Here is a 140667-nt window from a genome sequence, read left to right as displayed (position 1 = left end):
TTTGCTTTAAATGTCTCATTCTCATGGTGCCATTATCAAACCAAACATCTCAGCCAATTTCAATCTGCGCAGTTGTCAGACGGGAGGAGGCCCAGCTTTACCGATTTTCTTCTTCTGCTGTCGTCCGGCCGACTCGGTGATGGTCTCCTTCTTCTTCTCCACTGAAATGACACGGGAAGATGAGGGTCGATTTAGCTTTTCCAGACTCCCACCCGTGTCACAGTTCACAAAAAAAATAAAGAAAATAACACTCACGCTTTTTACTCTGCTTCTCCACCTCTGCCTTCAGCCTCTTGTACTTGTCCGTCCTGTAGACCAGCACCCACGTTATACCTGGAGACAGAAGGAAGGAGACTGAACACAAGACCGAGGAGCTGCTGCGCATTTGCGAGACTCACAGCTGGCCACTGAGAGAGACGGCGGTCACCAGGAGGCGACTTCACCCAGTTTAACTGCGAATTAATCTACCTTGAGTGAGGATTACTGGATTACCAGTCCTGCTGCATGTTCCTCAATTCGGAGCAGACAAATGAACCCAGACGATGTCAACCCACTCTTCTCCTGAGCGTCTAGCCTAAATTCACTCATTTGTAATTCCCCAAACACATGGCAAAAGCCTCAGGGACAATCCATGTATACAAATATATGATATATAAAGCAAACGTCAAACCCTGAGGTCTGCTTCGGTGTCAGACTGGACACCTACTCTAAAACACCCAACAGCAGTTAGCAAATGTTGTGCTTTGTTGCTTTTTCACTTAAAAAAAGAGAAGAGAAGAGAAAAGACAAAGCACAACAATATCCAGTTCCTTTGCAAAGACACATGAATCACGTCTCTATATACCGTTTTCATTATTGCTTTTTTTAAGATAAATGATTGAATGCTCTGTTGTGATCAAATCTCACTATTTGAACATTCACACTTTCTCCTCCTTACAGCTCTGTATCACTGGCTAGCTAATGAAAACTGCAGTCTATATTGACAGGTCACCTCCAACACACACAGGACTGATACCCTTACAGCAAATGCAGTGTTGACGGTATACACCCACTCCCTGTAGTACTAATTAACAGATTACAGCTTGAATTGAAACTTGATGATCGCAAGTGACACATGACATCACTTAGGATACTTGTAAATATAATACAATCGTAAGTAAAAAGCAACAATATCCGAATATAATGCCTTTTAATCGCATTAAATGAAGGTTGTGCCCGTCAACCCACTACGGCGGATCGGTACTCCACTGCTTCGGTCTGCCGATCGACTCGGACCAATAGCAGGAGCCCAGCGGGCAGGCCTTGCCCACGGAGGCCATTGCCAAGAATGTCCTTAAACACCTCAAAATAACTGGGATTTATTTGTAACGCTACCGGGCAATAACAAACACAGCATGTATTGGTATATTTACAACAGACAGCACAGCGCGTCCGGAGTAACACTGGTTCACAATCGCGGCCATTGCACACTCACCTTCCGCCAGCAGAGCCGTGCACACGGATATGAACACGATCAGGATGGTGTCCGCGAACATGGTGCTCATCCTCACGGGTGTGTTCGTGTTTCCACAGTCGTATCGGATCCGCAGCCGTGTGCCTGTGTGCCGGACCGCCGCGACACCGCTGCCCTAGACTGAATCTGAAATTGATTCGTCAGCACTTAGCTCAGCACCACCGAGTTCCACTGCCCATCTTTCTCCAGGTGTATCCTGGGATCGCACGGCCTCCAGCTGGAGTGTCCCAACACAACACAACACAATGAAGGCTTTATTGGTAGCATTCTGTGACACAAATATGATATTTACAAATAATATGTATCTGTTTTGCATGTATTATTATTATTATTAACATAAGTGCAAACAAAGTGCAAGAATACAGTTAAGTACAAGGCATCAAACATTACAAATTCAAATGTACATAATTCAAAGTATAATACATTTTACAACTTCTAATTTACATAGGTAAGTACAGTAAAAGTGAGGTCATGCGACTGGACAGTAAAAGCTAAGTGCTGTCAAGATGTAGGGTCACAGTCAAGGGCTACGAGAAAGGGAGCAAAGAGGAAAACGATCAATAATACAAGTATTAGTAATGCAAGAAACATGGTCAAATGTTGTGAAGTGCTATCTAACAGGGATTAAAAGGACTAATATTATGAGTACTGTCTGAAAAGATGTGTCTTGAGTAAGCGCCGCAAGGAGGTCAGGGACTCTGCTGTTTTGACTTCGGAGGGAAGGTCGTTCCACCATTTATTGCTGTCGAAGTTGAAGTCTCCTTGTAAAGGCCTGGAGATGTGTGGATCTCTTCTAAGGTTTTTAACAATCAGAGAACATGTATCCACTTAAACAAGAACCCACACTAAATTCGATTAATTTAAAATGTGCGACTACCGAGTTGTTTAAAACGTATATACTCTGTTGCTCCAAAAAAATATCACCCCTGTATCAGTATTTCGAATTAAGCACTTCAGACTCCAATAGCATCTCGGGCTGGACTGTGTCCACCATGCTGTATTAAACTGTAGATTTGGACTAGGACACATCTGCTTCATCACAAGTGCTACACTTTGGTGATCCAACATGGGGGTAGAGGGTGGAAGACAACATGGATAGAAGGGCAGTGCAGAAAACATGTCATAGTTACATACAGTGAGGGAAAAAAGTATTTGATCCCCTGCTGATTTTGTACGTTTGCCCACTGACAAAGAAATGATCAGTCTATAATTTTAATGGTAGGTGTATTTTAACAGTGAGAGACAGAATAACAGCAAAAAAATCCAGAAAAACGCATTTCAAAAAAGTTATACATTGATTTGCATGTTAATGAGGGAAATAAGTATTTGATCCCCTATCAATCAGCAAGATTTCTGTCTCCCAGGTGTCTTTTATACAGGTAACGAGCTGAGACTCTCTTAAAGGGAGAGCTCCTAATCTCAGCTCGTTACCTGTATAAAAGACACCTGTCCACAGAAGCAATCAATCAATCAGATTCCAAACTCTAAACCATGGCCAAGACCAAAGAGCTGTCCAAGGATGTCAGGGACAAGATTGTAGACCTACACAAGGCTGGAATGAGCTACAAGACCATCGCCAAGCAGCTGGGTGAGAAGGTGACAACAGTTGGTGCGATTATTCGCAAATGGAAGAAACACAAAATAACTGTCAGTCTCCCTCGGTCTGGGGCTCCATGCAAGATCTCACCTCGTGGAGTTTCAATGATCATGAGAACAGTGAGGAATCAGCCCAGAACTACACGGGAGGATCTTGTTAATGATCTCAAGGCAGCTGGGACCATAGTCACCAAGAAAACAATTGGTAACACACTACGCCGTGAAGGACTGAAATTCTGCAGCGCCCGCAAGGTCCCCCTGCTCAAGAAAGCACATGTACAGGCCCGTCTGAAGTTTGCCAATGAACATCTGAATGATTCAGAGGAGAACTGGGTGAAAGTGTTGTGGTCAGATGAGACCAAAATCGAGCTCTTTGGCATCAACTCAACTTGCTGTGTTTGGAGGAGGAGGAATGACCTCAAGAACACCATCCCCACCGTCAAACATGGAGGTGGAAACATTATGCTTTGGGGGTGTTTTTCTGCTAAGGGCACAGGACAACTGCACCGCATCAAAGGGACGATGGACGGGGCCATGTACCCTCAAATCTTGGGTGAGAACCTCCTTCCCTCAGCCAGGGCATTGAAAATGGGTCGTGGATGGTATTCCAGCATGACAATGACCCAAAACACACAGCCAAGGCAACAAAGGAGTGGCTCAAGAAGAAGCACATTAAGGTCCTGGAGTGGCCTAGCCAGTCTCCAGACCTTAATCCCATAGAAAATCTGTGGAGGGAGCTGAAGGTTCGAGTTGCCAAACATCAGCCTCGAAACCTTAATGACTTGGAGAGGATCTGCAAAGAGGAGTGGGACAAAATCCCTCCTGAGATGTGTGCAAACCTGGTGGCCAACTACAAGAAACGTCTGACCTCTGTGATTGCCAACAAGGGTTTTGCCACCAAGTACTAAGTCGAAGGGGTCAAATACTTATTTCCCTCACTGTAGTTTCATGCATGTTTTTCCAGTTGGATGCTTTTGTTTCCTGAATCGGTGATTTTTGCTTCCTGGAACATAGCATCAATACATTTACTAGAAACTCAAGGCCATCTGAGGAATGCACAGGCTGTACTTCCTCCTCTCTCTGACAGAGTGAACTCAAGGATCAACTGCGATCCTGTAGTAAACAGGCTTGTGGACACTGGGGCTGAATCAATGTTCCTAGAGATGAAGAATGTTCCAGTTGGCATTTATTTGTGTAAAGATGTATTTATTATATTAACAAATAAAATATGTATATATTTCAATCTGATTATTTGTTTCAATTACTTTTTAAGCACATTGTGTGATACTCTGCCATTGTTAATTTGAAACACTATACTAAAGGCGATGGGACAGAATAAATCTTCCACACGCCGATTGCATAATGGTAACTGCAACAGCTACACGACTAACGATTTAAGAGTTTGAAATTGAAAGGTGGATTTAGCTTGTAGGTTGTACACAGTTTATTTTCATATTATAGCAAGCCAAATTATCATTTAGAGATAGCTCAATAGAAAAGCACACTAGAAAATGAACCACCGGTTTTATTTCCTATACATTTCTGTTAGGGAACATTTATTAACTTTAATTGTTGTTTTATTATTTGCCACAAATTACATGTGCATTTTGTAACAGAAAATTGCCATTAATTGTAAAAATATAGTAAAGTTTCAGAAAAGGGGTGGTTGAAGGCTGGCTTTGGGGGGCCGCACCAAACATCCTCGAAGGCCGCGTTTGGCCCCCTGGCTGCATTTTGGGAACCCCTGCTCTAAATGATTTGCAGACATCTCTGTATGATTTAAACATATCTGCAAATCATTTAGAGATATCTAAATTAAAGATATCTCTAAATGATAATTTGGCTTGCCATATTTATCATGATCTGTGTGCTATAAGGGAATATGTTTTGATGTTATTACTTTATATAAACCCCTACAGAAGTACACTGTGTGATATGGTTTATACACAAGGCTTATAATGTGTGTATCTAGTCTGCAGATTGGCTAAGAGAACATATTTCAATGCTGGGGATTTAAAAGTTGTTGTGCATTATTGAGAAACATGTTGAACAAAACGTCTAATCTGAAGAATGCGGTCGAAGAGTAAAACAAGTCTGCGTTTCAGTGATAGGGTGAATCCACGCTGCTGGTGTAAAGCCTTCAGCAACCGTGTTCACACCGCTCAGTGTGTTTTGTTTTGGTTCCGAAAAATGTTGATAAAATGCCCACCATCCCCCCCGCAGCACTGCTCTGCGATTCAGGGCTGTCTGGGGATGCTGTGTAGGAAGAGGGTGTTTAGTCTGAGCCGGGCCTGGCCTGCCCTGGGAACTGCACTGCTGCAGCGCTGCCTGACACCCTGACTTAACCCTTCACACACAGAAAACCGCAGCACTCACACCCACACACACATATGTACACAGTTATTCACCCACACACAGATTGTATTTCTAATTTCATTTCTCCCATTAAAGGTAATTTGAACTGAGTTTGAACACAGCACTGATTTGATTTTGATACAAAAAAGCCATGCATAATAATACTACTACGACTAGTACTATTACTAATGCATTTACTAAATATGAAACACAACGTTATTGCTGGTGTCTGTATATTTGTATCAATCCATTATTATGATTGTCACTATTGCATGTTCAGTTTAAGGACACTGATGCACAATTAGGCCCAGCTGAGAAATGCCATCTGATCCGCCTCCTCTCCGCAGTCATTAAAGCGGCGGCACAGAGGAGCTCGGGTTGGTTTGCGTGCTTTTCCCTTTTGGATAGATGCGCCGGGACTTTCATCTACAGGGGTTTGGAAGACCTCCAGGATTGGGAGGTGCAGATCTGTGAGTACGGGGCGACAGAAGCGGAGGAGAGCTGGTCAATCTAGAGAGAGAGAGAGAGAGAGAGAGAGAGAGAGAGAGAGGGAGGAGGAGGAGGAGGAGGAGGAGCAGCACGACAGCGGTGGGCCGAGCCGAGTAAAACCAGTTCCGTGCGCCTCGGCTGGATTCAGTGCAAGCATGGCAGGCGACAGCGAGAAGCGGCTGGAGGACCAAGCCGAAAACGAGCACGCTAGCCGGCAGCCTTTCCTCATCGGGGTGGCCGGAGGCACTGCCAGCGGCAAGGTTGGCAATCTGATGATGTTTTGTCGTGAAAAAGCAAGATGTCTGTTGTTTGCAAAAGGAGCCGTGTTGGTGCGTGGGGTGCGGGGCTGCGACCGCATGGCTCCCCGGGACAAGGGACCCTATAGCGGCACCTATAGCTCCGGCCACCGCAGCATGTCCGTCTGCGGCAGCATCGGTTTATAGCTCATAGTAGATCTAACTGTAATGATCATGTAAATACATGGGTGTTTTTTCCAGGGAATAGCACCACAAACCCAATGAAACAGCCGCCCTCGCTGTCTTTTATTTCACCTTAACATAGCCCTTTGAATTAATCAATGTATATTTACAAAGCTGTCTTTTAATATGCATTCATTATATTGTTACACATCTCAGTTTAAATGGATACGGTGGGGGGTGGTTTCTCTGTCATTTTCACTCCTGAGAATCGGTTCTGTATTCAAGTTAAATGAACATTTCCGTTTCGCTATTGTATTGATGGAAAACAAACACAGGAACCCATTTTGTGGATTATAATGTGTGACACCGACACCTTTGTGTGTGTGTGTGTGTGTGTGTGTGTGTGTGCCCTTGAAGACGGGAAACAAAACAACTTTGTCCTTTTTAGATTGAAGGCATGAGGCCAAATCAGATGCCACGGTTGTCCCCCGCGGGTGTGAAAATGTAACAGCACTGTCAACAGTACAATCTTTTGTTTCTTTATGGCAGCCCGGGTTGTATTATGTGGGACAGGTCCTGGCTTTTGCGTGGCTTTGAAAACCAAGCAACTCCAGTTTGAGACCTCGCTTGAAATCGCTCGCAATCGTTTGCTCAAGTTTCTTTGTTTTAAATTAAAATGCCCTTTCATCGCAGAAACGCCGCGCCTGGGTAGCGGGACAGGCGCACGCTGTTGTGGGGGAGGATAGCGGGAAATGGCCCCGTTGTTTTGCTCGGTGTTGTTGGTATTATGTCGTGGTGTATTAAAAGATGGCTCGCCTCGCTACTTGGAGGTGGACCGCTTTTCCACCCGGTCTTTTCCGTGGATTAGACTTTTTCCCCTTATTTCATTTTAGTGCAGGCGTCTGAAATGCAACGTTGCATCGCAGGGCGAGCTTCGAAAGCGGCCGTGCGTGCCACCTCGTCTCCACTGTGACGTCAGCACGCCCGTGCTGACGTCACAGTGGAGACGAGGTCGCACGCATCCCGCGTCCCCCCGAAGCACCCCGAGCGACCTGCCGGCGGGGACGGAGAGCGACCCGCAGGCTGCTACGGGGGGCGGCGTGTCATCTGAGCAGTTTGTTCCATTACTGTGTGGTTACGCGATGAAAACATTTTTTTGCTTTGCGCTGGCGGAGTGAAAAATAAATCATGACCCACTGCGATCAACCGTAACTGTTTACTAAAGTGGGTTGGAAAGATGTGGCGTTAAGCAGGTATACACATAACACAGCCCCCCCCCCCCCCATGTTTGCCCTGTATTGATTAAAACATTGATATTTAATGCAGCCGCGCTCTCCAGTGCACTGATATACTGCAAAGCATGCATTCAAGGTCATGGCAGATGGCGATGGACGCCAGACGCCCAGCAGAGGTGTCTGCCCTGCTCCGAAACGCGTCCGTATTCTTGCATGATTATGAGGGGGGCGCATTTTTAAACGGATTTAACCCCGTCGTGGCCGTGCAACCGGAGCCGCACCGGACCCACGTGGGCCAGAGCGCGACGTCAGCGATTCTGCACGTGCTGGTGGGGGCCCGGGGGGGGGGTTTCTGCAGGGATACTGTCATGCCCCCGTCCGCGTTGGTGGCCCACAGCCTTGTTTCATGCCGGCATTGCTCAAGCCCAGCCGGCCCTGAGTTTAAGCGCGTTGGATTTGCTAGCTGCGTTCTCGATTTCTCAGCAGACACCCTTCGCGTTCTAGAATTGTGCTGTTGTCTGCAAGCTGTCAAGTTACAGTCTAATCACTTTGATTTGAGGGATCACTTCCTCATACCTGCATCTCTGCACAGGCACCCAACATATGTGTTTAGTTGCCACTGTCTCGTTTTTATTCCTCTAGCACAGCAATTTTGTCTCTGTGATCAGGGATGTTAAACTAGTCTGGCAATGCTTTCGAGTTGAGCCCCACTGCCTTGCCTTTCTTAACCATGTGTAGTTTTGTCCACAGGGCGGTGTGGAACCTTTGTGGTGACGATGCTACTACTGATGGTGATAATACTATTAATAACAGAGGGAATGGAAAAGTTTGCTTCATGTGTAGATGGGTTTGAGGGCAGGGAGGGTGCCGGGGAAAGATTGCTTTGTGTTTCGGCGCAGTGTAATCTGCCCCCGAGGTCAGACTACAGGAAGTATTTTACAGTGGGATTTAAATCTGTGCAGAAAATGGGGGCTTTCCTGAGTCAGGGTAGGGGGGATCTTGTTTTATTTTTAAGGAAGTTGTGTATAATTCAGTTCCTCCCGTTTCCCTTTGAAGGAAACATTTGTTTAACGGCAGCGATACTTTGTTGTCTTAAAACATCCCTCTCCCCCCCCACGGCTGTAGAAGATTCAGTTGCCTGTCAGGGATGCAGGCAGTCGTGGGAGCTGTTCTCTCAATGCGGCTCCAGTGTCATTATTTACTCTTCGAACACATAAAAGCGCAGAGTTGTCATATGGTGACCTATCCCTTTCCCCTGCTTCCATAATGAAATCGTTCATCTGAGGATTAGGTGATTCACACAGTGTGGCACCCGACGTTCAATTGGTGCAAAGTTCCCCTCCCAACTTAGCCCTCCCCCGCCTTATTCTCTTATGATTTTTGTTAGGTTTTTTTTCTCCTCTTTCTTTCTTGGCTCGCTCCACATTGTTGTCAACTCCCTATATGTGCTATCGCCACCAGCCTACTCAGCACAGTGGTTGATGGATCCATTTCCTGGCAGGATATCATTGATTTAAGGGACTTTTTTCTGTGTGGGGCTTTTGTTCTGTGGGAAAAAATAAAAGACTTGCTGTCTTTATTTTATTTCATTGCATGACATCTGCTTCAGTCAATTAAAGCGTTAAAGATGATGCGTCATCGATGCGTTATTGTGCTCTCAGTGATTTTCCACTAGGTGAAGAAATGAGTGCAGGGGTGGGTTCTGTTGGGAAGACTGGAGGCCCGGCTCTGACGTGCTTCATTTCTGGAGACCCTAGGGCTTTGGGATTCCCAGTACTCCCACCTTGTCTTTGTAGTGGAAAGGTGTTGTGTGTTTCGTCTGCCGTTCATGAACGACCTTCATGACTCACTGCTTCGATTGTGTGCAGCGGCGCAGGTTGATTCATCAGACAAGGGCAGTGTTTTACAGATCTGAGACTCTACCGAGGAATGCGGTGTCCGATAAGACGACGGGCTAGAATAGATTTTACACCTAAAAGCCGTCCACACATACATTGTATTTTTACAGCACAGGGACATTTATAAAGACATATTCCAGGGTAGAGGATTGATGTCACCAGTGTAGGAATGAGCAGATCAAAAACTCGGCATCACAGCAAGGGGGACAAACTCCCGAAGGGGCTGAATAAACCAAAATATATAAGTGTATCTCAAGGGAACTGTACAGAGCATTGGAATATAATGGAATTCAAAAACGGTATAGGCCAGGCTTTTCTGTTCGTCGCGTTAACAGATTTGAAAACAGAAAACAGGGCTGCTGCTTAAAAGATTCCCACATCTTCAACCTGCGGGGCTCTGTTCAAATGGCTCTAATCAGCAGGCTGGGTCTCTCTCTCTCTCTCTCTCTCTCTCTCTCTCTCTCTCTCTCTCTCTCTCTCTCTAAACCTCCCCCCCTTGACCCAGTTACCAGACCGAGCCTGCAGTTCTCACAGCTGCCTCCGGCTGTAAACCTAATTCCTGTAGACGGAGAGAGACAGAGGGAGGGTGAGAGCGGGTGATGTGGCACATATTGAAGGCCTGGCAGGTCCGGTGGCTCTGGCTGACCCTCCCGTCAAGCTGGGGTTTAAATAGCGCTGGTCACGTGTCAGCCTCCCCTTTGTCGATACAGAGATTATTGTGAAACCTGCGTAGACCATCCCCTGCGACCGGGATGTTGATCTCTGGGGGTCGCCTCCCCCGTCCCCCCCACCCAGCCCCCGCACAGATGCTCTGTCCTCAGCGGCGAGGCGTGGAGCCTGCTGCGCCGGCCTGGGTTCGGCTTCAAAGAGAGGCTGTGTTGACTGCTGCCTCCTCTGAGGGAGAGGCTATCAAAAATCGCTTGTGTGGTTTCTTCATTGTTAATCCGTGACACACGTGTACACACACACTTAATTAACACGTCTTTGCTGGTTTTCTGCCTGTCATGTGCTTGACAGACAGGGTGAGTGACTGTCTTGGCAGCTTTCCCCCTCACTGCAGCAGCTTAAACCTCTGAAAGCAGTGCGATGGGTTTGGATAGGCCTTTTTGAATTTTTTATTAATTTACGTGTATTTATTTTAGCTTTGGCTCGACATCTGAAACAGGAAACGCCACGTCTTAGAAAAGCCCTTTCGTCTGTGTTGTGATTGCTTGTAAAAGGTATGAAGAGATGAGGCTGTAATCGCTCTGACCGGCTCTGTCGTCTCGTGGATTCTTGTGTGATATTTTGTTTCTATGTAATGTCGCCACGCTGGGTAATACCCCACACACAGCTTGTGTAGAGAAGGAGCTGGTTGCTGCAGGGGTCGAGTTTATCGCACTGCTGCTGTTTTTTTGTACCGTTCAGTTGCAGTAGTCGGTGCAGAATGTGATTTTGGTCTCTAGCAGTCACTTAACAGGTCGGATAACAGAGCAAGCAGGCGCAGACAAAGACAATGATTGCACAATGCTTTATAACAGGATGTGCCAAGAATAAATAAAGGCAAGTACATAAGTGTGGGGGATATGCAAACCTTGCTTCTCGTTTTTAAGAATGGAGGAGAAACAGGATTTTATAAGCAAATCTGAAAGGGACCTGTTGTGATTTTGATATCAAATAAAATCCGATTTACTGAACCTTGGGGTTCCTCATATCCCAATGCCATGTACTTTTAGCGTAAACAGTCATGCAGATAGTGTTTTCTGGGCAGGGGATCGTCCGACTTGAGGCGTAGCTGGGTCTGTATTGAGTGGATTGTGTAATCTTTCTTTGCTGTGGGAAGAAACTGTTCCACTTGTGGAAAGTGGAGAGGAAGTCTTGACACGTTCAAAACCTCGTTAGGCTTGTGGGTCCAGATTTAAAAGTCGAAACCAAACAATTTGTTACTTGCTTATCGTTTCAGTGGAGGCACCCACGGTTTTGCCGCTTCTGGGTCGTTGGGGGAGTAACCATTCTCTAAGGTTAACGGAGGGAAACTGTGCGTCTCGGCTGTGTGTGTGGCGTTTCCTGAACTGGACTTCTCAAGGGTTTGTGACAATAGAGATGTACTGGGCCATGAATGCTCCCAGTCCTCGGTGGAGTTGCAAAGATGTTCTGCCACAATGGGCTGCCTTTTTTATTTTTGTGTTTGTTTGTTTGTTTAACATTAAACGCACTGCCAAAACACAATCTGTATCTATATAAGAGATACCAATTATAATAAAACGTAAATGTACGTTTTCTAACAGATGTTATATCTTTGATGTTGTGATTATAACACTGGAGATCTGTCCAGTCAACATACTTACTGCATACAAAGATCAATATATTAAAATTACTGACACATTCAACTGCAATTAAACCCCCCCCCCTTCCAAATGAAAACTGACAAATCATGCCCTTGAGAAAATATTTGGTCGATGAGAAATTAAAAGCCGGTTTCTCATGGTGTGAATTGGTGCCCTGTGAATGGATGTGGCGGTGTGGGAGGGTCCGGTTCGGAAATGGGCGTGGTCTGAACTGGAGTGGGTGCCTGGCATCGGTCCTGCTGAGTTGGGTGCTGACGGGGCAGGCCGAGTGGGTTTGAAAGAGAGACGGGGAGAGAAATAGAGAGAGAGTCATTCACACTGCAGTTTAGCTCACCCCCCCCCCCCCCATAGAGGTACAAAAGAACCACAGACTGGAGCTGCAGAGTGTTTAGTCAGCAGTGGCAGGAAGGCTGGCGTTGTCAGCCTACGCCGGGAGAGCACGAGGGCCCGGTTTTGGCAGCGGTCAGATGGGCTGCTTTGGCACATTTGCAGAGCCAGCTCTCCAGTGCTGATGCAGATAAGAGTTTTAAAGGCATATCGGAGACTCGGGCGATAACCTTGCACCTGTGTGTGACTGTGAAGCCCCGTTTCCTGTGGCAGGGCTCTGGTTCTCACCACACACCTCTCACCAGAAAGGGCGGGCCTCCTTTGTTCTCTGTTTGGAGGCTGGTGTTCAGTATAGTTTGTTACATTTCTTTTATTTACTTTGGAGAGTTGTTGTTTTCTTGTCCTTGGGACCAATGTGTTTGCCAATAGGGAGAATTTCAGCAAATGTTTTCCTCGCTATGAGCTTACTGCCAGGAGCCGTCTCGACATGTTTCTTGTCTTTTGATCAAACGTCTACCTTTACCTTCTGTTGTAGTGGGAACATTTACTTTCATTATTTACATTCTTTATATATTGGTTTCATGTTGTTAATTCAGTATTGTCTATAAAGCAATCATCAGTTTTAATGAGTTGAAGCCACTTCTGATAAGACTGCAATCTCAAGTGGTGTGCCAGAGTGCTTGTCCCCCTCCTCGTCCCTGTCTGCTAGGAAGCAGAATGGCGGAGGTGTCTGCATTGTAAGAAACTTCCCAGCGAGCTTTCAGGGCCAAGGAGCTGCCGACAAGTGGGCCACTGATGTGGGCCGAGTGGCATTTTCTCACTCCAAACCCCTCTGTTGTCTTTTTCTGCTCACGTTAGCTTCTGGCAATTTAGTCCTGGTTGCCCTTGAACTCTGAGAGCTTGGCCTTGCATTCCCCAGGGACACACAGGTGACTGTTCCCTGCGTCCTGTAGCCGAGTGGTTAACCGTCAGATTATCTGTGCACAAACTGCATGGCCAGCATGCAGAGATGCAGGTTTCTAAGAATAGCAGGGTGGTATCGACTGTTGTCTTGCAGATATTCCACTCTTTAGGCCGTTGAAGAGCTGCAGGTGTTCGGGCACAATCTGTGGTTTTTGAGTGAAGACGCTTTGCACGTTGGTGAAGCTCTCACAATTAGTAATTCATTCTCGAGACATGCTAGTGAGTCGTGTAGGACGCAGCACGGGCGATCGGTCTGGATGCTGGTTTGCAATTGAACCCTGAATGCATCCTGTTTGTTCTGAGGAGCCACTTGATTCATTGTCCCTACATCACAGACAGGGTGTCGTGTTGTTTTTTTAATCCTAGCACGCTTGATTCAGTCAGTAATGCGCACGCTAACTGATTTAGCCACCCCATTTAAACGGTCCTTGTCAAAGTGTGTGTTGAATTCCTTAGGGAGCCGTAATGACAGGGGTTGGGCGGCTGTCAAACATACCTGTGGTTCGCTAGTGTTACAGCTGACTTTGCTATAATTTTTCTACAGCCTTGTGGTTATAATTCGCTACACGCAGAGTGATGCACTTCCCTGTGATCTCACAATGGTCACAATGGTTATCCAGCTGCACGCGTGTTTTTAAAAACAAACAAAACAGAAAACAGCCTGGGGTTGGCATTGGGGCACAGGAAGGACAATCTCCCCCATCCTGCCCACCTTAGATTATATTTTATCCCTGATCTAAAGGATCCAATGATTTGTACAGCTCCCCGGAGAGGGTGGTGAATATCCGAGCGGCTTCCTGGCCAGGGTCCCGGGAACGTCTGAGTGACTGTTAGGCGGGTGGGCGTTGTGGTGGTGAGATCCAGAGACGCTGGATCTGTGCGTGTGAGCGAGTGGGTGAGGTGTGAGAGATGGGATTTATTTATTTATTTCCTTTTGGTAGGATGAGTCATTGTCTAATCACTGCCACGGCAGTTCTTGTAATGCATGTGTGTGGGTCAGGACAGGAATGGGGCCGGTGAAATTTGTATAGGTCGAGATGTCTTTGGATGCAGAGAGAGCTCTCGATTTTTGTACAGAAGAAAATGTTTTCCGGCGGGAAGTGTGCCTTCTCTACGGTTTTAGCTGTTCACCAGGGCTGTGCCATTCTTGTCTAACATCGTTGCTATAGGGTCTGGAGTCCAGCTGAGTTTGCAGTTACGCACAAATTGGTTTTTCAGCTCGAAAGCTGCCAAAGCTTTCCAGCTCCCCAAATAATTTCAGAAAGCAGCTTGAAATACTTTCACCACCGTTTCAAGGGCTGAGACACAGGAACAAGCACACTCGCAAAATAGTCTTAATTAGGAAAACGTGTGAATTGGAATCAAGGGAGCAGCGAGGGCCCTGTGCTCTGAAGGGCCGATGGTGGTTCCGGTTGGTGCTGGTGGCCTGACCCGTGTCCTGCCTCTCTCCTCCCCTGTGCAGTCGTCGGTGTGCGGGAAGATCATGGAGCTCCTGGGGCAGAACGAGATCGACCATCACCAGCGACAGGTGGCCATCCTGAGCCAGGACAGCTTCTACCGCGTGCTGACGCCCGAGCAGAAGGCCAAGGCGCTGAAGGGCCAGTTCAACTTCGATCACCCAGGTAGGAGAGGGCTGGGCAGGGGGCGGGTTCTGAAAGGGCACCGGTTTGTCTCGGTGTACGTAACAGGGAGTTTTCCAATGTGGACCACTTCTCATGTCGGCTTTCAGTGGCTTTTCTGTTTGTTTGGTTTTGTTCCTGCTTCTTGTTATTAACCCTGTTCTCGTGACTTTTTTTGGTTATTTTATTTGTTTGGAACGGCAGCCTTGTCTCTTCCTGCCATGACCCTTTTGAAATGGAGTTTTAAACCTGGTTTCAATGTAATTTGCAATTAAATGTAGGGACAGTGTTGAGGACGCCTTGCCAGATTTTATTACATACATCAGTCATGCTAAACAGACAAAAATACTCAGCATCAGGACACAATTCACAGTCCAGCAACGCTTGGCCGGTGGAAACAAAATGAACAATTTTCCAGGCAACTGCGCAAGAATTCCTCCTATAAGATCTGGGCTCTCGGCCGCTCCTGAGAGTTTGTGTTCGGGGCATCGGCAGCGGGACTCGGAGGTCCTGCAGAACACGGCTGCGTTGAGAGGCTGTCCGTATTCTGCCTGAATTCATTAAGGTTTCGAGGCATATGGGGAAGCCCCCTGCAGCCGGCGAGTTCCTCCCCAGAGAGCGGGGGTTTCTGTGTGCCGCAGCTGTGTGTGTGTAAGGTGTTGCCGCTGTTCACCCCCTGCTATGCTCGATGCTGGGAACTCCCCACGCAGCTGGAGGCGAGCGTGCCGTCACTCCCAGTCCGTCTGCAGCTGCCAGACACAAAGTGTGTGAAAGGGACGGCGCGCTGGATTGAGTGAAGCTTGTGAAATTCATTTAATTCTCCATTCCACTACCGGTTTGTTTTTCCGAAAACTCGGGATGCGTCGCCGGTGAGAGTGCTGGGAGGAGCGGCGGTTTAATGTTTTGTAGTTATTTATTCTTTGTGTTTGAGGTAAACAGGCTTTAGGGCTTTAGCTGTTACAGTGTTGGTGTCTGTGTAATCAGAGGAGAGGAATAAAAACACAAACACGTACTACATGATATAAAACCGCATTTGTAGATATACAAACAAACTGAAGTCTATTTTTTGCATGCATCGTGTTTAGGGGGGAAATCAATTTAATTAAACTTAACCAACACTTTTTCCTGTTCAGCTTTTGAATCCTGCTGGGTTTGGAGGTCTAGATGCAATACAAACCCACCCCCCTCCTCTGGTCTTCAGCTCAACCAGTTTCTCTCCTTCTCTCCCTTTCTCTCTCTGCTCCAGATGCGTTCGACAATGAGCTGATCCTGAAGACCCTGTGGGACATCATGGATGGAAAGGCGGTGCAGATCCCAGTGTACGACTTTGTCAGCCACTCCAGGTCCGCACCCCCCAATGGTCACAGAACTCCCTTAAGCCCCTGTGTAGTCGTTCCTCTAGACGTATACATTTCATCCCCCTCCTTGATTGAATTACAGTGCAAACGCTGCAGACACGCGGCCTCGCTGCCCAGATATGTGTTAGTCACCGCACCCGATCTCATCGATTCAGAGACGAGCGATCCTCCACAGAGGCGTCTCTGTGCTGCGTGTGACCGGGGCCCCTTTAAATAAAGCTGCTGTTTGTATTTGCCACCTCGGAAAACGAGCAGACAGGTTTTACTAGAGAGTTGTTGTTCAGTGTGTGTGTGCCAGCGCCCAGCAGTGCAGCCGGGCGCAGTGCAGGTACCCACATGCTGCGGCTTGCAAGTACGCAAACACTGCACTGGAAACATGAGCTTGTGTCCTAAAACAGGCCGGTCATGCTCCCGATTTAAGTAAATGATTTGACTGTATTGCTACAGTAGTCGGTGCAATTTACATATTAACCATCATTATCATTTAATCAGAAGGTGTCTTGCAATGCAGAAATGCTTATATTTAGTAAGCAGAGCGCAGGAAAGTTTGAGCTGATTCCTTGTGTGGTGCGGGGCCTGAGCGAGGGGGCAGAGGGACTCCAGCATGGAGGTGGCGGAGGGGCAAGGGCGTGGCTTTGGGGGCCACGAGTTGCTCTGGTATCTTCCAGTAACACTCGCTGCTCTTTGTCCTCCTGGCCACTGGGCGGGGCTGCAGGAAGGAGGAGAGCGTGACGGTGTACCCGGCCGACGTGGTCCTGTTCGAGGGCATCCTGATGTTCTACTCGCAGGAGATCAGGGACCTCTTCCAGATGAAGCTGTTCGTCGACACGGATGCCGACACGCGCCTGTCCCGCAGAGGTAGGGCTGCCGGCCACAGCACCCTCTAGTGGACAGGATAACTCACTGATTTTAGTTTAGCTTTGAGGTGAGGACTGAGCCTAGGGGAGCGTCGGATAGCCCTGTGTGTTTAAAAAACATTTGTTGAGGATTGATGATTAGTAGGTTAAGGTTCTGAAACTTATCGGAGTTTTAATTCTCAGTTAATGGCGATTTACAGTCAATACTGAGTGAGTGGCCAATTCTGAATTGCGGTGCAGAAAGGAGTGATTATTTCACTATAACCTGCTGTATGACATCAGTTAACCCCATTTTAAGGCCAAATCACAGCCTAAACCCAAACCCTCGATAACACCACAATTGTAAGCGAGGCCCATACCGATCTGACTGGACCGGAGTCGGCAAAAATGACTGGAGTCTCCTGTGCCTCGCCGTGCCTCACTCTGTCCTGTCTGTCTCAGTGCTGCGGGACATCAGCGAGCGAGGGCGGGACCTGGAGCAGGTGCTCACACAGTACATCACCTTCGTGAAGCCGGCCTTCGAGGAGTTCTGTCTGCCAGTGAGTACAGACACCCCCCGTCCCCCCGCCTCTGTCTCTCTCAAACGACAGGAAGGCGAATTTGTGCTTGCGTTCCCATCATACCCCTGCAGGGTTTTGGGATTTGGGTCTTCTGTTGCCTGGGCCACTATGATTGGCTGACTGGACTGACGCATCTCAGATCGGTTTGCTCTCGTTTCAAGAATGAAGACTGCCGTTCTTCGGGGGGGTTTAGTCTGGTCTGTGTTGTAGCTCAGGATTCTGTCTGAAACCCCCTCTGTATCTCATGTTCTGGCCTTTTTTTGTGTGTTTCAGACAAAGAAGTATGCTGATGTCATCATCCCTCGCGGGGCGGATAACCTAGGTAAGTGTGTGTGTGAGAGATGACAATAGTCTGGAGAGATACCTGAGAGGGTGGGGTGGTCTCCATGTTTTTGCTGAGATCGTGAGCAGAACTCTGGAGCAGAAACGACCCGTGAGCCAGGATCCGTTTCTGCTCATTATTAGGATTGATGGATGACCGATTGTAGTTGGGCTTCCGTGCTGTTAGGATAATGGTAGCCCCACATCTGCTTCATTGGGAGCAGAATTTGCAGAACAAAACTTCTGTTGTCTAAGTCTAAGATCTAGCTGTGTGCGTCTCATTGCAGCACCTACCCGTGCAGTGGTCTGCTGAATAGAGAGCATCTAGTTCAATTACCCAAGAGGCCCTGTGGGTGGGGGATCAGCCAGGCACTGCTATGAATCACAGGATTGCATCAACCATAGTCCACTGTATCCAATTATAATCTGAGCAAAAAACAAATATCAAACACGTTAACTGAAAAATCTACACCCCTGAAACAAAGCCTGCTCTGTTCCCTGCTGTGCTCGGGGACGGGGGGTGGTGGTGGTGGTGGTGGTGGGGTTTGGGTCACAGCTGCTCTCGGGTGCTGAAACGTTTCCTCCTCTTCCTTGTGCTTTTCCAGTGGCCATCAACCTGATCGTGCAGCACATCCAGGACATTTTGAACGGAGGGCTGACCAAGAGACAGAACGGCTGCCTAAACGGCTACAGCACGCCTCGGAAGAGACAGGCCTCGGAGTCCAGCAGCCGGCCCCACTGACCACACAGGCCCTCTCCCACGGAGCGAGAGAGCGAGAGAGAGGGATAGAGGGAGGGGGGAGGCTTAGCTTTGTACATACCGCCGGTCAGCCACACTGTATTTAATGATGAAGAGTGAAAACGAAGAGCGAGAAGGCCTTTATTTATTTTTGTTTTTAAAACTGAAGTAGTCGTTTGGATGGGGGGGGGGGAGAGCTGCAGGTCAAAGTTGAGTCACTCCTTTCTGATTTTTTTTTTTTTTTTTTTTTTTTGGGTGTGTGGTTTCAAGCCGTCGAGGAATGAGGTTGGAGGGCTGGTTAGCGGCAGTTTGGCTGGTTAGATGCGGACCAGGGCTTTGTGTCCTCTGAGAGGCCAGTCCTGGATTTGGGGGGTGGTGGTTGGGGTCCAGGCTTTTGGTTTGGGGGATTTTAGGACTTCTGCCACCCAAGGACAGTGAAGGATGTTGGTTGTCACTCATTTCAGCGGCACAGGGAGACTAAATGCACCGACACTAATGCAATATGCATCATGTCTCCTGGGCCCAACATCATCCCTATACTGCTTTCAACTGCCTAATTTCATTTATTTTTTAATTATCTTTTTCTTTGATCAGTGCCCTTTGCCCTGCTGTTGACAGCCGCCCCTGTCCGTCTGTCACTGCCTGCCTCCTGTTACAGCAGCTTTAGGAAACTGGGTCTGGGGTCTTACACTACAAAGTGGAGCGAGAGTCACCCGTCTCTTGCCTGGGTCCACAAACACTCACTTCGGTCTGCTTCCTCCCAGCAGTATTAAGAGAATACTATCCTTGCTCGATCAAGTATTCACTCCAGGTTTCTAAATCAAGGCAACGGAACGATAAAATATCAATGTCATTCCCCCCCAGCTGCTCCGGCGACCCGCCACTGCCTGACATTCCTCCGTTCCTTCACAGACCAGCCCCCGCCACCCTCCTCAGTTTCAGCGTCTCAGGGCCCCCGGGGGCCGGTGGGGTTTTGTCTTAACGAATGCATTTGCATCGCTCTGCCGCTGTGCCATACGTTCATTGCTCAGGGCTCGGCGGCGCGCTCCTCAGCAGACTGGGTTCCTCTGTGTTACTAAGAGGTCCTGTCGTTTCAGTGTTTTTCTGATTCCCGGCTCCTTGGCCATCCGCGTGGCTCCGCACGGTGTTTCACAGTTCTGCTATCTGCAAGAAAACAAACCAGTGCATACACAAACAAATACAAAACATACCCTGTAGAATCAACCGCCATTGCCGTCGCGGGTCTCCAAAACTGACACGTAAACCAGATTCATATCAAGAGTTTTTTTTTAATTGAATGAAAGCAAAATCATGTATTTAATAGCTCTTACTGGGAGCTCCGATATTATTTATGGATTTTGAATACTTTTTTTTTTTTTTTTGAATACTCCCTTAAACATTTTAAGTTCTCGAATGAAATAAAATGTCTCGAACCCCGTTCGATAATTTGGGATTTCCTTCGCCGCTCCTGCGAGGCTGGGTGAAGTATCGATCTTCACGGCGAACACCCGGGATAAATGCCGCATGGAGATTGCACTGTATTTAAAATGTATTAAATGTGTGAAACTATTTTGGCAGTTTTTGTCTCAATATGAAATTTGGAGCAGCGTTTCTCTTTGACCCGTGGGTGGGGTGTGAGGGCTTGGTGAATAAAGCTTCAGTCCAGTGCATCATGGTTACTTATGGTTTGGATAAATTATTGTGTATATATATTATTCATCTCTTGTCTTTATTGTAAAGCGGTTATTGGACTTGACTGCTTGAGTATAAAACCACAATGGTTTTTCCATTCCCGATATTTATTTGTGATCTGCACCCATAGGTATTAGTAGTGTTCCTGTATTTGTTCCTGTTAGATACTGGAAAAACTTGATTTAACAGACTATACCAGTTTTACATAGAAAGTAAACTGACAGCTTGCCAGGGGAGCGCTTTGTTCAGCAGGATGCCTGGCTTATTGACAGCGCTGTGGTCTCAGTAGGCAAGGGAGAGAAGAAGCAACTGGCATGAGGTGATATTTACCTTTGGGTGCATTTCAGATTATATATTTTCCTCACGGGAGCTCAACTGTGCATTCAGAGAAACTGCTGTGTATTTTTATATGCACTCACCCATGTGTGTATATACTGTGTGTAGTACTTGGACCTCCTGTGCGTGTGCTTTACAAAATGTGTGTGAAGACCTCAGTCGAAGAGATTGGTATGCGTAGTGAATGCGGAGTACAAAGCGACTGCTGCACCAGTGGGAGAGTAATGCCATGACAGAAGGCTTTGTTTGCAACTTCTGCTGCTTGCCGATCGTTGGTCCACACATTGTTCAGATACTGTATTTACTGTTGAATCGTGTGTGTATCAGCTTTGACGACCCGCTACGGGACGCAAAGTACTATGCCTTACAAAAACATTAAGCAGGACCACACGCAAGGTACCCCAAGGCCAAGCGTATGTACATAACCCATGCATAATCGGCCTCACTTCCCAACACTACAGCTGGCTGTGATTCTTAACTCTTCTGGTTACTGTACAGCTTGATCCGCTCTGATTGGCTCACAGTGGCCGGGCAGCCCGAGCTTTGGACGGAGGAGAGAGGTGTTGCCGTAATGCGCTGGCAAGCTCCTCAGAAGCGCTCGAACAGGACCATGACAATTCCCACCAGATGGGAACAGTGTGGCGCAACATCCTGATTACCTTTTTTTGTGTGTGAATGTTTTTGATTTAATTTAATGCGTCTTGTGTAAATCGGTCTGTATATAAAATGTTGTGGATATGGTTCTGCTCGAGTCCTCTGACTGTGTACTTGTACATTTTTTCTGATGCAATTTTTTTAAACTAGTAAAGTGTTTTGTACCTCCTTTCCTGGTACCTCTGTTGGACAATGAACTTGTTTTGCGACCTCGAGGCTGACAGGCTGTAGGTGAGGGGAGGTGGGGGAAGGACTCCATAGGAGTGGACCTGCACAACTATCCTGTGTTAGACAGCACTCTTTGCTATTGTTATGCAAAAACCCAGCCACCACCTCTGCAGTTGTGCTCAGCTTTTGGATATCCAAGCCACAAATCTACCACAGACACCCTGGCCTTTTGTCATATACATGACGTAGCATCCCCCCTTGGTTTTAGGATGAGTGCCGAGTGTGTTTGAGCAGGCAGTCAGCGTGCAGATGCTGTCGGTCCAAAGATCCTCTGAAAAGCTGAAGGTGCTGGAATCCCGGGGTGAGAGCGCACTGTAGGGGAAGCAGAGAGGACCAAAAAGGACAATTGCTGTATGGCACCCAAATCTCTGCGCCCGTGACCTGCAGGAGGTTGGTGTGGAAGTGTTGCCTTGACTTGTGCTTTGGATAACATGGGCTTATCTGAGTATTTTTTTCTTGCGTTGAAATATTATTTTCCACCCCCCTTACCAATGTATTATAGTGTAAATGAATCATACATTTAAAGAGAGGCACGTACAAGGAGCCAAACTGTAACAAGTCAAGTGTAATTAAGAACAGCAACAACAAAATAAAGATTTTATATATAAACCGTTTCCTTGCATTTGTATTTATTTGAAAAATCACTTGAGAAATTCACTTCTGAGTTACAGGGATTTGTATTAACGGCTTTCGGCGGCGGTGGAATTGGGATGCTGGAATTTGTTGTGGAATAAAAAGATGTAATGCTGAAAGCTGAGAACAATAGATAGGATCAAAGGATATATAATAGAGCCATGTTATTGCAGAGTATAATTGCCCATAATTGACCACCAGCACTCAAATGTATGAGGGCAGTTTTATGGGAAATTGTGACATCTGGTGGATAAAATAAATATTAGAAAAAGTAAAGTGCAAATAAGAGCTGCTCCCAGGCCACTGCAGTTCCCCAGCATTAGAGAAGGATGCATATAAATGTGTGTGTTGGCTTTAATTAGTCCTCCAATCGTTTTGATGAATAGTGGGCCATTATCTCCAACCTACAGATGGTTTCTGCAGTGACTTTAACACCCCCTGTTAGGGCAATTAAACGTTTTCAACACTCTTCTCCCCCGAACCACTGAATTACATTCCCAGCTGGTATAATTATTTTACGAAATCGGGAAATTTACCGTTACTGTACAGAAAGCTCCTCACCGCACTAGCAGGAAACCAGTCAAAAGTGCCAATCAAACAAGCACAACGACGTCATTAAAGCGCGACCAGCTCGGGGGTTTGACGTCATCAGCCCGTTCCCCGAGCACGCAGGCGCCTTGCGGAGAGAGCGCCGAGCGGAGTGTGCGTTTGTGAATTCCCGGTTGGACTGAGACGAGCTGAGACGCACAGAGCCATGTCCAGCGACTTCTACCTGCGGTACTATGTGGGCCACAAGGGCAAGTTCGGCCACGAGTTTCTGGAGTTTGAGTTCCGGCCCGACGGTGAGTGCGTGTGCGTGGAGGCCGGAGAGGCCGGCGGGTAGATGGGGCAGGAAACGCCGGGGATGAGGTTGGGCCTGTGCCGAGGTTCATGCGGAAGCCCGTCAACCGAACCTGGAAACTGTTTACATTCAAACCAGTCAGACTGGATTTAAACAGATCCGCACGGAGGGACCCGAAGACCTGTAGAGGGTTTGAGTTTAATTGTGGGAGTAGGAAGGGACAATGGGATGGGATTAATGGTGGAGTGAGCTGGGGATGATGCGCCATTCATTTGCCTCCCCGTAACCAGTTAATTACCGGAGGAACTTTTTTCCGTTGGGTTCAGTTTTAATCTAAACAAATTAGGCCTAAGTGTCAGCCTGTATTGTTTTAATTCACAATCCTGTATTTTTCAAACACATTGAAGATAAATGTGTACAAACTAGATCTGTATGTAAGGTAGTCCTATGTGCCTGGGGATGCATGGCTAAAACTCACCCATTTTTGTCTGGTTTTACAGGGAAGCTGAGGTATGCCAACAACAGCAACTACAAGAATGACGTCATGATCAGAAAAGAGGTATTTATTAAATGAGTAGATGCACAAAAACCCTTTGTCATTTTTGACCTAGATTTGCTACAAACAAGTGGATTATTATAAACTACATTTAAACACAAGGAAACCACAGCATTTGGTGAGTTTGTGTCCGGGGACACAAATGGAAATTGGGCTTCAAGGCATTCAAGACAGAAAACAGGAGACACTTCTTCAAACAGAGAGGCGTCACAATCTGAACAAACTCCCCAGCGATGTGGCTGAAGAGACAATTTGGGAACATTCAAAAACAGACTGGATAGGATCCTTGATCACTTAGTTATTAATGGACACCAAACGAGCACGATGGGGCGAATGGCCTCCTCTCGATTGGACACTGTTTTTAAAAGGCACGGCATTAATATGATTGAGATCAAGTAATATTTTTAATAGAACTGCTATTAACAAGTTCTGCTGAGTTCTAGTTTACACGCAACATTGGAAAGTCTTTAGTGTGTCATTATTCTCTAATGAATGTTTTAAATATGATTCTGTGGAGTTCTGAGTCTTTTCTCCGTTTACCTCCAGGCTTACGTACACAAGAGTGTGATGGAGGAGCTGAAGAGGATAATCGACGACAGCGAGATCACAAAGGAGGACGACGCGCTCTGGCCCCCACCGGACCGAGTGGGCAGGCAGGTCAGTGTGTCCGCTCGTCTCGGGAGATGCGTTTCCCTTTCAGGTGCGCGCAGCGTCATCCAGTGTATCTGGACCAGGCCCCCTCCAGCTGCAGCGGGTGGGACTGAAGGCAGGCACCAACAAGAGGCCGTCAGAAAAACACAAACGCGTCTGCGGTGCTCTTAGCAGAAACGTGTCTTTGTGTGCGGTAACTGTTGACCGTTTCATTGCTACCCGTCCAGTGGGTAGTGATGAGAAACCGAACCGCTTGCTCCGATTGGTGAATTTTCAGGTTTATTTGCTCGCACATGGAAATGGCTGATTTGTTCTGGTCAAAGACACCTTTTAAAGCCTCCGTTACTCTGTGTGGTGTGTTGGTCCGAATGAAAACGTCGTAACCCGTGCTTGCGTTTCTCATAGGAGCTGGAGATCGTTATAGGGGACGAGCACATCTCATTCACCACCTCCAAGATCGGGTCTCTAATCGACGTCAACCAGTCCAAGTGAGTGTCGGCCTCTTCCTGTTTACTCGAGTGAGCGCTTAGGTGTCGGTGAATCTGTTACGTTTTGCATAGAAGTGATTATATGGAAGCTCATGTATCATAGATGAAGATTAATGGTGTAAAATGTGAAAGCTCATCTAAATGTAGTGTCTGTGTGGAATATATGTAATTTTTTGCATCTCCAGTATCCTGCTGCAGTGCCAGTCCTTAGCTTTGCCTCTTCCCGTTACACGCTGGCTGTGGCACACTCTGTAACGTTTCCTGTGTTTTATTTTCAGGGACCCCGAGGGCCTCCGAGTGTTTTACTACCTGGTCCAGGATCTGAAATGCCTCGTCTTCAGTCTCATTGGGCTACACTTCAAGATCAAGCCCATCTAAGATGACCGGGGGATTCTTTTCAGTTGGGATATTTGTTATGGTTCATGTCTGTTGAATTTAACACCTTTGTATATTGCTTTTGATGAAACTGTTTTCTTTTTTTTTTTTTTTTTTTTAAATAAAATAATTGAAAAAATCAATGCATCCATCCTTTATTTGACGACTCGGGTGCCAAACAATTCCATCTGAATCGCACTCGGGTCTCGGCCAAGTTGTCACGGTGGATACAGCTTCCAACGGTGTGTTTGGGCTGGTTGATTGAAACCGTGCATGGAAGATCTTTTTAAAGCAATTTTCTTGCACCTCAGTAAAATATAATTAAACTGTCGCACCCTGTGGCTTCTCGCAGACCGTTCTTGACCCTGTTGGACTAATGAGATCTAACCTGCATGCTCGATCTTCTGATGCGATGGGTCGTCTGCAGAGACCATGAGCTCTTGCAAAGCCCTTTCATACAGGCCGGGCAGCACGACCCAGCTTACTGCACGATGCGGAGTGGGTAGGGTCAGTCAAGATTTAAAGAGTTCACGTTTCACTGTAAGCATTATCAGATGGTATGAAAAACTTCATTACTTTGCATGAATTGTTGGTGTATTGCGCCTTTCCAGGTTGCCTGTCTTGTGTAAGCACTACGACAGGCATAAGGGATGCAATTCATGGACATTCATGGCTGCTTCACCGAATCCCAGTCTATGTATATTTGGGAATATTGAGGAATAAAGGCGGGTGTGATGATTAGATGACGTGTGAGAGGGCGCCTGTGAGCAGCGCCGTCGTGACGTCATTACGTACAAGCACGTCCGCAGCTGCAGGCGAGCTCTGCGTACAGACGCTGATTTAGCAGCCAGGGAGTGCAAGATGGTGGTAAGTAGTAAGTGATGGTGCGGCAACATTGTGTCCCCGGCTTGCCGTCCGTCTCATCCGTTAACGCTGTCGTCCTCCGTGTCATAGAAGTACGGGCTGCAGTTTAAAGCGACTCTGGAAAACGTCACCAATGTCAGGCCGGTGGGGGAGGATTTCCGCTGGTTCCTGAAGGTACAAGCCCAGCTAACATCCATTAGTGTCGATACATAGAAGCGTGCATGCATGCATCTTTCCCAGTGAAACCCCGTGCATTTAATGCCAGAGCGCAGAAAACAGGAAATGGGCCTGATTTAGACAAAGGTAAACTTTGTTTCACCCAGAATGATCGGGAGATCTGATGCAATGTGCAATCAAATGCAAACCAGCTGCACAATGAAACATGTCGCCGTGTTTCTGCTCTGGAGTAAAACACTCAAAGCATTTCCCAGTGAACAGACACACCCCTTGCTGATGTGAACTAAAGTAACTCTGCTATAGACCGTGCAACGTGTGCCTGAAACGTAAGAAGACTGATTTAATTTATTCATTTTTAAACCTATACAGTACAAGGTTTCAGAACAGAAACATGCCCTTCTTTGCATGAATTACTTGTATTTTGCTTGCATGCGTTGGCATCCCCCTGTAATATCCACTGTGCCTTTTGCGAAAATGAATGCATTGGAAATTGCCTGAAGTGTTCTATCTGAATAAGTGAAAAACAGATATGCATGTGTACTCATGCTTTGGGGGTTGATGAAGGGGCTGTTGTGAACTGTTTCTCTGTTCTTACACAGCTGAAGTGTGGAAACTGCGGGGAGGTGTCGGACAAATGGCAGTACATCACTTTAATGGCAAGTCTCTACTCACAGCGCCAGCAACGAAACAATTCCAGCCTGTTTTCTGACACCATCTAACAGGGTCCTGTAGTCTGTGTAGCTGTCGTTACTGTGTGTGTGCTCTTCTGTATTGTACAATTGATCTGTAAATACCACTCTTCATTCTTTATGAGTCCTCTGCACTCATTAGTTACATTTCCCTTGATGTATAGTTTATGGTAATTATTTTTGATTGCCTGAATGCCTAAGATGCCTAGAGTCAGCTTTGTACAGATAACAGCGCAGTAGTTTAGGGAAGGTATAACTGTGCACCTGGGCTGGCTGGACTGTGTTTTCGCAGGAGAACACCCCTCTGAAAGGAGGCCGGGGCAGCGCCAGCATGGTTCAGAAGTGCAAACTGTGTTCCCGGGAGAATTCCATCGGTGAGCGAGAGTCCGAGCGGCCCGGGGCGGCTCTGTCCGCACAGTCCTACGGGCAGGAGAGAGTCCCCTCTGGGCTCTGTGCGGTGTGTTATAACCCTGTGTGACGCCTCCTCTCCCATTCTGAACCTCGGACATGTTTTAATGAGTCCCCGATCAAGCAAAGAGATGCGGATCAGTTATTTGATCGATAGCGATTGGTTTCAGGTTTTGAAGTGCTTTTCGTGTGCCGTTTCAAGTAACAATGCCTTGGATACCTGCATCGGCTTAATTACTTATTAACAGTATCAGTGATATATAAACCTGTGTTTTATTCTTAATAATTTCATGTTTTCACAGATATCCTAAAGGATACCATCACGCCCTACAACGTAAGTTACCCTCTCATTCCTCTCTGGAACGGATACCGCAGATTCCCAAACCCTGCCGGCTCCGATTCCCCAGGCTCACTCTCCGATTCGACGCCCACACTTTGCGACTGTAATAACCACACGTTTTGAGCGGTGCCTCTAGTTTTGAGTCGTTTGTGACGCGCCCCCTCGTTGCTTCTCCCCCAGGCGGACGACAGCGAGCGCTTCAAGACGATGGTGCAGTTTGAGTGTCGGGGGCTGGAGCCTGTGGACTTCCAGGCGCAGGTGAACAGAAACATTTTCCATTTAGTCCGCAGCTCGGCAGACGCGCCAAACCTCTGGTTCAATTCTGACGGCTGCATATTCGCTGTTCAGGCACTGTTTGATCACGCACCTCAGTTGTGGTGTCTCTCAAACGTTTGTCGTCCCACGTGTTTAGTGACACCACTCTGTGTTTTGGAACATAAGCATTGTGTCCTTTTTTAGTGTATGTAAGTTTATAATGCAGTTTTTCAGTGCAGCTCCCTGGCTAAAGGCATCAGCCAAATACGATTATTAATGATGTGTATATAAAAATATCTGAACAGTTAGCAGTCTTTATTCACATGCATGTAAAGGGTGTCTCATGATTTGTTTCTTGTGTGACAGGCCGGCTTCGCGGCGCAGGGAGCAGAATCGGGGACTCCGTTCTCAGAGATCAACCTGCAGGAAGGGGTGAGTTTTCAGCCCTGGGGGACATCGCAGGGACATCGTTGTCACTCTGCAGTCTGATATTTGGACCGGGTGGCCCACGCAGCAGACACGTGTGCATCGAAGGTCATAGGTCATGCCACAGGAGGATGTCGGCCACTCCGCTTTCAAAGACAGAAGTGGCACTTCAAAGCAACATTAATGTTCTATTCTTCTAATGCACGTGTCTCTCCCCCCCCCCCCAGGACTGGAACGACTACGATGAGAAGAGCAAAGAGTCGGTGGGCATCTACGAAGTTACTCACAAGGTCATCAAATGCTGATCCCCTGCGCTTGAGCTGGAGCTCCACACCGGCCCTTGTTTATAACCCCCGTCATCGCGCCCCCTTTTCGAAAGCTCTCTTGTGCGGAGCTCCAGAGTTGGTGGAGCATTTGTGTGCAAATTAAACATGACTGAAAATGCAGGTTCCCCTTTGCTTCTGTAGAGGTCAGCGCTTGCGAGACAAAAGCACTTTCTACGCAAATGTGTCGAACATAGCGCAGCTTCTCGACCACGTGGAGCTGACCCCAGCCCTGCGTGTGCCCGTCAATAAAATCTACCCCAAAGCTTCGTCTGGTGGGCTGTCCCAAGCTGCTCCTCTCTCGGCCGTGTGGGTGACGTTGTGTTCAAACTCGCACACAGAGGCACACGGACACGGCGAGCTTCCCAAGAATGACTTCATTTAATAAGGCACAGTTCAACAGCAGAGTGAGAGGAGTTAGATCAGGGGTGTAGTGGAGGTAATGCCTAAGTCTTTTCACAGTACTTCAAACATAGTGCAGTTGTTTTCTGGTGATAAACCCAGAATTTAATCATCCTTATTTCACTACAATCTCACTTTTAACATTCATTAACAGCTAGTTTAGATAATAATGCTGTCTGTTCCCACCGAGAGCTCCCACTTCTAATGCATTTTAATAATCTTCATCACCAACACACACTTGGTGACATTAGGCCGGGCTACCCACCAGACACTACTCTGGATTCGGGTCTCGCTCTTATAATTTTTATACCATCTCGCCCCAGGCGGACTGAATTAGCTTTTTGAAAGGGATCAATGTTTGTGTGTGATTAGTGTGTCTTACATTCCACTGCAGGGACAGGTTTGTCACCCGGTGGTGAGGCACAGCTAGGGATATTCAGGAAATTAACTTGCCAAACAAATGTAAGAAGTCCACATGTGGGCAGCCTTGACAGAGGAGCCCCTACCCTGGTGTTTATTGTTCCCACCGAGCTCTCAATTACTTAATTGAACTAACAATCTGCTTAGATTTGACTTTTTAATTTGTGCAATAAAAGAGTTGGTTCTTTAATACAATTCTGTACTTAACTTAAACCCCTACTGTTTAAAATAATGAAAAGGCTCTGAGGAAATGATTAGTTCAATTAAGATTCAATGAAGTAATCGAGAGCTGGGTTAGAACGGGGTGGGGGCTCCTCCAGGACCCGGGCTGGGACCCCTGGCGATAACGCAATAGAAGAGAGAACCTCCTGTTGCGTTAACCAGGCACAGCGGATTCGGTGGAAGAGTCTGGCGTTCAGACTGCGGTGTGCGGATGGAGCTCGGGCGTCCCCTGTGCCAACCGGTGGTCAGGGCGGCGGCGGCGGCTCTAGCTGATGGGCTTCCCCTCCAGGACGCCGAAGATGTCCTCCAGAGACTTGTGAACGCACTGCAGGAACTCGTGCACGTTGCGGGAGGGGTAGCTGGAGACGTTGCAGCCGATCCAGTCATCATGGACACCGTAGCCCACGCCGAACCCGTCGGGGACCACCGGGGCAAACCCCCCCAGGCTGACCGCCGGGCTGGTCAGGGTGCTGGTGGACAGGATGTTGTGGTTGATGGCTGCGTAGGCCGGGTCCTGATAGAGACTGGGCAGGGCCTGGCCTTTGGAATTGGCGAGGTACCGCATGGCAAACAAGTGCCGGTCAAACCCTTGGCCTGGTAAGACAAAGAGCTGGTTAAGCACTCACATCTGTTGCTACAGTCCACGGGTTTGTCATACGGCACAACCTTAAGAGTCGCATTTTCAGTTCGGTTTTAAACTGGACCTTAAGTAGCAAACAAAGCTGCAGCAGAAACAAAAGATTTATATTTTGAAGTAACAATTTTCAATGCTTGAAATATCAATTTTAATAAAAAAATTCTAAAACCTTTGACATCTGCTTTGCAAGGTACATTCATGACTAGATTAAAGGGTAAATGGCAGCAGCTTACCCATGGCGGCCTCCCTGGTGAGCTGCCCGTGGTACTTGGAGCAGTCCTGCAGCATGCCGCGCAGCTCGTCCAGGTTGTGCTTGCCCGGCTGGCGGACGAAGGCGTTGGCGCAGCGCTGCGTGTGCACGGTGGCCGGGCGGATGGTCTCGGTGCGGCCATGCCGGAAAGCGGCGGTGCTGCAGGACTCGTAGGTGGCCACAGTCTGCCCGTACTGCCGGAGGAAGCCCATCTGGAAGGCCAGCTGGGACACGGCGTCGGGACTCAGCTTCTTCCTCTTCAGCGCCTCCTTGCCCCCGCTCTTGAACTCCATGGCGTCGATGGAGAGCTTGGAGGTGGCCGCCCGGAAGTTGTCCTTGGCCTTGGCGATGCCGTCCCGCAGCGCGCCGTCCAGCTTGAACTCCAGCCGGTGGACTGCGGCGGACGAGTCGGCTGTGGCCGCGGGGATGGACTGGGGGCCGACGAGGGGCCGCTCCGTGGAATCCTTGAAGACCTCATTCTGGAAGCGCAGCACGGCCACCCCGTCGCCCCACGAGTGCTCGAAGTTGATGGCCGCCTCCCCGTCCGCAGCCATGATGATGCTAAAGGACTTGTCGAACCAGCGGTTGCTGCCATCACCGTGCAGCATGTTGTGGGACGTGTGGATGTGGTCCCTCATGGGCTCGTCATCCAGGCACAGGCAGAACAGGGCGCTGTCCACCTGCGCCAGCGCTGCCTCGTTGCCCGCCTCCAGCAGCTTCTGCCGCAGCCCGGCCCACACGTCCCGGTTCTCGCTGCTCAGGAAGCCCAGGGGTAGTGCAGGCGGCGGGGTCGCGTCCGACAGGATGAACTTGAGGTGGGCGTGGATGTCCGCGGGCTGCACTGGGTTCCCGTCGTGGTCCAGGACGTCAAACACGTACATGTGCCCCTTGCGCATGACCAGCAGGTGTCTGCCCCGGCTGTCGGTGAACAGCTCGTCCCGGCCCGGCCTGGGGATGCGGGTGGAGTTAAACAGGCGGAAGTACTGGGACATGTCCAGGGGGTAGGCGTTCACCATGTAGGCGCCGTACCAGGAGAGCGAGGGCGGCACCCAGCGGATGAGCCTCTTGAAGCCGTTCGTGTCGCTCTTGGCCGGGTTCAGGTGGAACACCTCGGGCTCCAGGACTCCGGCGCGCAGCGTCTTCATGAAGCGCACAGCCGACGCTGTCATGTTGGTGGCCCTCAGCAGCTGGTCGTTGTACTCCGGCTTTGGGTCGGGGTTGAAGGACATGAAGGGGTTGAAGTTCAGCACAACGGGCTCCCGCGCTGACAGGTACATGTCAAACCAAGGCGCTGAAGATGGAGGACAAACAAAAACAAGGTCAACCAAGGGATTCAGAGGCAGCCATTTGCCTGTGCTCTGCTTGTATTCAAACAGGGTTAACTTCTCAATACAGGCCTGGGAGAGACCATTAAAACCTGCCATCTGTCTCACCAGAGATGTAGCTGGTGTGCTTGTTCTTCTTGTCCTTGGCCACCAGCTCCTCATGCAGCTCCTTCCCTGCCCCGCTCTGGAAGCTGTGGGCCAGCTGCTCAGTGTTGCTGCGGGGACAAAGGGCAGCAGCCTGTCACTGACATCCTCGGCAGGACACGCAGCCACGGCGTCGCATGTGATCGGCTGCTTTGCTTACTGTCATGAGACTGTAGAAGAGGTGGGATGTCACCTAGTGTCTTACCTGTACTGTTGGTCATTTAAGAGGGGTCTCTGAGCGGCTAGATATCTTCTAATGGTGTCTTCCAGTTTGGGAACAGGCAACCTGCAAAAGAAACAAAAGCCACAACCGCTGGGTCACTAATTAGATTTCAAGTTTAACAAGTATCTGAAGAGAGTTTGCCTGCATGGTGAGAGTACTTCTTGGATGATACATATGTCTAGATCTGTATTATTTGTATTGTAGTATGCAGCCAATAGCTGCAGGTACACAATATGTTGTATCTTAGTATATGCATTATAATTATTATTCAGTGCTTACGATCACAGGGGACAAAAGGGTCACAGCCTCATCTTTGCTCCATATAGTAGCCTAAGTTTATCTGCTTTATTAATGGGCAGTTCGAGTCATTTTACCGAATCGATGAATTAGATTCAGTTCGGTCTAGTGAATCGATTCAACAGATTTGTTAATTTGATTCCCTGAAACAACAACTCAAAGGAGTCTGAGCAGACTGCACTGTTGTTGCACAGGGGACGTATTTACATGCAACACCAGCAGGACGGTTCAAAAGCGGCTCCACCGCATTCACAGCCGTGACCTTTGCCCTACATTGTCACCGAGGGCTTGTGTGTGTTGTGACACTGAACCAAAGTCATCTCATACTACAGGAGACATTCATGCTTAGCAGAAAAGTCAAGCATGGAAAAGGTTTGGACAACCAAAGAAACTACAATTCAATCAGGATTTCAATGAGTCGTGAGCTGCAGCTATTATTACCGGATTAAAGACTGTGACTGTGACTGTGTGTTATACCTCAGTCATAAAGTCAACTTTAATCCTGGTGGATCTGGCAAAAACCCAGACTTGACCGCTATACTGAAATCATGAGATTTTAGGTGCTTTAACATTTCAAGCCAGAGTTCCCATAATTCCAGTTCATGTACATTGTGCTTTTATTATACATTATTATTTTTGTTAAACGTCCTAATTGTTTCAGCCATTTGACGATGTAGTGCCTGCCTGTGTACTTCCTCAAACCTACTGCAGCGGCTCGTCCTCATGGGCACAATGCCCTTTTAACCTGCGCCCCATTTTCCTAAAACCCTTGTTGAACTCACCTGGGCAAACTCTTCTGGTAGTGCATTGTGGGAACGACGCTCCTGTGCAGGTAATCGGACCCCGGCCCATCTCTGCTGCCGTAAGTCCGCCGGCTGGACCCCACAGAGCCGGAGACCACCCTGCTCAAGGGGGCGAAACTCCCAGATCTGCCCCCAAACCAATGCACCTGCGCGGCTAGTAAACGTGCCATTAGTAACGCGCGAAATGCAGCTGTATTAATTCGCTACACTTGTAACCCCAGTGAGAGAACCCGTTACGTCACAATACAGCGCTGCACCTGCACGGAGAGGAGCCCCCACCGAATCACAACAGGGGGCTGTGGATTAGAGCTGATTTCTAATGGCAATGCATTTAATCTGCCAGGACGATCTCTGGCCCCTTTCCCCGACAGCCCCCACCCAGCAGGAAGTGTGTCGCAGCCAACACGGTCCCCCCGGCTACTTCTGCCAGGTACCATTGTCCGTGCGTGGACCGTCTGTTCAACGCGACTGGCAAACACCTAAGAAACACTTGGCAATTGAAATGCAAGCAGCTGGCTAGGGTGTTAAGGTTGCTGAAAGATTAGAGCAATAGATGATGCGGAGCAGAACCGGGTGTGTATTAAATAAGCTTGCTGTGCCTTTAAGCGCCGGGGGGCCGCTGTCCGTGGGCGGTGCACCGTGTCTGCTGTCTGGCCGCTCGGCTGGCAGGACCGTCTCTTCCGTGGACACCAGCTGACGACCTGCGCGGAAAGATGGCTCCCCAGAAGCGCAGAGTGTTTGTGGTGGGCGTGGGAATGACCAAGGTAGGGTGAGCACCTGAAGTCACTGCTGGAAAGGCAGACGCCACTGGCCAGTCCTTCCGCACTTAATGTGTCAAAGTTCACCCTTGTTTAGACGCTAATTGGTTAATGAATGTATTAAAGAGGGCTTGGCTGTGCTGTCAGTTATTCGTCTGTTTGGGTCCGAAACAACGGCAGAACAGCAGTCATCATTAGACAATAGCAGCTCTGTAATCTGCGTCTTGCGCTTGTGTAGTAACTGAAGCCTGAAGGCATTAGCCCTTATTCACCGCAATGCATACTTCACTTCAGTGCACATATTGCAGAATGCACCGCATAGAAAGCATCTGCAGTTGCTGCACAAACTGCAACACAAATTCTTGCATGCTTAATTTCAGCCAGAGATTTTCAGTAATCACATATAAAGCGTGACAGAGGACTTTAACCTGTCCCGAAAACTGAGTGCGTGCCCGGCCTTGAACCTCAAACTTTAATCTTGACACAAAGTTCAAGCACACAGTCCAAACAGTGGAGCTCTGTGCAGAGGCTGTGCTCTTGTGTAATGTGTGGCCTGAAGAGGTGAAACGTGCTCTTGCAGCACAAGCTGTTCTCGGTGTCTGGCCTCCTGGGTTTGAACTGCAGTCCTCTCTCTTGCTCTACTATGTTGAATGTGAGCAGCACTGGCTTGTGTATCCCTTTTAAACCCAGTGTGTCCGTCATAGCCCATCAAGAAGTGTTTGTATTTTGAATCTGTGCTGTTTAATGAAGTCGTATAAAGGGTTTTAGTCAGTAGTGTAACTTTCCATTTTAATTCTTATACATTTTTAAAACCATTTCCACTATATTTATATATTTTACAATCCATTACATTTTTATTAACTCCAGATTCCTTTTTAGCAGTTTCTGCTTAGGGAGTTTTTAATCTGCCGGGTAAAAACACCCGAGCACCTTGTAAACACCTGCTGCTGCTCGGGGTAGAAGGAAGGAGCAGGTTTTTAAAAGGACAGGAATGCAAATTCGATCATTTTACTAAAGGAATTGCAATGTGGAATTGATGAAAGGAATCGCCTCCATCCCTGGCAAGAGGGTGAATGCTGCAGTGTGTCACAGTCGGGATGAACGTCATGTTGTTTGTGTCTGCAGTTTGAAAAGCCGGGATCGAGAGAAGACTTCGATTACCCTGACATGGCTAAGGAAGCAGGTAAACTCTCATTGTGTTTCTGTTAATAAAAGACCTTCACATGCAATTAACAAGCATTTAAAGTCTTCACAACAAAATACCCCTTTCCTAGGAACAGAGAAATGGACGCAAACTGATTCCTTTGGGCTCTAGATTAACATACAACACACAAGCAATAGGTTGAACCAAATACATTTTAAATGTATTATTTTGTGTCCATTGATATTTCCCTGCTCAGTTTTGTTGCAGTGCAGTTTGGGAGATGGAGTTAAAGGTGTCAACATCACGCAGTCACACTCACGGGGACGTGCTAAAGTGCGTTCCAGACGTCCACTGTGTGCCTTTCCCGTGACCGGGTGCGTGTGTGTTATTGTGAGTGCTGCTCGTTGCAGGTCAGAAGGCGCTGGCTGATGCCGGGGTCCCTTACTCCGCGGTGGAGCAGGCCTGTGTCGGTTACGTGTACGGTGAGTGAGTGTGCCAGTCGAGGACTTCTGCACCTCCATCATCAACGTTCTCAAACAGTTTGCCCCCATCCGCTCCCTTGTCTGACCTGCGCTCTGTGGGCCATTTCGCAGGGGACTCTACCTGTGGGCAGCGCGCCATCTACCACAGCCTGGGCCTCTCCGGTATCCCCATCGTCAATGTCAACAACAACTGCTCCACGGGCTCCACCGCGCTCTTCATGGCTCGTCAGCTGGTGCAGGGAGGTGAGTGAGGGGCTGCACATCAGCCCTGGGCCCCCCAGCCCCTCCATCCTCTACTTTTAACCAGGACAGCGCCAGACCTGCAGCTTCCAAGGTCGTGTTTGTAGCTCAGCGGTGATCCTGAAGGTCTGGGTTTCATGCAGTGATTTTGTAGAAGTGGGATCCCACTCACAGGATGTCCGACTGGCATTCCAGCCCACCTTTAAAATAATTGATGTTATTATCCAAATCAGGGTCTAAAGTAAATGCTTCCTGCAGGTCTTAATTATACAGTATTGAAAGGATGCTCATTAAACCTGCAGAACTGTGGCCTCTGTGGGACTGGATTGATCCCTCTGACCGACTGAGTGGAAATGAACCCAGAGGAGCCATGAATCTGTCCAGAGTTGGGCCTCCACCCCTATATTTCACACACATTTACTTCACAGTTTATGACCAAGCAGAAGAAACGTCTCCCTCGTTTCCTGATGACATTCTATACCACACTTGCTGTCCGCTTATCTTCTAGCCTGAGAGTGACTGAGTTTCCTTCTTGCGCTCTCTCTCTCTGTCCCTCGCAGGCTTGGCAGACTGTGTTCTGGCTCTGGGCTTCGAGAAGATGGAGCGAGGCTCTCTCAGTTCAAAGGTACAGGACACCTTCATGGCGAAGGTCCCATGATCTGAATATTGATTAACTGCTGTCATAGAAAACCACAGAAAATATTTGCCTGTCCTTCCTGAAACAAAGTAACGCTGTTTGTGGTCTGTGAACAATGGGAAGTGGAATAGAAATTTGGGAGTGAAGATGAAGGTTAGAATTGGGACGGGGAAGCAGAGTGGCTTTGAAGTTCGCAGTGCAGCTGGATTGGGAAGTTAGTGATCCAGCCCTTGTGTTGCAGTACATGGACCGGACCAACCCCATGGATAAGCACATGGAGGTGATGATCAACCGCTACGGCCTGGCCGCCGCCCCCGCCGCCCCGCAGATGTTTGGGAACGCAGGCCGGGAGCACATGGAGAGATACGGTAACTGGCCCCCAGCTCTCTGTCCTTGGGTCCGATCTGCAGGCCTGTTTAAGGGTCTTGTGTACTGTTTACCCAGTGCGATACAGATGGGAAGCACAGTTTTTGAGCTGCGTGTGTTTCGTTACAGGCACCAGGCCCGAGCACTTCGCCAAAATCGCCTGGAAGAACCACAAACACTCGACCAACAACCCGTAAGACCAGGCCTTAGTCTCTGTTTGACATTGGTCCCTACAGTGTTAACCCTGGGGTCAAATCACTGCTGTCTTATGGAGGAATTTGCTCCCTGTGTCGGTGCCCCCTTTTTAATCAGTCCCAGTGTCCTCCTGTGTGTTTTGCTGTTCTCGTGTGAATGCAGTTCGTGTGTCTTAGCTCCATGGTCACAGCCATTACAGCTCCGGCAATGTGTCCAGGCCCCGTCCCTGTGTGTCTGCGCTGTACGTGTGCAGGGTGCTGTAACTCGGTGTGTGTTGTGTGTGTGTTAGGTATTCTCAGTTCCAGGACGAGTACAGTCTGGACCAGGTGCTGAAGTCCAGAAAGGTGTTCGAGTTCCTGACTCTGCTGCAGTGCTGGTAAGAGAGGGTCTTCTGGACGGGATATGTGGGCAAAGCAGGGGTGAGAGACACAACTGGGCCAAAGAACCAGCAAAGTGGGGCTCTTTACCTATAGTGTGTCTCTGAAGCAGATTTGTTTTATTGTGTGTCAGAAGTTTTGGAGCTTCTCCGGCCTGCAGGCATTGACAGAAATGGGCTTACTGCAGTACTGATTAAATTCTGCTTTGGTTTCATCTGTAAGACTTGTAAAACCCGTGACTGATGTGCGATAACGTCTCTGTGTGTGTCTGTGTTACCTGGCAGCCCCACCTCTGACGGCGCCGGGGCGGCTGTGCTGGCCAGCGAGGAGTTTGTGAGGAAACACGGCCTGGAAGGGAAGGCGGTGGAGATCCTCGCCCAGGAGATGGTGACCGACCTGCCCAGCACCTTCCAGGAGGACAGCTGCATGAAGATGGTGAGACACTGGAGAGGCTGAGAGAGGCGAGGGAGTGTGTTGGGCCGAGCTGTGCGGCAGTTCAAGCGCTGTGCTGAGTTGTGTCGTGCCGCGTGCTGTTTCCCAGGTGGGCTATGACATGACTCGGGAGGCAGCGCAGAGATGCTTCCAGAAGGCCGGCCTCAAGCCCACTGACGTCAACGTCATCGAGCTGCACGACTGCTTCTCTGCCAACGAGCTCATCACCTACGAGGCGCTGGGGCTGTGTGGCCAGGGTCAGTGTCTCGCAGTTTCTTGCATTTAAATCTTCTCACCGTACTCCACTCTGTTTTAACGCCGCTGCGCTCGTGCCCACAGGTAAAGCCGGAGAGTTGATCGACAGGGGAGACAACACCTACGGGGGGAAGTGGGTGATCAATCCCAGCGGAGGCCTGATTTCCAAGGGACACCCGCTGGGAGCCACAGGTAAACGCAGGAGCCTCCTGCACACACACACACACACACACACACGCTGGATACACACATGAAGTCCCCTGCTGCCATGCACTGGGATGTTTTGTGGTGGAAGGAACAGGTTTGTCCCTGAGATGAGACATTCTGGACTCTCCAGCTTGTCCTATTCCATGCAGGTCTAGAATTCGCCTCACTGCTGCAACCACGGCTCTGTGTCTTTGCCAACACATAAAGTGACCAGCAGAGGCCGCTATTGCCCTTGTCAATCAGGTGCAGAGAGCAGGAGAATTGATTCCTATACACAGTGCGCTGTGTTTCAGTCTTTGCACAGCTTTTCATTCAGGCGATCTTGTTCTATACATTATTTTTCAGTAGTAGGTGCACTAACCGCAGGGCAGATTCAAAGGTGAGTGGTTTTATTTTGTATTAAATAAAATAACAAGACATGTTTGCCCTTCTTCTACACAAACGCTGACCTCAAGTGTGATAGAATATAGATATTGAATTAAAAGTGCCTTGAATCCTTGCTCCCCCCTACAGAAGAATTATTTTAACTTCAAGAAGTGCTTTCCTGGGAGGATAATGAATGTCACTCGGAGGTGCAGACTGAACTGCATGCCTGTATCGAGAAGTACGTTGTACGCAGCTGCAGACAATGTGGAAGTTAAAGTGCAATTCCCTGACATTCCCTCAATTATCCACATCCCAGCCCTCGAACCGGGCGGCGTCTTGCAGAAACACACGGTTCAAACGTGGAGCCCCCCCACTCGCCGGTACTCGCACCCTGCATGATGCAGCGCTCCCCAGAAGTGCGACCGTGGCAGCTGTGTGTGCCGTATTAATGCTGCGGGTTGAGGGTCTAATCCTGCCGTCCTGTGTGACGCTCCTCCTCCCGTGCTCTCGGCACAGGCCCCGGGGCTCGGCAGCAACTGCTCAGCCGTGGAAAAAAATCCCAGGATGGGGGGATAAGAAGGTGATAGTTCACCGGCTCCATTAGACTGATGAGATTCTCGAATGTTTTAGGCTCTGTCCAGGTCCTGGCATTAAAACCGCTTCATTTGTGAAATGCCTCCCCCCTGCGCTCTCTCTCTATCTCTCTCTCTCCCTGTTTTGTTTTTCTTTAATATTTTTCCCCATACTGATGGTGTGGTTGGAGTGATGGAAAGAGATTTGTTTTTGGCACATTTTTGAGAGATTTGTGCACATTGCCCTGTATCTCCACCCTAAACACCTTCCAGACCTGAAAGCTTTAATTTCTCTGGGGCTGCAGAGTGTCTTGTACTGTTTGGACCTTACGTCCTCCACCAACACTGTCTCCAACCACAGACACTTGATTGACACTTCGGTAAAACACATTTGTGTATTCAAGTGGCGGTCAGTCGGTCATCTCGGGGGGTTTCTGTGTTTCTCTGTGATGGTGTGTTACTCCCCAGTTACGCTTGCATCGGCAAAGCTAATTAAACCTCAACCTGCCAATGAAACGTTTCCGAATCTCTTACTCGAACACAAACTACAATGTCTGCAGTGTCGCTGTAGAAGAATCGACCCATGTCTTTTCAGATGTAGAACAATGGGTGAACCTACCAGCGGAGTGTCTTATGCCATATGGGGGAAAGAATGGAGGTTTTCATGGACCAGATGAGAGAGAGGCTGTATTTGAAGATGCATGAGAAGTGAACCCGATGCTCGGCCTCCTATCAGTACTTTTCCCCTGTGGGTGTAGCGTGTCTTGTTCTTATTCCAGTGGAGAGGGGCTGTGAAGGTGTGCGTGCTAGGAGCCCGAGGGAGCACCGAGGACGCAGGCTGCTCTGATCTGTGAGGCAGGCGGTTGGGGGGTAGCCTGTTGATCAGGGAAAACGTGTGAATATTGCATTAGTTGTGGAATAACTCCAATTTCTCCAGCAGAGCCTGAATACTTTCTAGGCAGGACACAACAGACACCGATAGCCAGCCACAGGGAATTGGGGAAAGCTGAGCAGCAGACCTCTGTGACATTTGGTCTCTTGGTGTCGGCCGTGCATGTAGCCGTTGTCCGTCTGTGTCGTTAATCAGGATTATTAAGCGCTCTCCACTATCCTTCACCATTGTGATTCGCTGTGTGTGCATGCATGAGCGTTTTGTGGTTTTTAATCTAAACAGAATTGTGCCGGTGGAGACTTGGCCGCAGCTGCCTACTGGGCCGCCCATCTGGCCAGAATTAACGATCTGCAGTCTGTTGCCCTGGTCTGGAGCGCAGCCAGGAGGTGAGGGCCAGCCTGGCTCCCTGGCTGCGTGGGGGCGGGGTGAGGGCCACGTGCAGCCCGTGTGAATGCTCTCTGTGTGCCTCTCACCCACAGTTCATTTACAGGCACTGTGTAGGCTGTTAATCCACAAAACACCTGGGTGCTAACAATTAGTATTAACTGGAAGAGCAGTAAATTGAAACCTGATTATGAATTTGTCTGTAGGAACCCCCCTCCAAAGAAAATAAAAACGACTTAATTGCCTGTGGGTTCTGATTATGTTCCAGTAAGTAACAATGATCTCCGCCTAATTGCCCGCAGAGGGTAAGAGATCATTTAACACAGGATGATAACGACGGGCAAAACAAAACGTGTGCGAGTGAACTGTGGAGTCAGAGCCCTGCACGTCGTACCATCTGCGTTCATACGGAGACCTTCGGGCAGTTTGTTTTTCAAATCCAGTCCCTGAGAGCCCCCATTAAGTTGTTTTTATCCATGTAAATCATCACCTCCATTAGACCGAAGAAAGAGGTCAGATGGCTCAGTTTAGTTAAATTCCATAATGAAAGGCTCAGGTGGAAGGAAAACCAGAAATATTCCATCTTTTGAGGAGTGGATTTTAGGATATTTGCTTTAAAGTCTCCTGTGTATATTTATAATTTATTCTGCCAATTAATGACAAAAATGAAGGAAAAACATTGTGAAATATCATAAACTCAATACTCATACACAGATTAGTCCCTTTATAATGTACTAACACACTGATCTTTTTATTTCCAATTGCACAAAAGTGAGAACTGATTTATTATTATTATTACAAATAAAGTGCAGATTTACAGATGGAATATGCACTTTGATGTTGCACATTGAAAACAAGACAACCCCTTATAATCTGTGCAGTGTCTGTGAAGGGTTGTACAATGAGCAACAGAAGGTTTTTAATTTCTCTCAATTAATCAGGCATCACAGTTGATTAACCCCACACCCGCCAGAGCACGACTCTCATCGCTCTCTCTGTGCTCAACTCGCCAGGCCTGGCCCAGTGCGCCGAGCTGTGCTGGCAGCTGCGGCAGGAAGCGGGGCAGAGACAAGTTCCGGGGGCAAAGGTCGCGCTGCAGCACAACATCGGACTCGGCGGCGCGGTGGTGGTCACTCTGTACAGGATGGGCTTTCCTCAGGTCACAAGGTGAGCCGCGGTAATGAACACCCTGCCAGCGGGGTCACAATGTCCTCCTTGTCCGCCTCACACCGCGCAGATCCACGGTGGGTGACATAACCGCACAATGCAGCACAACAGAGCCGCGTTTAACCGCTCCAGCACGGCGAGAGTCATGCATCTTGCGTTTCAATCATATATGTAATTAATGCATCATAACATGCGTTTGTAATCGACCAACGAGTGCATTTCAGATGCGTAAATTGTTATATTATTAGAAATCGTGTGGTTGTAAGTGAGGTCGTTTAAGTGTGTAGTGCTGGTTAATTAAATCTGGTGCATCCATCCAGGGTACAAGTGTAAAACGTGTTCCCGTTCTGCACAATGGACGTGTTTCTTCCCATTACACAATACATAAGTGACGTCATCAGTCACCATCCGTGTGCAGATTGTATTGCGACACAAAACAGTGACGTATTCTGTCCACACAAACCTGCCCCCTCTAAAAACAATATTAGTAGTAATTGGTATTAATACTTTCTTCTCAGACACTGAACTGCAGAATTACTTAGTCACACAATCTACGTATTTCAAGAAACCAGGCATACAGGAACAGCAACAACATACAATGAATAAGAGCCAGTGCAAAGTAGTGGCGCTTCAAGTAGATGTAGAAATGATGGTAATGGTTACGTCAATCAGTAGGACGGATAGTTATGATGGCAGCAATTTAAAATCTAATAACCTTGTGCAGCCCAGATAATAGTTTTTTTGTGTGTCAGAATTGGATTCATTAAATGAAGCAGATGCTGCTGCCTGGAAAATGCAGACGTTGGTTCACGTAAGCATGTGCTCAGAGCCCTGAACTTTGGATTTTAATGTCAGCCGTGTTACATTCAGCTGTAAAAACTTGTGTTTAAAGGGCATTGCTCTCGTTCGTATGTTATGTCCTGCTTAAATTGTTTTTATTTTGCCCCGTGTCAGACAGAGCTAACGATGCTTGTTTAAATGACACGTCACATTTCGCTGAGGTCAAAACCAGCCGGTTCTGAGAAAGTATAGATGTCGCCACTTCCAGCTCTGTGTTCAAGTGCACGGGGGCAGAAGTCAAGGTCTGGCAGCGCGGCATCGGTAGCAAAGGGTATCCAGCAGTGGGGGGGAGTGGACACGTTGACATTGTGTTACACCTTCCCATTATAAAAAGTGAGATTTAGAATCTGCTTAAGTCTTCCTAAATTGTTTTATTTGGACCTTTTGACAGGAAGGACACAAGTTAAAAACCACTGAAGTCTAATTCACTAGATCAGGGCTAAACCACTGTCCCGACTTCACAGGCTTCCCTCCCTCCTGCTTTTCTGAAGGTCTGTCTCTGTCTGTCCGTGTCTGTGTCTCTCTCTCTCTCTCTGTCTGTGTCTCTCTCTCCCTCTCTGCCTGTGTTGGTCTGTGTCTCTCTCTGTCTGTCTCTGTCTGTGTCTGTATAATCATTATTTAAGTCTGCGCCAGCCCTGCCCGGCGCTTCTTGTTAGTGCAGCTCCACCCACCCGTTCGACCTGTCTGCTCACATCAGTGTCTGCGCCTCGCTGGCTCGTCAGGAATCCAGGCAGACCGCAGACCTGGTGCCTCGAGAGGGTGATGAACTCTCGCGTTAACTTTTACTTCACCTGAGATCAGCGCTCGCCTCTTACAGCAGTTCAGCTCGGCCGTGCGTGAGGGGCATACGTGTCATTCGGGGAAGAGTCTGAGAGAGCGAGAAAAAAGAAATAGTAATGCAATCAAAATCTGTCTGCTCTTGCTTTATGAGATTAAGGCTGGTTTGGAGAGTAGTTTTAAGATTTCATCACTTTTTGATGAGTCACTGTTTTGTTCTGAAAATAATGCCAAGATTCATATTGTGAAACATAATGGCTATTGTTCATTATTCTTTTGTAGCCTAAAGTATTCTTGTAGTGCACTGTGTGGTAAATTATTTTAAAATGCGAACATAAATAATTTTCTGCAGCAATTTGTTTTCCATTGAGGCCTGAACATTTTTATGTAGGGAAAGGGGGCAAAGGTCTTGTGAAGCTATCAACGAGTTTTTGACGTGAGCGCAGTGCTAGACTTCAGTGGTTTCTAATCTCCCTTCCGCTCTCAGCCGGCAAACGCTGTCTTTTAACGCAGGAAAGCAAAACGAGGGAAGCACAGATCAAAACTAATCCCAGTGTGCTGGCCTGCATGATGCGTACTCTGGAAAACACGACCTTAAGACCTTTCCGCATCCATGGATGCTCACCCCTCTGCTATAAGAGGTGTCCTTTAATTCCACCTGAAGCAGTGAGGTCAGGAGATCCCTCTCTGGGTTTGCTCTCTCCTGGCCTTCTGTGCATCAGCGCCTAGTTATGGACTGTTGCCCACGCAGCTTTCTGTACATTATTCATGATGTTTCTATTGGCTGACTCATGTGCCCAAGGTGGCTTTGCGAGAGTCAAGTTTATTGACAGTACAGTGTGGTTTTCGTAATACTATAAGGGGTGGGCATTGTGGTTTCCGTGTGGCATACCTAATGAGATTTTAACTTTGTGATTGTGGTTTATTTGTATTTTTTGTACTCTTGCTCCTGAGTGGGTGGTATAAGAACAGGTGACACATGAGGATTGGTCTTTGTGAGCACTTTCCTGTGTTGGGCAGAACACCATGTTCTTGTAACGTTAAAATCAGCATTTTACAAGTTTAAGGTGACCTAGCATATTACATGTTTGAAAGGATGCCTGCTGTGGTCTAATGCAAAATACCAATATAATACCTCAGGTCTGCCTTTTGAGGACACAGGGCTCTAAAGTTTGAAACTCCAAAATTAGCGCAAAATATGATCTTTTAAAAGATAAACGACGAGCGTCTCAGTAGTGAGTGTCCATAACCCCGGCTGCTCTGGTGTTGCAGAGCGCACAGGATCCAGGCTGTCCAAACGAGCGCCGCTGCGGGGCTGGAGGGATTCAAAGCCCATGCCGTCTTCAAGGAGATTGAGAAGAAACTGCAAGAGGTAAAAACACGCAAGTGGCTGAGTGAGGAGTGAGGGGGGGGCAGGTGATTTATTAGTGTTTTTATGTCTTTATTAATTTGCAATGAAGGGAAAATGAATTCCGCCCTGTGCTTGCCGACGAAGGTTGACATCACTGAGAATGTATATCGTTGTATCAAAGTATTTTTAGATATTATTTCGAGGCGCTTTTGAATCCTTCGTGCTTAAAGAGAACGATCCTCTCTGTTCAGCAGAATGCGGGGGGTTAAAGGTCAATCCTTCTGGTTGCCAGCAAAGCCCAAGACCAGTGGCTTCCGTCCGTCATCTCCCCGATGAGAGATTAGTCCCTAAACGCGCTTAAGGGGGACATTAATATTAATACTTCTTTCATAAAGATTTTCTTGCTCTTTTACTCTAAGATTTATAATGGAGAGTGGCGAATGCAGCGCACACCTAAAGTACGTCTCAAAGTCGTGAGGATTGATGGATTCTCGAACTGTCTGGGAATTTTAAAGGGCTCTTCAGCGGCATTGATCTGCGTCGCACTTAATATCGCTGGAGCGGCCGCTAATAACTCGAGACAGCGGCGCAGGTTTTAATGTCCCCTGTCTGTGCTGACTAATGCTCTTGTAATGTGGGTGCGTGAAGGAGGTGGAAAGTGTGTGTGTGTGGTTTAAGTCATGAACCCCCCTCCCCCGGCAGCGGGAGTCTGCCGATCTCTGTGGTTATGTAACTATGTTGATACTGGCACCGTGTGGAGCGCAATCTGCTTCCAATTAACAACCAAAGTGATTTTTTTTCTCTCATTGTTTTATCATCCGACTTCAATGCTATGTATCTGTTTAACGTTGAATCATAAAAATCTCCCATTTAAACGAGACAGAAGGGCTTTTATTTAGATTTCTCTCTCCGTTAAAGATCATTTGTATATCTTTCCAATCCAGCTGCACTCGTCTGAAGTTATATTTAAAACCACACACTAACACAATTCTCAGGGCCATCTGACTATCAGGCAGCCCAAGAAGGCCTTTTATCTTTTTTTTGCAGATGAAAGATAGTTTTCTAAGAATAAGGATAGCAAATGCACATAAACGGAGAAAAAGAGACGCTGTTGGGGATGTTGGTAAACGGCGGTGTCTGTCTGTCTGCTTTGTCCCCGCACTGTAGGAGGGAGAGCAGTTTGTGAAGAAGATCGGTGGCGTGTTCGCCTTCAAGGTGAAAGACGGCCCGGAGGGCAAGGAGGCCATGTGGGTTGTGGACGTGAAGAACGGCAGGGGCTCGGTGGGGACGGATACAGGTTCGTGTCTCACTGGGGAGTTCGGCGGAGGGATGCTCGCCCACTCTGATTGGGAGGGTAGCAGGTCTTGTGGGGTTACAGGGGTCCTGGAAGAGGCTGGGGGGCGAAGTTCAATTACGTACACGAGCATGTGCGAACCACCGGCCTCGCGTCAGACCGAATGCATCTGTCCATTTGAAAAACAAACGCTTCTCTCTGCAGTTCCTTCAGCCTCTCTTGTGTGTTCACCCCATGTGCTAAACAAAAAAACAAAAATCTGTTTGGCTCATGTTTGCCTGTTAGATTGGCCTTTTATATATAAAAACAAACATCAAAAAGCTCAAATCAGAACCATGAGAGAGAGTGTTTTTCGTGGCACAGCGAGTCAGTGTGCTGCATGTTATTGTTTGTGGGAAAGGCAGCTTTGGCTGGTGCCGCCACAGGAAGTGAACCCGTCTGCTCTGCGCCGGCCTTTCCCCCGATCCGCTGGCGTCTCCTGTTTTGGTTGAGGTGTTGAATCCTGGTTATCAACAACGCCTCAGTCAGCGGAGTTGTTTTCGGGGCCGCTGGTTTCCGCTGGCACTCTGATTTTCGATGGGCTGCATTTCAGAGGGGTTCACTTATGTCCCAGGGAACGGTTTGTGTTGTACTCAAGTAGCTGGGCTTCACACCACAGATCAGTCACTAGTCTGTCATGGAAAAATACTGTTACCCCCAGTATTTCTTGCACGACATATAGGTCTACCTAATCTTGTTTCTTTGTGCTACCACCTCTAATACGTTCACATTTTAATCAGAAAGAAACACGATTTGGGGCAAGGGGGGTCAAACCCTTAATAATAAACCAACGTTGAATATATTACCAAGCCATTTAGAGTTTTTCTTCTTAGTAAACCTATGAGTTGATAAAACCACTGGCTGCCAGGCACGATCCCCCGCTCCCAATTAAGAGAGTGATTTCAAGACTTTTCCTGATCTGCTCTCTGTTGACCTGTAAAGCGCCTGGGGCTGGAAAGTTTCTGCGTACATTTTGTATCAAACGAGATCCATCAGAGCTGGGGTGATCTGTTCTCGATATGACTCATCTGTCTGAGCTGCCACCCTTCGTCTCGAGTCCATCTGCTTAAGCCTTTGCCCGGACAGACGTTTTAACTTTGACAATCGGTTTTAGAAAGTTTAATTCCCCCTCCTTCATTTCTCTCTCTCCACAGCTAAGAAAGCGGACTGCACCATTGCCATGTCTGACGCTGATCTGCTGCAGTTAATGACGGGGAAGATGAACCCTCAGACCGTGAGTTGACGAGACGGACTGTTTTTGTTAAGTTGCTTACACTGAAAGGCGCTGGTTAGACGATCAGTGCTTACGTTTGCAGACGTGCCTGTTTACGTGTGTTTTAAGGGTTTATTTTCGCCAAACACAGCAAGAGTCACTTACACTTTCTTTTAAAGCGTTGGAGCTGATGGTTGTCCGTACAGCTCAGGATGATATTCCTCTCCGATCCCTCCTGGTCTTTACGGCGCTCGGCTCGGCCCCCCGCGCTCCCCTGCCGGAGCGCACCTGTCCGTCCTCGACGAGGCGGGCTGGCAGGAAACGCAGGGATGCCCAGGAGACCCTCAGGATGTGGTCCTGGCGCGCGGACAGGCGTTGCTCACTGTCCTGTTATGTTGTTTGCATCGTCGCAGAGGCGTCTCTTCGCGCGAGGTGCCGGGCCTGTGTGGATAGAGTCGACCGTTGTGGGGTTGAAGTCGATGAGTTTATAATGTTCATCCCGATAATGCGAGGCCTGTGTGTGTTTATCCTGCATTTGCAACACAAACGCACGCACAGCAAGCATCAGACGAGCACGATGGGTCGAATGGCCTCCTCTCGGTTGAAAACTGTGTGTTCTGATAGTCCTGAATGCTTTAGTGCTGAGGTATTATAATATTCGCAGAGTCTCTGGTTAACTGTGAACCTGGTGGTGTCCGTGAAGCCAGCAGCTGTCGTTAGCCTCGTCTTAAACCCCCTCTGGCTTCCCTACCACTCGGAGATCTTTGTAAATGCCTCCTGTGGCGTTGAGGAAGGCCCACCGATTCATCTAACCCCTAGTGGCCGAAGCCTCTGGGCAAACGGACGATGCCAGCGCTTGAGTCCATGCCGTTTTATGTTGTGTTCTGGGAAGTGACAATGAGAAATTGTTTCCCCCTGTTGTTGTATACAACACCGCGCCACAGCGGGTCTTGCCGTGATTTTCCTCGCACTGCTGGGTGACCCCCTCGATATGGAGACCAGTTTTCTGGCTCTCCACAGATCCTGGATTTATATTCGACGACGACAAAATCAGGACTGTAAGAGCAAGGGTTTTTGTTTTTGTTTTGCTTTTTCAAAATGCAAAAATAAGCTCCTGTCGGCCAAAGCACTTTGGTGCTTAACTTGTGTTTTTGAGAGGCGCCCGGCTCTCCCAGATTGGATGAACTGTGCATTTGTAGGTTTTTGGAAAATTACGTCTGCTCGGATAATCTTGTTTCACCTTTTCCAGCATTTGTGCACAGATAACCTTCAGAAGCCGCTGTTGTGCTGTAGAAGGCCTATTGCTCCCCGGCAAGCTGTTGTCACTGATGTTAGTGTCCCAGTTTCCAGTCCCAGCTTAATCTGGAAACTGGCTGACCTTAACCCTTTAAATCCTGCCTGCTCTGCTTTCTGGAGTTTAAATGCTTTTCATTCACTTTTTTTTTTTTTTTGCCGATCTCTGTTCTAGTCTAGTTTAGCGGCGAGATATTGACCAACAAATTGACGTTTTAAAGTATAAAAACCCTGCAACAAGGCAAACCGATCTTCACTGAGAGACTTGGCGCTTCTGTGGACAGATGTCAGAAGCGACGATCACAGGAAACTGATGCCGTGTTTACATTTAGATCTGTATTTATCTCTCAAGAAGAACATCAGAACATAAGAGTGTCCAATCGAGAGGAGCCCATTCGCCCCATCGTGCTCGTCTGGTGTTCATTAATAACTAAGTGATCAAGGATCCTATCCAGTCTGTTTTTGAATGTTCCCAAATTGTCTCTTCAGCCTCATCGCTGGGGAGTTTGTTCAGATTGTGACGCCTCTCTGTGTGAAGAAGTGTCTCCTGTTTTCTGTCTTGAATGCCTTGAAGCCCAAAGCTCCTCTGGTTTGATGTGCTCGATGCCTTTGTCTTGCCTTTTCACAAATGATTGCTGTGGGTGCTGGGGGGTAGGATGAACAGACCAGAGATCCAGCTTGCCGTAACGGTGCTCTTCTCCCACAGGCCTTCTTCCAGGGCAAGCTGAAGATCACGGGCAACATGGGCATGGCCATGAAACTGCAGAGCCTCCAGCTGCAGCCGGGCAAAGCCAAGCTGTGACGCGTCCCTCCGGGAACCCCTTCCCTTCCCCGCCGCTCTCCATGGGAGCCACTCCGGGCAGGGAGGTGTCCTGGCCATGGTGTCGGTGTGTCTGTCCGTCTGGGTGTGCGGTGATTGGGGGGGAAGTGGGGGGCAGGCAAGAATTTGGAGAATAGTTAGATGACGGCTAACTCGCTGACAAACTATAGCAATAGAAAATTGCACTCTTTGTAATCTTCATGCATCTCGGTTCCAGAGATTTCCTCTTACGATTCTGTCTGGTGACTAGACCATCTTAACGCCCCCAGGTAGTGTGTAACTGTTGATTTAGTGGGGAGGAAATCAATACGCAATCATAAGCATTAACTCCAGCTCGCACTGCCGTCTCGGTCAGCCCCTCTCCAGTGTGTTGTCTTGAACGTTTAGGCGGTCGGTTTGTGCAGCAGGCTGATGCAGTCGACGCAGACTCTTCCTGTTTCCGGTGCGTTGTGGACGAGGCGTGCATGTGCATGGGCCCCTATATGAGTGTTGCTCTCCTCGCTGGGACCCCCGTGTCCCCCTGAGGACCGGGACACCCCCAGAGCTTTATCCGTCTCTGTGCGTTGCCTCTATAGCCCTATGATGATGACTATCACTACCTGGCCTGCATTTCTTAATAATAATAATAATAATTATGATAATTGGAGACATTCCCCCTCCAGTCCTTTTCAATTATGGTAAATAACGGTAGATGCATAGTTGGGTGAATTTTTTACAAAATGTGAAAACAATAATCATGTTCGGGTTCCCGTCTTTTGTGACTACGACTACTACAAATGCTGTTTTGATTTACTAAATAAAACTTTAACTGCTTTAACAGAATCTGGAGTGAGAGACTTGTTTATTTTGTGGTGGGTGGGGTGCGTGGGGGCAGATAACATGGGAGAAGGTCCTGTCCTGAAACTGCTTCATTCTTTACATATGTAGTGTGCAGAAATCTGTTCATAAGTTGAGCGCTTCGTACACATTCAAATCCCCACATCTTTTTTAGTCTTTCGAGCCCGTGCCTAAGCCCACGGCCAGCTGTTTTCCAGCTGTTGGCGAGCACAGTAATGACCCTGCTGGACCGCGCCGTCCTCGCGAACCAAACCCAGTGTCGACTCCGAGAAGCTGTCCTTTTTGTCGTGGTCTACAGAGGAGCCGTGGCTGGAGACAATAGAAGCCTAATCTTCTAATGAGATCTGACCCTCTTGTTGTTGTTGTTCTTCGAAAGGTTAACTGCGTTTCGGGCACACCTTCTACTGTCTAAATATACACCCCAGTTTTATATCTAGGAACGTCTTTGCATGTTTGGACGTGACCTTCGATGATTGACACAATTGGGTATTGATTCTGCTCATGGAATGATCTAGTAAAGCTTGGTGAGCCTGATTTATAGTATCAGGATATTGTTTATGTCCTCTTCCATATATTTCATGTTTAAAAAACCAACAAACAGAACTCTAAATAAATGTGCAGTTCCTTAACCAGTGGTCTTTATTTGCCAAAGTGGAAAGTCTCATAATGAAGTCCCTGGGTCTCCATTAAAACCCACATATCCTGGAAGGCTGCAGCCTACACACACTGCAACCCCGATGGAAACCATGCCCGATTGAATTACAGAGTTCTTGTATACCGTATCAACGTCTAAGATTTCAATCTCGCAAAATGTTTTCTCCGCTGTATTATTTTTCATGATTGTGTGGCAGTCTGTGCTCCCTGTGGTTTGGATTTCAAACCTGCTGATCAACAGAAAAAAAACGGCGTCGTTTCGGTGCTCAAACGGAGAAGATTAGAATCCTGAGACCTTGGGCGCCGCTTTGATGAAGGCCCTTCCAGAGATATCTTGTCATCCTGATTAATGGGGCCGTGGATCGCGGAAGGGAGTTGGGATCCGTCTGATGAGCGTCTGAAATAATAATGGCCTTTAAGTCCTAAGTCTGTGGGCGATCCAGATTCATCACGCAGGTTTTGGAAAGTGAAAGGGCTGAAAAGAGCATAACATTGTGCAAATATATTTAACTATTGTTTTTATTGTCACATCCTGTATCAGAGAGATTAAACATAGATGCACATTTTACCTATATAAGTGGCTTAACTCTTGACTCGTGCAGCAGACGACTTTAGTAGCGGTGATCAAATGTCAGTGCTTTTCCTTGCTTGTGCTGGATTTGCCTCCGAGATGTTTTCTCACGGTTTCTTCTGTCGGGATTTACTGCTGTGATAATACACACCGAATCCTGTAAGATACCCGACCTCCTGGGATAAGACTGTGGGCATTTTGGTGCGATCTGCGATTCTCTATCGCTCGCTTGCTCTCATTCTTTAGATCTGAATTGTCTGAATTTACTGTCTCACTTTCGCTGCATCCTTTTCTATATTTGCTGTGAAATATGATTAGGTCGTATTAGAGATCAGATGTCAACGGCATCTGAAGAGAATTCTCCAGGAAATCAGTGGGGGAAGACTTTGAGTGTTGCACAAGCTGAAATGCATGATGCAGGTTTTTCAAGCAGAGCAATATGTGAATCGGTCTTGTTTTTTTGCTTTATTAATGATTAATTTATTTTACAGTAATATGATAATACAGTAATGCATGATTACAGTACTGTACATTCACATTCATAAAATGCACAACTATTGCCAACATAATTTCTAACAACATTCATAAAGTTTACACCTGCATTAATAACTATTAATAATGTATATAGGACTGTAAAAGTATTGCACAATTTATTTCTCCTAGTTTGACCTATTGTAAACAAAAACATATGTAGTATATTAAATACGTTTCCCATTAAGGAAAAGAGGTGAATATTGACCGGACCGATTTTCCCATTACCCGACTTAATCCGTTGTTGTCGGATCTTCAAAACTCGGATTCCGCAGATTTTGTCTGTTAAATCCGAGATCCGTTGAATGGGGGTCCGTTAAACCGAGGGTTTACTGTATTAACATATTCCCCCTTTATTCAGATAAAAGTCAGATTCCAGGAAAGATTATTGTGAGTAATCGTCCTCTGGTAACAAGCGGTCTGACAGTTTCAAACATCTGGGATATGTCTGTGTTTTTTTTTTTCTTTCAAATTAAATTGTAATAAATGATACATGTAAGATGCCATTCCTTTTAAGTCAGTATTGTAGTGCAGGAGACCTGTTTCTGCAACGAACCGTTCCAGTGAGCAGGGCCGAAAGGGAATTGGACAGTTTAACAAAAGTTGGTTTTGGACACTGCAGTCGAGCGAGGCATGAGGGCGGAGGGACGAATGGGTGTTGATTGGACCTGCATGTCACTCAGAACATCTTACTCTCTCCCCACCCCCCTTCTGTTTGGAGCAGATTGCTAATGTCTGGAAATGGGATTGTAAGCTATAAACTTTGTGGTCCGGGGGCTGTGTTTCAGGCCGCAGTCCAGAGCCGAGTGTGAAACGTTTTTTTTTAAAGCAAACGCTGCCCATTTTGGCCAGAGAACCATTCCAGGTGTCTTTTTTCTTGATTTTAGGATTTCCTGGGGAACAATTCAACTCACGGGTGTAACGCGCTGTTAATTAAACAATTGGGTTGTGCCCTTGTTTGTGTGTTTGTCCTCTAATTGGCCTGGTCTGATTTAGCTTCCAGTGTTTCTGATGTATAGCTCAGTCCTGACAGGCCTCCTATTTGCACTGAGCTAAACTTACACCTCTAACGATCCAGCGAGACCTCCACCCACCCAGTGGATTATTACATAATATACAATGTTCTATAGGCGAGCCATAAAATGACTGTAACACACATGACCTACTTCTCTAAAAGCACTTAACAAATTTGCCATATTGGTAATGTTTAGGTCTGGCACCTTTAATGTTCAACAGGGAAAAAGTCTGCATTTTATTAACAACCGTTTATAAAGCTCGCTGTTGGCAGGACATCAAGTACCATTTTGCCCTACAATTACACTTACATTTATTTATACATATTCTGCATGAGGACAGCGTCTACGTTGTGGTGCGCGACCTCTTCCCCAAAACTGTGACAGTGTGAAGACACAATGACTGTAACAATGTGATACTGATATCGTTCTTATAGAACCCCCCAGCTGTCCGTGCTTTATAACTGGGGGCTGGGAACTTTTATATAAAGACACCCACGTAGACATTTGATACTCAGAAAGTGTCGTCTGGTATCTGTCAGTCCCTGCGTTGCCTAATTCCCAGAGTAGGGACTGAAAACCATCATCGTTGCCGCCAAGTTCCTTTCGCGTTGATCTGTGGACAGCGCCGGGTGACGTCACCTGCCACGGGAGGAAAACAAACCTGCTTTGACTCACCGAGGCCTCGGCTCGGGCTGCCGGCGAGGGAGAGCGAGAGAGAGTGTGTTCGGGGGCAGGGGTGACCTAGCCACCTGTCTTTCACCTTCTGAGCTTCTCTGCTGCGGGCCGGGACAGGTTTGGAAGAATGAGGTCAGACCCTGCTTGCAGCTGAGCAATTCACCTGTCAGACCTCGGAGTAAATCAAACCGCTGCCCACCCCCGCCACGCTGTGTTTACACGGCATGATGTGTTGCATCATATTTATAGACAGTGGATTTGTTATTGCGAGGATGTGATATAATTGCCTCCAGGAATAGGAAGCTCTGTTAATCATCAGATTCTAGGGTTACTGCATCACAGCTTACCCTGAGGTCCTTCTTTAAAAATAAACAGGACAATTTGATGTTTGTGTCAAAGGCCCAGTTTCAAAGTGATGCATTGTCAGAGTAGCTATTTTGGGGATTTTATCGTTTTTATTTCTTCCCCCAAGCCCAGCCACACTTGTTTAAAAGAGTCCGTTGTTCCTGTGCACTGGCTACCCTTAATGAGAGAATCAATACAAGAAAAGCATGAGTTCTCGTATTTGAGTGTGTTTATGTCTCTCAAAAGAGTATTCTGGCGTCTCTTTTCCTTTTCCTAAGTGTCAGGACAGTGAACAGCCTTTAATATAGACAGTTTGGCCCAAAGTTAGATTTAATGAAACTGAAATGTTCTGCTGACATACCCAAGGGTTATAAAAACACATATTATGGGAACGGCTATTTGCCCTACGTTTAAGCTGAGTTAAACCTTGGAATGTAAATGGGCTGTTTTCCAAAATTTAAAAGGATATATATATATATTTGCACAAATTAATCTTTCCTTCGCAAAAGTGAAGACATTTCCATATGGGGTTTGGAAAAGACCTGTCGCAGGAAAGAGAGAGAGAGAGGAAAAAAAGCAAAGCAGGAAATTCTGGCTGGAAAGATTGAGCGTGTCCTCCTTAGTTTGTGCAGTTGTACTTTCTCTCTCCCTCCCTCTCTCCCTCTCGCTCCCTCTCCCCCTCTCCCACACACATGTGCAAAGGCTCTCGTGACGATAGTGGCGCGCTGTCTGTCGAGTTCAGGACATCTTCCTCTCCTGACATGGGACTGTTTTCTGTGGCTTTGAAAATCACACTTTATCACTTCTTTCACCACTAAAAGGTAATGGATTATTTGCTGCTGTTCTATTGCTAATTGTTATTGTTGTTGTGTTTTACTAATGGCTTAAATCAATGTAATGCATTTCATGTTAGACCTGCCTGTTTATTTGAACATTGTATGTATTTAAATATGCATTTGTGGGTGCAAGTCTTTTTTTCCACGTCTGTAAAGGGAAACTATTTAAAAAGCAAAACAACTTCATTGTTTTTTACTGCTTTCTTAGTCTGTACAGAGTTTGAGTTCTAAGAATTAGTTTGGAATATTGTTTGCCAAAATTCTATATCCAGACACACACACACACACATAAACATACCTACATATATACATAGATACACATCATATGATTCTCAGTATTTTTTTTCATTCAGTGTGACATGCAATGGAATAGTTTGCAAACACATTCCCTGTGAACGCGGTGTTCGGCAGGCGGCGGTTAACCCCTCGCACTCCTCTCAGAGGAAGTGTGCCGCGTGCTCGTTAGTGCTGACTCTGTGGTTGCGGGCAGCTGGCCGTTCTCGGGGCGGAGGTCTGGCGCACAGCTGCCGGAGACAGGTAAAGCAGCTTTGACGGATCAGTTGGGAAAAGTTAATAACCCTGAAAACTGATTGCCTGCTGGAACGATTCCACTGCTGTTGAAGGGAGACTGAGATTCCTGGCTGTTCTAGCAAAGCTGGACTTCCAACACAGTGACAGTGTGACAAAGCAGGGGGGAATGGGGTTGTGCTGCCCCTTGGGAAAGCAGGAGTCCTCTGTGTGTGTCTCTCTCTCTCTCTGTGTGTCTGTGTCCTACTATGTGTGTGTGTATCTGTAGAGGTGTGTGTTTCCTCTAGGTGTGTGTGTGTATCTCTCTTTCTGTAGGTGTGTGTGTGTCTCTCTCTCTCTCTCTCTCTCTCTCTCTCTCTCTCTCTCTGTGTCTGTGTCCTACTATGTGTGTGTGTCTCTCTGTAGATGTATGTGTGTATCTGTAGAGGTGTGTGTTTCCTCTAGGTGTATGTGTGTGTCTCTCTCTTTCTGTAGGTGTGTGTGTGTCTCTCTCTCTCTCTCTCTGTGTCTGTGTCCTACTATGTGTGTGTGTCTCTCTGTAGATTGTGTGTATCTGTAGAGGTGTGTGTTTCCTCTAGGTGTATGTGTGTCTCTCTCTTTCTGTAGGTGTGTGTGTGTGTGCCTCTCTCTCTCTGTGTCCTACTATAGGTATATGTGTGTGTGTGTAGAGGTGTGTGTTTCCTCTAGGTGTGTGTGTGTGTGTGTGTCCTTCTGTAGGTGCGTGTCTCTGAAGGTGTATGTGTGTCCTACTATAGGTGTATGTGTGTGTGTGTCTCTCTGGAGATGTATGTGTGTATCTGTAGGTGTTTGTGTGTGTGTATGTGTGTCCTAATGTAGGTATGTTTTTGTGTTTCCTTAAGGTGTATGTATTTGTGCCTGGTCCACAACCACCTGTATATGGGTGCAGTTCCCCAAATACCCCAAATCCTCCTGGGATTATGCTTCTGCAGTGTGACTCGTACACAACGCCCTTGTTCTGGAGTGGAAACAGACACCGAGGCCTGCGAGGGTGACAGGGTGGCACCAGTAATAGTGTCACCAGCGAGGTTGAAGATAGGACAGGGAAAAGACTGACATTCAGAAATCAGACAGGAACTCAAAAGTGTGAACTTGGCTACATTGTACTAAGCTGTCCCCTCCCACACAGCAGAGTAGATATGTAGCCCTAGACAGTGTGATCACAATAACAGTGTCTGTACTGTTTATCAACCACCAGATTCATTAGGGAGACACAGACTGCATGTTGACGTGACAGACTCTTACATACTTGTTGTGTGTTCTGGACGACCCGTTCGTGTCTCCTGCATAGAGAAAGCAAATCTGATTTCACTTGTAGGGAGACAGAGCCTCACATTTCATCTGAAGCGCATGGGATTTGTATATCATTGCCCCTGACTCACACGCTGAGGTCAAACCACTCTTCGGGACGCCACGCCGTGTCAGTCGTGACTCGCACAGAACCGCTGCGTCTTTCTCACTCGGCGGCTGTTATGCAAGAATGCGATGTCAGGATAATTCCCAGAGCCCCCAGCTGTAGGTCAGAGACGTCGGCCGTACAGCTGCGCGGGGGCGTGTCAGAGGGGGTCCAGCCCGGTGGTTAGGAAGGGGCCGGCTGGTGTCTGGAGACCGACCCTCTCTGTGGGTCTGGCGACACCACGGCATTCCAGATCAGGGTACGGCAAGAACCACCAGGGCCTGAAGCCAAGACCCCCCCCACCCAAAGCTCTTAGTCTCAGGATTGAGGGTAAAAGTTTCCCATTTGTGATGAAAAAAGGTTTGCTGGTGGATACATCTTTCCACAAACACACCGTACTGACCTGTCATCTTTGTTTTTACAGTTATTCCAGAATTAACTTGTCCTCCCCCCCATTGCTCCAGTGCCACAGACACGTGTTTTTCATTGAAGAAGTGCTGTGTAACTTCTGTTTTGATTTTAAATTTGTATTGGTTTGTTTGTACATTTAATACTGGTTGATATAGAAATGTACACTAGAGGAGCCAAGAGTATTGAATCTGTGGAGAAGAAAAACCTGGCCAATAATTTTAATTACACTTAGATGCATCAAGTAATACAGACAGACAGACAGACAGACACACACACACACAAACACACACAATCCGGTTTGTGAATTGACTGGTCTTGCTGTGTTCCAGATTGCTGCTGGCAGGTAGGGGCCCTTTTTGTTTCGACGACGCTTTTGGGAAAGGGACCCTGGCTGAAGACGCGTGAGTGGGGTTCGAGAGGGGCTAGCTCCCTACAGCGTGGCCCGGACCGAGCATGGTTCTGCACCGGAAGCACTTGCTGGCGCTGTGTGCGCTGGTACTGAGCTGGGGGCTGATGCAGTGCCAGACGGAGCTGGAGGAGGAAGAGGAGGAGGAGGATGAGGAGGAAGAGGAGGAGGAAGGTGAGGGGATGGCAGGCAGGGTGACGGTGCCTCCCGCTGTGGTGGTCCTGCCGGAGGACTGCCCGCCGGACTGCACCTGCTCTCCGGAGGGGTTGGTGGACTGTGCTGGCGTGGACTTGGACCACTTCCCTGGTAGCCTGCCTCTGTCCACGCGCCACCTGTCCCTGCAGGTACCAGCGCTGCCGGATCTGAATAGATCGCATGTGTTAACTGCTGTTATTAGGCTTATATTCCCCCTCTCCTAGAACTGACATAAGCCTTTTTGAGGGAGGAAAGCATGGTGAATTGCAGGTAAAAGCATGGTGAATTGCATGAAAAACACGGTGAATTGCAGGAAAAAACACAGTGAATTGCAGGTAAAAGCAGGGCGAATTGTAGGTAAAAGCACGGTGAATTGTAGGTAAAAGCACAGTGAATTGCAGGTAAAAGCACAGTGAATTACAGGTAAAAGCACAGTGAATTGCAGGTAAAAGCATGGTGAATTGTAGGTAAAAGAACGGTGAATTGCAGGTAAAAGCACAGTGAATTACAGGTAAAAGCACAGTGAATTGCAGGTAAAAGCACGGTGAATTACAGGTAAAAGCACGGTGAATTGCAGGTAAAAGCACGGTGAATTACAGGTAAAAGCACGGTGAATTGCAGGTAAAAGCACGGTGAATTGTAGGTAAAAGCATGGTGAATTACAGGTAAAAGCACAGTGAATTGCAGGTAAAAGCATGGTGAATTGTAGGTAAAAGCAGGGCGAATTGTAGGTAAAAGCACAGTGAATTGCAGGTAAAAGCATGGTGAATTACAGGTAAAAGCACAGTGAATTGCAGGTAAAAGCACAGTGAATTGCAGGTAAACGCATGGTGAATTGTAGGTAAAAGCATGGTGAATTACAGGTAAAAGCACAGTGAATTGCAGGTAAAAGCATGGTGAATTACAGGTAAAAGCACAGTGAATTGCAGGTAAAAGCACAGTGAATTGCAGGTAAAAGCATGGTGAATTGTAGGTAAAAGCAGGGCGAATTGTAGGTAAAAGCACAGTGAATTGCAGGTAAAAGCATGGTGAATTACAGGTAAAAGCACAGTGAATTGCAGGTAAAAGCACAGTGAATTGCAGGTAAAAGCACGGTGAATTACAGGTAAAAGCACAGTGAATTGCAGGTAAAAGCATGGTGAATTACAGGTAAAAGCACAGTGAATTGCAGGTAAAAGCATGGTGAATTACAGGTAAAAGCACAGTGAATTGCAGGTAAAAGCATGGTGAATTACAGGTAAAAGCACAGTGAATTGCAGGTAAAAGCACAGTGAATTACAGGTAAAAGCACAGTGAATTACAGGTAAAAGCACAGTGAATTGCAGGTAAAAGCACAGTGAATTACAGGTAAAAGCACAGTGAATTGCAGGTAAAAGCACGGCAAAGAACAGAGTTCTATTACAGTCCACCTAGCATCCCTCTGTCGGTAAAGCACGGTGTTGTAGATGCTACGAATGGACATGAGGGGAAATCTGCAGGATAAACATCTCCTTGGCTGTTGGTGCTCCCCGGTTAACGAGCTTCCTGCACCCTTGTTTCAGAACAACCAGATCCGGGAGGTGTTTGTGGACGAGCTGTCGCGGCTCTTCAGGCTGGAGACGCTCAACCTGCAGAACAACAAGCTCACCTCCCACGGTGAGCACACGGCCTGCCACGAGCCCCCGTCCGGACCCCCAGCACCCCCACAATCTTGACTCTGAACACCTGGCTGCACACCCTTGCTTCCCGAAGCCAGGCCCCAGGATGCACTTGTCCTTTCTAGGTGTCAGTCACCTAATTTAAGTAATGGTTTACTGTAGTGCTACGCAGTTGGAGATTAGAAGTTCAAAATGTCGTTGTATTAATGTATGTATTAATCTATCTTTTAAAGAGCTGACAACAATTAAAAATTGTATTTTAATGGCACACATTATTACTGAATCACAAGCTCAGTTGGACCAAGGCCCAGAAGACAATACGGACTGGGGGGTCTGGATTAAATCGAAATGTTACACGCTTGACCATTTTAAATTCCACACTGGCACTTAATGGCAGCTTCCTATTGTGTAGACACAAAAAGTGACCAACAAACACAATGCTGGCGTCAGGCGATGTGTTTACTTTTAGCTCGCTGTGACCCGGTGCCAAAGCACAACGAGAGCGCGGCCGGCAATGAGCTGCTGTTTCGCTGAAGGTTCAAAGCGCCAGTAATCATGTCTCATTTAACGATCCCAATCTGCCTTTTTAGAAAATATCATTTTAAGCAGCTCTTGGTTGAAATTGTCTTTTTCTTACCAAATTCAATCACAGAAGTTTTCTGATCCTCATTTAAGATAACACTGCACAATAAGTGCACGATGAGTCTGCATTCGCAGGCACTTTGTCACTGACTCCGGAGGCCTGCAGTTTTTCTCATTTAAGAAGCTGGCCTGCCTCCCCTTCTCAGATTCCCCAACGCGGCACTCAGGCCTTGTCTTGTTTATTCCCAGGCCTGGAAGACGAGGCGTTTGTACTTCTGGACCACCTGAGCTATTTGTACTTGGCAAACAACAAGGTAAGTAATTACAGTCACTGAAATTGAAGCCCAGAGGATAAAAGATACTTATTTCCAGGGACCCCATTCAAGCTTATTTTGGCCTAAAATGCATATTTATTCGTGTCTGTTTGTGAGGCCATCAAGAGATCCTGGAAAGGATTATATTTACACCTCACAAGTTTCTACTAGGGTGCTAATCAGTGTAAATCAATCAAACGCTGTTCTTAAATCAACTGTTTCTACCATCAGTCATTAGCAGTCATCAATAATGAGCACATTCTTTTTCCCCTGACTACAATAAACGCTGTTTATCATCGTAATTGATGTTGCTCCTCTACTGCAACGTTCCCGATCATTAGCTAATTAACCTCCCACTTCCAACGCGCAATCCTCCTTTTTCTTCAGATATGGGAAGCAGGTACCGTGGTGAGATTGATGTTCACTATTTTGTCATCCCACCAGAGTTGTTTTTCTGTTGTTCAGCACCCTCCATGTGTCTGTTTCTCTTCCCTCGAGATGGAGAGAAGGGCGTTTTGTACCCTTGAGCAAGCTACTTTACCCAGAATGCTCCAGTAAGAGCCCAGCTGTATAAATGGGTTATTGGATATAAAAATAATTTGATGTATTGTAACGATTGTAAGTCGCCCTAGGAAGGTAGGTAATCATAATGTATTTATATGGTAATTTGTCTGTGCCGTAGTCTAGGGGAACTGTGCCAGTGTGCAGATTTTGTGCCCCGTTGCCCCTGTTTTATGTTCATAAGTGCATCGGTTCGTCCACCAGGCCCAATCTTTCGGAGCCGGGGCTCTTGGCAAGGTTTCATGGCAGTTTGTTCCAGGTTTTCTCCCCCGCTGTGTGCCAGCCCGTAGTCTTAATCACCCTCTCCCCGGCCTTGCCAGCTCACAGAATTAAAAAAGCTGCTGACTGTTCATCACTTGGCTTGCTGGCACTTTTGCCCTCTGACAGCCGAGAGCAGCAGATTTATGCTCTTCAACTTAAAAGGATGACTGTGCTAGTGCTCAGAGTGGGGGGTTTTAAGTGCTAGCTAAGCTCCAAAGACACCCGTGCTGTTTTAATCCATGACATGTTGTCTCTGAGAAGCAAACCGAAAAATAAATAAAATGCAAACCCCAAAAGAAGGGACACAGATATATCACTAGAAAGAGAGACACAGATGCTTTACCTTGACCTCCCTGGCTTAGAGATGGGATTCAGGCCCTGTCTATTGTACCACACCTGGCTGCAGTGGTGACCGTGACTCAGCCGGCTGTTCATGGGTGGCAAACCAGAGCTGTTAACTCCTCAGTGGGAGAGGGAAGCTATGGGACTCTGGAGGAATCCTTCCACAGTACTCTGAGTCCCTAACCCAGCGATGGCTGCTCTCTGTGCTTCCAGCTCACCACTGCCCCCATGCACCTACCCCCCTCGCTGGTCAGCGCAGACTTCGCAGCCAACCAGTTGACCAAGATCTACCCCTATACCTTTGGTCAGAAGCCAGGACTGAAGTAAGGATTGTGTGTGAGAGAGAGCGAGAGTGTAAGAGTGAGAGAGTTTCTGGAGAACTCATTGAACCCTGTATAGGCATTGATTGTGGCCTGCTCTGTGAAACCTAGTCTAGTTTTTAATTACTGAACAAATTCAGGCATTGCCTCCCACACTGTGATTAGAAAGCTAGAACTAATGCAAGAAGTTACTGAAGAAATTAAAGTGGACAGAGAGGATCGCAACACTGGCAGCATGAACATTTCTGGTTTACGGTTTCTGACATCTCTCTTCACCTGGTGAACGCGTGTTAATATGCACGACCTCGTCCTCCAGGTCTGTGTATCTCCACAACAACAAGCTGACCGACGCTGGACTTCCTGACCAGATGTTTAAGGGCTCGGACAACCTGGAGGTCCTCATCATGTCCAGCAACTTCCTCCGATACGTGCCCCAGAACCTGCCCTCTGCTCTGTATCGCCTCCACCTAAAGGTACAGGCGCGCAGTTTCATTCACAGAAAATCTATGCCGGGTGGTGGTGTTGGTTTTGTTGGTCTTTACGGACAGACCGAAGAACGTGGTGCGAAACCCGTGCGGACAAGTCAGCCGATCCCACGTTGCTCAGGACCTTCTCTTTTCTTTTTCCTTTGTTCCCTCTGTGCAGAATAACAAGCTGGAGAAGATCCCCAAGGGAGCCTTTGACAACCTGTCCAATTTGCGGGAGCTGTACCTGCAGAACAACCTGCTGAGCAATGACGGGATGGACAACGAGACCTTCAGGTACAGGGGGCTGGAGCGACAGGCGCAGTAGAGGAACACACACAAACACACACATGGGTCTGAGGGGGTGTAAAGGAACTGTGGACCCATTCTGACTATACATATCATTAAGTGATTTCTGTCTCTTGTGAAATATTGAAGGCCATTGAGATTGCTTGTCTGAAAGTAATCAGACTTCTTTCCCACCAAGTTTATAGAAGTCTTTAATTTTTCTCAATAGATTCTTTGTGGTTTGAATGCCTCAAAAGGTTAATTAAAATCACCTGAAAAGGACACTCGCCAAGGCAGCGACTGAGTGGCTTTTTGTTCTCTTCCCAAGCAACCTGAACAGCCTGGAGTATCTGGACCTGTCCAACAACAACCTGAGCGTGGTCCCCAAGGGCCTGCCCCGCAATCTGGTCCTGTTGCACCTGGAGAAGAACGCCATCGAGAGCATCCCGGGAGACACCCTCACGCCCATCCGCAACCTGGAGTACCTGCTGCTGCACAACAACCGGCTACGCTCACGCCTCATCGACCCACAGGCCTTCCAGGGGCTGAAGAAGCTGCACACGCTGCACATGTACAACAACCGGCTGGAGCGTGTGCCCAAGGGCATGCCGCGCCGCGCCAAGACGCTCATGCTGCTGCACAACCTCATCTCCGAGATCGGCCGCAATGACCTGGCCACGCTCTACACGCTGACCGAGCTCAACCTCAGCTACAACCGGCTCACCAGCCCCCGTGTGCACAAGGAGGCCTTCCGCAAGCTGCGCCTGCTGGAGTCGCTCGATCTTTCGGGCAACCAACTCCACACACTGCCCGCTGGCCTGCCCAAGAGCCTGCAGGTGCTGAAGGTCAAGGACAACCAGCTGACCGCCATTCCTGACCGCGCCCTGTCCGGCATGACCAAGCTGCGCGAGATCAACCTCAGCAACAACCAGCTCAAGGTCAACTCCATCTACCAGGGTGCCTGGCAGGAGCTCAGCAACCTGACGGTGAGTGGAGCAGCGGCTTATATAAGAACATAAGAACATAAGAAAGTGTCCAGTCGAGAGGAGGCCATTCGCCCCATTGTGCTCGTTTGGTGTCCATTAATAACTAAGTGATCCAAGGATCCTATCCAGTCTGTTTTTGAATGTTCCCACATTGTCTCTTCAGCCACATCGTTGGGGAGTTTGTTCAGATTGTGATGCCTCTCTGTGTGAAGAAGTGTCTCCTGTTTTCTGTCTTGAATGCCTTGAAGCCCAATTTCCATTTGTGTCCCGGGTGCGTGTGTCCCTGCTGATCTGGAAAAGCTCCTCTGGTTTGATGTGGGCGATGCCCTTCATGATTTTGAAGACTTGGATCAAGTCCCCACGTAGTCTCCTCTGTTCCAGGGTGAACAGGTTCAGTTCCTCAGTCTCTCAGTAGGACATTCCCTTCAGACCTGGAATACGTCTGGTTGCTCTCCTCTGAACTGCCTCTAGAGCAGCGATATCTTTCTTGAAGTGTGGAGCCCAGAACTGTCCACAGTATCCAGATGAGTTGTAACTAGTGCATTGTACAGTCTGAACATCACTGCCCTTGTTTTAAATTCTACACAATATGTTGAATTGACCTGTCCCTTTAATTGTTGTGTAGACAACATCTATCTTCAAAGCAGAAAAGAAAGAAGTGACAAGTGAATATTGTGCCTGAATCCATTGCTGTTTTAAAAACTCTGCTTTGTGTGCATGTGTGTGATTGTGTGTGTGTGTCATTCAGACGCTGGACCTGTCTGGAAACCAGCTGTCCCACGTGCCCTCTGACCTCCCAGAGTCCCTGGAGTACCTGTATCTGCAGCACAATCGGATTAGCACCATTCCCGAGGGAGTCTTCGACAGCACGCCCAACATCAAGCGCATCTTCCTCAGGTCAGCCCTCCCTCTTCCTCTACCTCCCCGGCCCAATCTCTTGGGTCACTGCGGGTCAACACTGCATGCCACACTCTAGAGTCGCTTCACAGCCCTGGGAAAACACAGACAGAGTTCGAAGTAATTTATTTTTCCTTCAGAAAGAAACAATCAGCTCCAAAACATTGTGCACTGAAGTGTATGCGACAGCAAGGCGGTGCTAATGTAGTTTCTGCAAGGTCTGCCTGTTTGAGTGACAGCGGAGAAGTCAAGGTATTCACAGTGGGACCTTGAGATGATTTTCTTTCTCTGAGGAAAAATAAGCCGACACCTTATGAGACAAACCACAGCAACGTAGACACTTATGACTCCGCACTTTAACACTGTGTCATAAAACACTCTTACCCTTTGCACTTTGGATTGGAAAGCACTGTCATTTTCAAGGGCTGCTCTCTGGTACAGGGTCCATGAGGTTAAGCACTGTTTTCTACGTCCAAAAAAAGCTTGACATTTTTCCTACTCATGCCTTCCAAGAATGTCCCAGCAACCGACCGCCGAGTTTGGCTCTGTGATTATCATGTGTTGTTCTGCCTGATACCTAGAATAATGGGTGGAAATGGTGTTTACTCAAATCGTCAGCAAAATTGAGCTTTTCTGACAGCAGTGAACTGAAATACAGCCAAAGGAATTGAATCTGGCAGGAATTGCTTGCTACCCTTACTTGAACAAAACCAATACAGGGTTCAAGATTACCAAGCCGCTACTTCACATTACAAACAAATTATACAGCTCGACGCTTTTTACATGCCAATTTTGGAAGGTTTGAGTCACTGGAAGGTCCTGAGAGGTTCAGGTTAGGATAAGGGGGGGTTGATATTAATGCCAAAGTGCAGAAATCAGTTTCCAATTTAATTCAGAACATCCCAGTCTTGTAAACAGGAAACTGAGTCAACCATCGAATGCTTTGCTTACACCATCGGCGTTGTCTGCAGGACAGAATCAACCCTGCCAACCACAACACATCCTTCATTAATAAACAGGGTTCGTTGATCGATCGTTAAAATTCCAGCAATGGCAGTGTTCTCCCATCTCTGCTGGTCTCTAACAGATTGTGTGTAGCTGTGTGTGTAGTGCTGCACCGCCTGTCTCAGTGCTGATGAGGTGACCTTTCTGCCTGTCTCTGTCTCTCCCAGGTTTAACCGTCTCTCTGCCGACATATTTGAAGAGCGCTACTTCGCCAAACTGAGGCACGTGCTGGACATCGGGCCCTCCTCCGAGAGGGAGGAAGAGGAGGAAGAAGTTGAGGAGATGGATGTGCACAGATAGCTATCGGCTTGGACGTCAGCCACACTCCACCTAGCCACTGACCGCCTTTATTCAAGGTTCTAGTTTGCTTAATTCGAGGAGACCGTGTGGGATCCTGCCACCCACGCCCCCTGCCTGTTTACCCCACTGCCCCGACTGCGGCTCCACTTTTCTCAGACCTCTCAGCCCCCAGACACGCACAGCACACCCCGGTATACCTGTGTCCCCTCTCATTGCTAAAAGGGGAAGTATGCCACCGATGGGAACGATGCGAAATATCTCCCACTTCATGCTGAAGCCAAAGAGTTGCGCCACAAACTAGCGGCACAATCGAATCTTTCGGCACCTCATATGAGCACCAAATGGATGAGGTTAGCATTGAGAATGTTTTCAACGAATGGAGAAACTGGGACATTTGCATGAGCTGTTTTTTGTTGTGTCTATAATGGGTCCCAGATTTGTTTTTATTTTCCGCATGATGATTTTTTGTTTGTTCAAGTGAAGAAATGATTTGTTAAATAGACAAACAAAATCCAGCAAAGAATGGAGACTGAAAAAGCAGTATGAAAAGGATTTCTATTTGGTGCAGGATGCCAAATACGTGTTTGCCTTTTATTACCGTTACATTGTTTCCTTGCGCTTGCATGACTATTTATTTAAAATAAATAAATTCTGTAGCATTTGCAATACGTCTACACGGGCACCGCCCAGAATCATACAGCGCAGCGCTTCTCTCTGTAATCGGGCACAAGTCTCGTCTCCGTCGTCGCCTTATTGGAAATTGATTTTTTCGACTGTCTGAAGAGCACTGAGCAGAATCTGCCCGACGTGTGTTGTGAAAGGAAAAACACAACCCCCCCACTGGCCAGCTGTGTCAATCCTAAAGTGAAATAGCCCCCGAGAACCTGTGAATTGAGCACTGACACCTGCTTCAGTGGAGCTGGGGGACCAAGAGACAGTTGACAATCAGCAGCCAAACCACTTCGCTGATTCCATACAGCCGCTCCTTAAAGTTAAATACTCTCCGCTCCTATTTTCACACTTTAACTGGCTTAAGGTTAGATACGGTTACTTTGTTTTGCGCTGCAGTGCAAATATGATTTTGTTGTCTTTTTGCTGCTGAAGAAATCTCTTTCGCATTTTTTTTTGTTTATTTTCAATGTTTTTCTCAAATTTTATCATTCAGTTTGTTTTGTTTTGGTCTCAACATTTTAAGATATAAAGTTTATATTTTTTTTATGGTCCACTATATGAAAATACTCCCTCACCAAGTACTACGAAAGTACTACGCGTATCTCACGTTGACATTTACGATGGAAAGTGTTATTATTCCGCAATAAATTATTTTGAAGAAAGCGCAGCCTCTGAGTGAGATATGTAACTTTGTTCTTGTCTTTTCCATCCCAGTTTCAGGTGGGCACCTACTAAAGTTGCCAGAGAAGATTGTACCCTGTTTGAAACCAAATCTGACCACTTTAAAGCAGAGTATTGAACACAACAACAGAACATCCTCAGAACAAATATAAAACACATTGTTATGTATAAGCAAAACATTTGGGGGTATAAAGAAAAATAACATAACTTAAAAATATCAGCACGAGCCAGGAACAGTGGCGTCTGAAAACAAAGCATTAATTCTGATGAGAGACAGAAGGGCAGGACTGTCCCATGCTGTGTGTCAGTTTTTGTTCATCCATGGTAAAAAAAAATATACATCACAGACATTTCACAGTGTAAAGATGCTCCGACACCCTGGGGCAACAAAGTAAAATATGAAAATCGTTACAAATAAATAATCAAAGTAATAAGAGCGACAACGAGAAGGCTGTGAGACTCCTATAGTGCTCGGGATTGTGAGGCAGTGGGGGTGGGTGGGTTTGCGTCCTGTGAGGAAAACAAATTACATCAACACACACCACTGGAAAAGGAGGCAGGTCTTCATACAGGGGGAGATCTGCTTCTGGAGAGCCACATACTTTTTAAGTTACTGACAGATGCCTTTTATACAAGCCTGGGGATAGTCAGAGTCTCTCCAGGTATGGCGGGGGCGAGAGCGTGAGGTCTTATCTCTGGAAACGTGACTCCAGTATAAGCCCCCACAGCGGCCCAACGACGTGGCTGTGATCTCACACGAGCGTGTCTTCAAAGTTCACCACTTCCAAGAGCCTGTCACACAGAGAAACGACAGGAAGGACGAACAAACCAACGAAAGGTTGAACGAATGAGTCGAACCATAGAGACACGCAGTTAAATAATCCCATACACCACAGTTCCTTCATATTTTAAATTTTTAATCTTTTTTTTTGCTTTACCAGTACATTTTTTTTTTTGTTTTCATAGAAAAGGGTTAACATAATTACATTATCTTAAATATCTCTGAATGAAACAGTAGCAATGGCTTTTGATGAGAACAAAAAAACAAAACAATGTAATCAGACTTTGTAAGTAAATAAAAATGACTATATTCCTTTTTTCTTTCACCAGATACGTATACATACATATATACGTCATGTGACCAGGCAAGTTGCCACATCGTTGTCTTGGCCTTCCTGGTCTCGGGGTGAATTACAACCCCCTCGCTGTGTGGCACCGCAGGGCACCGTCACCAAATTATTTGTTTCTTTAAGGCAGAGTAGGAATAAGGTGACTTCAGAGTCAGCAGGTAGAACGAAAAATCACTTAAAATAATCATTATTTCCGCAGTGAGAGACTGAATCTTACTGTAGAGCATCCTTCCTGGCCATGCTCTTCCCAAAGTCTGACCCTAGGGTGCTTTTGGGTTTTACATCGTGGGTGAGGAGCTGACCGATGATCACTGATGCCCCATTAGTGGGCAGCACTTAATGGGCTTTTAATGACATTAATATATTTCACAAGAGTCGTGAGCAAACGCTGGTTCAATGTAGAGGACTGAGCAGCAGTTCCTGAAGAATGCTTGGATCACATCAAGAAGGTTTGACACTTTAGAGGTGAGTCACCCAGGGCAAAGTAAAAACAAACACACATCAAATCAAATGCCTTTGGAGTAGTAATGGGTAAATGTGAGGGTATGTCTTCCTAATACGACAATATTGCATTTAATTTAACTTCGCAGTTATTTTATGGTGTTTGTCTGAATTTAAACCGCAGAGAGAAAGAGTGCATTTCCACTTATGTTATTTAGAGTTTTGGAGAGAAAATAACTGATATAAAGATGTATTTTCCTGACTGTTGCAGGTTTTCTGTAGGTATTTTTAAATGCTCGCTTTGCCCTTCCTCATTGGTAATAGTGAGCCACTTTCCCCAGGAATAATGTAGTTCTAACAACCCAGACGATGAACTTGCACAGGGTTAAAAAGACACCATCCCCATAAGTCTTACACGTCCCACAATTCTCCTCACGTCTTCTCTGAACAATGATCGTCTTGGAAAATTGTCTGTGCTTAAAATAAATGGATAATTGAACCTGTTTTTAAACCATATGGTTATATGGTGTGTTTTTCAGCCCATGAAAATCAAATGTATATTTTTGTCCCCTAATATTTGTCAATAGATCATCTTATTTCTTTTCTTTCTTTATGTTACATTCTTGAAATAAATACTAACCATTTCAATTGCAGAGAATAAGTATTGATTCCCATTCCCGATTGTCCAAACACTGTTAGGCATTGCAGTTTGAGTTCAGTAAAATGTTATTAACATGTTATTAAAAACAATATTACTTCAAACATCAACATAGTGATCAAACAATTTGAAATTAACGGGACCGTGATGAGCTACATACGGTACAGTTTTACAGAAGTGATGATAGAAGGTGCTCCAGACACCTTACAGCAGGGACACGCCGTGCTAGGGCGGCCAATTATAACTAACTACATTATTAATGTACCGCGAGGAAGCTTGTGAACAGTCCCTCTTCACTACATGAGTTTTGAGACCAAGACGTGCATATTTCCGATACGGGTGAATGGTTAAACAAGGCAGCAGATGTTGGTGTCCCATTTCCTAGTCATTCATCCTGTGAATTATTTAACCGCTGTCTTATCAATTGTGCAATGCCTCTAGCTCGCTCTTGTCTCCATCCAATATCTCGCATGGACTCCACCATAGTATAAAAGTCCAGGTGACCTCCGCAGCACAGACAGGAGACCTGATACATATATGAAGCATACAAATAATATTAATGATCATGGTGGTAGGAAAATGAATAACAGCAAAGGTATATAATAACAAATATGGTGGAATTGCTCTTCCCACGTCGAAGCGTGTAGAAGTGGGCGACGCAAAGTGAAGAGAAAGCTCTACCGTCTTGAGCATTGAGAGCAAAGCGGGACCATTGACTGACGAACAGAGCCTAATTAATATCTGCTTGAAACCATGCTGAAGTAGTGTCCACTCACGCCTGTGTGGCTGTTATGAGTGGTGCTACTCCATGCATATCACAACCGGCACCAAAGACTGATATACTGTGGACCCGGGGGACCACATGGAATTACGTGATCTGTGGTTTTGTGTGCGAAATACGTTTCCCCCAATTTGCCGAAGAAATCGAATACACTATCTGCCAGACACTGGGTATATATATTAAACAAGAGATGGTCTCACACAGGGTTGAAACACTGATACAAGACATCGAAAGAAGTAGAGGTAATTGGATTGATATTTATACAGGAGTTACACGAGCCGGTCGAAAGATTCCTTTTCCACAAGTTCTGTGCTGGAGCCTTGATGCGGGACTCCTTGTGTCCAATGGGGAATAAGAAGGGGAGATGAGACAGCATAGAAAACAAAAGCCAAAAGAGAAATAAAAATATCCAGTGACATAAAAAAAGAGGAAAAGAGAAACGAAACAGGCGGCACTTCCTGTTTGTCCAGGCAGCACTTCCTGTGTGTCCATAGCGCAGGTCAGGCTAACCTGTCCATGGGTGTTTAGAAATGCATGACGCTCTGAAAACAACGCAATGTAAACCTGGTCTTTGCACCCATCCTCATTCATACAAAACCAGCACAAAACACACACACCCACACACACACACAATGGCCTCAGAGGACATCTGTCTTCGGAAACCCCAAGATATTTTAGACAACATCAGTAGAGAGAAAGTGGAACACGCCGAGTTCTGGTTGCATTCGACTCTGGCCGGCGTTGTGGCGGGCGACCCCCTCGCCTCGGGATTGATAGCGGCCCCCGGGATTGAGGCGGTGGCGTCCGTACACTGTACGGAGCCGGGATGGTGCTGAAGGCTCCTTTCCTCTCTGTGAGCTCATGGGTGCCTGCCTTTCTCGAGAGGGAAAACTCCAGAAAACAAAGCTGCACTGTTCGGGAACTCAGACCGGAGCTCCTGTAGCATCTGTATTCCCAAAGCCTCCGCTGTAACCCCCCATGGCCCCCCAGTGGCGGGAGCTGTTTTAGCTCCACTTTCCTCTCCAACAGATGGCCACTGCGCTTCTCTCACGACCCCCATCCCGCTGTCACGGCCAGCAGTCACTTCGCCAGTGTTGCGATTTCCTCGTGAACGTCCCACCCCAAACCCCCCAAACGAACGCACCCACACACTCCAAAACTCTCCCAATCGAACACGCAAGGTTAAATACACACACACACTGCATTCACACACAGGCAAGCACAAAACAACACAGTGCAGCTCTGCACACTTTGTACAAAACATAAAAATCCAATAAATAAATAACTGGAGTGGAGAATAAAAAAAACAAAAACAAACAAAATAAAAAACAAAACAAAGAAACAAACAACAGAACCCCCGCCTTCCCCGCCCGTGGGTCTGCCTGTACTTCGGGGGTGCGGAAGTGTAGTCCTGGCCCTCGAGGCCTTATACGTTAGTCTCCAGTCCGTTCATGTCGATGGAGCAGTGGTCTTTTTCCACGCGTTTTGGGGGGTGGTGGACTTTCTTCTTCTCCGGCCGCACACCCTCCTCCAGCTGCATCAGCCGGGCCACGTCGGGGGGGATGGGCTCCGGCTTGCCGTCCGGGGGGGGCTGGAAGCAGCCATTTTTCTGGTAGGCCATCAGCTGCTGGATACTGATCATCGGCTTTGTCTCGCAGATCAGCGGTACCTGGGGGAGGGAGACTGGCTTAGTGCACCTGTAGTTTTGTCTACAAAACCGCGAATTCAAAACGGATCTGCTGTGATTGTTATTTTAATTTGAATACACAAAGAAAAGTCTTTTCATGTCAAGACTGATACATATCACAAAACAACAGCAGCAGCAATCTGGTTTTGTCTTGTGACTTGGTCTTGGTGTACCATGGGTTCGTGGTGTATTCTGGTAGTGGGCCACAAATGTTGGATTCTATTAAAACAAGACTGGCTTAATGACTTTCAGCTTTCAGTGCGCAGATATTCCAGCTATTTAGTGGTTGCTGTGGAATGACTGGGTGCTCTAGGGCAGTGGCTACAGAGTAAATTAATAACTGTGCATTCAATTCACCTGGAATTTCTCTGGGTATTCAGAGACTTTTTACTTCTTGGAGGCACAGGAGAAGATACTTAAGCTATCTAGCAAGGGTCCACAGGCCTAGACTAGGTAAAAATGTGGGATTGATTGTGTTTGGATTAAAAAAGTAATGGTTTCATGAGGAGACAAGGTTTTGCGTACATAAGGACGTTCACACAACCCTGCTTGACTCCGAGTAACCAAGTTAATCCCGGGGCGTATCTGGGACTCACCTCGTCTCCCTCCTTGTTGAAGTCTTTCCTGCATATGTGCGCCATGATTCCCGTGGCCAGCGCGTCGCCCATCACATTGATCATGGTCCTGAACCTGTCCCTGGTAAACAGCGAGAACACACACTTGGGTTTATACACCATTATCCGCATTGTTTAACACAGTCCGAGCGTTAAAACAAACAGATGCTTGACTCAGAAACACACACAAACAAACTTTCCACTGGACTCGACCCGTGTTTACTACAAACGCTTTTGTTTACGGACAATGAAAAGAGCCCAGGGGCAGCACCGAGGCCAGAGTTCACTTACAGCGCCCAATCGACAGCGATGATTAGAGTGATGTCATCAGTGGGCAATCCAACTGAGGTCAGCACAATCACCATTGTAACCAGGCCAGCCTGCGGGATCCCTGCTGCGCCGATACTGGCTGCTGTGGCTGTGATACTGCAAAGATAACAACAACAATAAAACATTAATAATAATCATAATATTCATTTTTCACAAATCAATGCTTCAATTTTAACAGAAGGATTTGTGACCCTAGATCATATTTTCTTATATAACATTTACCGTTGAGGAATTGCAATTACAGGACGTGGCTTTCTTCATTTTTTTTTTTTTTTAAATCATTCCCACAGTCCCCCTCTCCTTCTCCCAGCTGTGCGGAGGAAGGCCCAGGTGCTTCCCAGATGTGGAGGGATAGACAAAGCGCATTCAAAATGAGCTCAGCAGATCAGAGACCGTTTTGGAATCCGTCTCACTTCCTGAACCCGTTAACCCTTCGCTGGCCCACGTTTCGGCACGGGGACGGAATACAGGTAGTGGTGCAAACTACGGCATGAGACACAAATCTGGCGTGATGGGGAAGGAGAGATAATGCAGGCCCTGAATGGGGAGATTGCAGACTTTAGTTTGCAAGGATATCAAGGTCAATTTGTTTTTAACTGTTAGTAAATTAACTTTGCATGTGGGGCCGTAAACAACTGCAGCATCAAAAGGCACAAATTAATTCTGTATTACCACAGTGCTCAATCACATTAAACCTGCCTTGTCCTTAAAAAAACTGAGGTCCTTCCACAAATATGTCACAAACCTTACAGAGATGTATCCTGTAGATATTTTTCAATATGGATAAAAACATATTTGTATTAGTTTTTAAATCTGTAAAACATGGGTCTATCAGTTTAAATGCTTATTTTAAAATAGGCTGCAAAGTCAACAGTAGACCATAGAGGAAATTCAAGGAAATGCAAACACAAATAGGAACACAAACAAAACACACTTATGTTTTGGATTCAGAATTGACAGTGGTTGGACATTGACATTGGTGATTCAGCTCATATAAATGAATGTACTTCAGAAGTCCTGTGCTGTGCCAGTGACAATAATATAAGAACAAACAAGGAGAAAAAAGGAAAGAATTCATAAGGACAAATAGGTGGGGGAAAAAAGACAACTATAAAAGAGGTAGAAACGGCACAAGAGAAACCGCCCACCTGATGGTGATGATCTGTCCGAAGTCCAGCTCGTAGTTGTTGACCTGGGCGATGAAGATGGCGGCCACGGCCTCGTACAGCGCGGTGCCGTCCATGTTGATGGTGGCGCCCACGGGCAGCACGAAGCGGATGATGCGCCGGTCGATGTGGTTGTTTTCCAGGAGGCACTTGAAAGTGATAGGCAGCGTGGCAGAGCTGCAAAGACACATGTTTGACATTCACGTTTGTGTACAAACAGTGTCACATTGTTCTGCATCACAAGGGCAACATAGCGTTGACATATTCCATCCAATCCAGAGGTGACGGGAGACATTCCCAGTTAGCACAGTGTGGCAAAATCCCCGTTCACATTCGCTTTAATAAAGACAGATGTTTTAAACTCCCTGCACCCTCCTGAGCTGTTAAAAAACTGTGGAATATAATAATCCTATCTGAAATGTCATGTTAAGACTTTAATAATTCCCTTAACAGAAAAAAGATAGAGATCCGAACAAAACTGATGACCTCAGGATTGTTTATGAACGCAGGGCGATCATATTTCATGATACAATGAAAAAGAGGAGCACAAGGCTGTGGGGGTACCTGGAGGACGTGGCCAGCGCGATGAGCAGGGCCTGCAGGATCCCGCGGATGTACACAATGGGGTTCTTCTTTGTGATGAAGAAGTACATGCAGGGCAGGATGAAGAGGCCGTGCAGCACCAGGCCCAGCACCACTGTGATGGCGTAGAACCCCAGCTTCTTACCGATGGCCGTCGGGTCGTCCATCTCCAGGATCTTCCCGGCGATCAGGAAGACGATGCCGAAGGGGAAGTACCTGATTACCATAGACAGGAGAGAGAGCGAGAGAGAGAGAGAGAGAGAGAGAGAGAGAGAGAGAGAGAGAGAGAGAGAGAGAGAGAGAGAGAGAGAGAGAGAGAGAGAGAAGATTCAAGGATGTTTGTAAGCTCTGGCCACAGCAACTTCAGGCCTAAGGGAAGACGTAGGACATGAAACAAAAACTCCTACCTACTAATTTTACGGAATAATTAAACAGTAATGGCTACCCACTGCCTGTGCTTCATGGTGAGTGTGTGGAAGTGGATTTTAATTAATAATCACTAGTTAGAGCACAGAACCTACCAGATAACTATGGCAACGATCTTCAGGACGGCTTCATTCAGGCTTTGGCAGAAGTTCACCAAAGCGCTGCCATTGGGCCCCATCCTACCCAACATTATACCTAGGGACGAAGACAACAAACAGCCTAAGTTGCATGCCGAGGACAGCCAAACTCAGACTCTGTTTTCGTGTAAGTGAGCGGGAATCACGTTTCATCGAGATTATGATTAGAAGTTACAGCAGTCAGCAAGTTGTCCTGCACAAAACATACACGGAAATATGTTAGTGGTAAGAAATAATGAAAAACAGAAATATGCCGCAAAGACAGACGTAAGTAGGTCAGTTGTGTATAATTGAAAACTGACGCTGATTTTTTAATCAGAAACACTGTGTTATGAAACCTATGGTCCCTGCAATTGACCTTCATCTGTTTCATGTCCCCACTGAGGACTTCTCACTGATTGAGTCAAGCACCTGTTTTTGTGGAGCTCCTCAGATCACTGTGGTGAAATCCAGGAGGATGCTACAGTATGTGACTCCTGTGAGCCTTGTGATGATTAGGTTAGCTGAAGGTGTACAAGTGGTGATCAAGTGGTGACCTTTGCCTAGAACGATGTGTGTGCGGGACTGTGGTGTAAGAAGTCTCAAACACAGTGTAAGAGGTGGCCTGATCTCTAGCAGAAAGAGTTGCAGCTCCTCTTATCATAGCTGCTAAAAAAAGCTGGGTAACCTATGGCTGGGTAGGTTACCAGTCCAAAAATATGGTTTTGTGCTAAGCAAGATGGTGTCTGGTATTCAAAGATGTACAGCTTGTTCTGGGACCAGCTTGTGGAAACACTCTGCTCAGCACATAGTTGAGGTTGAATCTGAACCTAGGATAACACAGAGTTCCAGTTTTGTGAGGAGAGGAAGAAAGCAAACAAAATTCTATCCGTGGATTAGGCTCAACGGGTGCAGAGGGTCATAGATTTGTATCACAGCTCCCTTTAGGAAGAGACTGCATGGATATTATAGTGGCGTTATAATATAGTGGATGTCCCACACCACCGAGAATGGTTAGACACATATTTTGCAGATAGACTGTGTGTTCTCATGGATAATGTATCCAATCAATGTTTAATTCTTTGACCTTGGCCTGCAGGTGCTCATTGACTTGTGGATGATCATTGCACTATCCAAAAGAGATAGAGAAAAGTGCAGTGATACTTATTTGTAACTAAAAATAAATACTAATCATAATATAGAGAGAAATGCTAAAACAGACAAAAGTTGATGCCGAGAAGCGGGCGTGGGGTGCGTGTGCTCTCTTCCAGGGCCGTGCGTGAGAGACGGCGCTCACCCATTGTGGCAGAGAAGATGACAATGCCCAACACGTTCATGCCATCGCTGCTGCCAGGCAGCGAGCGGAAGATGACATCAGGCGGGGGTGTGAGGTCCAGGGAGAAGTTCTGGATATCTGTGCCGTTGTCGTCCTGGATCCCGTAGATGAGGATCCGCCGAGTGGTGGTCTCGGCCGCGGCCTGGGGGGACTTGGGGGTCTTCATGATGGGTATGATCTTGGTCCGGTACTGCGATAGGGGTCAGACAGGAAGAAAGACAGTGAGGTAGAGAGTGGCAGCCTCTGTCTCATGCACTACTCATGCAATAGTTTTTTGCTTTAGCAAAATTACGGAAAGATTTAACATTTATATTTTAATTGGGTGTAACTCAGTGACATCTCTAATTTGTTGACGAAGAAGGTTCCTATAAATCCAGTTCCATGGAAAAACACAGAATTTTCAGTTTGGCGGAGAATTTTGAGAATTTTAAATCTATGAATTCTGCAGATACATGTATTTTTAATGTTTAGTTATGTTCACAACAGAGTGTAATTTCTGCATTGTATGACATTTTTATCACGGAAAACTAGAAACCTTGTTGATGAGTTGCTTTAAACAGGAGAGATCAGTGGATGACAAAACAAATCCTCCTATCCAAAGATGCTATACATTTACTGCTATACATTAAAAATGAAATATTGTAAATATAATTCACCTGCTGAAAAGTGGCTTCAATCAGGTTGGATGGAAACATGTTTCTGGAAAAAGAAGAGAATAGGAAAATTGTAATTCACACATGTTAATCCTTATTGCAAAGTAAGGCTTGTGACCATTCACCCTCAGTACAGTACATGATTATAATCTCACTGTAGGTTTGACAGTTTTACCATTTTCTCAATTTATATACATATAAATGCAATTACACTTTGACATGTAATAAACTGTTTATTAACAGCAACTACACTTTTTATTACACAAATAAAATGGGGGAACGGTGAAGACAATAAAATAAATAAAATAAATACAATATGATACCATAAAATACAAAAATCATAAAAACCGGTGTATCGCAAAGTGAAAATATACAGTTACTTCGTCAAATGTTCTTGTTTTCGATTTTGGATGCAAGGTCACCTTTTTCTGCCAAGAGAATCTGGAACAGTTGCTGTTTTTTCTGGAGTGCTTTTAATAAAACTGTTAGTGCCTCCAGACCCATTTTGAAAACCATTTCTTCAGTGAATTCTGTTTTCAAAGAAGGGACAATAGTCTGAATACCAACGATTAAAAAAACGAAACCAAACTTTCCCTTAAGGTTTGTGAATACTGGTGTTTTAACTGTTTTATTCGATTAGTCACAGACGCAGGCAGAGACACGCAAACCCAACAAAGGACCTTCTACAACACAAGCAGGCTTTTCATTCTGACATATTATAGCTCATATATAATATAGTTGGCAACTGATCCAAGCACAATATCGAACTGACTCTTAAGCCAGATACCAGAGTTTAAGATTCAACTTGTGCCTTTTTAAACTATTCTGTTTATTATCCACTTCTGAGTCATAAAAACTTGATAGATTTTCTTCCTAATGTCAGTTGCAAATTGAGTTGTCTAGCATTACCATACAGTGCACACTGCGGGAGAGCACTGATATCAAGCAGGGTCAGGTCTAGAATCACTTTTCTTTGCCATACAAAGTTAAAATCTGTAAATGGAAGATAATCACATTTGATTGACATTTTCTTTTAAACTGATATCACAAGAGTGGCTCCATTGGTGCACAATGTTTTTGACCCAGCATACCTATACAACTCCACAACAGGTATATGCGTTGACACTCCTGCTGAGGGACTAATAACACAGCAATGACTCAATCTTGACATTTTCGTCTCTGCAACAACCAGCACACAACGAATCAGAAAAAAACGGATTAACCTTAGAGAGGACCTAAACACGCATCAAGCGGCAAAACGATAAAGTCGGCAGGTGCGTCTCCCTGCAGTTCAATTCTAGGAGTCAGTCTCATTGAAGATGATATACAGGGAGGATAAAACAGGCCGGGTAATCTAAGTATTCTTAGTATTCATGAACCCGTTTTCTGGAACAGGCTGGCATGTTAGGTAGGATCTGACCCCAATGAACCTACTTCTTCTCAGATCTAGGGGTATTACAAGCAATTTGAAATTAGGTACTTTACAGGGTAGACACAGCTGTGATCTGAAAAGGAGTAATTAAAACATCACTTATATGCTCCTTTTTCATTACCTCTTCTTCGGCTAATCTTCTCTCTCTAAAAAGAGTTTTGCCCCCATAGTGTACAACAGAGCACCGAACTGTCACTCCAACAAAGCCACTCCCACAAAGCTACTCCCACATGGAGATCTGCAGTCTGCGGGTGGGGGGCATGTCCTCTGATCTAACCAGTCAGAAGGCCACAAGCTGAAGAACACAAGTCTCCCGCAAAACAACTTGGTGGGAATGCGTCTTGAAAACAGCTCTGAAAAAATGCACTGATATTGGCTGGATGAGGAAAAATGTGCATTTCAGTTGCATGATTATACTTTTAACGAGTCCCATCCAATCATTTGGTTTCAGTTTGAGCAACGACATCCGTGCCAAATACCCTAGAAGGTCAGTGGCTTGTGATACGGGGATGCTCCACCACATGGACACTTTCAGACGGCCGACCCTGCTAGCCTCTGTGGACACCGGCTGGAGGATAATAACCTTTGTACTCTGACACTAATTAGCTTAGACAATGCCTGAGGTTAATAATAAATATTATATAAGGGCTCGGCTGTGGTCTCTGTGAGTTGTTGTGGACTCCACGGAAACGTAAATCCATGGGATTAGAACACGTTGCTGTTTGTTTAATTATGTATTTAAATTTGAAAAAATATTTGACAAATATTCATCCCTCCCCAGGAATTCACAGACATGACCAGACACATCCAGCCAGTAAGAATGGCGCTCCGACACCATGATACAATGGGCCTTAAGACCTGCATCACTAATTCCACATGCTGTAATTACTTTCTTATATAAGAGCAGTTAAAGAGGTGCAACCAAAGGCCACGGCCGTGCCCTTAAGCACTTGTCAGAGACAGTCTTTCCAATCTTATTAAGATACCACCAACAAACATTACATTGAATTGGATTACAGGGAAAAGGTGAATAGAGATATCACCTCTTTATATCTTGGCTGGATGAAGTGGGGAAGTGGCCCTTAGCTCTTCTGCATGAGCATTTAGCACGAGAAACCGTAAGCTCAGCCAACAGCAATGAGGATGAAAAGAATTGCACAGAAACGTATTCATTGATGCCAAAACGAGACCTGAATAATTTCACAAGACTATTCAGTCCTCTTTATATAAATCACTTTGCTACATCAGTGCTGGAGAACAACTGTGGAAGCCTCTCCAGTCTATATGGGCCCTGTTGGGTTTTCCTACTCATATACTGTCCCCTCTGTGTTTCAGACGTTTCCCTGCTGAGGACGTATGGTTTCCACCTGACTCATTTGGTACTTTTGGCTAAACAAAACAACATTTTGTGCATGCATTTTACAGTTGCATTAAAAAAATAATAAAGCCACTGGTAGATCATTAATACCAACCTTATTATTTACTATTTCTTTAAAATATTTTAAATGACGTGCTGCTGAAGAAGAATGCAATTTCTGAATGCATAATAAAATATGAAAGATAAACAATAGTCAGTGATAAAGTAAACCACTTAAGGCTAATTAGAAATAAGATTAATGCAGTTAATCCTTCTAATGAATATAGGCATTAATATGCAATACTTGACCGTATCTAGATTTGCGTTTGTGAACGGATTGACAGGATTAGGCTGCCTAGCTAGCATTTGATTCCTCCACTTCAGTTGCCACTTTAAAGTCATGCATCAGTGCAATCCTCCTTCAAAATCTTTCTTACGCTTTCTGTGGCTTATTGGACTCCTTTGTGGGATTATCTGGAATCTCAAGTGAGAAGAAACAGCTCAGTTTTTGATACTTTGTCTGGAAACGAAGGATTTTTTCCGCGTGTGGCAGCATCCCACTGTCCCGATGTCTCTCTCATTCTATATTTCTGTAGGATTGTGTCTGGACCAAATTCAGCAGAAAATTGGTTAATTGTCTGGCAAAATGTATATTTAGCAAAGTTCTTAGCAGTGTTATTTAACAAACTCGTGTTCTGCTAATGAGATCTGGAATGCAAAACACCACAAGCAGGCTGGGAAAAGACCGGCTGTGAACGGTCACTGCTGGTTAAAATCAACTGCTTTTGTTCTCTTTGCTGGACGCAGAGCCAGCTGACTCACTGAAAATGAATCATTATAAAAACAGTTTATTCCTTAAAGGTACATGAGGCAGTGAGGTTTGTCTGGTGGCTTATCCATGTCCCAGGCAGGGGGAGTCTTACCGGATGAGGTCGAGCAAGGCGTCGGCGGAGCTCATGATGGGTTTGCCGCTGTCCTCCGTGCTCTCCTTCTGCGCCGCCCCCCCGGGGTGGATGATGGACACCATGATGATGCCCACGACCACTGCCACGAAGGTGGTCCACAGGTAGTACGAGATGGTGATGATGCCCAGCCGGCTGGAGGCCTTGGCATCCAGGGCTGCCAGTCCTGACATCAAACTGGGCCGGAGAGCGAGGGAGAGGAGATGAAACAGAACCAGGTCAGGAAACTCACACTCCAGCTGGACTGTATGACCCACTGCCCACTAATAACCATAACATAACCAAAACCAGAAGTAGGAGAAGGAAGAGGAGGAGAAGGAGGAGAACAGAGAAGATTAATTTTCTAATAAGCATTCCAGTTTTGCAAAAACAAGACTAAACGAGACTCTTTCTTCTTTGACACGCTGTTAATATTTGATGTCTGCTCTTTTAAAACAGCGTGCAAAGCCATAGTTTCCCAGGGTGGACCAGCTCCAATGACCTGCAAAGGAGAGACGTTGTGGGTAGAATAGTGAGTAAAGGTTCAGCCTAAAACCAGCGAGGCAGGCCAAGTAATGAGCTTACGCAGGACTGACATGGACTTGGTGAGCTTGGTAATGAGATCCAATGAGTCTCTGCTGATCTCTGAGTTGTTAGCAGACTTTTAGTAAGAGGTCAGAGGTAATTAAGACCACTGAAATAAATGAGGCGGGGGCACCGTGGCAGGGACACAGACTCTGCAAAACCCAAGGGGGGCTTTGGACTGCGGGAGGAGAGCAGGGGGAGAGAGGGTCTGTTCTCATCATCATTAGCAGATTTGTGTAACTGATGGAAAAACTGGAAGCAACGATCAGAGTTAATGCAACTTAATTCAGCTCAAGAGCAGCCGAGCGTGTCGTCTGGTGACCTCTGGCCCTGGTTGCCGGAGAGCAACTGGTTTTTGGGTTTTGCCTTCTTTGCTTCTTGTCTGGAGATAAAGGTTGCTAACTTGACCGATGGATTGATTCAGTCGAGTCAATCTGAGCTCGGCTGCAGTGAGACCTTGGGTCTCTTCAAGGCCAGGGCACAGCAGGTAAAAAAGATGCGGCTACTCTGTCGGGGTACCCTGTGGAATTTCTCAATCAGGGATGTGGTCTTATGCCATGGTGGGACCATAGACTTTTGCATAGGACCACAGAGAGGAGAGGTTCCAGGGCAGTACATCAGGTTTAGTTGATCTAAGGAGTTGGTTCCTTTTCAGCTTTACCTACCCCAATAGATACAAAACAAACAAACACACAAGCAGACAAACACACTCTATCTCCAACAGCTAATGGAAACAATTAATATCGATACTCTGAACAGTACACCGAAATAATCATATCATAAGAGTACAGATTATATGACGACATCATCTTAATTATGTTACCCAAAAAATAGGCACCTCCCCTAATGCTATACTGTACATTTACCGCCTAACGATATGTGTGAATTGCATATGCGACTGATTTCCTTTTGAAAACCGAGACTTTGTCCGGTACGAGGACTTTGAAAGAGGAGAATGTTGTCCTGCTGCGCTCAACCCCCCAGGGCACCAGCCTGCCAGCGGCCCACACGTCCCTGACTCAGAGACAGGAGCCACATGCCTAATCCTCCCTGTTGTGATGTAGGAGTGGGGATTTATCCCATGTGGCTGGATTTCATTAAGAAAATGCCAGCCTCCCCTCTAATCTGGCTTTTGCCAATTGAAGTTTTCCTGTCAAAACCCCCTGAGAGAAAATGTCCCTGGGCTCTTGCTGGGCTCAGTCCAGCGTATGGCCACTTTATGAATCACTGAGTCCCATTTGCATTCGTGTTCACACAGCCTGACTCACGATGACTTCAGCCCCTGCCGTTCCCTCCCATGGTACAGTATAAACAGTATATATTGTGAGTAACACGTATCTCTTCCCCAAATGAGTAAAATATCTACAGCTAATAAACCAATCAACAAACGAATACAAAGAAACAATACTTATTGAAATAAAATAAATAAAGCAGTTCAGTGTTCTTGAACTCTATATGTTTGGTTAAAATTCTACTGTATGCAGTTCTGCCTGTTTTCGAACATGATCTTAAACCAAACTGACTCTCCAACCCCCATCCTGGAGACCTGGGTGGACTGAGGTGGTCCTGCTGTTGCTGATGGTGTAGGGTTACTACTCTAGGGCCAAGACCAAATCACCTGCCCACGAATCACAAATTACAAACATGTACCCTATCTGGTTTTTATTTTCAAGTAGAAAGTGGCTTGTGACAATAGATTAAACTGCAATACAGGTTTGTAATTCTGCAATTTGCCAGTACGTCTGAATTTTCTTTTGGTCAAGACTTCGGTAACTAAATACAGTGGGACCCGCCTGTTGTCACTGGGGGTTGTAAATTGTGGATTTGTGCATGTTGTCCACCACTGTGGCCTACAGCCTAAACTACGTAACTGAGCCACAGATCTTTTCTGACAGAACTCATTCCCAACTAATCTACCAAGTTGCCTTTTACTGAAGGCAAAGTAATTCACTGGATCAGCAGGTACGTCGTGAACTTGGCGAAGGTCATCTTAAATTCCCTCCTGAAAACCTGAAACGACATGCTGTGTTAATTGATTCAGCCTAGGAAGAGGAGAAGTGATTTACTGGAATTTTCTTCTTCTCCTTTAGTGTGTGTGTGTTTTTTCCTTCCTCTGTGAAGTCTATCATGATTGAGCGCACAGCAGCATGAATTGACATTTACTGGAATTGGAATACAGAACGTTACGTGGAGATCCTGTGATCGTGCCACTTGCCAACCTGGTTGGGTCTTCCATTACCTTGCATTGCCCTGCTAGTTACCATTAGAGAGGTCATACCCCTTTGTTCAATAAGACCGGAGGCATGACTGTTCTCTCTGGCTTGCCTTTAGCCTTTACTCTGTCCCTGTGCTTTGCTTTTCGTGACATTCGTGAGCCATCCTGGGTTCTCGTGAATGGATTGAAGCCTTGAAGTTTAAGTTTTATCTTCCTTTATTGCAAAATCTTTGGATCTAAGCTTGAAGTGTAAACTACACTGAACAGAACTGTGAAATTGACAGGGCGGTCAAATATGTTTGATTGAATCCAGGCGATTATTCTACTGTAGCCGGTCACAAAATGCTGTTTTTGTTGTCTTTTGTTGTCTTTTCATTCGTTAATGACAGGTATTATCCATTACATGTATAAAACTGAGTATAATAAGAAAAAAAAACTGTGTGATCTGATAGAAAATGCTGAAGGAGAAAGAAATCTGATCTGGGCAATGGAACACACCTACCGAGAGAATGCAGCCCCACAGGAGCAGCTGCAATGCAATTATTCTGGCACATTAAATTGTCTGACAGAAGCAAAATAATAGTATTACAAGTCATGACTGTCGATTGATCGATAATCTCTCGGAGGCTGTGAAAGTGTACATAAGGAGATTGATGGGCATGTTTATTGAACACAATTTGAGCTTCAAGGTACCGGTAGTTTGTTATGCCAAGATGGTTCATGTGGTCTGTCTGGAGCAGCTCGATGATGCACAATGCACAATGATGCACACAATGAACACAGCGGGTCTGTGGTTGTAACCCGCCATTTCTGTACATGGGGTGGGCCGAAAATTGCCCCTTTCCAAACAGCTGCATCGTGAAACATGACTTTGTTACTTTATTGTGCATAAACCTTTATTTAAAAAGCAAAACAAAACATGTATATCATTTTAAATCACTTTACTGGTATGGTATGTGATGTTGTGAACTGGTTGCAATTTCCCCCCCAGTAAATAATCCTGGAAAAATATCCCAAAGCCGTGCCAAGCTTAGGTTTTCCGTGAATATGAACTGTACTGATTACTGGCATGAAAACAGACCATGCAATAAAACATGCTGAGAGAAAAGGTCAGATCGCTTGAAATGTCAGGTAACTGACAGCTAGAATTTGTACTAGCTAGTGAAGTTTATGAACTTTTTGAGGATCATTAATAGTAAAATAACATATGCTTCCCTCGCTCCACCCCTGGCTTCGTGCTGAACTGTGGGTAGTGCTGGAAGGTCTCATTTTCAAACTTTCAGTGGGTTTGTGAACAGAATACCGGCGTCTTAGTTTGATATGATTTCTGGAAAAGACTGTTTCTTTGGTTTTACTCTTTACATGGCTTCAATACTTAAGTATGGATAAGAAACACAAAAACAACAGCAAAATGCCCTCTGGATTTGTCCCCATGTTCTACACTTGAACAAAGTGTGACATCCCAGTGTGGCCATTGTACATTTTCAGAGCCAGAGAGAGGGAATCTGTACATTAAAAGGGACAGTCTCAACTAACCAGATACTAAAAATACTAATGTAAACGAAGAGCAATACGACACCGTGGCAAATCCAAGTTGCCATCAAACAATTGTCAAATAACATTACAATTAAATGTATTAAGCCACATTCCATGGAATCAATGTTCATAGATTAGAAAGTACAGAAGATGAAATGTCTATTTTAACAAAATCAACACCGTAAATTTGCACGCAAAATAATAAATGTAATTACCGAGCACACAATGTTACTCTACAACAATCAGGGGGCCCCATGTAGTCAGGATAACACTTTTTTTTGTACACGTTTCTCAGGTCATAATTGTTGGTAGCAAAACAGAACCAAACTACAACGTCACCAGATCAGGAGCTGGCTGTCTCTCATGTGTGACAGTATCTATGCCCCAGTATCAGACTGGTCAAGGAGACTGACCTAAAACGGTTGGCCAGTCGTGGTCCTTTTCTAGAACTGCTGGTAAGCTGCTAGGTGAGGTCAGTGGTGGAACAATTAAAGCAAACAAAACAGAAACAGGTGAAACACTTTGAGCACTTCAACTGGGAGCAATCATTGTATCCTTTTATGGATAGTTACCAGGGCTAACAGATGGGAAAACAGATGTTGTTGATTTGAATAAACTGTAGATATCACGCCAAACAAACCCGAAACACCACACCCGGCGCTTCTTCGTGCCCTTGTATTGCCAAACCGCTTCATTTGCAATACAGAACCATACTTCCAGAACAACCTGATGCTAATCAAGGCAAATGCTAGATCATCAACAGATCGAGAGAATACAATGGCCAGCTCTGAACAGACACTCTGTATAGCATCCATGGCTGTTAATTAGGGAGAATATCATGTACTCTTTGCACAATGTGTGACTAGCTCTGAAGGCTGCAATAGACAGATGTCAGAAGTATTTTCTTTTATTTAAATATTTAAAAAGCGCACACACCAGACACATAGCAGCAGTCTGTTCTGAATGATGATGAAGCTATTATGTTCTATACTTGAAAGCAGGATGTGCCCGTCTAAATGATAGGAACAACAAAACAAATTAAATCAATACAGGAAAAAGAAAGTAAAAAAATTACAGGTATTCACAATGTCCAGGGGATAAACTGCGCGGAGGCAAAGAATGGACTGAAACTAAATTGCTCTGGAACAAAGGGGACAGAAGGAAAGTTGTGTATTGAATGCATATTATGTGGTATATTACAGACTGTTCCCTGGCTACAAATAGGCAGTTTTCTGAAGGTGGAAAGATCTTCAGACTAAAACTACACAAAAAAGAAAACCCATTTGATGGTTAACTGGAGCATTTTACATATCATCCTAACCTTGTCAGGCTAGGAAGGTTTGGCTCTCCCCTCAGAATGGTACTTTTAATGAAAACCAGGGACTGCAATGCGAGACATCGCCATATGGGCCGGTCTGTGCCGAGCGCTAATGAAAAACTCACTCCGCTGCGCTGGTGAAACGATCCACTGGAGCGAAAGTGTGTCGGATCTCTTGATTATGGCCTTGTCACCTCCTGTAAGAAAGAAGGTGGGCAAATGGTGCCGAAGCCCAGCTGGAATCGGCGGACGCACGGCGCGGCAGGTGGCGAGATGGAGCCTCACCCATTTCATCACCAAATCCCAGGGGCTGTGACCTCAATCCAGGTTAACAGACCCATTTAGAAAATCCATTTAACATAACACATAAATAATAATAATAATAATAATAATAATAATAATAATAATAATAAATAGAAATAAACAAAAAAGTGTCATATCAGTATTTAGAGGACAGAAGTGCAATTACGGGCCGGAGAAACAGAAAGGGGGCAGGCAGATACTGTCTCTCATGTTCATGTGCACCGTGTCTCCGTCAACACAAGGGCATTATGGGAAAAGACTGCAGTATGGCCATTTAATTATGATCTCTGCAGCACTCTGATTAAAAGGTAATTATTGGGCTCCAGGTGGTGAAGTGATTACAGGCTTTGCTGAATGGCAGTTCAGGCGAGTGGAAGCGTGTTGAGAAATAAAATAAGTCCCTCTGTCATTCTATATTTCTCCAACAATTTAAAATAATAATAATAATTATCACTTCGGTTTGGTGATCAGTTAACACTGGAATAAGAACATAAGACAGTGTCCAATCGAGAGGAGCCCATTCGCCCCATCGTGCTCGTCTGGTGTCCATTAATATCTAAGTGATCCAAGGATCCTATCCAGTCTGTTTTTGAATGTTCCCAAATTGTCTCTTCAGCCACATCGCTGGGGAGTTTGTTCAGATTGTGACGCCTCTCTGTGTGAAGAAGTGTCTCCTGTTTTCTGTCTTGAATGCCTTGAAGCCCAATTTCCATTTGTGTCCCCGGGTGCGTGTGTCCCTGCTGATCTGGATGTATTCAATGGCTTATAAATGAATAAAATCAGGCAGGACAGTGGAGCTCAACGACCGGAGGTTAGAGAACCACTGGTCTAAGGTTTAGATGGGGCCACGGAAAGTCTTCGTTGATGTTTTCCTTGAACCACTGTGTTGAACTCTCAGCTGTGCGTTGTGTTCCCCGTATTGACCCTCCCAATCCATTTCTCTCGATGCTGGCAGGACACTGATGGACAGTGGTCTAGAATATCCCAGTACAGTCCAGCGGTCCTGGTACCATTTCAGAGACAAGATCTACTGAGCACATGATCTGTGGTACAAGTCTTTTTCAGTAGAACAGATCTCGTTTGGTTTCTTTTGGTCATATAGCGTCTAAGTAACAATGGAGTCTGTAGGTCTAAGAAGCAAAACTCACATCCCTGGGGCAGGCTGGCATCTCTGCCCCTTTTCACACACGAGAGAGAGAGAGAGAGAGAGAGAAAGGAAGTGGGGGAAAAGAGAGCTAGAGAGAGCTAGTCCCATAGGAATCTCTCTTCGGCCGGCATAGGAGAGAGGACTAGCTCTATGGATCAGGATATCAGAGAGATTAGAGTGATTAGAAGAAACACAATAATCCCTACAAGAAAGTAATGGCAGAGCATTAACAGCCAGCACGTCACCTTTGCACAATAGAGGCCCGTGCCAGGCAAATTCCACCACAGCACGTTGGAAGCCGACGTTTAGGAAATAAATAAATCAAAAGGGTACCCGCCGACTTAACCCCCACCGAGCTCCCTGGCGTGCGGTCATCCCAGGCCTGTGGATAATATTATACCTGACGCTCTTGTTTGTGATGATGGTGCTTTAACTCCCTGATGACGCGTTATCTGATCCTAAACTTCCTCCCTTTTATTTTTTCTTTCCTCTGCACTGCCTCTGTCCTTAAAGGAGGCCGCCGACTTGAAAACAATTATTTCCCAGATGTTTTGTATCCAGAAACAGGTAAAAAAAAGGCTTAATTGGAAATGGGCTTTTAATAAAGCTTTATTGCACGTATTCAATACTCAATTGGCATTGGCTGTTTTCATTTATTCCGAATAGGATTTATAGCTGTCTACGTCTGTTTTATGTTTCTTTCCTTCTGCTGACCCTTATGTTCATGCCTCTGAGGAAAACATACAGGAATTCATGAGAAAATATAAACAACAACCGAAGAGTTAATTTCTTTAAAGAAAAAAGGCAGTAGATTTGCATTGAAATGCTAAATGGAATATACAGAGGAAAAGCCAGAGAAAATTACCAAGTGTCCCAATACCTTTCTGGTGAATTATTCAGGTTTTCCACCACCACCAAAATTCCACCACCATTAATAATAATAATTCCAATCCCATATGCTATTTGATAATTATTAATTTCAGTGACAACAAATAGATGCTCTGATAGGTGGAGCAGTTCAGAAGAGGAAAGGCTAGGCCTACAGACGTTTTGAGCTAATGTCTATTGGAGTATTGTCAAGGTTGATTGGTTTTTCTAACCCCTGGGACGCTGTATTGTCGTGTACTGTGTATACTGCAGACCCCAGGGCTGTGCCGCCTCAGGTACATCATTACACAATTCCTACAGCAGGGAAATCAGGTGAAATAAATAGTTTTGTCTGTGTCTCATATGACTTTCTTGGTATTGTAAGTATTAAGAGAGATACACTTGTCCAAGAGCACTGAACACAGCTGGAGGGGAAACAGACTGCAGGTGCCTGTGTCTCCATGCATTTCATTTGTGGATTTCTGCAGTCAGGTCAAAGGTTAAAGTGGAACGTTTTTATAATCAGGAATGTGTTAGCAAAGTATTCATAGAGTCTTCATAGAGTCGCCTGATAGGTTAAACCGCCTGCATACAACACGTTTGATAAGTAAACGGTAAAACAACAACGCTGTGTATGCTACAGTTAATGCGGTAATTCTAAGTCTTGACAATCAATTAAGCAAAGTGATGGTTCAGCCAGGAAACTGACTCGATCACACACAGAAATAATAAGCCTGTCGGCACGTTCATTGAGATTTATTTTCTGTGGTGGCCAATGTAGCCAATGTGCTGTTCATTGATATTTATTTCCTGTGGTGGCCAATGGGCTTATTCTTTCTGTGTGTAATGGAGTGACAGACTGTGGCCCCTTGAACGTGAGGCCAAAGCCAAAAGTCTCCATAAACTAACTGTAACACATTGTCATTAACTTCACGTTGTCCTGACTGAACAATAAGCGCACAGGCCTCAGTCAGCCTCCTGCCAGCAGCATCTCAGTCTTCCCAGGCGGTCATGGCATTGCACGCCGTCTACAGCTTGCGGTTTACTGATCCCAATCCCGGCACATTTCCGTTCCTGCTGAAGGTCAGCGCTGTGATCCCATCTTCTCCGCTAAGATCATTTTCCAATTAAAGTGTTACTCGTCGGTGAAACATTTGGTGTCACTCCTGAACTGTGCTCCAACTGTAATCCACCGGCTTCACCGGTTCCCACGCTCCCCAGCTCCTCTCCTCTCTTCTTTCCTCCTCCTCGGACACGTCTTTTCTTTTCCTTCTTTTTATTGTGATGGACTATTCCTAGACATTGTGGACCTTTCCTTCATAGTCAGCCATGAATTTATAAACAATTTAAATTATAAGCACATGTTCACAGGATTATTATAAGGAGTACAATCACTATTATTATTTTTATTGTTATTATTGTTATTACATAAATACAAGGTTGGTGTTAGACAGTTTTGCCTACAATATATGAGCTCAAGTGATCAGGCTTCGAAGGATTTCAAAGTAATAAACAAGGGTGACACCAGGGACTGTCACATGTCAGAAGTCAATCGTCACATCAATGTGAGCGGCCGAACAAGAGGGCAGCACTCTCGATAGGCTAGACAACACAGAATCACTGAAACAAATATGAATCGGACTTAAGTCCCTGCATGGGAATATATATATACAGCTCTGGAAAAAATTAAGAGTTCACTGCAAAATGATCAGTTTCTCTGGTTTTACTATTTAGAGGTATCTGTTTGGGTAAAATTAACATTTTTGTTTTATTCTATAAACTACTGACAACATTTTTCCCAAATTCCAAATACAAATATTCTCATTTAGAGCATTTATTTGCAGAAAATGACAACTGGTCAAAATTACAAACATATGCAGTGTTGTCAGACCTCGATTAATGCAAAGAAAATAAGTTAATATTCATTTTTAAACACAATACTAATGTTTTAACTGAGGAAGAGTTCAGAAATCAGTATTTGGTGGAATAACCCTGATTTTCTATCACAGCTTTCATGTGTCTTGGCATGCTCTCCGCCAGTCTTTCACATTGATGTTGGGTGACTTTATGCCACTCCTGGCACAAAAATTGAAGCAGCTCAGCTTTGTTTGATGGCTTGTGACCATCCATCTTCCTCTTGATCACCTTCCAGAGGTTTTCAATGGGGTTTATGTCTGGAGATTGGGCTGGCCATGACAGGGTCTTGATCTGGTGGTCCTCCATTCACACCTTGATTGACCTGGCTGTGTGGCATGGAGCATTGTCCTGCTGGAAAAAACAATCCTCAGAGTTGGGGAACATTGTCAGAGCAGAAGGAAGCAAGTTTTCTTCCAGGACGTGGCTTGATTCATGTGTCCTTCACAAAGACAAATCTGCCTGATTCCAGCCTTGCTGAAGCAGCCCCAGATCACCACGGATCATCCACCAATTTTCACAGTGGGTGTGAGACACTATGGCTTGTAGGCCTCTCCAGGTCTCCGTCTAACCATTAGACAACCAATTGTTGGGAGAAGCTGAAAATTGGACTCATCAGAGATGTCCTTACTCCAGTCCTCTATGGTCCAATCCTTATGGTCTTTTGCAAACCTCAGCCTGGCTCTTCTTTGCTTCTCATTGATGAAGAGCTTTTTTCTAGCATTGCATGACTTCAGCTCTGCCCCTAGGAGCCGTTTCAAACCGTCCTCGCCGTGCACTTCACCCCGGCTGTTGTTTGCCATTCTTTTTGTAGGTCACTTGATGTCATCCTATGGTTGTTGAGTGACATTCGAATGAGTTGGCGGTCATCCCGGTCAGTGGAGAGTCGTTTTCGTCCTCTGCCGGTCTGTAGCTTGTTATCCCCAATGTCTGCTGCTTGACCTTGTTCTGATGAACCGCCATCTTTGACATTTTAAGGATGGAACCAACCTGACGCTCACTGTATCCGTCTGCCAGTAAAGCCAGAATTGAACCCTTCTTTTCACTCAAAACTTTCCTTTTCAACTCTTTTGGCATGGTCAATAGTTATTTTTTTATTCCAATTACTTTTGAGGTTGTACTAGCACTGTTTTTGCTGTCCAGCTGGTCCTATTGCAAGAGGATATTGATGACCACAGCAGTGGTTTTTATACTTTTCCTTGTTAAATAAGATTTGGTTCAGGTGATCACCTAATCAGTAGCTCATTCAGTACAATGAGGTGCCTGTGTTGGAATTCAACAGACACTGCAATGGACTGGGTGCCATACATTTAGAGATGCTGATTTAAGAAAAAAATGCAGTGGTCTCTTATTTTTTTCCAGAGCTGTATATATAAAAATATTTTGAAAAATCTGGCTCCTGTCTGGCAAATTCCCATCTGTTCTTATAGCAGCCAATAAAGCAAGACTATGCGCAGTTACAAAAATTGCCAACAGTTGCATATCATAGAATCATCCAGAAAAACAAAACAAAGAAACAACTGCAAAGCAAAGACTGTTTTTCATGTATTATTTAATTCAATTTGGATGTATTTACGACATGGAAAATTCCAGACCTGAGCAGGAGCTTTATGTAGCTGATACTACAAATGGTAAAACTAATCTGGCAAACATTAGACAAGCGACGCCCTTTGCTAAAGCTGAAATGTCATGAAAGAAGTGTAAATTGTTAGAGTAAAAGTCTATTTGTAGCTGAAGAAGTGGCCCGGTTCCTTTCATTGTGAAATACATGCATGAACTCACTATACAAAATGTTGCTAACCGGGCTTGTGAACCACGATAACGTTTTTACAACAAAGGGAACTTCTCACAACCCAAACTGAGCAAAGCTCCAGTCCGAATGAGAAATCATACACTGAGACTGTGGTTCGCTCCTGAACTGAACCCAAAACAACAAACCATAATGTTTTCCTGCTGCAATCCCAACATCGCTCCCATGTCCAGCTTTACACAAACAACAGGGGAGCGCAATAGAAAAAATAAATATGTGAAACTATAAAACAAGATTACTCTTATCAAGTGAAATAACAGCCTGTTTAGTCTGCCCCAGCATGTTTGGCAATCAACGTTTTGGCTCCATGGCCTTGCCTGGCACTACATACAATCTCGATCCTGCCAAGTTGCCACTATGAACACATGGGACCCCCGTCCTGCTTCAGATCTCTACTAGAATACAGTTTGTGTCCGGTTGGAACCATTTTAAACGTGTGAAATTGGGCGCCCTTCACAAATGGGCCATTTTGACATTTTGTAGTGGAAATGTGTGCTGAAATGACCACCTGCAGCACAAGAGCGAAAGGTATATATTTTGGACAGCAGAGACATCCTGGTTTAAAGAAGGCAGGTGTAGTGGAAATATATGGGCTGAGGAACAGGTAACAGAGGGTATAGGAGTCTACCATGGTGAGGTGACACCACGTGGGCTCTCAAGAACTCACAAAGCCCCCTTGTCTGGGCACTCAGGTTTTGGGTCACAGGTTCTGCAAGGTGTAGATCAGTAAGTGGTTCTGAATCTGTGGTCTGAGCACGTACACCACACGGGAGCGTTTTTAAACAGCTCTTCACAGCGAAGGGTCTAGGTGGTCCTGGGTATGACACTCACACGGTTGTACCTGGAGCTCCGGCTCATCACTGCCCTGACCGGCGCCTCTGGGAAGGATGATGCCTCACCTGACATCCTCCTGTGAGTTTTAACTACTGCATCGTGTCAGCACGAGGGCTTTAAGCACATTAAACGAGACGAGGACGTCACCAGGATAACTAATCTAGAGCAATTAATCTGCAGCTCTGCTCCCTGCAATAATCAGCTTGAATCGCTCCTAACATTGTTAAACCTCCTTATTTTCACATATTTCAAGCAGGACATGGTTACTGGCTTTGCCGAATTTGTGGGGGAACTTGCCTTTTCCAAAGGAAAATGCTTTGTGGATAACCCTCACTGTCCAACACAGTCAGCACTCAGTCAGCGGGAAAGTGCTCACTAGCATGCTGATATCTCCAGCAAAAGCCCGATCCCACGACTCTGAAGAAATCCTGGCAGCTCTTATTCCTGCTCCTTCAAGTGAATCGTTTGTCTTAGATCGTGCCCTTGGTTTCAATTGAGCCCAGGGCAATGCACAAATTGTATTGGCAATGAGCCTGTTCTGTCCGAAATATTTTAAAAAGACCCACATTGTTCTTAATGACCTCCTGTGAGGTTTTGGTAAAGCAAACATTGTTCTGACGTTTTAGTAGAACGAGCCATTTGCTTTATAAAGTCCTTCCAATCTATACTTTACAACATATTAAACAAAAATATTCACCACTCAGATTGGCAGGAATTACAGTGGGACTCAAAAATAAAAAGTGTTTGACACCCTGAACTACTTGCCATTTGTCAAGTTTACCAAACAGAAGGGCTGGGGTTAAAACCGGCAGCCCAGTAGGTCAGTGCTGGCCTGAGTTACTCTCCTTTTCCCTGTAACAAAGAGAGAAATTAAATGACAGACCGCCTAATCCACAAAACGATGGGGTTAGCAAATGATTTACTGAATCCAACAGATTATTCCAGTCCAATAATCATGCAGAATAAATAAATAAAGAATTATTTTTAGAATAATGGATATATAATCCACCAGGCCACATGCTGTGTGTGAATTCGAATTCACAACTTCAGGGCAAGGTAGCTGAATGCATGACCACAGGTGGATGTTTGTTTTCTTTCTTTTTGATTCATTTGAAAGGGCAGAGGAGAATCAGAGAGAAAGCAATCACGGAGGAAAAGGGATTATCTGTATATGTGTTATCTGGAAGCTTTTGGCCACGTTCTAACTGGCCCATTGTCCCATTCATTAAAACAACAACAAACACATATTGAGCTGTGAATTCTGTTTCACATACTGATAATCTCTTAATATATTTTAATACTTTTCTTGGTAATGCCCCCGATGAGAGGACTGAGAGGTGGAATACACCTAAGCCCTAATATCCATATGTTAAGCTCCTACAGAAAAGCCATGGCAAACTAGAACTTAAAGGTCAACTGAGCAGTATGAATTAAAAAAAAAAAGAACAAAATGCATTGTATTTCCTTATTAGCTCTAAGATTATGTTGTTGTTTTTTTCTGCTCTAGAGCTTTGCTTTTAATGATAAGTGCTTAAAATAATGATCTCCCGGCTTGCCTGCTTCCCTGCCCGACCTCTGGCCCTGTTTCCTCAAAAATGGGGAGAAGATCTCAGCTCCTCACCCCCCTGTTCAGGCAGGGCCAGTTCAACAAAGTGGTTATTGTCTTTCCATGATTAAAGGCAGAGCTCCAGATGTGACTAAATGAGAAAAACATTATAAACAGAATAAATACGACTTAATGATTTTGTTGTTCGTTGTTTGTCAAAGAGATACGGTTCAGTTGACCTTTAAATTTCATGTCGTTAGGCATGTATCTGATTTTTTATTGATTCCTAAACAAACGAGCTTTCCACATAGAGATCCGGAATCAGACCGGGTGTCAGATAGACCTTCACGGAGAGCTGTACTCAAATTAGACATCACTGTGGGTGTGAGACCTGCGCAGCCTGGATTCACATGCCCAGACAAGCACTAGTCCTGCCCAGTGTTAATGTAGGTAACCTACTCCAACAATTGTGCTAATTGGGGTCTGTAGAACCATCTGCAAAATGTAAACAGATGATTCTCTTCAAAACAAGAATATATTGAATTCGGAAGCCAATGTTTTTGTTGTTGTTGTTGTTGTTGTTGATGATGATGGTCAGCAGGAGTCGCTGGTGAGAAAGGCAGCAGCACAATCTTTAGTGCATCTCCTTTCTGCCTCAGAAGAGTTTCGCGACCACAAAAAGAGTCCAGAAGGGTCTATTAGTTCATGCTTTCCCTAAGTAGTTTTAATTGGGATCATAGCCTCCATGCATTGTGCAAGCAGTGTGGAAACCCACCATCAGCTTCTGCACTGGTCTGACTGCACGGAGCCGGGGATGCCAAGCTTTCCTTCTGCTGTACGAAGGTCAAGTATCAGACAAGCATCACCAGTGGACCTTTACTCTTTGACATCCACTGTACACGAGCGTAAAGGAGCTTATTCTGCAGAACATGTCTTGAGAACATTCCCCTCCGTGTCTTCTTGTTTAATGTGGTTTAAGTCTTCTCTTACAAATGAAGGGACTTGTCTGAGGAGATGTTCTGCTCAGGAGCCACTGGAAATTCAAATTGAAATTGGGAGTTTCTGGTTATGTATGTTCTTATGCCACTTTGAATGTTGGACTTAAACGTCATCAACCCACTTTCCTTGTCAGTTAAAAGGCCTGTGCATTTACTGCTCTTTCTAAATCTGCAGAGGTGAATATCAATTTTATAACTATTTATTTTTATAACAATTTTGGAGTAAACAATTTTCTCTGGACAGTACATTGGCCACTTCAAAAGCTTTTCAATGGCCGTGCTAGCTCCAACTTCCCTGTCCTTTTTTATTTGCTGTTTAGTTGAGTTGAGTTTTTCTTGCACTTGATCTTGTCACTGAGTCTGGGAGTCAGTGGAAATGGCGCTAATGTAGTTTTTTGGTTGTTTCCCGGGAAGAACAGAAATCAGCTGCACTTAAAATTCCTGCTGCATTATAGGATTTATTGTTCTATCATCCTTGAACAAATAGGGTCCTTCAGATAAAGACTCACGCCATTCTTCAAAGACACTTACAGTACAGAGAAGCACTACCTCTAATTCTTCATTAAAAAAGCTTTTCACTATTTAAGTGCCACAGCCTTCTTGACGCAGACTGCTTCTCTCACCGTTTCAGATCGGCTCTTCAGATAATGCCGTCCTTATAACATCTGGAGGAGGATAGTCGTCGAGAATACGAATTGGATAAAAATCCATACGTTGCTATTAGAGTGAACACACCAGATACAAGAGTATAGGTCGGCATTGTCTTTTACCCATCAGAACAATCCCCAGCGCCCCTGCCCCTTGAGATATAGATTTGCAAACAAACGATCATTTATCCTTGTGCGAATATGCTACTTGCATGGCGCTATTCATTAATAATTCACTTTTTCATGATGTGTTCAATGCGCCTTTTGGCAATGAGCATCTGCACATCAACTGTTCATAATTTTCCTGCTTGAACCCATATGAAGAAGACGGCTGTTATTTGAATATGTAGCATGAGGCATTGTTTGGTCACACCCAGCAGGAAATTGTTTCTTTGACACTTATGAAGTAACCCTGTCTGTAATGGGGATGAAGTCTTTTTTCAATTACTGACAGCAAAGGAGCACTCTTTCATATGACCACAGTAATGCAATAAGGTCAGAGGCTTATATCACACATCTGTAGCTGACTTAATCCCAGTCACTGCCCTGCCCCAGCAACCCCTCCCCCCAAAAACATGACATAGTAACTCAAAAGCTAAAAAAAATCAAATAATTATCTGGGTTTGTTGCAATTCCTATGAGTACAGCCCAAACTTCAAGTTTCTGTCTAACATGACAGATTGCTCCCACACACGTACCTGACTCCTGCAAAAAATAATCAATTTCTGCTGCAGGTTGGGCTCCCAGACCCTTAAACACTGTAAACAACCCGCAGGACTGCTCGGGCTGTTTTATTCTATGATTGGTCGTGTGAAAGGGTGTCTCTTATTATATGAGAGATGTCATCTCATGGAGTTTGTGCGAGTTCTGGTTGCTCTTATACTAATACCAGACACCCTTCATACGACCTATTATACTTCTTATAAATCACACACATAAAGATCAGACACACAGATATCTTTAAAATCTTCTAAATTTGCGAACTGAGTACACACGGGGATTCCCCTCTGGCAGTCCCTCGAATAAAATAACGTTAAATAATAGTTCTGGGTGGTGAAATAAAGTTTTTATGACTGCAAACTGATGGATCGTTTGGAGAAATAGGGTGATGGGGCCATCGAATGTGCATAAAATGTTATTTATTTAAGATTTTCGTGACTTTTCTGATTTTCGCCATTGACTTTCACCAAAGCAGAGTTAGCACTCTGGTGACGTCACAGCATTTTTTTTTTCGAACTCTGGTACATACAATGAGCTGGACATGAGAAACAGAATTTTTCTACTTCTAGAATAACCTGAGAAATGATGCCTTTTTGGTGGAGTTCCCCTTTTAACGTAAAAAAACTATCAAAAACAAATGTACATCCTGCGAAACTCGCACCACTAGAATTTTTAAATCCCGATAATGCCACGAACAGGCTGACAGTTGTATATTATACTTGAATGTGATTGGTTGTGGGAAGACAATACATGGCCTATTCGGGTTGACAACAGCCAATCAGCGCCGTGGTTGCTGACATGAGAGAGTGAGAGCAAAGCAAAATGGAAAACAGGCAGAAGCAAAATCTGACTTTTCTTCTAAGAATTTTACTAGAAGCACAGAAACTAAGACTAAATATTGTGCACCCCTGCTGTAAGGAGATCTTGCAGGATCTGTCCCCAGGTGGATTCCTAGTCTCTGGGGGATATTTGCATAATTCTGCGAGGATGTGCATTTATTATATTTTCCCTTAGGTTTTCCTCGTCAAATACACAAGTAGCCTTAGAATAAGATTGTCAGATTTCTGTCACAGTAAGAGGGACAGCTTTTCGAAAGCAGACTCTGACCACACTGCTGGATGTCCTGGCCGAAACTCTCTCTGGTTCCTGTCTCCCCTTTGCCCTAAAAGACCCTTTCGACCATCTTAATATGAAGCAGTCTGTCCCAGTGTGCAATATCACTTTCACATGCTGCTCTGGATGGATATATTACTGCTCAGTATCCACATCGTTGCACTTTATTGCTTGTTTCTGTGCTGCTCTCTCCCAAACACAAATCATTCAGATTATATTTCTCAGGGAGGGTGTGGATCTTAGCAGGTATGATCATTCATCAGTATTGTTTCCCCCAGTGAGGACAGGACACGAAGGCTAAACTGCGTCTTTGCATTCCCAACGTTTCATTCTCTCTCATTTCCTTCATCAAGCGATGCCTTTAAATACTGAACGCCACACTTGTTATCCGAGACACGAACTGGAACAGAAATGAGTTGAGAGTGAAGTTAATATGCCGGAGGCCCTGGTGCTCTGCGTCCGTACGATGAGTTTGTGGGTGGATGTCCGTGTCCGACTGCATATGTTCACCTCTGCGTGTGCGTGTGTATATTTTGTATGTGTATGCATATGCACTCACACATTAGCTGATTCATCTTTGTATAGAGTCATCACGGACCATGTGAGAAACCATAAATCTAGACAATATAGCCTTAATGAGACTAGACGTGACAACAGACATGTCCCCGGTGTACCCAAAATAGTCAAACAGGGAAACAGATGACAACTCATATACTCTTAATGTCTATATACATATTATATATCTAAAATGCACTACATATATCATATATTTCATCAATTAGTGGTGCTAATTATGGTCTATTTTAATTGGGTTCCTTTTTCTGATTTTCTCTTGAAAGGGAGAAAGACATTGTCATTTTAGCTTAGGTACTTATTATTATTATTTTTTTTTTAAATTGCACACTTGTTGAAATAGAAATGACACTTCCATGTATTCCTGCTTGAGTTTCACAGGTGGAGATTACACTTCCGGCTGTGACCCTGTTCTCACCCCCAGCCACTCAATACACACCTCTCCACGCGCAATCCCTTTCTTTCTCACAAGATTAAATCGACAGTATCTTAAACTCCTTATTGCAAAGCTTCAACATAATATCCTCTCCCAGTTCAGTACTTTCATATTGACCTGCAAATTACTGTCACGCTACAGTCCAGGATGCATGTTCTGTTCTCCATACCAAACCATATTTAAACTGCTTTCTATCCATTGTACTTCAGCAAAGCGTCGTACATTAAAGTTCCTTTGTATGCAGAGATAAACGGTACATTTGAAAGACAATGAATCAGAAAAGAACATTCCTAGATAAACTTGATAACGATTTCACACAGTGTTCTCTAAGATTCAGGCAAAGCAGAGAGAGAGAGAGAGAGAGACATTCGTAAAGTGTGGGCTTACCTGGAAACGACAAGTGGAAGAATGAGCATTTTCAACATCCTCATTAGCAGCTCTCCAGGGAACTGGAAATATTTGACCTCCTGTGGAAGAAGAAAATAAATTAAATGGATTAGCCAATCTGTACAAAATACTAACAAAAAGACAACAACAACAAAAATGGAAGAGAAAAGAACATTAGTATGTTAATACAAATGTAATAAACACTTGGCCACAACCCCAAGACTTGGGTCATTTCTCAGCAGGTGTCCGTGAGCGCGAGACAAGAACATTTTCCTATGTTTAATGGCTGCATGTACTGTACCTTGGAATCAAACAAACCATCAATCAGAAACAACGACAGGACTGTTTTGCTTCTGTTTGTTTTGTTTCTGGTGAGACTGAATTTTCACAGACCTGCCAACAGCAAGCATTTCACGGCAATTACATGAGCCGTGTTTACTAGTGAGCTCTGGGAAATGCGGACGCTTTCAGGCCGTGAACAAAACCTGCTGACTACCACAGCAAAACGCACACAGCCTGCAGGGACATACACGGAAAACTAAAGCCGGGCGAGAGTGGGATCCATTGAAATGAAATCCTATACAGGGGTTTGCAGTGCTTCATGGGTAGAGATGTGGAAAAGAGGTTAACGTGTCTCAATGAAGCAAATAATTGGTCCTCTTGAGTCAATCTGAACTCAACTGGAATGAAAAACTGGAAGACCCTGGGACTCTCCAGGACCGGCCTGCACTTCCCTGGCCTGTAATATCTTGGAGGCCTTTTAGGAGTCTGGCAGGTTTCTGAGACACACTTAAGCTGCTGTCAGATGAACTCAGTGCGGGTTCATTCATTGTCAATGCGTGACCGCTGTGCTTTAGTTCATCGATTTTAAGTAAGTATGCTTTCTACAATATGCTCCAGCTTATACGCCTGTATCACTATGTCCTGGCTTTACATTTTTTACTGATCCACTACTGACAAGTAAACACGGTAGTGCATAAGAATCAGGTCGGTACTCTGCCATTTAAATCTTCTGTCTCCGTGCTGAGGATTGCGTTAATAAATACGGTGCCTCCGTTTTGCAGCGCACAGCTAAAATCTGCTGGTTTTGTTTTTCCAAAACTAATCTCTTCCGTCTCCTTCCTTAAACCAACACCCTCCCCACCCCCCCACAACTCCTGATTTCTCTCTCCAATTTGCAGAAAGAAAGAAACGCTGAGCTAATTAGTTCTGGCTGCAGAAATGGAAATATCTGGCGGCACACCACTCTGGGAAGAGGGGAACGGATTTGGCCAGCTTAGGCCTCACAAGTACAGCCAGAGACAACAGCGCAGCAGACTGCTCCAGGAACCGCACACCCTGTTACAAGGGGACATGTGTCCAAGTAGCACTTGTGTTTGTGTTACATGATGTACAATCCAAGTGTTATCATAAAATACAAATGTAAACCCTAACTGCTTTCTCTTAAAGTGGAGAAACACAACACTGTTAAATGACTTAACCCTGAAACGAACAGCTTTCTAACCCTGTTTATCAATACTTGAACAGGCTGTAATTCAAATAGTTATACACTCACCTAAAGGATTATTAGGAACACCATACTAATACTGTGTTTGACCCCCTTTCGCCTTCAGAACTGCCTTAATTCTACGTGGCATTGATTCAACAAGGTGCTGAAAGCATTCTTTAGAAATGTTGGCCCATATTGATAGGATAGCATCTTGCAGTTGATGGAGATTTGTGGGATGCACATCCAGGGCACGAAGCTCCCGTTCCACCACATCCCAAAGATGCTCTATTGGGTTGAGATCTGGTGACTGTGGGGGCCAGTTTAGTACAGTGAACTCATTGTCATATTCAAGAAACCAATTATTTGAAATGATTCAACCTTTGTGACATGGTGCATTATCCTGCTGGAAGTAGCCATCAGAGGATGGGTACATGGTGGTCATAAAGGGATGGACATGGTCAGAAACAATGCTCAGGTAGGCCGTGGCATTTAAACGATGCCCAACTGGCACTAAGGGGCCTAAAGTGTGCCAAGAAAACATCCCCCACACCATTACACCACCACCACCAGCCTGCACAGTGGTAACAAGGCATGATGGATCCATGTTCTCATTCTGTTTACGCCAAATTCTGACTCTACCATCTGAATGTCTCAACAGAAATCGAGACTCATCAGACCAGGCAACATTTTTCCAGTCTTCAACTGTCCAATTTTGGTGAGCTTGTGCAAATTGTAGCCTCTTTTTCCTATTTGTAGTGGAGATGAGTGGTACCCGGTGGGGTCTTCTGCTGTTGTAGCCCATCCGCCTCAAGGTTGTACGTGTTGTGGCTTCACAAATGCTTTGCTGCATACCTCGGTTGTAACGAGTGGTTATTTCAGTCAAAGTTGCTCTTCTATCAGCTTGAATCAGTCGGCCCATTCTCCTCTGACCTCTAGCATCAACAAGGCATTTTCGCCCACAGGACTGCCGCATACTGGATGTTTTTCCATTTTCACACCATTCTTTGTAAACCCTAGAAATGGTTGTGCGTGAAAATCCCAGTAACTGAGCAGATTGTGAAATACTCAGACCGGCCCGTCTGGCACCAACAACCATGCCACGCTCAAAATTGCTTAAATCACCTTTCTTTCCCATTCAGACATTCAGTTTGGAGTTCAGAAGATTGTCTTGACCAGGACCACACCCCTAAATGCATTGAAGCAACTGCCATGTGATTGGTTGGTTAGATAATTGCATTAATGAGAAATTGAACAGGTGTTCCTAATAATCCTTTAGGTGAGTGTATATCTTATATTGGTTTGAGTTCTATATTCACATATTTACATGCATATCAAGTTCAAATTTCAGCAGCCCTAGACCAAAATACATATACACATATATTATTAACATTTTAATAGTGATACTTGTAACCATCTCTCGTAGTGGAATGAATATTTAAACAGCCAGCTTTTAAAATTAAGACACATTTTATTTAGGAGATTATTAAAGCACCGTCATTTGGAGAGCGGATGAAAAGGACCCTGCTGTTTTAGTGTCATGGCCATTGCTTCCGTAATCTAGATCATAGAGCTCATAAACTGAAGACATACATTTTGCATTGCTGTGGCGATCATATAAACCTGTGAGAGGATCTCTTAGCCCTGTTAACAACATTCACAACCCCTGCCAGCCTTTCCAATTTCAACTTCTGGTCGGGTTACAGCTTGTAAACTGCCTCTCATGGCAGCCCACACCGGAGAAATATCACAGCTACAGACTCCACTGAGCAAAAGACGTGACAAAAAATTACAATTTCACAATTTCTCATGCAGTATAACATCCTACAGCTTGCCCTTTTCTGCAGCTGGCTTGATCAGATAGACACGAGGTTAAGCTGCATTTTCGCCCAGTGAGGATCCCAGCTGTTCGTGAATTGCAGAGACTCTAGGCATCCCGGCCACGTCCGCGAAGAAGCACATAAAGCAGAAACAAATAAAATAAATATTCCCAGGGACAATCCTGAGGAGCAACTGTGACGCGCACACAAACATTTTGGAACAAGATAGATTTCGCAGCACTTGTGGGTTCTGGAAAAACAAATCAAAAGTACAGTAAGCACTTTTCCTGCCTAAAGCTTTACCTCAAACCATAATTTACTACAGTTAAATACCAGAGACAGTGATTGAGCTCTATGAGTGCTATAAGGCACCCAGTACTGTCCCTGTGGTGTCCCTGTCCTTGTTTGTTACAGAGTGCATGAAAGCTGCATCTCTAAAGGTGTCACCTTGGCACCAACCTAGAATATACAGTATCTGCAGTCCAGTCAATACACGTTAATCTGTCTTGCATTTCTGGGACCTTCTTTCCGTTTGTGTTTTTTATAATAATAATAATAATAACAACAACAACGACAATTTGCTAATTTATAATTAGTAGAACAATAATTCCACAACAAGCCATAAAACCTCAGTCCACAGATGGTAAAAAAACAACTCCCTGTCATGAAATTATGAACGTCCCTAATCTTATCTGTGCTAATCTGTAATTATGAAGCGATGGCAGGAATCTATTTCAATTAGGTGCAATCTTGAACGGCTGGCTACAGCAAAAAAAAATAACTTTAGATGAACAGGCAATTGGAAAATTTACTGTATTATGAATGACCTACGTGATCATTATTTAACTTTTTATAAAAAAAATTGCAGGTTTGCCTGATTTCTATCAATAGAATGTGAAAGTTGATAAAAGCAAATATCCAATATCCAAGCTAATATCCAGACAATGGTCTATGTCCTCCGCCTGCTTTTCAAGTGACTGCTACTGTTTTGAGACCAAACAGGCTTGCACAGGTTTACCCAGCAAGGCTTAATGCATCTTCATTTAACAGGTAACAAAACTGTAAATCCACTGCTAATTTAGAGCATACCGAAGTCCCCAGCTTGTACGATTTATGTTTAAAAGATCACATTCTCTATAGTGCAATAAATGTCTGCAGGGTGTGTGCTGTGCATTTCCATAGGCGGGTTAGGGGGTCATTCGCTTTATGTAACTGGATGAGGAATCTTAAGGAAATAAAATCTTGTTTCGATGGAGATTATGCTGAAAAGGGGATGTGCCACGCTGTGTAGCAACATTGTACGATTAAATACGAGGCAAGACATATAAGACGCTGGTAAAGCTGTTATCGCTGCGGCGAACAACAGCAAGTTTTGAATTGTAATTTTCCGTCTTGTAATCTGTTCCACTCCAGCAGCAGCGCCCGGGGCTTTTATCCACACCAGACCATCTGTATGGAGAGCTGGGTTTCCGTTTCAATCACATATCCGCATGGTTATAAAGAATTGTCACATACGTACGGCACATGGGTGTTTGGTGGCATTTCAAGAGCAACTGCATACATATAATGATCTCATTGATTGTAATGCTGTGTTGGTCCCAGTGCTGTAGTGGTGACTAAGATAGTGGATATACTCTAATTCCCAAATTTGTTGGGGATTTGTTGACCAGGGAATGGCAGACGAACAATATAATTAATTATAGGAAATTATACAAAGGTATACGCAAGATCTTCCCAAATTACGCAAAGTTCCCTTCAATTTAGGTGGGCATACGGCATATGCCTGCCTATGCCCTCGACTACACCACTGGTTAGTCCTATGAAACAGTATTTACGTATTTAAGAGGGATTTGTAGTGCTGCATGATACCTGTACACGCTTTGGAGGGAGTGTGTATGCAAGGGTGAACTCTGCAATTAGAGATGGAAAGGGTATAAATAAATGATACTGGGGCGATTTCAAGATGTATAAAGCAATAAAAGAAACAAATAAAAAAAGAGTCACAGTTTTACTGAAGAGTCAGCTTCTCCTTCCTAAATCACTCCTCTCTCATCCTCTGGGGTCTGAGCCACGAAACACAGCTGCCCCCTTAATAGCTGCAGTACAGGTGCGACCAGTTGGTGAATTAGGCCATCCGCTAATTCACATAACAATCAAGGTGGAAATTAAATGTTACATCATGCCCCTGGCTACAGAATGCCCCCGTTACATGGTTGACATCAATTCTGCCTTCGGTTGGAGGAATTCTATATGGTGCCTGATTTCAGCATAATTGTAGTCCCTGATTCCTAGAGACTGAATCCACAATCTTGTGCTGCTGCAGTTTATGACATTTACAACTCATAGATAACCTAACCCTGAGCAAACAATCAAGACTCCCTGAAGCTTAAAGCCTGAGCCCCACACACTGGCATTCACTTAAAATGTATCAAATCATTTGGCTGTCTTCTTAGGTTCAGTTTGCAGCAGCACTGCAGGAAATACAAGCGGTGAGAGCCGATAATAACAGTTAAAGAGCTTTTCTATTCTGCATTATGGGGGGATGGCTTAGTTTCTAGTTTAAGAGCCGGATCAGCACAGCACTGAGAAGTGACACAGGGCGAGGGCGAGGGAGAGGGAGAGACAGAGAGAGCGAGAGAGCTTTGTATGAGTGCCACTCACAACTGGCACAGTGCAGATGCCAACATCCAAGTCAAACAGCCAATTAAGAGGGCACAAGCAGTAAAAGGCCTCATTAAAATAGGAAGCATACACAGGAATAGGAAGGTTCTTGCATCAGTAGAAGATTTTAAAAACAGATTTAGCACATCACAAATTCTGGAGAGGGAATATTGGAGAGGTGAACCAGTAGAGTACTGCACTGTCGTGACATTGTCTGCTTCTGATTTCTGTCAGATGCCGTAACCTTTAGATGAGGCAATTATTAAATCCACGGAGGAACAGACTGGCAAACTTGTGAAGTTTTACACAGTGTCCAGGTCACCTCTCATGCACTCCGTTTCCAGCGAGGTGGAGAGGGGTGGGTGGGTGGGACCATCCCTCTGATCCCCCTAGAGGAACAAGTTTACACATATCACAAGAAGCTTTAGCCCCTCTGTTCCCTGTGATACTCCAATTGCTCTGCTACCAGTCCACAGGCGTGAGCAATAGGAGAACCAAAGAACCTGCAGTATTTGAACCATACTCTAGGCAGAGATCTCACATCTTGCATTTAAAGATAACATTAAAATAAAAAAGTAGGTCTACTTATTGCTGGGTCTGAAACTGAAACTCAGTACAGACATTCGGGCAAGCAATAGACTTCCTAATAGGACAGGGTGCCGGTAAATACGTCGACAGGGCACAAGGCCACGCAACTCACTAGGTCACCCCATTTGTCTTAAGACCGCGGCAGTCAGTGCTTTCCTTAATTAACCTACTTATTAAGTTGGCAAGGCAAAGGTAAAGCTGCTGCATGAGGCACTGTCACCTCCTGACCGAGAGCAGTGGCTGCCCGGGCCGATGCCTGTGTGAAAGTTAACCACAATCACCCCCCAAAACCAGGGATAGACAATATATGCTTTAATTTAGATTGCCCACCTGCACACCTTGAAATGCAGTGTGCGTACATTAAAGACACAATCCATCCTGTCAGCTTTTAACACATATTCTAATTTGCAAATCATACAGCAATGGTATGTGGCCACTGACAGGTGAAATAGCATATCAATGGTTGTGTGTAATCCCCTTCGCTCTTGGCAGAGCAAACACAGAGAAGAGAGGCCCGATTAAGAGCACGGACAGCTGATCTGTCGCAGCGAATGAGTGGTCACTGACCGTTCAGCAGGAAGTAAGCACAGGTCCGGCTCGGGCGAACAGCTGGTGACGTGACAGCGCTCTAATCCAGCAGTCTGTGTGCCCGCACTGAAATCAGGTGTTTAAGCACCGTCCCTGTCTGCTGCAGTAACCCCTCCTTCGTATCCTGCCAGCTTTCCATGCCTGCGGTCACCTGCTGCAGCCCAGCCAGCATTTGGGACCTGGGAGATATGGGAAACAACACCCTCCCTCCCCTAGGATAGGATCATTTATTTTACTGTGTTAAAAAGTCCTGGTTTAAGGACTTAGAAATTGTAAAATGTAAACACCTTGTGATGCCTGTAAGCTAGGTGTTGTACAGTCACGGATCATATTCGTTGAGTATTTGTAGGAAGTCAAATGTTGCAGCTGGGGAAGTCCAGACCTCACAGCAGTTATCGGTTTCAAGACTGGATATGTCAAGTTAGGAGTTTATGAATATTGTACTTGTGAAATGTGAATGGGTGCCCAAACTGCAGGTGTGAGAGAAGGTGCAGCCATTTTCAATTCTACACCCTGCTTAATGCAGATTACAAAACTGAAGAAGCAAAAATACTTCAGGAATGGCTCAAACAGCTGAACACTTCAGGGTTTCATCTCTGGATAACTTCCAAATCCTTAACGAAGCTTAAAGCGAAGGGTCACACAGGTGTTACATTATTGTTTGACAATGTTTTAATATTAAACTACCCTTGTTCAACTCTGCATATCACATCAAGAATATCAATCTTCACTCTCACCTGATTGTGCAACTCGACAAGAGCTACACACTGAAGGGAGAGGCGTCACACTAACATACTACTTTAAAAAGACAGGTGCACAATCAAGACATCACAGACAACCCCTCTTTCTCAGTTTTATGAGCGAGGGGGTATTAAGTGATCTTGGTGGGGGATCATTTGAAAACTAAAACTAGAAAACGTTTGAAAACTAAAACTTGAAACACTAAATTAAATAAAGACAAACAATTGAGCTGCAGTTTTATGGGGAACCTATTAAATATGTCCCACCTCAGCAATTAAGTTCAGTATTTGAAATCTCTTGAGTATCTACAATTAATTAAAAAGCACATTATTGTGATGAATCAGTCCTCTGGTGACAATGCTTTCCAAAGTATTAACCTTCAAAGTCAAGACACTCTTCACACAATGAATTCTCTAAGGTTTCCAGCGTGCTCATTAATCCAGGATTCGGATGCTGCCTGCAGCCGACTCTTTAATGCTGAAGAGGAGGTCTCGGCTGTGCCGCACTTTCCTGTCCTTCTCCTTTCCCTTCCTCAGACCCCTTCTCTGAATGTTAAACATATCCCTTTAGTACGAACAGACACCGAACTGACACTTACAGGATTCCATGAGAAGGACTGTCTTTCTCCACCAGCCATCACCACAACAGACTGCAGATTATAACACTTCTAATAAATTAAATACACATACTGACGGCCTTTTGTTCCGACAACTGGTGGAAGCAATAGAAAGGCAATGGTGATGACTGCTCCTAATGAGCCACGCTCTTGTATAGATAATAGGTTACTCCAAGTCCTGTGCAGGTACATTTCTGGAAACACCGATAAAGTTAGACTTCCCACTAATACTGATCGTTAATCGAAAGAACAGTGACTGAGGGGTTAAAAACACGACCTGAAACTGAAGGCCTTTCCCAGGATACAGGGTCCCGACCTTGAGACTAGCCTTGTTGAGAGCTCAGAATATGAGACAAGTAGCAAAGTGCAGATCAGCCAGAGAGATGAGACGGACCCCGTTCATATTTTCATATTAATGTTTAACTTGCTGGACTCATTCAGGTGGAGAGTCCTTCATGTGAAGACGTGTCCCTTTTCGAACACGATCAGGACTCTGGCTCTCCAGGAAGAGATAAGCACGATGGTAGAGTAGCCTCATTAATGGCATGACTGCACCCACTGCTCAGGGTGGGAAATAGACTTGGTAATAAAATGCTGCACTGCAATACTGACCTTCTCAAGATGAAGGACACAATTGAAAAGAAGCAAACATACAAATGAACTTAGAACAAACAACAAACAACAAAACACACATTATTTCAGATGTTCGCTTCGGTAAGGTCTACAGTTGGATAAATGGATAAAAGGCACTGTGGCCTTCAATAGCAGCAAGGAAAACTACAATAATAGGTTTTCTCAAGAGCAAGGCCAACAGTACAGCATGATGAGAAGACACTCCCTTGGGTGGCCATGATTGGCTTTCATTTCCTCTCTTTGTGACAGAGCTACAACTCAAAGCATGTCAGCAGTGTGGGGGGAGAAGACCGGACAGCAGTGCGATGTCAGCGAAGATATCGGGAGTACTGCAGAGACAATTTCATCAATAGTCAATGGGACTGGCCTGGGAAGACTGGGGTCCAGCCTGGAGCAGACCCAGGTTCAGCGACCCAGAGACTACCAAACAATCTGGATCCCAAATCATGGTGGGAGCACAGACACTTCCCTCTTAGCATCTTCATATAAAAAACAAAAACATTTCAGCCCTTTGTTAGAGAGCATCCCTGCTCAGTCCAGCACTGAAGGTGCTAATCAGTTCAAAAATAAAATCTTCTGGACTAAGTGACCTCCAATGGGGCACGGCCTTCCTCATATTCTCAGACCAATCAGTGATCCAATCAGCCTCCCAGTGAATAAATTATCCGGCCTTGTTTACCAACCTTATAGCACCAAGAACCCTTGAAAACGAGTTTAATGGTGTGTGCATATTATCCTAAAACTATTCAGTTATGATTGGTTTAACTTTGCTATAATCAGGCCATTTTCAGGGCCTTCTCTAATTCCCCAATTGTCACAGTGAGTGTCTCCAGCCACTCAGTTGGGTTACCTGTACAGGGTTAGGGCAGTTCATGCAGATGGTGCTGATCTAACTTAATTGACCCTTAATTAGTTAATTAATCTTCTTGCTGATGATCCCTTAACAATGAAGGTCGTCTCCCCTTAATAGTAAACACAGTCATTGTAGTAGAGTTACACAGTATTAAAGAAAGCACAATAAACTATTTCCCAAAGGAACAAAATATAGATAAAGCACCTTTGAACTGTAAACATTAATATATATATATATCCCCAGAAAACACGGCGCTCAGGTATAGGAGATCTCCGCACAAATTGGGAAGAGCAAAATGTCAAAACAAGTATCACCATGGTAACAAGAAAGCTATCAGATAAAGGATGAGGGGGAGCAGATGTGTTCGTTTGGATTTGAACAAGGGCACTGGAGGTACAGGATGAGAAGGATACAGATCATTTAGTCTGTAAAAGGGCTTTTTGTGTGGAAGAGCTGAATACCTTCTCTAATACATCCTTTCTGTGGAAGGAAAGCACTTCTCTAAATGGTCACCGAACAAGCAATCCCTCTGGTTTAAAGACAAACAAACAAAGACCATTTTTTCTTTAAGGGAAACTTTTGACTTAAACTATGGAGAATTTGAAGATTTGAGGAAGGAGGTGAAAAATAGAGTTTCCTAATGTACGAAAAGTGACAAGGAAAAAGAATAAGGCTCAAAAGAGACATAGGAAAGTGACACATCCACCATGTTTCAATGCCTACTGTCTGGGGGGTTGTAAACAGGTTAATAATATTCTCCAGTGAGGACTGCTGCTTGTGATGGAAGAAAGCACGAGACTTGCTTTCTTGCCCCCTGCCTCCAGTCACTGCTTTAGCCTGTGTGGAGTCAGATGCGTTCGAGTGCCACAGTCCCGTATCCAGCCCTGCCCAGCTGCTGCCCTGTGAGAGATGCTCGATGTGCCAGGATGACAGGGGAGCCCTGTTCACCGCCTCATCCTGACAGGATGGTCGCCTGCCAGCTGCCCAGTCTACTGGTCTCACGTGCCCAGAGGCTCCGGGCCACCGCGGCCTGTATTGACACAGTTTGAGTCTCAGTGCCACTGTGTTGTGCTGGGCTTCCTGCTTGAGTTGCCACAAAAATTAGGGTAAGGGGTGGACAGTAGAGGACAGCTGAGCACTGGTGATATTACTCTGATGTATAATTCACTTTATATGTGACTGTCACTCTACTGCCTGAATGGGCTTCACTTTCTGAGGCTGACAAACTGTGTATAGATTCACCTCATTATCTTTCGCTCATTCATAACAAATTTATATGCTGTAGACGAACCTCCAATTGGCAGTTGTTCTGTTACAACAGGAATGCTCAGTCTTGTGTGAAAAACAAATTACCAACGATTGCTTAACATGAACAATGCAGAATTTGAGCACAGAGGAACTGCCGGGAGCATCATCAAACTGTTCTGTTAAGACAGACACGTGTCTTACTGACCGACTGCTGTCTAAGTGTGCTTATTGCGAACCATGGTATTCAACGAAAATCTGTGGTGAAATTAGCTATTTTACAGGGAGACGATAATGCACCATAATCATATCACTGCTGTGCAAATTGACTATAAGAAACGGCAACACTGTGGAAATGTGCTTCATTAAGATGTCCACCCACTGAGGAAATTAGCTGCACCACTCTTCCCAGCTACTGTGCAAAATGATCTTGGTGAACTGCAAACACGTTTTGTTTACTTGCACTGCTATGGTAGCTTTCAGGAGCCAACCAATGAAAACACAAGAATTACAGGGATATTAAAGGGGGTGGAAATGGCCTTGTTGAAACTGTGTAAAATTATAAATCTCATTCAAGTGAACTTGCGAAGACACATGAGACATGATGCAGTTTGTTTTTGTGGGTTTTTTTTTCGAATCCTCAGAGTAGTCCTGAATTAATGTGTAATTCTGCACAGATAACGTGCTCTGCCTGAGCTGCTCATAGCTCTGACTACTTCTCCTTATATATATAAAAAAGAAACCTGACAAAAGGTCTTGGTAATGTTTTTGAAAATATTGTCCTTCAATGTGTTTTCAGTTGGTAAGGGCTAAGCAGCACTCTCAGCTAATGTGCAATCGCTAAGAGCATTTCTGTGTGATTGAATGCTAATCCCCTGAAGTCAAAGCATTGGGCTGCCCTTTATTTTTAGATATATTCTGAAATATGGCTGGGGTTTGTTCATCATTTGTCCCGCTCCCTTCGCCAGACATTCATTTTCTCCGTGAGAATTCACTCCAATCAGTGTTCGTCAAGGCTGGCGTGTTTCAGCCCCCTGCTGCCCACAGCGTTTCTAGGTGACACGTGAACCATTCAGGGGGTTTTATAGCGGTGCCAGTGTTTAAGAATGAGTGCCTGTGAAACAGCTTGCGCTACACTCATGATGTTTAATAGTAAATCCTCTGCGATGTCAGTCCTCAATCATCTCACACTGGAGACACACTGGAGAGCACACCTAATGCCCTTCTCAAAAATGCTTGAGATCCCAAGTGCCATCCCATAAACAGAAAGTGAGTTAAGAAAGTAAAAACAGCAAACAGGGCTTTGTAAGGGAAACGGGACAGGAAATCAAAACCCAAACCAGCATTTTGCAATTACTACCTGTACCCTCTACCTAGAATATTGCCTAGATACAATGTGGGGGTTGGGCAGGCGGGGTACAGGTGAAGGAAGGAGCCCTGTTCTCTAGGAGGACCCGATAGAGACCAGCGAGGGCACTGACCTGCTCGGAGAGCCGCCGCGTCCGTAGGAAGAAGCCCAGGAGGCAGCCGATGATGACGGAGAGCACAGAGAGGATCAGCAGCCCATTCCTCTTGCACACATCCTTCACCCGCACCCACACCGCGTCCAGCGCCACGGCCATCGCGACACCCCAGCCCGGGCCGGATCAATACCCCATATATGGAATGGGAGAATCCAGACAGGAGGCGGACGGTGGGGAGTCGGACAGAGAGACAGTAGAAAGAGAGAGAGACAGAGAGAGAGTGGAAAGGATGACACGGAGTGAAGCAGCCTGAGATCCCCTCTTCCGAAGCACTTTCGGCTTTTCGACCAAGCAGCTCTCTCTAGCTGTACAGGACTAAGGAGATCATCACACTTTCCAGGCGCATTCCCTTGCCCCACCTACCCTAGGCCACCCCCAGTGCAGCAGCTCTGCCAATAGGGGGCCCGTGACAGCTGGCATTATTGTCCTCCGGGTTAATACCATCAATCCTATTAGCGAGCACTACATTAAGGGGGTCTGAAGCTGGATTAAGGAGCTCTGAACAATTGGACAGAGGACGGCACCAAACGTAAACAGGGGAGAAGGGGCAGAGCCAGGGAGAGGGCTGGACGATGAGTTTGGTTTGGGACTTGGATTGGAGCAAGGAGAGGGCACAGTTCTCCAGATAATGGGACAGTAGGGTAGTTCCGCCCCCCGATCCCTCTCATGCCATCGGTGGACACCAGCATTGTGAATGTAGATTGTGCACACGGCCGGGATGCTGGGATGGCTCACAGCTGACACACTTCCTTCATTTTGTCCATGCAGATATTTGTGTAGAGTAAGGACAATGCACTCACCGGCTATAACGCGATCTGACGGCACTGTTCTGGTTCCCTTTGGCTAACTCTTGATTCCCTCATCTTAAAGTGTTTAATTTACCTGTGCATTATTTTATTAATCATCTGAGAAAGCCCGTGCATTGGCTGCTTGTGTATTCATGTTCCAACGTGAAAATCCAAACATGCATGCTGTCAAACATACACACTTTGGTGATTAACCCTAACCCTGCCCCCTGTAGAGACCCTTTTAATGGAATTCCCTGTAATGAATGCTTAATAACAAACAGAGAGATAGGGATAATCATGGCATGCAAATATGGGTCAGCTGGGCAGAAATTAGTAGAAGATTGGAAACATACAAGATTAATCCGAAATTGCACCGTTGTATGCATCGGCGTGGCGTGACAGACTGATCATGAACTTGCTCAAATCACTTTGTACCTTTATGTCAGATATACCTCCCAGCCAGAGCTCAGAACTTCACAACTTGCAGGTTTTGCCTTCATTTCTCTCCCCTGTGAAATCTTCAGAAATATCGTCCCTGGAATCAATGCACAGCTTTGCCTCAGAGCAACGCATTTCATTTTCAAATACTAATTTTAATGAACCGGGGGAATCGGACAAAACGCGACAGAAGATTGTATTATTTATCTTCACCAGTCAACGTCAACCCCCATCACTACAGAAATGAAGATAAACAACACTTTGTCTTTCTCCCGTTGACGGTGCCATGGCCTTATTTCGTTGTTATCTTCGTGCCAGACGTCTGTGGGAGGTGTGCTGGTCAGTGGGAGTCCTCCGGTGACACACTGCTATGCCCTACTAATCCTAATCCGATGTCACCTGGAGAGAGACTTACTACAAACTCTCTCCCGCTCACCTGTTCTTTGGTTGCTGTTACTGAGGCGATTGGGTTGCCCGGTTCACTATTTCTTTTTGAAATAGGATAGAATATCAAATCACAAAGTTCTGCAATAATCCCATAGATTAAATTGAAAACATATGGTAGCACGTAAAATAATGACATCGTGGACCAAAACAGATGTAAAAGTTTATCCCATACGTTGTTATTATACAAAAAGGATGCAGTTTTGGTGTATTGATAACAATATGGATCACGCATTTATACCAATTATTCACCATATACACTACCGGTCAAATGTTTTAGAACACCCCCATTTTTATTTTTTTTATTGAAATGTAAGCAGTTCAAGCCCAGTAAATAACCTGAAATGGTACAAAGGTAAGCGGTAAACTGCCAAAAAGCTGAAAAATAATGTACATTTCAGAGCTATATACTGTTTTGCAAATAGGCTTGTTTTGTTCAGAGCAGCAGTTTATATTATTTGATGTTCTATCAAACAGACAGAAGTTCAGATCCAATTATGTAAAATTGTTGTGTATCAGTACACTGTGAAGAGAGTTTTCCATCTTGACATTTTGAGCTCTCTATGGGTGTGTGTTGCTTCTACCAAAACGTGGATGATCTTGTTTTGATCAGTAGACTGTCTGGTTCCAGAATATGTCATAATTGTCAATATTTTCTGAGATTTTGTATTCCTACTCATACCAAGTATCCGAGTAAATGCGGTGTGGGTGGGGGGGTTATAGATAACACATTTTTCACATCAGAGAATGCTTCACATCGTTAGAAAGCTGAGAGTCTTGGCTTTCATGGGATACAAAACACTTGGCAAACAACACAACAGTGAAGAGTCCACATGGGATTAAAGAGAAGAGCACAGATTTGGTGCCTTTTAAGGTACCAGAGGGGTTTGTCAGCTTCAGGGGTTAAATTTTACTAAACAAAAGGATTCCATGATTTCTTTATCTCCAATTGTTTATTTGTTCTATGGTTTAATTTCACAGTACATTGAGACATAAAACTAATTTAAATAAAAACTGGAAAAATTGAGGTGTACAACTTTTGACTGGTAGTATATGTTGTGGTCTAGATGGATTCCCAGCAGCCACTGAGTGTAGGTTAGCATCCCAACCCTGAAAATAAGTAGTATAAGTATTCATTCACACTTAAATGGACCAGGATGTCCACTGTCAGGTGTCCCTCTGCCCAGAACATCACCACGAAGTTCAGTCGATCCTCCAAATCACCATTGACAATGCTACTCTAACTTTAAGATATATTGGCAGGCAATGACAGTGAATTTGCTCAAAATTACTTATTTCTTGTCAGGAAACAAATAAGCAAGCAACACACACACACGCACACACGCACTCCATGCTTCCCCCAGCTGTCAACCCAACACCTCTCTTGTTTATGAATGGATTAATATCCTCATCCCCTCCCCACTGCATTGCCACAGCATACAGCTTCCTCTTTAACCACAAACCTGAGGAATATCAATGAAGCAAAATAGCTGTCTTCCTTGTTTTGTGCTGATGCGAAGGCTGTTGTTACATTTTTGCTGTGCCTACACTTTTTAATAGAGTGAAATTAATGAATATCTAATGAACAGTTTCTAGCAAGATAAATAATAATAATAACAGTCAATACTTTGTGTACAGATATGCAGAGATCTTTGTCTCGAACCCGGTTGCCCAGAACAAAAGCCTCACCTGCACACAAGAAGAGCGAGGCACAAGTACGATAAACAACCATAACCAACAAACAAATAGTTTTAGTCAATGGCAAGCATTAAAATGTGCCAACACAGTGATTGGCCAGATCCTGAATTGTCAACTATATATTAACCAACACAATACAAATGCATTCAGGAGTTTAAATTAGTGTTCAAATCCCTTTAAAGGCGAATTTGTTAAGTCCACATAGCTCCTGGGCTCAGAGCTGATCCATGTCCAGCCAATGGGAAGTGAAAGTCGCCCCCCGTAAGGAAGTCTTGTCCACTGCAGCCGCACTCCCGGTAGGATTGTGCATTCGATCAATGCATCCATGTTGTATGGTTTCCGTGGGAGAGAAAGGAGTGATTTGAGGAATCTGAGAAAGGTCACACACACTTTGTTGAGAAAGTCACAGTTGGGGCATGAGGGATCTGTGTGTGTTGTCTACAAGTTACAACCTTTGAAGTCAAGGACAGGACTGCATCTCCATTTCTAAAAATATGTTTCTATATCAGTTCTGTAACTTCCCGTGAAGTTGCTATCCCTGTACAGCTGATATCTGTGCTGTTTCTCTCCTCTATGATGTGTGTGTGTGCATTTCTGCACAACTGATAAATAAAATATATGTAGGGAGAGAGTTTTAAAAGCCCTAAAGGTTCACTTTCCCCATAATCTGTTTTTTCAGGCTTATTTATTTACTTACTTATCTTTCCTGAACTGAACATCAATTGTGTGAAAGTTTGAGATTTATAAAAAGAAAAAACAAACATTTGGAATTCAAATCGGCAGATCTTGAACTCAGAGCATAAACCCCCTGGGATGTGTTGAATGGAAATGTACTGCATGTATATAAAAGAGACTGGGAGATCAACTGCACGTCTCCGGCTGCATATTTATGAACTGCAGGTGGGGGGTTCACTGTGAACTACAAATTGAGTTTCTCTCATCAGAGAGCTTTGGGGTTACGGTTACAGAAACACTTAAAAACAGTTGCTGGAATACATGACCAGGTGTTAGCTTAATATTAATTTAAAATCTTAAACGTTTATATTGTTTTTCAGGCTCTGTGGAAAGTCAATATATTTCGTGGCAAGTGTCACGGCATTGGGAGACTCCTCAATGAACCTGAGCTGAATATAAAGAAGGCATGACAGTTTACGGATATTTTTTTTCTCTTTGGTGACATGTTCAATGTCATAGAGCTATTGGGTTTTAAAGCACAAATAGTTACATGTCTTCAGGTATTTAGACTTCCCTCCAAGACAAAAGTGAAAAATGAACTTCATTCTCTGCCTGAATGTATGAAATGAAAAGTTGCACATATTGCACAGCAGAGAAGAAATAGGAAACACGTTTAATTAAAGAAGCTAACAGGATAATAAAACTCTTGGATGCAGCTGTTTTGTTGTTGCAGGATAAAGTAACCTCTGAACACCAACAGCTTTAGTGTTTTTAATTATTGGTGCAGACTGACTTACCCTTCAACATCACTGCTTTACACATCTACCAAACTTCACTGAAAACACATTGAAGTAATAAAAGTTGTTTTTTCATTTGTACATGATAATTTAAGTGGGGAGCAAAAGGTTTACTAAATGGGCCCATGGTCTTAATTGCTATTTGGGTTATGCTAATAGCCTGGGCTAATTTGGGTAGACAATTACATACCAAAAGGGACAACCAAAACCAAAACTCAATCTTTCACAGATGCATGCCTTGCCTGGAGAAACATGGCCATTGCACGTTTGCACATCAGTATAATTTTCTGCTTAATCCAGGAATATATGCTTAACTAAAGATCAAAGCCCACTAAAGCTGGCAAAAGATTAGCAGGAAATCGCAGTGCCTACTCAACCATAACAGCAATAAACAGAACATTAAATACAAATTGTCTTCCTTCTAATGGATTTATTTATCACGTTCGCTGTGCCTCAGGGGTTGAACAGCAATGAAGAAATTCCTCACATCTCTTCTCTTTAGAAGTACAGAGCAATAAAACGGACGGTTGATGAACACTGAGCATCTTATTTTGTTATTAATTTGACCAATGGTCCTATATTTCTGGTTTTAAAAAGAAAATACAAGATGTATTTTAAAATCAGAGAGAAAAATCTGGAAACAGACAATAATGGGGTAATAAACACATACACTATATTACAGTATATCTTCTGAAGGAAATATGCTATATATATATATATATATATATATATATATATATACTAAAGATTTAAAACATAGTAAAAACATGTTTTTTGTATTATATATTATTCTAGGGAATATAATCCTTACCTCCTGGCTCAGAATTCCCTACTGCATTTATAAATAGTTAATTTACTATTTCATACTCAATGCCCAGCAAAAGTGAAGAGTTTACAAATGGCATGGGGTTCAATAACCTGCAGGTCACATCCAATATCAACTGTATTGCCGAGAGATTGTTGTTTATTAGGCTTCCTAGCATTGCTGTCGGCCCCGCTTGCCCAAAAAGGATGCTTAATCTACTTGTGACCCACAATTTCAGAGATGCAGACTTTGTCCGGCGAAATCTGCTCGTTGGGCTGTCGCTGTGACGAAGGAGCACGAGCAAAGCTTTCGCTTAATCAGTATTAAACGGATAACAAAATTAAATTCCATTTATTTATTTATTGAGTGTATGTACGTGAATTAAAGCCACAGAGAGAGGAAATGGATAAAACACTGAGAGAGAGATGTTTTAAATAAAAAAGAAGCAGGTGTTTAGTTTGGTCACGAATGTCTTTTGCGTTTTGTTTCCCCCCCGTAGGTTTATACTGCTCTCGTGAGTGTCTGAAAAGACCAAATCCCCAATTTGGAGTAAAGCACAAGGTAAATAGCACACAAAAGAGTTTTCATTTCTTCAATTTCCTCCACTTGATGTCTTACTAATAAGCATCTTCATTGAGGAGGCTCTCATAATAATGATGAGGAAAGGAAACGACTTTATTTGGGTCAATTCGAGTTCTTCTATAGGCTGTAAACAGATCATCCTTCTCACTGTATCCCTGGCTGGTATATATTTCACAAAACAATGTACATTTTGAACTTGTACCCTTTTATGGAATGTGGTTTTATATTGTGTTTTAGGGGGGATTTTTATTCACACAAAGCTGTGAGTACATTATATACCGAAAACATTTAAAATCCTAGAGAATTACTTTAAAGCCTTGTTTTCTTTACATAAGCCACTTTCTCAGGCAGAGGGGAAGGCTTTGACAAGGATTTGATGCTGTATTGTCATTCGCACCACGTTGTGTCACTAAACACAGGATCATTGCTTTCCCCAGAATTGCAGACATTTCAGAATCGAGCAATGAAGCCGTAACTGTCACCAAAATCAGTACCAAATTTCAACCAAACGTCAGAATGTCAATCTCGTCAGTGGGGTTTGCTGAAAAAGGGCCATTTGCTTTTCAGTATCGACATTTTATATTACATTTTATATTTTAGATGTGCTACGAACAACAACCACGCCGCCACCGCCGAGGACGAGCGCGGCCTGTCGTGTTTAAAACCTTGATCTCCTTACCCATGTATAGCCTACTGTATGGCGGCTGCCGCCGTCGTCATAAGCAGCATTTACAGGAAATCGCAGGGAAACGGTTTGGTTCCACCGTCACTGCAATGCTAATCCTTACCTTTAATATCCCTATTCTGACATTGCAAATGCAATCAGTACACAGAGAATTACATCCAGCTTATTTTATTTTTATTACATGTCATTAGAAAAGGGAGGAGAAAAAAAAAGGACAGAAACCGCGGACGTCAGTTTCTATTGTCTGCCCGTAATGAGCTTTAGATGATAGATGTTAATAATGTATAATCCTGCAGCTGTACAGTGTATATGGGTGGGGGACTGGGGATTAGCCTTGCAGTTCAATAAACCAATGACTTGCAGACACGGAGCTAATGGGGCCTGGTTTGGGTAGGGCAACGCAAACGTGTCTGTTACCGTTGATCGCCGAAGTCTCTGAACGTTTTTTAGCGCCGCACATGTTTTTGTATTGTATTGTGAAGCAGTGTTTTTCTATGGGGGCTGGGGTTACTTCAGGACACAGATTCATCTAATTATCGGGTCACAGTGTGCACAGTTGGTCTAGATATCAAAACGACGGTGATCTCTGATTGTGTTTGGCCTTGTACAACTTAAAGACCAGGGATGTGCAGCCTGCCAGGACAGGACAGGACAAGACAAGACAAGTGATATGCATCTCTGATCTCTGTGAAGATTGGTTCTTGCTCATGTGACACTCACTACATCTCACCAACATAAAGATTAGGGCTGTGTAGTGGATCTTATCTCCACTCCACTTGACAAGTCCTTCCCAATACTGAACAGTCTTAAAAAGTGAACAAAAAGACATGTACACATCCACAGTGTCATCTGTACAATCAGGGCAATTAAACATTTATACACATGGTTTTGTATATCCCAAATGGCAAACTCCAGAACAGTCCAACAGAGCTAAATCTGACAAAAAATAAACTATTTGCTGTCTGTATGGAAAATAAGTTTTCAGACTGAACTTGTGTCCTTAACAAAATAATTACAATGCCTAATAAAGTACAGTTAGAGAAACACTTAAGGTTTTCAGAACACACACAAAAGGAAATTACTGCAAATTATGACTGGGGTGAACACAGCGAGGCCCCCGTTGAAAGTAATTAAATGCAAATCAGAAGCTTTCTCCTGTTTTTAAAGCCTACACTAATGTAATATAAAACAAGATTCCCTACCTGGGAAATCAATTCTGTTGCCCAATAGGATTTTACCCTCTCAAATCAACTTTCAGTGCCCTCAAATATTTAATTATGCTTTCCAGATGTTTCTCGTCAGAATGAAGTATTTTGTTTATGTTTGTAACATTTAAACCTCTACGACTATAAGAAAGATACATCATATTTAGAAATGTGTCATCTTGTTCATTAAGTGACCTGCAGAGACACAAGAGCTATATAATTGTATCTGTTCTCACCCTGCAGCAAAGACCATTTTTAAGGTTTTATAAACAACCAAAACAAACAAATTAAAAGAGCAGGCACCTTCTCAAGAGAAAAAATAAATACATTAATTTGTTTCACACTATTACACACTTAGACCCATGGATGAGTCTAAACTTCACCAAAGACAAATGAACAGCCCAGAACTCGATGGCAGCGTTTCATTGAGTAGCAGGAGAAGCCCGATTAACAAAACCAGCCACCAAGATCTGGGCGAGAGATGGGTGTTCCTGTCGGATCCGAGCCCTGGGCTGGCGGGACAAACAATTCGTCAGGGGGTTCGTGTCAGACCCACAAATCCCTGCCCGGGGGGGAATGCCACAGCACCAGGCAGCGTGGAAGCAGCAGGAATGATATGAATGGAGCGGCTGTGCGTGAGTGTTGGGTTACAGGGGACGCAGCCGTCACAGTCCCCAGCATCGCTAATCCCCTCTCTTTTGCCAGCGTTTCTCCTCTTTCAGGATTCATCAGGCCGGGATTATCTGGGATTAGTCCGGCTTCTGTATGCAAGTGTGTGCCTTGTTCATTAATAACATTAATATCCATTCTTGTTGTGTCCGCATGCTGCCTGAGAAGCGACGGCACACAAAACCCAAGAACACAGTCTCTCTGGTTCCCTTTCAACTCGCTAATTATTACATCTCCACCAAATGCACAATGACCGAATATGTTTTTTTTTTTTCCTGGTCATCCAGCGAAGCTCTCACTGCCATAGATGATGTTTCATTCACTGGATATTGGTCCTGAGAGTGGCCCTCGGTGGTCTTGGTCATAGCAGCATCATTATATGTGTCCATTGATTCGTTTTTTGCCATAACAACAAATAAAAATCATATTGGAGAACTATATAGAGAAAACTGTGTCTTTTAAAGAGGAGGACATACTTTGTTCCTCTATGACTAAAGCGAGGCACGGTATATCACAAGAAAGGCAGCATAAATCACCAATCAAAGGGCAGGATTTAGGAGATTCTGGGATAGTTTGCTTCCTCACCTAAATCAGCCCTCACTGACCACTGCTGGGGAAAGAGATCTGTGCAGTAGTACAGCACAGCATGGCTCCCACCTATTGCTCAGAAGTGGTACTGCATCAACGTTCACTGGGACAGTGTTGCATCTGAGCATTTTGTGCTGGTGGGGGCACAGGACTCAACCTTTACATACATGGCATACATTTGCCATGGACTTTTTATATCATGGGGGTGATATATTGAAACCTCAACAGATTCTGGGCTAAAGTGGAAGCTGAGGAGAGATTTAGAGATGCCACGTTGACTGACTAGGGCAGGGATCTTCTGTATTTAAGAGACGCAGGGTCTTCTGGTTGATGCTACATCTCAAATCTTAATCTACACCCTTTGAATAAAGTTTTCAGATAACATCTCACATTAGTCAGGTCAGAGGCACTAGTCAAAACTATTTCTGAGGACTGGAGGTGTTCAACGCATCTATTGAACTTCATAGTCTGAGAGGCCACTGAACGAAGACCAAACCCTGGCAAAGGAAGGGAGGAATCGAAAGTAGGAAGTCTGTGATTTCTGGAAGACCACCATGAATTCACAGTCTGGTACTGAGTGATACTGGGAAGGTATCTGCCCAGTTTAATGAGATGGGATCGCTTCACACAGTGGAAGGATCTTTGGGGGACTCTTAATAACTCAGACACCGTATTTTCTGACCCATGAGTAAAGTTTGAACTCCGTGAAATGAATAGAGTGCTCATTCTGTAGAAGAACGAACAAAAACTGTCAAACGTTGAAGCTCGCATGTGTTTTGGGTTTAATCAAGGCTCCTGGTAAAGTGTCAGCAACAATAGGGAGATAATCCATCACCCTCACTCAGCGTTATTGGTATGCACTTTCTAGCCAATCCTTTCTAGGACTGGTAGCTTTATATATCAAGACAGATTAGGGACTTTTCTTTGTGTTAAATTAAATAAAGCTTCTCTTCCTTTCTGTCACTTTGAGACACTAGGAATGATTAACTGTGAATCCAGCCTACAGACGCACATACACTGCTTTGAGTGCTGTTTGAGTGTCCAGGCTGAATTGGGCTCAAGGTCACTGTCATATTTCTTCAAATAGATCATAATGGGGTTTTATATGCATTTGCCATGGTGACTCTTATGTTACCTGAGGCTATTTTGATGACTCACCTATTGGTCCCTCAGCAGAATATTTCTCTCATCGATTCTCCGCACCTGTTGCCAACGGATCTCTTGAATCTTGAAGGAAGTGTTTAGATGAACTGCAGGGACTCAGCGGTCATGTATAGCGGAGAAAAGCAACAAGAGAAGAAAACGTCTGCTCTTTCATGCTCTGTTGAACTGAAGTCTGACTTAGTCACCCAATAAAAACCACAAGCATGCAGCCAGATTGAATTATTCTTGCCAACGATAAATTCAAAAGCACTTGCTCTGTTATCGTTATCGTAATCATTATCAGTACATTTAGTCGTATTGATACAGAAAGCCTCCAATGTAATTTATGTATTAGATAGTGGTGTGTAAATATCTGTGCATTTCCAAATTACCCTCTGTATTCATTTGCAATGAAAGTTGGTTGTATTTACGTTAGATTTTACATATCATATCTTTTGTGCCATAAATGTTATTTCAATGTCATTTTTGTAATTGGTCTGTCAGAAAATTATTTGTGTTCACTTGAATTGAAATGTCAAGATAATAACCTGACTGCATTTCTTTTTCCTTGCTCAATAAGTATGAAATAGCCTTGGTGCCCTTGGGTTAGATGTTTGTTTTGCCCACCAAAGACAGTACCAAAGGACCTTCATGACCTCTAATTTGTGCTCTGACTTGGAAAGCTGTGTCTGATGCTGCAATACCCCGGGAGGATGTCTAGATGGCGCTACAGGCATGTGTCTCATGATCAGAGACATTATGAATACATTTGTATCCATTCTGATTCCAAGGACAATATGATCAAAGGACTGGAGATTTCCCAGCAGTAGAAGGAAATTTTTTCAACAAAAGACACGGTTCTTAGAAACTCTCGGTAAGAACACTCCCCAAAAGCGTCTGAATTGTTTGACAGGAGCTCATCTTGGGCACCACTTCCACGGGTTTGTTGGCACTATTAATAATACACTTGTCTCTGTGTGTTCGTCCCGCTTTGACAGATCCACAACCAAAAGGTTAATAACCGCGGCAGGGTTGCTACGGCGTCTGACATGCGTCATGCTTGCAGGTGAAATTCCAAGTATGTTGACCTATGCTAACCATCACAGGCTATTTCTGGGAAATACAGAAATAAGAAAGCCATCAATGTGCATGCCTTAACAATTTAAGCATATTTTCAGCAATTTAGCCAAATTGGTCTTCCATTTATAGCTGTTTCTGCACAAGCGACTAATTTCATGATTACAAACTGCTCTATTATTTCAGTCATTGACAGGGCAGGACTAACAGTACAGGCCGATTGTATTGTGAAATAAACAAATAAAGAAATATGTTTACTTTCACTGCATGTTCTTTAAAAACCCACCAATGAAATTGAGTTCCATCAGCTAATTAAAAATCTGTACAGTAGAATTAAAAGGACACAGAGAGATAAAAACTAAACTTCAGGAGAGTCTTGCTGCCAAAACATAGGAAAGGATTCAAAGGAAAGAAACGATGTCAGGTGAGTGTGAATCCGGGTCCAGCCCTCTTTTGGAATTAGCCAATCATCTGCAAGCCGCCCATCCCCTGCGCCGCTATTGAGACTTCAGCAGTGTGCGTCTGTTGGACCCTGGGTTCGAACTGGTTTCATGGGCACACCTGAGCGGTACAGCTCCAATGAACAACATATCTGCTCTGCCTAGAGATCTGTACATGCTTTAAATTTCAGGGGTTGGTGGTTCGCAGGCCCAGACACACAATGTGATTGGGATAATGCTCACCGCCAAAGTCTTGCGTGTTTCTTTCCTCTCTCGTTCTTCCCACCTTATTTATTTATCTTTTGCCACACTCCAGGTTGCTAAACACATCATGGTAGATCCTAAGCCGAATGCTTAGTGAATGAGAATGGCTTTATTCATATGAAAGGACAGGCAGACTACCTACAGATTGAAAAAGCACAGACATGGTGTGTGCTATATATATATATATATATATCAGAGAAAGAGAGAGAGAGAGCTCTTTGTTGAAGAGCAGAAACCAAACTGAGCGAAAGGCTTCAATTTCTGATTTCCTGTTGTCGCTGTCTACAACCCTCAGGTTCCCCAATAGACCATAAGTCCCTTGAGTGCCATATTGGACGTGCAGGTACCACGCCATCCTGGGGCGTTTGGTCCTCTCTTGTGCTCTGCTGGATCTTCCCTGACGTAGTCTCTGCTTTGTTCGGCTGAATCATCTTATACAGCTGAGCATTGCTTTGAAACTAGCAGAAAATTGAGATTTACACTTGGCTGTGGTGTTAAAATATTTCCCTTTATGTCCCTGGTTTGAATTTGCATCTTTTTAGAAACCGGGAGACGGCCTGAAACAATTAGCCAAGAGACACTGAAAAGAATGCAAATGGGAATCAGTGAATCAGAATCCCTATCATATTAACACTCGATAATGACCCTTGGAAGCTTTATTTAATTAGTTTAAAATGCCTGCTGAGCTCATCTTCGTGTTCCTTTTATTTAACCGTGTTTGCCCAAAACAGTAATTCCTCTTCATTCGATCATAATGGGGAGCAATTATAAACTTTTTCCCAACACAATACAGTTAAACCAGGATTAAAAGACTCATAGTATCCCAGCACTGCAGTGTGGCGGTTCAGGCTAGCACCGATCTGCTGACTTCCTGCCCCCTCCGGCGCTGGCTCAAAAACTATCCACATTTGTGATGCAAAACCCGACAGCTAAATATATATTTTCAATAAGCAGCGACAAGACAGGCACCGCAAACCCGACTAGATGAACTGTAATAGAGATTTTCCTCGGTATTAGAAATCCTTTTACTCTGTTGCATGAAAGGAAATCATTCCGAAGAGCTCAAATTAACCTGACAAAAACAGAACTGATCCAAAAAAAACTCACATTGACCTCATAATATGAAGCATTATGGAAAGACGAAGGGGAAGTGTATCAGAGAAATGAAGTGGTGCAAAGTCTGACAAGCCTGCCGGAGAACATTGCAACCGAGACCCACGCACGCCTGCATATTGACAAATCTTTCAAAACAGGACAAGGGTTGCAAGGGAAATCGAAACAAATGGGCAGCCCTCTGTAGGAGTTTAATATTTTGCATCTGTGTGGCCTGTTCGGGTCTGAATGGACAATATTAATAGCCTGGCTTGTCTCTGTCCCCTTTCCCCAGATTGTCGGTGTTCGAATTCCTACGAGAGTCAAACTGCAACGAGGACAGACCACCCCGAACACAACATGGCGACAGATGCACATTCATTTCCTGTAAACTGCTAGAATGCAGATGCCCAGAAAAATGAATTCGTCATCCTTCTGCTTTGTGAATGTGTTCCCTGGCTGAGCTCCTTTTTTCATGCATATTGACATTTTCAATTAAAATGGTCTCAGCAGCAAGTTCACTGCGCCAGATATTCAAGGCAGATTTTGAAATCCATCAGCCCCATCTCCCAAACTCTTAATTGATACAGTGGAATTTGTAAAGCCCTCCCTGATGTAACCTGACACTTGTATGATATAAATAACTGGATATTAATTATAATTAGTCAGTAGACAGATGTTGTTTTCTCCAAAGGAACTTACAGAGACCCGACGGGGGGAAACGACTGCATGTGAATGTACGTTTTTTGTCTACAAATTGACTAAAGTGATGCTGAAGTCCAAATAGGAGTGTTGTAGGAGCAACAGATTCATTTTGTTGTTGTTTCTTTCTTTTTATTGTTTTTCAAGAAAGGTGAGAAGAATTGCAGTCCCTTAAAAGCTCAGTGGTGAGGTGGAAGAGATCGGTCAATTTTAAAGGCATCAAATGTGACTGTCTGGCACATTTAGTTCATTTGAGTGCCGTTCAATGTCCCTCAGGTCCGACCAATGGAGAGATTTTATTGGATGGACCAATTTATTTTCTAGTGTGTGTATGCAAGTTATTTATGCTTTTTTATCATTCCCTTTTTGTTTACTGTACAAAGTAATGTGAAAATGCACATATAGTTAGGTCCATAAATATGTGGACAGTGACACAATTGTCATCATTTTGGCTCTGTACGCCACCACAATGGGTTTGAAAGGAAACAATCAAGATGTGCTTTAAGTGTAGACTTTCATCTTTAATTTGAGGGTAGTTACATCTAAATTGGGTGAACGGTGTAGGAATTACACCCATTTTATATGTGGTCCCCCCAATTTTAGGGGCTCAAAAGTATTAACATAATCATGAATTAAATTGTGAGTTTCAATACTTGGTTGCAAATCCTTTGCAGTCAATGACGGCCTGAAGTCTGAACCCATAGACATCAGCAGATGCTGGGTTTCTTCCCTGGTGATGCTCTGCCAGGCCTGCACTGCAGTGTCTTAAGTTCCTGCTTGTTCTTGGGGTGTTTTGCCTTCAGTTTTGCCTTAGACATCAAAACACACCAATCAGAGAGAGAGCAAAAACATTAGGTGTGGCCAAATCAACTATTTGGTAAATTCTCGAAAAGAAAGAACGCACTGGTGAGCTCAGGAACACCAAAAGGCCAAGTCAATCACCTGACCTGAGTCCAATTTCAGCAGCATTTCACTTGCTGAAGGCAATGGGTGTAATTCCTACACCGTTCACCCAATTTGGATGTAATTGTCACCCAAAGGATTGTTTCCTTTCAAATCCATTGTGGTGGCGTACAGAGACAAAATGATGACAATTGTGTCACTGTCCACATATTTATGTACCTAGCTGTAGATTCATTGTAGAGTCGATGAGTGCAGAATATTAAAGATGATGAAAACAGATTTGTAAAAAGACCTGTATATGTCACAGATCCAAATAGCTGAACTTGTCCCTGGAGAAGTTTTGAAGCCTTAAGCATTGGGAATAATTAGTCTAGACACTATCAAAGGAAGATTTAATAATGATCTTGAATCATTAAAAATGCATCCCTAATGCCTGGGCCCTCAAATGGAAATCAACCTCTGGCTGTTATTTAATGGGTAAAGAAACCTTGCTTTGAATGAATCGATGAAGGAAAGTAAAATCATTATCAGGACAAAGAGAACAGAATCGACTTCCTTGGAAACTAGTACATTTCAAGAAAAATAATAGTTAATATCATATTATTAGTAAGGGGGAGGGGGACATGTCTATAAGTAGCACTTATGTGCACAATTTGCAAAGTTGATCTTTAGAAAGCAGTGAATTTAAAAGACAGGTCATTAGGGAGGAAGATAAGAAAGCATACTACAGTGTTGGACAATTTCCCTTTTTTTGCTTTGTCGATTTTAATATTGTTTAAGAGTTACTACTCTTGTGATGAGTTTTGAATCCTATCAGTATATGTTTCAAGAAGATCCCTGCTTTTATACGAGTCTTCAAGCACACAGTCCATCCAGCACCGCGGTCTGAAGACATCAGAAGCTCAGTGCACAGTTCCCCCTGCGTGTTTAGAGACTGATATTTTGACAGTGACTGCAACAGACTTGTACTTGTGTCACAATACGGAGTCAGGTATTATTTGATATAATCTTATGAATCACTTTTTTCCCAACCTCTGGGAATTTTTAAATAATTACCCCAAATTAATATACAAACCTGGCTGTGTGAAAAAAGTAATTTACATTTATATGGAAAATAAATCCACTAGAGGCACTATGCAAATGAAATATAGCCTAGGTAGCCCTTAGCAGGACTCCACCTGGGTTTATTCAAGTTCTGCTTGTAACATTGCCAAAAAATCCAAATGGTAATATGCAGTATTGCAAAAAAAAGGGAAAATGTAATCACACTCAAAGGATACACCGTGGGGATAAAATGGTAGGGATTTAAGACTATAAAGGATGAATAAAGGATGAACCTGGAGAAGCTCAATCTGTATAGTTGCTATGGGAATGCATATATATATATATATATATATATATATATATATATATATACACACATACACACACATACACCGATCAGCCATAACATTATGCCCACTGACAGGTGAGGTGAATAACACTGATCATCTCGTTATCATGGCACCTGTCAGTGGGTGGGATATATTAGGCAGCAAGTGAACATTTTGTCCTCAAAGTTGATGTATTAGAAGCAGGAAAAATGGGTAAAAAAATGGGAAAAATTGTGATGGCTAGACGACTGGGTCAGAGCATCTCCAAAACTGCAGCTCTTGTGGGGTGTTCCCGGTCTGCAGTGGTCAGTACCGATCAAAAGTGGTCCAAGGAAGGAAAAGCGGTGAACCGGCGACAGGGTCATGGACGGTCAAGGCTCACTGATGCACGTGGGGAGCGAAGACTGGCCCGTGTGGTCCGATCCAACAGACGAGCTACTGTAGCTCAAACTGCAGAAAAAGTGAATGCTGGTTCTGATAGAAAGGTGTCAAACTGCATCGCAGTTTGTTGCGTATGGGGCTGCGTAGCCGCAGACCAGTCAGGTTGCCCATGCTGACCCCTGTCCACTGCCGAAAGCGCCTACAATGGGCACGTGAGCATCAGAACTGGACCACGGAGCAATGGAAGAAGGTGGCCTGGTCTGATGAATCACGAGTTCAAGGTGTTGACTTGGCCTCCAAATTCCCCAGATCTCAATCCAATCGAGCATCTGTGGGATGTGCTGGACAAACGAGTCCGATCCATGGAGGCCCCACCTCGCAACTTACAGGACTTAAAGGATCTGCTGCTAACGTCTTGGTGCCAGATACCACAGCACACCTTCAGAGGTCTAGTGGAGTCCATGCCTCGACTGGTCAGGGCTAATTTGGCGGCAAAAGGGGGACCTACACAATATTAGGCAGGTAGTCATAATGTTATGGCTGATCGGTGTATATATATATATATATATATATATATATATATATATATATATATATATATAACAGAATATCAGATATCCACTCTCTCACACAGGTGGGATATGTCAAATGATTTAGGCATAGATTTAGGCAGCAGAGTCTGTTCAATCACCTACCTGTGGGCACGTGGTGGGACATGGTGGCTTCTCATGGGGAGATCTACGGCCATCTCAGCCACCTGTGGATTATCCAGGATCTGAGCAACATAATTAGAATTACTATCCTTAGTTATTCATGGGGTTTGTTTTGTTACTGTCAATCGTATAACATATAATTTACACATTATTCAAATATTATGTTATTAGCACTTAATCGAGGGTATAAATGAATACATGTAAAAGCTTCACTGACCACCTGACATTGTAATGACAAGAGAAGAGGAACAGACAATCCAAATAGTCCCAGAGTTTAATAAGCTGGGGACAGACCTGTGTGGCATTGCAGACAAACGCTTGTCTGTCTTTTGACCTCAGAGTGAATGAACACTGCACTAATGAGACCCGCGCTTTTTATTCTTGCTGACAGTTCAAGTGAGTCATGACTGTGATCAAGTACAACTGTCAGTTTCTGGCAGTGTGAATCTATTTCGAATCTGCAAATATGAGAAAACAAATCCAAACACTGACATTAGTTCTCATTATTTCTTTCGGGGAATGTTTGGTTGTTGTTTTTCATTTTCATGGATGTTACCCAGCATGCACTGTAACTAAGTAGATCAATGCTACTCTACCCTGCCAACCCATCATTTGCACTTTGAAAGGATGGGAAACATGTATTTCTGGGACAGATTCAAGGTCTAAAGAACGATAAGTGCTCTGAATATAGAAAACAACAAATGTTTACATTTAACTGGGCCAAAAGTAAACGGGAACATGATTCAGGAACACGGTCTGGTGCTGCAATGTGTGGGCAAGCAAGGAAGGCTGTAGCATCTTCACATGTCAAGCTTGAGCTGCAACATTATATATTCATACAAGAGCAAATCAGAAGAAATGAATGTAGTGTTTCTTACAGGATAAATAGGAAAAAAATAGGTATGATACTTGGAGAGGAAGAAATCCACAGGTCATTCAGGAATCATACATTAATAAATATTGATACCTGAGGGGGGTTCCCCACCCTGGTCTCCCGCCCCACAGTGCAGTCTGCGCATGACTAGGGCTGATCGCGGCTCTGACACCAATGTTGCGCCGAGGCTGATGTGTAGCACTACAGAATACAGCAACAAAATAACAAAAATGGCTAGATGCTCTTTTATCTGCACCAAACAACACGGTTCATTTCCCTATAAACCAAGGATGCTGTTTTTGTTCCAACCGAGCTCTTAATTACACAAGTAAGCCTTATATTGCGTTGTTTGTTCAATTAAGGATTCAATTAAGCAATTATCTCAGTTGGAAAAAAAAAACAGCAGGACAGGGTTTGGGACTCCCTGCTACTAACACTGTCGGCCGAGCCCACGTCACTGGCGCGGGTACCCCAATAAACTGAGCCCTCATACCGGCCCACTTCCATTCGGGTCGGGCTCTCCTCCAGTTCCCTGATTAATGGGGATGGGAGAGCAACGGCCACTGTAGTCCCCCCCCCCCTTATATTTTACACACACATATAACGTATATGTATCCAGAGCTGTATATACCTTCATACGATATCCATAACTCCGGTAAGGGATTGGCTGGATATTGTACCTCTCAGAGAGAGAGAGAGAGAGAGAGAGAGAGAGAGAGAATAAATCAGAGCACTTGAAACCTGTTCACATTAGTCCTGTCGTGCCTTTCAAACCACGCACACCTTCCACAGACAGACACAGATCCTGTGTGGATATTACCCCTGCCACCATACTTTCCTAGAAGAAACAAGAGTGCCTGTCATCTCTGTGCTCTGTGGATTAATGTGCCACACTATCATTTGCCTTCTCTTTAATTAAACTTATATCGATGTTGTCATCATGCAGTCGTTTATAACCAGCCCCGGGGAGCTCCAGCGCAATGAAAACAGTTGAAACTTCGGCGGGTGTGACTTGCCGGTTTTACTCTTCTTGTGCTGGGATTGTGGGAGGGATTGCGAGCCGGGATGAGCGCACAGTGCAGCGGCTACCGCAGCGCGGAGGACCGGCTGGTCAGCGGCTTCACCTGTCCGACCCCGGGGGCCGACGCCGGGGCTGTCTACTGCTGTGGCTTCAACGATATCAAGTACTGCTGCGATGACCCCAACAGCTTCTTCCCCTATGAATATGCGTACATGTGGTGGCTGAGGTAAGCAATGGATGAAAGTTCATGTGCAGCTCTGCTATGTGCGCAGTGACGACGGCCAGCATGTGTGTGTCGGTATTGCGCGTCTTTTTGTGTCTACAAATGGATAATGTATCAATTGCTGCCGTGCATGCGTTGTCTTAATCGAGGATAATGGAAACATTGAGGAAAAACAGGTTTCATTAGCAGCCTGTCCTGCTTTCGCCAACATAACCCACTTTGCGCAAGATACCTTGTATTTATCAACGTCGCTGCGAGGTTGTAGAATAGTTGGCGACAAAGCAACGGTCTGACAACGTTGTGACAACATGAACACAACAGTATATTGCGACGATGCCACAGCATTTGTGTCATTACCTGGGAGATAATTGAACATGTGCATGCATCTTTGCTAGGACTGCGCGATCATTTGGATTTGGCTAGTTTGGTTTAGTTTCAACGCTAATGAAATACAATAACTCAGGATAATAACGCGCAACAGTACTGTATCTTTTCAGTTTTCAGTTTAAAACATGAAGTAGTTCATAGACCCGTATAGTATTTGTATTCAATACGTGTGCAGATATACTTTCCATTTTATAATTGTTTTCGTTTTTTAATTGTTTAATTAGGATTTTCAACTCCAATTTACCTATTACTTTATATTGCGTGGGGAATGACCGAGTCAATAAATAATGTATCTATAATTTAGTTCAGGAAATGCATCTAATTCATTGTGAACATTAATAGATACATACATTATAATAGTCATCAACATTTACGGTTGTTATTGAAAATGATAATTGGAGATATTATTACACGAAAGGACACCATCAAGTCTGTCTGTGAGTTTATTGCAAAGGTGTTGATCCTGTTGTTTTTACTCCACACACGTTTCAGTAGATGAAGAGATAATAAGGCATTGGACGGATTTGTTTTCACTGAATAAGGTTTTTGCTTCTATCTTTGCCATTTCAAGGAAACTAGATTTTTCTAGCAGATAAAACATCTGCACTAGAGAACAAATTGACCTTGAAAGATCCCCAAAGGTCCCACGGTGGCAACCAACTTTGCAGGATTGTTTGTCAGCAGGTTTAGTTTAGTTTTTATTATTATTATTTGGCTATGGTTCAAATGACTCAGCAAACTGATATTTTATAGTTATGGGTCTGCATTTTCCCTTTGTGTAAACTCTAAGCAAACTGCCCACTCTGTACTAAATGAATTCAAGGGCCAGCTCCCATCATCAACTGAGTTGACAAAAGAGAGAAAGGTCAATGAATGGTTTCATACACACACCTGAGTGCTAGTCTTGTACATATAATAACAACACACGCGAAACCAGCCTCAAGTCTTTGATTGGCTGGGACAATCCAATGCAGCGATTAAATGAAGTTGTTGTGATTCTGTGACTTTATTCACTGTCGAGTAATCAAGGGTCAGCGTCCTGGCCAGCTGGGCGAGGAGGGATCTCATTCTGAGTGAAGAGCAACACTGAAGGCCTTCCCCCGGTTTCCCTGATGCCTGTGTCCTCTGTCCGCAGTGTCGGGGCTCTGGTGGGCCTGTCCATCGCAGCTGTGGTCTTGCTGGCGTTCATCATCACTGTGTGCGTCCTTTGCTACCTCTTCATTGCCACCAAGCCCAGCCGGCTGGACAATGGACTTCCCCTGCGAGCTCCAGGTGAGGACACGGGGGCCCGCAACACGAGACACAGGGGCCACTGCCTGGGACTATGAGCCCAACGAAACCATATATGCACACATTGATTCATGTGTTTGTACAAAACCGAATATGTCTTGGTGAGTGTATGCTGCTCGTGTATTTATAAGCAACAGTTTCTCACGCTGCATCTCTTTGGGAATGCTTACCATTATTATGATGATGATAAAAAGGTAACAAGGGTAAGAAATAACTTTTGTAATAAAAGCATTCACTTGATTTTCTTCCCACCACTGTGGAATCTTTATTTGTAAATCGTTATTGCGTTGGACACAAATCTGTGGCACAGTAATGTAAGAAATATCCAGTATGGTGGTTACCTTTTACCAGTGAAACAAACCTTTTTATGTTTCCAGAAACTCTTAGTGGTTGATGAAGCCCGCGCCTTTGAAAGACCATTTAGCAAATAAAAAACACAACCTTGAAAATGTTAAAGCTATAAGTGGATTCTAACAGCACATATTAATTATATATTTAATCCTTTTCAAAACATGACAGTTCTTGGCCTGACGCTTCAATTTTTAACACTAGGAATAATTGCTTTTACACACTTGCTTGACTCCTGCGTTTCCTGGACCAGAGGTCTGCAAGTGTGAAACAGCTCATCAAAACTATAATGCTATAATGCTCCCCACAAGTCATGCAGCTAAACTGCATTGTAATTAGCAAATTGATCACTGAAGTCTGGGTTTTGAAAATAAAAAGTACAATTAGTGATAATGGTAAAGCCTTCCCTCGGGAAACACAAATGGCAATTTATGGAGGTATAATATCAAATCCTGCTCTTCATTATCCATTTGCTAAGGTTTTTATGCAAGAATTATATGATTTTGTTGTTGTTGTTAATAACGATTTTAAGCCATTTAAGTTTTCACACACTTAACATACTGCTAATATGTTCCAGGTTAAAAAGAAATTATACAGTACATGCAATCTGTGTATAGTAGCGTTGGAAACTCAGCTGGACACTCTCTCGTGCTTGTGGTCTATAAGGGCTGGTGTTTATTCCCAGTCTCTGTGATGCAGGCGGGTGGAGCTGACAGGTTATTTCAGGTGAGTCCCTCAGTTTCACAGCTGATTGGACCGAGAAATTAGGATTTAAGGATTTAGTCAAGCTGCTGTCGATACACAGCTCTAGGCTGCAGTGTCACCCTGTCCAGCAGCTCCCTGATGGACCTGAGATTGTCTCCCATTCGCGTATTAACCAGGCCCAGCCCTGCCTAGCTTCTGCGATGGGACCCGATCAGAACTGGGCTGGATGTCGGTGCTGAGGTCACAACGCACAGGATAATGGGAGTAGAGTAGAATAGAATTGACTGTTTATAACAAGGCTGGGTTTCAGAGCGAGAAGTAAAGCTCGGTTCAGACGTAGAGTGGTAGTTTGCATCAGGAGGACAATCGAGGGTCTAGGGATTTCTACAGATATTTTATGGTGATTTTGTCCGAACAATGAATACCATTATTACTCTCATACATAATAGTATGTTTGATCATCCATAACAGCAATTGCTTCTAACCTTGAGCTGATATATAAGTTAAACCATCCGCTTCCAGGCCACAACCCTTCCTCTGTGATGACATTACTCTCGCATGTTTCATAGATTGTATGCATAAATGAAAAAACGTAATTTTATAGTGCTCAAAGTTCAATGTACAGTAATAAGAACATTCGCCCCATCGTGCTCGTCTGGTGTCCATTAATATGTGCCTCTTGACAAAAAGCCTGTTCCCTCCAGTTTGGATTTGCAGGGTCTCAATTCTTCAGTGTTCACAAGTTTCTCCGGTCAATGGTTATATACCATGTTACTCTAAGTAACGGCTAAGTAATGGCTAAGTAAGCCATTATATTACATATTGTCTCAATTACCTAATTGACAACTCAGTTTGAATGATATCTTAATGAGCCTGTAGTCTTCTAGGGTCCAGGGTGAGGCTGAGCTGAAGAACATAAGAACATAAGACAGTGTCCAATCGAGAGGAGGCCATTCGCCCCATCGTGCTCGTTTGGTGTCCATTAATAACTAAGTGATCAAGGATCCTATCCAGTCTGTTTTTGAATGTTCCCAAATTGTCTCTTCAGCCACATCGCTGGGGAGTTTGTTCAGATTGTGACGCCTCTCTGTGTGAAGAAGTGTCTCCTGTTTTCTGTCTTGAATGCCTTGAAGCCCAATTTCCATTTGTGTCCCCGGGTGCGTGTGTCCCTGCTGATCTGGAAAAGCTCCTCTGGTTTGATGTGGTCGATGCCCTTCATGATTTTGAAGACTTGAATCAAGTCCCCACGTAGTCTCCTCTGTTCAAGGATGAAAAGGTTCAGTTCCTCAGTCTCTCAGTAGGACTTTCCCTTCAGACCTGGAATAAGTCTGGTTGCTCTCCTCTGAACTGCCTCTAGAGCAGCGATATCTTTCTTGAAGTGTGGAGCCCAGAACTGTCCACAGTATCCAGATGAGCTCTAACTAGCGCATGGGTCATGTACTTATATTAATATAAATTGTTATAATAAACCTGTGCTGTGGTTTTTACTGTGTTTGATATGTCAACAGGAACTGACATTGACTTTCATTGTAAGAATAAACGCTTGAAAGAGTAACCCCCCATCTATAAAAACAAATAATTAATTGTAGTTTCTAAATTCAATATTTGGGGGGTTTTCCTTCCAAGATACAGAACCCTGCTGCTTCTTCTGAGCAGCCCTGACCAGAACTGACGTGTCCGTAATTGCCCTCAGCAGACTGTGTCACTCACTACAGCGCACCTCCCTCCAGACCTCTCTGATGGGCCTAATTGAGTTGTTTCAGATTGATAAACATGCTGATTTGGACTCTGATCCAGAGCAATGAAGACTGAGTGCACTATAGTGGGATTATTCATTTATGATGTTATTGTTGAAGGCATCATTGAGAATTAGTGTATTAAAGAGACTGGACTAAGTGTATCATTTTGTGTTTGCGGTAGAATAGTTACTCCTACTGTGATGCCTCTGTTTACAAGCGAGTGTGGAGTACGGTACTAATTGATTGAACATTCTGTATTGTTAGAATATCATGTTGTGCCCCAACGAAGCTATGAGATGCAAGACCAGTCGCTGTGATAAACTGAAGCAGATAACTTCCCCGGCGTGGAGTTTATAAAAATCAATAGAGGTTTATTGGAATGTGTCTTTAAGGCTGCAAATTCAATTAGGTCCTAAACACAGCAGGTAGTTAGATTCCAGGGGTTGTCTGCGTTTGTCTGAAAAAAACAAGATGAACTGAACGATGTAATAACTGAATGCCAAATATAGCCCTGAAGACCAGACTTTGTCCTTTGACTTTGTAAATTGTCATCTGTTTACACACCAGGCTGCAGCTAAAGGTTGTGTGTCGCTGTGATACACATCAGTACCAGCGGATACACAGTGCTTTAGAAGGTCATACAGAGATTCCCAGGAGTCCCAGTAATATTATTTGTATTATATTATTGTAGAAGAATAATTGCACGTATGGGGATGAGTTCTTCTGCCAGGGTTTGGTTATTCTTCCTGTTATCTCATTAACTTGGTAGCAGTAGAGAAGCTGTCTGTAGCCAAGAAAATCCAGAAAACCACGGACTGGTCTAATAAAAGATGGTTGTGGACTTTATCAGAATAAAGATTTTAGCCAAATACATTAAAACATTTCATTGATTGTAACATCAGCTTCCATAGACACCTGGTGGAAATGTTTATTGAGATTTATCATATTTATCCGATTGGGGTCACTCACTTTCTCCCCTGTCAAATATTAATACCCCGTCCATATAAACCCCGCAGTGTTCGACCCCACTGGCAGACCGTCTTTCCCTCAGTCAGGTGGGTAAACAATTTACCCCTCACACTGGTTTGCAAATCAGGGTTGTAAACTGCTGAAATACTATTACTTTCTTTTTCTTGTCACACTCATTTTAATATGCCTGGAATTGAAGGAATTAAATGATAAATTCTGAATACTTTCAAAGCTCTCAGTGCTTGGCAGAATATGAAGTATTCTGTACTCCTGTGTATCCAGGCTTGAGTTATATTGCTTTGATGTCAGGGTCTTTTTTTTTAGTTTTTACGATTTCTTAATGAATAAAAAGAGCTCTAGATTTTTTCATTCTTTTCAAGAACTACGGGCGTTCTGATAAAAGACTGAGTTCCCTCATATCTCCACCCGTATACTATCAAACCCTTCCCACATCATAGTTATATAGCATTAAAGCACATGCAGACAACTGCGTACCACACAAGGAACGCACCGGCACGATCAGAGCATCTTGTAACTGGAACAAATAAGGGCTTTGTGCATCGCATACAATAACACAACACAAACGCACGAAACACACCGTATCTCAGACGTTCAGTTTGTCCTAATTGTGTGTTCACTGTCATCATGTTGGCCGCTCAGCTAACACTGCTGTTGTGTAACTGACAATGCTGTCTGTCCCCGTGTGTTGCAGGTGCGGACCTCAGCGCTCTGGAGGGCCCCAGTCACTCCACGGCCCCGACGGGCCCCCAGGGCTTCCGCAAGAACTTCCTGAGCCGCAAGCTGGACTGCGACAACCAGCCCCCCGAACCCGACCGGCTCTTTCAGCGGTGCTTCATGGCCACAGTGACCACCATCAACGTGGAGGGGCCCTCCTGAGGAACTGACGGACTCTCTCACTCTAATTTAGTTTTATCTTCCTGCTGTGGGCATTCTGAACCTTCTCCTGCTTTCCACAGCTCTACTTATTGATGTACTTACTTTCTTGTGAGAACTGCAGATGTTTTATTTTCTGTCCTCTTCTAAAGACCAGCCTCCTGGAGCGCGCTTTATTCCTCAAGGGCTATGTCTCCTCGGTGAAGTCCAAGGCAGCGGTGCTCATAGCCGCGGTCTAACGCCAAGCTGAGCCGCCGGTCCTCTGAAAGGAAACTCAGCCAAAGAATAACAGCTCTGTACCGCGGTGTCAGCGTAGCGATCTGAGAAGGCTTTGTGGTTCCCTTTCATATGGACTACAGAAATCAAGTCCTTTTCCTCAAGTGTAAGTAGTAAATGGTATGAGACAAAATGTCTCTGAAAATGTTGAACTGGACTGAGGTTAAGGAGTAATCATTTCTCACATGGAAACCCTTAATGAAATGGCCAATTAAACTGTGTCTGCAAGAACACCTGCCAAAGCAACACTGAAGTGCCCTTGTTCCCTCACCGTCTCGGGCAAACGCCGAAATGCTGGCACACACACATGGGTGCGCAGGCAGGCGAAGGCTTTGAGCTTCGTGTCTTTGTATTGAAATGCTCCAGACCAGCGTGAGTCTCTTGCTAATGATGCAGCCCCTGATGTTTACAAATCAATGTGTCTGCTTTTTCCCCCCATGCATATTTCTGCGTATTTTGTGATGATTTAAAAAGTTTAAAACACAAATCAAGCACTGTTAGTGACCGTTTTCCTTTTTAAGCAAATGGTATTAAAGGTTTTTGAGGAGTTGAGAAGGACCACAGTCCCTGGGGAGAGAGAAAGGAGGGCACAATCATATCAACGCACAGTCACAGCCCTTATTGCCGAGCTCTCGTTCATCTCTCAACGGCTGTGGGATTGCTAATAACCGAGGTTTATTTGTTAGCAGATCCGGCTGTATAAAATCACGCTCAAATAATCGAACCTCTTTTTGAAATAAGCATGTGACTGATAAAAAGGGGAGAAGCTGTCGATTTAATGCCGAGATTTATATGTGTGTGCGTGTCTGTATGTCTGCCCATGGTTATGCATTTCCTACTTGGATTAAGGTTCCTGTTGTATGTATTTTAAATGACCAAGGTCTGTCTGTCTCCTTTTCGAAACATATTCAGCACATCCTGTCTGTCTGTCTGTCGATGTCTGTGGCAGTGCCCTGTAATGGTTATGGAGAATAATGGGATTTTGCAAAGTTGGAAGTTGACAGAATGGAAAATGAATTTCTTTGAAAGTGATTAGGCCTCCGTGTCTAACTCATTCTGCATCGTCGTGTGGGGAAGCACTAGTCGTCCAGAGTTTATAACTTACAGATATTACAACTCCCTCGTCGCCTCAAGCTGGCTGAAGGAATTGTAAAGTTTAATTCCTCGGTATTAAACAAAATCATTGATCAGACCAGGGGATTTGAAGACCGCGGCACCGCAGAGCATGCCCTGCATCCAAACCTGCTCCAGCCTTCTTAAAAAAAAAACAGAACAGAAAGAAAAACATATTCAGGCCTGTAAGGTATTGCTGTTCTCAGACAGGCTGTAATATTTATCAGATTGTAAGGTATTGGTGAGGTTCTTATGAGTCCAAAACATGCATAACTTTTCTTCTTCATCTTCATCATCTTCAACCTATATTGATTCACTACTGGATGAGGGCCTCCCCAGCTTACTTCAGTTTATATTTTCCCTCTTCTGTGTCACACCTGCAAAGCCTGTTATTTCATATTCTCCTCTTTCATGTGGTCATCTTCAAGGTCTTCTCATCTTTTGGGATCCATTTGATAGTTTCGATCTGCTCTTCCTGCAATGTGTCTGACTCATTGCCATTTCAATAATATATATATATATAATTCCATTCCTGAATCAAGAAAGGAAGCCATTCTTTGATCCATTTTGTGAGACAACATTCAAAGCGGAATATTTTGTAACAGCACCAGAGCCTCTCGGCGCCCCCTGGAGGCCGCAGACTCACCTGGGGCAGCAACTGCACTGCATCCCTTTAATGTAGGCATCAAAGAAACGCTGATGGAAACAGGCCATGCATTCCTGCTGGCTGCGGGACGGGCAAACCAACAGAGTTTAACACTGGTCTTTCTTTTGCTTCGTAGATAGGAGATGATTAATACATGTTTCGACTGTGAAACAATAATTATAATAGTAATATCAATAAATAATAATGAGAGTAAGGGTAAGGTGAGATGCGTGTCACTGAAAATGCTTACAATAGGATTTTAGGAGGCCAGTCCACCTGTTTTGTCATTTGGTCATGATTCA

General features: G+C 44.8%; 9 protein-coding genes across 12 annotated transcripts in view; 6 read left to right on the top strand and 3 right to left on the bottom strand.

The window, feature by feature from the left end:
• Positions 1-1668, bottom strand: part of tmco1 (transmembrane and coiled-coil domains 1) — a 3549-nt gene extending 1881 nt beyond the window's left edge. The window contains exons 1-3 of the mRNA XM_066692537.1: positions 1475-1668; positions 256-333; positions 102-161 (exon numbers count right to left, since the gene is read on the bottom strand). Of these exons, the coding sequence (XP_066548634.1) occupies positions 102-161; positions 256-333; positions 1475-1544 (208 nt within the window). The 5' untranslated portion in view covers positions 1545-1668. The remainder of the gene's footprint in view (positions 1-101; positions 162-255; positions 334-1474) is intronic.
• A 4397-nt stretch (positions 1669-6065) lies between these two features.
• On the top strand, positions 6066-21427 carry uck2a (uridine-cytidine kinase 2a). Of its 2 annotated transcripts, none has more exons than XM_066691811.1 (7): positions 6066-6213; positions 14585-14744; positions 15988-16060; positions 16815-16957; positions 17398-17495; positions 17790-17838; positions 18443-21427. In XM_066691811.1, exons 1-7 carry the CDS (start codon positions 6109-6111, stop codon positions 18577-18579), a joined length of 765 nt encoding a protein of 254 aa, XP_066547908.1. In that variant the 5' UTR covers positions 6066-6108; the 3' UTR covers positions 18580-21427. The 2 variants fall into 2 exon arrangements, with proteins under 2 accessions (XP_066547908.1, XP_066547907.1); XM_066691810.1 differs by having other exon boundaries at positions 6069-6213; positions 15988-16084.
• A 1325-nt stretch (positions 21428-22752) lies between these two features.
• magoh (mago homolog, exon junction complex subunit) lies at positions 22753-25146 on the top strand. The gene is made up of 5 exons (XM_066692296.1): positions 22753-22961; positions 23461-23519; positions 24063-24173; positions 24573-24655; positions 24934-25146. Exons 1-5 carry the CDS (start codon positions 22874-22876, stop codon positions 25031-25033), a joined length of 441 nt encoding a protein of 146 aa, XP_066548393.1. The 5' UTR covers positions 22753-22873; the 3' UTR covers positions 25034-25146.
• A 660-nt stretch (positions 25147-25806) lies between these two features.
• On the top strand, positions 25807-28635 carry czib (CXXC motif containing zinc binding protein). The gene is made up of 8 exons (XM_066692383.1): positions 25807-25897; positions 25985-26068; positions 26671-26727; positions 27053-27134; positions 27471-27502; positions 27689-27766; positions 28130-28195; positions 28417-28635. The coding sequence occupies exons 1-8, from the start codon at positions 25892-25894 to the stop codon at positions 28492-28494; spliced, it is 483 nt and encodes a 160-aa protein (XP_066548480.1). The 5' UTR covers positions 25807-25891; the 3' UTR covers positions 28495-28635.
• Positions 28636-28874: 239 nt separating this feature from the next.
• Positions 28875-33624, bottom strand: cpt2 (carnitine palmitoyltransferase 2). The gene is made up of 5 exons (XM_066692380.1): positions 33215-33624; positions 32118-32198; positions 31877-31983; positions 30427-31734; positions 28875-30150 (listed from the first exon to the last, which is right to left on the bottom strand). The coding sequence occupies exons 1-5, from the start codon at positions 33403-33405 to the stop codon at positions 29822-29824; spliced, it is 2016 nt and encodes a 671-aa protein (XP_066548477.1). The 5' UTR covers positions 33406-33624; the 3' UTR covers positions 28875-29821.
• Positions 33625-33693: 69 nt separating this feature from the next.
• Positions 33694-50158, top strand: scp2a (sterol carrier protein 2a). Of its 2 annotated transcripts, XM_066692381.1 has the most exons (16): positions 33694-33999; positions 35119-35176; positions 35548-35619; positions 35731-35862; positions 36420-36484; positions 36738-36864; positions 36992-37055; positions 37347-37433; positions 37719-37869; positions 37976-38123; positions 38206-38313; positions 41556-41709; positions 44599-44698; positions 45845-45974; positions 47165-47244; positions 49223-50158. In XM_066692381.1, the coding sequence occupies exons 1-16, from the start codon at positions 33949-33951 to the stop codon at positions 49316-49318; spliced, it is 1623 nt and encodes a 540-aa protein (XP_066548478.1). In that variant the 5' UTR covers positions 33694-33948; the 3' UTR covers positions 49319-50158. The 2 variants fall into 2 exon arrangements, with proteins under 2 accessions (XP_066548478.1, XP_066548479.1); XM_066692382.1 differs by lacking the exons at positions 33694-33999; positions 35119-35176; positions 35548-35619; ... (6 more) ...; positions 37976-38123; positions 38206-38313 and having other exon boundaries at positions 41687-41786.
• A 4469-nt stretch (positions 50159-54627) lies between these two features.
• podn (podocan) lies at positions 54628-67046 on the top strand. Its single transcript, XM_066692130.1, has 10 exons — positions 54628-54786; positions 57484-57904; positions 59297-59390; positions 60224-60288; positions 61666-61775; positions 62089-62245; positions 62418-62533; positions 62853-63510; positions 64259-64407; positions 65580-67046. Exons 2-10 carry the CDS (start codon positions 57608-57610, stop codon positions 65710-65712), a joined length of 1779 nt encoding a protein of 592 aa, XP_066548227.1. The 5' UTR covers positions 54628-54786; positions 57484-57607; the 3' UTR covers positions 65713-67046.
• Positions 67047-67978: 932 nt separating this feature from the next.
• On the bottom strand, positions 67979-112672 carry LOC136714578 (excitatory amino acid transporter 5-like). 2 transcript variants are annotated; one of them, XM_066692132.1, is made up of 11 exons: positions 112377-112672; positions 99665-99744; positions 80698-80913; positions 76989-77031; positions 76294-76522; positions 74976-75075; positions 74437-74670; positions 73855-74049; positions 72668-72802; positions 72355-72458; positions 67979-71758 (listed from the first exon to the last, which is right to left on the bottom strand). In XM_066692132.1, exons 1-11 carry the CDS (start codon positions 112515-112517, stop codon positions 71502-71504), a joined length of 1734 nt encoding a protein of 577 aa, XP_066548229.1. In that variant the 5' UTR covers positions 112518-112672; the 3' UTR covers positions 67979-71501. The 2 variants fall into 2 exon arrangements, with proteins under 2 accessions (XP_066548229.1, XP_066548228.1); XM_066692131.1 differs by having other exon boundaries at positions 67979-71744; positions 72359-72458.
• Positions 112673-131420: 18748 nt separating this feature from the next.
• Positions 131421-139393, top strand: LOC136714426 (protein shisa-like-2A). Its single transcript, XM_066691929.1, has 3 exons — positions 131421-132001; positions 133521-133657; positions 138149-139393. Exons 1-3 carry the CDS (start codon positions 131820-131822, stop codon positions 138331-138333), a joined length of 504 nt encoding a protein of 167 aa, XP_066548026.1. The 5' UTR covers positions 131421-131819; the 3' UTR covers positions 138334-139393.
• The last annotated feature ends 1274 nt before the right edge of the window (positions 139394-140667 follow it).

This window comes from Amia ocellicauda, chromosome 19 (genome assembly GCF_036373705.1).
Source record: "Amia ocellicauda isolate fAmiCal2 chromosome 19, fAmiCal2.hap1, whole genome shotgun sequence".
Lineage (NCBI taxonomy): Eukaryota > Metazoa > Chordata > Actinopteri > Amiiformes > Amiidae > Amia > Amia ocellicauda.
This window is presented reverse-complemented; position numbering and strand designations above follow the sequence as displayed.

What these genes read in the sequence shown, in the direction of transcription:
- uck2a (XM_066691810.1), top strand. Translation starts at nt 6,109, where the DNA reads ATGGCAGGCGACAGCGAGAAGCGGCTGGAGGACCAAGCCGAAAACGAG. An exon ending in GAGGCACTGCCAGCGGCAAG is followed by an intron (nt 6,214 to 14,584) that starts GTTGGCAATCTG and finishes TCCCCTGTGCAG; the next exon opens with TCGTCGGTGTGCGGGAAGAT. An exon ending in GACTTTGTCAGCCACTCCAG is followed by an intron (nt 16,085 to 16,814) that starts GTCCGCACCCCC and finishes GCGGGGCTGCAG; the next exon opens with GAAGGAGGAGAGCGTGACGG.
- magoh (XM_066692296.1), top strand. Translation starts at nt 22,874, where the DNA reads ATGTCCAGCGACTTCTACCTGCGGTACTATGTGGGCCACAAGGGCAAG. An exon ending in ACGTCATGATCAGAAAAGAG is followed by an intron (nt 23,520 to 24,062) that starts GTATTTATTAAA and finishes GTTTACCTCCAG; the next exon opens with GCTTACGTACACAAGAGTGT. An exon ending in ATCGACGTCAACCAGTCCAA is followed by an intron (nt 24,656 to 24,933) that starts GTGAGTGTCGGC and finishes TTTTATTTTCAG; the next exon opens with GGACCCCGAGGGCCTCCGAG.
- czib (XM_066692383.1), top strand. An exon ending in GGCAGTACATCACTTTAATG is followed by an intron (nt 26,728 to 27,052) that starts GCAAGTCTCTAC and finishes GTGTTTTCGCAG; the next exon opens with GAGAACACCCCTCTGAAAGG. An exon ending in CTGTGGACTTCCAGGCGCAG is followed by an intron (nt 27,767 to 28,129) that starts GTGAACAGAAAC and finishes CTTGTGTGACAG; the next exon opens with GCCGGCTTCGCGGCGCAGGG.
- cpt2 (XM_066692380.1), bottom strand. Translation starts at nt 33,405, where the DNA reads ATGGCACGTTTACTAGCCGCGCAGGTGCATTGGTTTGGGGGCAGATCT. An exon ending in TACCAGAAGAGTTTGCCCAG is followed by an intron (nt 32,199 to 33,214) that starts GTGAGTTCAACA and finishes TTTCTTTTGCAG; the next exon opens with GTTGCCTGTTCCCAAACTGG. An exon ending in CACCAGGGAGGCCGCCATGG is followed by an intron (nt 30,151 to 30,426) that starts GTAAGCTGCTGC and finishes TTGTCTTACCAG; the next exon opens with GCCAAGGGTTTGACCGGCAC.
- scp2a (XM_066692381.1), top strand. Translation starts at nt 33,949, where the DNA reads ATGGCTCCCCAGAAGCGCAGAGTGTTTGTGGTGGGCGTGGGAATGACC. An exon ending in TGGGCGTGGGAATGACCAAG is followed by an intron (nt 34,000 to 35,118) that starts GTAGGGTGAGCA and finishes TTGTGTCTGCAG; the next exon opens with TTTGAAAAGCCGGGATCGAG. An exon ending in TCGTCAGCTGGTGCAGGGAG is followed by an intron (nt 35,863 to 36,419) that starts GTGAGTGAGGGG and finishes TGTCCCTCGCAG; the next exon opens with GCTTGGCAGACTGTGTTCTG.
- podn (XM_066692130.1), top strand. Translation starts at nt 57,608, where the DNA reads ATGGTTCTGCACCGGAAGCACTTGCTGGCGCTGTGTGCGCTGGTACTG. An exon ending in CGCGCCACCTGTCCCTGCAG is followed by an intron (nt 57,905 to 59,296) that starts GTACCAGCGCTG and finishes CCCTTGTTTCAG; the next exon opens with AACAACCAGATCCGGGAGGT. An exon ending in ATCAAGCGCATCTTCCTCAG is followed by an intron (nt 64,408 to 65,579) that starts GTCAGCCCTCCC and finishes TGTCTCTCCCAG; the next exon opens with GTTTAACCGTCTCTCTGCCG.
- LOC136714578 (XM_066692132.1), bottom strand. Translation starts at nt 112,517, where the DNA reads ATGGCCGTGGCGCTGGACGCGGTGTGGGTGCGGGTGAAGGATGTGTGC. An exon ending in CGCGGCGGCTCTCCGAGCAG is followed by an intron (nt 99,745 to 112,376) that starts GTCAGTGCCCTC and finishes CTTCTTCCACAG; the next exon opens with GAGGTCAAATATTTCCAGTT. An exon ending in ATCGCTGTCGATTGGGCGCT is followed by an intron (nt 72,459 to 72,667) that starts GTAAGTGAACTC and finishes GCTGTTTACCAG; the next exon opens with GGACAGGTTCAGGACCATGA.
- LOC136714426 (XM_066691929.1), top strand. Translation starts at nt 131,820, where the DNA reads ATGAGCGCACAGTGCAGCGGCTACCGCAGCGCGGAGGACCGGCTGGTC. An exon ending in GCGTACATGTGGTGGCTGAG is followed by an intron (nt 132,002 to 133,520) that starts GTAAGCAATGGA and finishes CTCTGTCCGCAG; the next exon opens with TGTCGGGGCTCTGGTGGGCC. An exon ending in ACTTCCCCTGCGAGCTCCAG is followed by an intron (nt 133,658 to 138,148) that starts GTGAGGACACGG and finishes CGTGTGTTGCAG; the next exon opens with GTGCGGACCTCAGCGCTCTG.